This window comes from Leptinotarsa decemlineata, unplaced genomic scaffold (assembly GCF_025532065.1).
Source record: "Leptinotarsa decemlineata unplaced genomic scaffold, Ldec_3_MD MMD2_tig00026314_RagTag_RagTag, whole genome shotgun sequence".
NCBI lineage: Eukaryota > Metazoa > Arthropoda > Insecta > Coleoptera > Chrysomelidae > Leptinotarsa > Leptinotarsa decemlineata.
Window position 1 is genome coordinate 18048152 of NW_027412684.1, and position 103560 is coordinate 18151711.

At 35.9% G+C, this 103560-nt stretch overlaps 9 protein-coding genes across 16 annotated transcripts; 6 read left to right on the forward strand and 3 right to left on the reverse strand.

Annotated features, from left to right (window-relative positions):
• Positions 1-1509: 1509 nt before the first annotated feature.
• LOC111505426 (nucleolar protein 11) lies at positions 1510-5248 on the forward strand. 3 transcript variants are annotated; one of them, XM_074181413.1, is made up of 5 exons: positions 1510-1772; positions 1905-2069; positions 2334-2673; positions 3509-4629; positions 5051-5248. In XM_074181413.1, the coding sequence occupies exons 1-4, from the start codon at positions 1641-1643 to the stop codon at positions 4627-4629; spliced, it is 1758 nt and encodes a 585-aa protein (XP_074037514.1). In that variant the 5' UTR covers positions 1510-1640; the 3' UTR covers positions 5051-5248. The 3 variants fall into 3 exon arrangements, with proteins under 3 accessions (XP_074037514.1, XP_074037513.1, XP_074037512.1); XM_074181412.1 differs by lacking the exon at positions 5051-5248 and adding an exon at positions 4681-4700; XM_074181411.1 differs by lacking the exon at positions 5051-5248 and having other exon boundaries at positions 3509-4667.
• A 2588-nt stretch (positions 5249-7836) lies between these two features.
• Positions 7837-28408, forward strand: LOC111505427 (uncharacterized). 4 transcript variants are annotated; one of them, XR_012467079.1, is made up of 14 exons: positions 7838-7939; positions 11215-11263; positions 12511-14842; positions 15862-16233; positions 18191-18588; positions 19276-19941; positions 22412-22577; positions 22662-22814; positions 23508-23716; positions 24729-24882; positions 26812-26913; positions 27996-28068; positions 28148-28188; positions 28245-28408. XR_012467079.1 is itself a non-coding variant. In XM_023160230.2 (14 exons), coding segments are annotated over exons 2-14 (4647 nt in total). In that variant the 5' UTR covers positions 7838-7939; positions 11215-11255; the 3' UTR covers positions 28246-28408. The 4 variants fall into 4 exon arrangements, 2 of the variants coding, with proteins under 2 accessions (XP_023015998.2, XP_023015997.2); XM_023160230.2 differs by having other exon boundaries at positions 28024-28068; XM_023160229.2 differs by having other exon boundaries at positions 7843-7943; positions 28024-28068.
• Positions 28409-29178: 770 nt separating this feature from the next.
• Positions 29179-39943, forward strand: PolD1 (DNA polymerase delta 1, catalytic subunit). The gene is made up of 15 exons (XM_023160231.2): positions 29179-29345; positions 29463-29727; positions 29943-30208; positions 30267-30490; positions 30675-30805; positions 30858-31039; positions 33423-33656; positions 33711-33876; positions 36187-36395; positions 36458-36719; positions 36805-37038; positions 37092-37264; positions 38966-39215; positions 39274-39403; positions 39503-39943. The coding sequence occupies exons 1-15, from the start codon at positions 29296-29298 to the stop codon at positions 39886-39888; spliced, it is 3162 nt and encodes a 1053-aa protein (XP_023015999.2). The 5' UTR covers positions 29179-29295; the 3' UTR covers positions 39889-39943.
• Positions 39944-41848: 1905 nt separating this feature from the next.
• On the reverse strand, positions 41849-44514 carry Vps16B (Vacuolar protein sorting 16B). Its single transcript, XM_023160232.2, has one exon. The coding sequence runs from the start codon at positions 44214-44216 to the stop codon at positions 43041-43043; it is 1176 nt and encodes a 391-aa protein (XP_023016000.2). The 5' UTR covers positions 44217-44514; the 3' UTR covers positions 41849-43040.
• Positions 44515-46151: 1637 nt separating this feature from the next.
• On the forward strand, positions 46152-59912 carry LOC111505431 (monocarboxylate transporter 9). Of its 2 annotated transcripts, none has more exons than XM_074181486.1 (7): positions 46152-46244; positions 48716-48980; positions 53284-53673; positions 57521-57643; positions 58153-58626; positions 59363-59554; positions 59668-59912. In XM_074181486.1, exons 2-7 carry the CDS (start codon positions 48827-48829, stop codon positions 59835-59837), a joined length of 1503 nt encoding a protein of 500 aa, XP_074037587.1. In that variant the 5' UTR covers positions 46152-46244; positions 48716-48826; the 3' UTR covers positions 59838-59912. The 2 variants fall into 2 exon arrangements, with proteins under 2 accessions (XP_074037587.1, XP_023016001.2); XM_023160233.2 differs by lacking the exon at positions 46152-46244 and adding an exon at positions 46717-46947.
• Positions 59913-61924: 2012 nt separating this feature from the next.
• Positions 61925-85049, forward strand: LOC111505432 (sushi, von Willebrand factor type A, EGF and pentraxin domain-containing protein 1). Its single transcript, XM_023160234.2, has 30 exons — positions 61925-62439; positions 63179-63310; positions 63367-63625; positions 64240-64416; positions 64649-64795; positions 64858-65040; positions 65363-65575; positions 65632-65829; positions 65886-65987; positions 68714-68866; positions 68921-69042; positions 69140-69254; positions 69325-69453; positions 71418-71498; positions 71553-71641; positions 71693-72032; positions 72333-72494; positions 72641-72961; positions 74692-74907; positions 77749-77971; positions 78029-78275; positions 78494-78603; positions 78715-78887; positions 78984-79201; positions 79250-79442; positions 79493-79666; positions 79770-79946; positions 80009-80263; positions 82832-83017; positions 84795-85049. The coding sequence occupies exons 1-30, from the start codon at positions 62062-62064 to the stop codon at positions 84956-84958; spliced, it is 5637 nt and encodes a 1878-aa protein (XP_023016002.2). The 5' UTR covers positions 61925-62061; the 3' UTR covers positions 84959-85049.
• Positions 84988-93575, reverse strand: LOC111505436 (betaine-homocysteine S-methyltransferase). Of its 2 annotated transcripts, none has more exons than XM_074181488.1 (6): positions 93403-93575; positions 91841-92044; positions 90180-90329; positions 88217-88482; positions 87029-87243; positions 84988-85252 (listed from the first exon to the last, which is right to left on the reverse strand). In XM_074181488.1, exons 2-6 carry the CDS (start codon positions 91995-91997, stop codon positions 85096-85098), a joined length of 945 nt encoding a protein of 314 aa, XP_074037589.1. In that variant the 5' UTR covers positions 91998-92044; positions 93403-93575; the 3' UTR covers positions 84988-85095. The 2 variants fall into 2 exon arrangements, with proteins under 2 accessions (XP_074037589.1, XP_074037590.1); XM_074181489.1 differs by lacking the exon at positions 93403-93575 and adding an exon at positions 92148-92270.
• A 1423-nt stretch (positions 93576-94998) lies between these two features.
• Positions 94999-98431, forward strand: ND-42 (NADH dehydrogenase (ubiquinone) subunit ND-42). The gene is made up of 8 exons (XM_023160236.2): positions 94999-95300; positions 95355-95605; positions 96241-96371; positions 96437-96647; positions 96726-96890; positions 96969-97083; positions 98111-98220; positions 98278-98431. Exons 1-8 carry the CDS (start codon positions 95070-95072, stop codon positions 98288-98290), a joined length of 1227 nt encoding a protein of 408 aa, XP_023016004.2. The 5' UTR covers positions 94999-95069; the 3' UTR covers positions 98291-98431.
• Positions 98432-98673: 242 nt separating this feature from the next.
• LOC141485216 (cytochrome c oxidase subunit 7A2, mitochondrial-like) lies at positions 98674-102535 on the reverse strand. The gene is made up of 2 exons (XM_074181490.1): positions 102380-102535; positions 98674-98943 (listed from the first exon to the last, which is right to left on the reverse strand). Exons 1-2 carry the CDS (start codon positions 102419-102421, stop codon positions 98722-98724), a joined length of 264 nt encoding a protein of 87 aa, XP_074037591.1. The 5' UTR covers positions 102422-102535; the 3' UTR covers positions 98674-98721.
• Positions 102536-103560: the final 1025 nt, after the last annotated feature.

Genomic DNA, 103560 nt, shown 5'->3' on the forward strand with positions numbered 1-103560 from the left:
TAATTTAACTTAGATTAGTTCAAGTTATATGGAATCTTGAATAAATACATTTTATGTAATACCACCATGGAAACAGTAGGAGATAGATATAATCACAATACAAGAAATACTGAAAGACTGAAACAAATATACATGAGAACAAAAGAAAAATCAGGATACACCAATCTATAGAGGAATCCAACAATACAATAAACTTCCTGTAGACTTCACAAACATTGCTTCCAGGACTGAATTTAAAAAAGCTTTGAAAAAATTCTATTTGAACATGCAGATAACTGTTTAGAAAGTAGGCTGATTGAGTATCATTTCACCATGTTGTAGCTTTCAAACAATAGTTACACCAACATTTAGGTGTGGAACTCCATTTTATTTTATTTTATACTAATATTTTTTGTTTTCAATTTCAAAGTCCATCTTTATATTTTTGTCTTTATATACATATTTTTTGTTTTTTATTATTATTTTGCTATTGTTAAAATAACTACAAGATTATATTAATCAAAGAATACTTAGTAGGTCATAACACCAAATCTATTCTGATTACTGGCCAATTATATGTTTATAAATAAAATGAAAATAAAATTATCACTTGTGTCAGGCGTCCGAGACGCACACTTTTTTTATTTTACAATAGAAATTTTTATTTTCCAAATAATTTTTACTCTCTAATTTCAATTTCAAATATTTCATAAATATTAAGTTAACGAAGGTACTTGTCTTGAAAATAATATTCAGAAAATACTAATTTTGGAGGACTAATGCAAAGTGGCGACATCTACATTTTACAATTCGAACATCAAACTCTGGGAAAACATCAATTATTTCGGTATTCGCAAACTTCAAATAAAATCGTTACAGTCACCCAAATACTCTTCTACAGGTCTTCATAATGAATAGTAGTATATTGAAAAGTATTGTTCAGTGAAGCCAGTATATCTCCTGGAATAAATTCAGCTTCCCATAACATCCGAAAATAATGGAATGGAAACCAATTATCAAAATTGTGTATTTCTCTATCTCTATTCGATGTTTTGACTGCTCAAAAATTCACCTGTTTGACGAGATGTGTGAGAGCTCGCATTGTCATGATGGAGAATAATTCGTCTTCGGCAGTTACTTTAACGAATTTCTCCAAAGACTTCCGGCAAAAAATGGTCGTGTACCATTCAGAATTGACCGTTATACTTTGCTCAAGCCGGACAGTAGCCACATGACCCATTCGGCCGAAGGAACAGGCGACCATTTTCTCCGCTGTGCTTTTTCCACGAACAACTTTTGTTGGATTCAGTTCGTTTTGGAATACTCAAACGGTCAATTGCACCACGGTCGAACTTTTCAATCATTTCCTTACACCACATGACGCGAACAATTTTTTGAGCGATTGATAATTAATGGGGTATCTAACGAAAAAATATTCTGACATTGTGACATGTATCTAAATTTATTGACTATTATTGCTAGAATTCTCAGGCCTATCACAGAACTATAACTAAGAAGAAGACAAATTATTTAATAATTTAACCTCACTGTTTTGGATATGTATGTGTTTATAAATTCATAGAAAAAGCATATTACTATTCTTTCATAAGTTTGACTTTTTAATTCAATACTATAAAAATTCTAGTATTATATCGATAAAAATGGCCAAACTGGGGACCTTTTATGCATTGTGCCCTCTTATTGACACCAAGGGTTTTTTTGGCGTTACTGAAGATTCACAAAAAGGGACAGTTATCACTACATTAGGAAAAAATATTGCAAGTAGATATAAGGTAATCGGAATAGAAACACGTAATCCAATTATAAAATATTTTTCATTTCAATTGATCATATTTGTGTGAACATAAAAAATAATTACAGATTTCGGTAGTTCCTATCATATGTATATATATATTTCTTTCTAGGTTTCAGGCCAGAAACAGATTTCATGTTGGCGGACCAAAGACAAATTCAGTTCTCCTGTCATTTATGATAATGTTTCAGCCAAATACGTTGCAGTTTTCAATAAATCTTTCATCCGAATGTGGGATAAAGAAGATGATAATTTGGATAAGGTGAAGAAATATAAGGTAATTTTTTCAAATTTTTTTCTTGTGCGTTAATTGCACTTTATCAACAATTAAAAAACAACTTCCCTTACTGTAATATTACAGATCAGGGCATTGATAGGAATTGCATGGTTTTCGAAGAAAACACCCAATTTTGTGTTAAGAAAATATTGTGGAAAGTGTTTATTTAGTTGACGTAATGTAGACATGCCCCAGTTGAAATCATTATTCAATATGGTCTGTTATTTTAAGTGTTAATCGTAATTGTGTTATTTTTTATTTCAGTTTATTAAACCAATACACACACTAATCACAAAAAATGGACATTCCTTCTTAGTTTTTCAAAATGGTGCACTATATAAACTTGAAGAAGCTCTGGAACAGAGAAAAACTTTGAACCCCAATATTCCTGAGATAGACCAAATTGAGGATATCATATGTGAACAAACTAGCGATGAATTATATTTTGGAATGATCGTGAAAACTGAGGAAACTCACCTATACTGGACAACGTTTGAAACTAGTAAAATAAAGTATAGAAAAATCAAACTTGTGAGAGATGAGTATAAATTGGCCGGATGTCTTTTCCATAAATTGGAAAACAAGATGCATCTATTTACTTTGTGTAAGCAATTTTATTTGAATATTGAGTTTTTGAAAATAACGAGTACGAGTATAATGCTGAGAATACAAAATTGCTCTTTCTGGAAATGATTATCTAACTGATTGTTCTTACGAATTTATAAATTATTTATTATTTATAGTTATTTGAAGTAACCTCTGGTGTTCCTCAGGGGTCACACCTCGCTCCCTTATTGTTCAATTTTTGTATTAATGACATTATTCATTGCTTCCGGCATGCCAAAGCACTATTGTTTGCAGATAATTTAACACTTTTCCTAATTATTAAAACCTCTTTGGATGCCCATAGGCTTCAGTCTGACCTTGGCAATCTATCAAACTGGTGCTCCTTAAATGGCATGGACTCGAATGCCACAAAGTGCCATGTCATGCGCTTTTATCGATCCCATGTACCTTCTACCACTTTTGATTAGACTTTAAATGGTCTTGGAGTCTGTTAATCAAATAAAAGACCTTGGGGTTGTTCTTAATCCCACCTTGAGCTTCAATCTACATATACCCACGGCTATCCATAAAGCCATGAAAATGCTAGGGTTTATCAAACGGGTAACCCACGACCCAACTGCTATTAGAGCCATTTATTGTTCACTGGTCCATCTACACCTGGAGTTTTGTTCTTCTGTCTGGTGCCCTCATTGTGCAACTTATATTAAGAACATCGAAAATGTCCAACTAAACTTCCTCAGATACATAGCATATAAATCGGGTGTTCGTTGGGAGTATGAGTTGATACTGCAATCTCTGAGCATGTTCTCCCTGGATACTAGTAGGAAAGAGAGAGATCTACATGTAGAATGATGAATTTTCTTGATTTTTAGGGTCCGATGGTGCTTTCTGTGCAAATCCTCTAGAGCAAACAGTGTCAGATTCAGGAGTATATGATGTAGGTAGACTTTTCTCGGTTGTTGAATCAGTGTCCCCTAAACATCCTGTATCCATGATATCTTTAGACGAAAATTACATTGCCTTATATGGGGCCAACTACAACGAAGAAGGAGCTGTGTTGGTAATGTACAACACTCAGTTCAGGGTAACACAGTCAAAGCAGCTTTTTAAGTTATTCACCAGTAATGCCAAAGTGTGGAAGATTGAGAATAATATACTTCTACCAGTGGGCCAGAATTTAGCTGTCATTCCTTTCGACTTGGAAACTGAACAGCTGGCAGCTCTAGTCGGAAGTCATAAAGTTTGGCAAGATGGCCTAGATAGTGATATAAAACTGATACAAGAGGTTGATGTGGCATCTTGGGACGAAGCTCTCAAAGTGAAACCTGAAAACATGCCGAAGGTTTTATCTGATAAAATAAAGGAAATGGTGCAACATGGTTTGCCAGAGACTATTATAGTGGAAGAGTTGCTTCCGGATATTTTCAAAAAAAAAGAAACGAAAACACTTTGTTCGCTTATGAAGCATTTTTGTGATATTTCAGAAAAACACCTGTCAAAAATATTGAAATTTGTCCTAGATTCAGATAGTCACACCAACTCAGCCTTAGAAAGTTTGCAACCTTCTGAAAAGACTAAACTAGTCAACATGGTTTTATGTAGATCCTTCAGTGAAGCCTTACTGATTCCACATTTGAGGTCAGACCTTTCTATGAATAATGTTTCGGTGTTGATGAAATATATTTATCTGTTATGGTCTTCTGAGGAAAAATGTTTACCTAATATGACTGGGGTCGAGACTGAAGCCAAACTTTTGCAATGGAGTTGTGCCTTGATAGATTCTAATTATCAGAAAATTGTATTATCGAAAGATGTTGCAGTCAGGGATACCTTGCAGTTGCTAAAACAGTTGGTACAGGATAATATCAGCACTATCAAAGATTGGGAAATACTGGTTCCTATGCTGGACAATTTCAAGAAGAATAAATCTGTTACTAAAGATGCTCATATTTTGTCTTTGAAATATTCAGTTGAGCAGTTGAGTTTATACTAGGTAACATTTGTTATGTTTTAATAAATTTTTTGTGTCAATGTTTTTTTACAGTTACACCCTGTCTAATCCAGCATCCCCTGCAATTCAACACGCCTATCACTATTGATTATACATAGGTTGTTAACTAGTATGTGCCACCTCTATTGTGCTCAAAGCATTGGATTACAAAGTACTTTTTTAAAAAACATTCCAGACTATAGAGTAGGGGTCTCCAAACTTTGAAGCCTTCGGGCCATAATGATTTTTTCAGTTTGTTCCAAGGGCCAATTTCTGCCCTTAACTATATTTCTAGACTAGGATAGTCGCAAAGTGCATGACCTAAGCAAACTTACGCTTTTTTTGCATTTCAATTATTATTGTGTATTGTGACACTTAACGACATCTAGTGGCGAGTAGTGGTACTATGTACTTTCTTTTTCAGCTACCCGCTAGGTGGAATTAGGCGTAATTAAATATTTGGAATTACCGCGTTGTTTCTAGCTAGTGTATTCCGATCACCTCGAGATGGCAGTAATAATTGCATATAAAAAGGCTAGCGGCGCAACTGCGAGTTAGTCTGCGTAGGAAAGGCGAAGGAAGCGAAACTGTAACACCCGTCAATAAAAGTATTTTGATTTGACTTATTGTTTTTATGTGTGATTTGTTAGTATGGAAAAGAAGCGAAAAATCGACAGTGAATGCAGAAAGTTCCAAGAAAAATGAAACTTTCAGTATTTTGCGATTGAGTCCAGTAATAAGGTGCTATGTTCAATTTGTAATGAAACCATAGCTGTTCTCAAAGACTATAACATTAAACGACATTATGAATCGAAACATCTTCAAAGTTACTCCAAGTATACAGGAAGTTTGCGGAAGGAAAAATTTGAAGCTTTGAAACGCGGACTCAAATCACAGCAATCTTTGTTTACCGAAGCGAATACTGAACAAGAGTCTGCAACTCGCGCCAGCTTTCGTGTGGCTCTTGAAATCGGAAAACGTGGCAGTAGCCGAAGAAATATGCCCCGAAAAGGTGAATTTATTTAAAAGCGTCAGTTTGTCGGCAAACACCGTGGCTCGGAGGGTGCAAGACATGGAGAAAATATATCATCTCAACTGTCTGACAAAAATGGACATCATGAGTGGTTTTCTCTAGCATTGGATGAGTCAACGGATGTGTCAGATACTGCTCAGGTGTTGATTTTCATTCGCGGAGTAGATGAAAGTTATGAAGTGTATGAAGAACTTCTTGATATTGATAGTATTCACGGCACGACAACTGGGCAAATATTTTTAAGGGAGTTGAAAATGTCAATAATAAAAAGAACCTTCAATAGAGAAATTTGAAATCTATAACAACTGATGGAGGCAAAAATATGTATGGTAAAAATAAAGGAGTGGTTGCACTTGTGTCAAAGGCTGTAGAAAATGATGGTGGATCAAAACCATTAGTCTTACATTGTATCATTCATCAACAGTCCTTGTGCGGAAAATGTTTGGATATGTCTGAAGTTCTAAAACCAGTCATATCAGTTGTTAACATCATCAGATCCACTGGGCTGAATCACCGACAATTCCGCGAGTTTATTCAACAGATTGGAGAAAATGATTTACCATATCATACTGCCGTAGGCTGACATAGTCCTCAGTCGAGCAGAGATCGAAATTTTTTTTAAATGAGAAGCAGCGCCCTTTTGCCGATTCAGGAAATAGTGAATGGATGTGAAAGTTAGCCTTCTATGTCTATTTGACAAATTATATGAACGAACTGAATTTGAGATTTTAAGGAGAAAATCAGCTTCTCCCTGATTTATACACCAATATCAAATCCTTCAGGCAGAAAATAATACTATTTCAATCGCAATTACGTAAAAAATGTTTCACACATTTTGAAACATGTGAAATATTCAGCCACACTGCAGAGACTGAATTTCCCGTCAATTTGGCAATCGAAACTTTGAGTGCTTTGAAGATAAATTGTGTTATTCGTTTTTCAGATTTTGATGTCATTACGAATGAAATTAAGCTTTTTCAAAATCCTTTTGATTCTGACATTGAAACCCTGGCTCTGGAAGTCCAAATGGAAATTATTGATTTACGGTGCAGTGATATGCTTAAGAACAAATATCAAAATTCACCTATGTTGTCCGCTGTCGCGGGCCGGATTTGGCCCGCGGGCCGTAGTTTGGAGACCCCTGCTATAGAGGGTCATAGGCAGTACTCTATAATCGGACGAATTTGATAATCCGACATCGCTCTGCAAAACGTTTGTTAGATTCAAGAAAAGCTCTCACAAATGCTTTCGAGAAGCTCTTTTCCTGTTTGGTTCAGTCTTGAACTCGAACATCGAGTGTTGAGAAGGAAAGATTTCGTCGTAAAAGTTATAAGAGCTGGGTCGCATTGATGATCTTAATATGTTTTGTAACTTATGCATCCCCTGTAAAATGGTTACCTGTGTTTCTCGTTAATTATATGAATAATTCAGAAAATATTAATAATACCATAATATATAAAATATAGCAGAAGTATTTATTGGTTAGGTTGTGTTATATTTCAATTGTGCTATATTAAACATTCTTATTTATATACGCCGTGACCTAAACTAAACAATCCCTGAGAAAAGTTTAAAACTCAGTCTTTCAAAATGTTTAGAAATGAGTAGATCAACGTCATTTACTGAAAGACCAAAAAGAATGAAATAACTCCCCGTTTCATCTATTATATTGTGTAGTCATCCTGTGAATAACATTCGATTCAATTCCATAACAAATGTTTGGGATGCAAACTGAATAGGAAAACGTGTTTTCTTAATTCAATCTCCATATATAAAAGTAGTTGATTTGAAATTATTTTTTATATCGTGTAATTCAATGTTTATATGAAAGTATAATTGTGTTTCAAGAGAACTATTTCTTTCAGTTTGAAAGTTACTTCTTTGTATGATCTACACAGCTTCGTAAATAGTTTATTCTGAAATCAATTGCTTTCTTTGAAAGTTTTTTTTGTATAAAGATGGGGAGGTAAAAAGCCAAAACTTTTCTTTCTCAAAAATCATTCAATGTTATTCGAAACTATATATATTTTTTTGAAAACCTGATGATCTCATATATTTTCTGTGAAAAATAAATTTCACCAATATCTCTGTTCTTCGTCCATAAATCGAATACCGTACAATATAATTTTTTTGTTCGTTTCTATCCGAAGTGATAATTTTTTGTTTCGATTTGTTTTTTCGTTCAAGGCCCATTTCGAAGTCAGGTTTTAGAATGCGAAACAAATTATTATTATACATGTGCCGTTGTATTTGTTTTTTGTGTGTGTTTTAATTATATGAGTACGTATGTATCATTTTTGTTTGCAACTATTACAGGATTCAATGTCATGCATGTTATATATTCCAAACAACATGCATGATAAATATTGTTATCCAATGTGATTTCTTCCAGCCGAAAGTATGATTATTTAGTCAATAATAGTAATTTTGAAACCGATTCCTTTGTTGAGTAGGTAGAATATGTTTTCTCCCACCTTTCAAATATGCAACTTTTCAAAATAGTAATAGTACAAGTTAATTTTCTCAACATCAGAATTAAACCGTCTTTGATTACTGTAAAATTAACTGGACATTATTTATTTCATCTGTATGAAAAATACAACTTCACACTTTTAATTTTCAGTCATGAAACACCAGAAAAAGTCAAACTGAAATCGATAAAATAACGAAAAAAGAAAAAGATTAGAACAACTCCTTCACGATAGATCATAATGATATGGATACTAAATCCTAGTTTGCCTACAAATATTCTTTCTTGAATTGATGCTAAAGAAAACCCCTAATGAGTTCATCGTTATTGAAAAATATCCAACAGGTACTAAACTGTCCATACCATGAATGGTTTCATTACACTGGGAAACATTTTGAAAGCTATTATAATCTCATTATTATTAAAATTGAAATAAAATTTGGGGAATACAAGGTAGAAACTTTTCTGAAAAGTTTTCTTAAAATTTTCAGTATTCACATCAACATCTTGTACTTTTTTGAACATTTTTTAAATGTTGATAATTACTGTTATAACAAAATCGGTCGCTATCAGGTTGAAAATTTGACTTCTGACCTACCTTTTCTGATATTTTATTTTGTTTGAGGTTTTGAAATGATAACCTCTCGTAAGTTAATGGGATTGGTCTAAACGAATTATTCTGAAGTTGATATGAGGTTGATTTTTGTAAACATTTTCTGCATTTTCAATTATATTTTTAAAATTGTCATCTCGGTAAAAGATACTACCAAAAATATTTTGCGAAGTTTTTAGATCATAACATTTCAGCAAATCATTTTTCGAAATTCATACAGATATAAGATTTTTAGGTTATCAACTATAACTTATCAACCGTTTTTCGGATTATTTAACTCATGAGTACAAATTACAATTTACACATCGAAAAATAGTATTGCCGTTGAAATGTCAAATCAAAAATTGGAAGCAACTGAAAACTTCTGAACAATGTTTGTGCCAGTATTCTTAGTAAAAATGTAAAGAAAAATGTTTTGGAGAAGCCGTCAAAATTTGGATATTATTTTATTTTTATTGTAGAGGCCCCCTCCTGTGGAGGCCCCTAGGCAGAAGCCCCACCTGTCCTCTCCTGAATCCGGCCCAGCATACTATAGCCGAAAAATTAATGGTTTTGGAGTTATCGCAAAATAATTTTCTATACAGTAGTCCTTTGGGCTTTCAATTTTATACCGCTTCTCCCCATTTCAACTCTTCATACCTGCCATTTCAAAACTTTCAATTTTTTTGAACTTGTGCTCCACCAATTTGAACTGAACATGATTCGAACTTCGTAATCTTGATGAATACAGATCCTACATAGAGATGGCGCCTCAACTGCCCACCCTCACTCCTCCACTTTTGTAATCAACCAGTCGACCAATCAGAAGCTTCCGCGCGCACAGCGGGAAGTTCAAATTGTTCTCACAACAAAACATGAAAAAAATTGTTGTTTTCGAAATAAATTTCTATCGTAATTTTCAACACACAGCTGCTATTTATTTTTCGGATATTCTAAATCACAGTATCTTAAAAATTACCCATTTAAGCCCATCTGAGATCTACAGATATCAAGTCGGGAGTTTGTGGTGGTCATTTCTAACAGGAAATGTATCTCCTCTCATCAGTCAATTGAAAGAAATTAATGTAACATTCAGTATTTCAGTGTCACTATTTTCCGGGATGACCTCATGATGTATGAACTTCTGAGGAAGCTAACACCCGCGCTGGCGAAACGTCAGGAATATATTAAAAAAATTCACAGCCTTTAAGCCCGAAAAATATTCACAATGAAAACCTTGGCCGCGAAAACGTTAACTATTTTGTCATTTAGTTATAAAATACTAGTTGTTCAGGTTCCCAACTTCAAAACTGACGGAATTTAATACATTCTTTACACCCATAATTTTCCCCCTTGGGGGTGGAAATTCCTGATTCTCTTTCTGGATGCTTATTTACGCTATACAAAGAACCTACCTGCTTATTTACGCTATACAAAGAACCTACCTGCTTTTGAGATTCTAGGCTCAGTAGCTTCGGCTGTACGTTAATATTAGAGTGTCAGTCAATCAATAAGTACCCACTTATACAATATTTAATAGCATCAGCAAAAAAACTGAAAGGATTATAATGAAATACATTGATAATCCTACTAATCCTACTCATACTAATAATATAAATGCGTAAAGTTTGTGAGGGTGGATGAATGTAATGTATGTTTTCACGTAACTATTTGTTTAAAATGGTCTGTCACGAAACTTAATGTGACAAACCAAATTCTACGCGGGCCAAGTCGCGCGCAACAGCTAGTAATTCATATTTTTACTTTAAAAATACAATAACCAAAAAAAATATGCCAACTGCACTTAGTGTCGATGATGCTTGATTGCTTAGACCGCCCCTCTACTCCCGCGCATCGTCCCCCGTCGTCTTACGGTAGACGCGATGCATAATGGCTTACTGCGTTGCGTCAAGTTAATCATCGTGATAAATTTCAAACGGTTCGTCAAAATTACTTAGTGAGAGAGACAAAGTTTATCTATATTAAATACTTAAAACGACAATTGTAATAATCTTCATAAGTATTTGAAAGATATTCTAAAATATGCATTGCTCAGGCTCAGTATTTTGCATATAGTGGCTATGTATGTAAAGTTTCATCTAAATCCGTTCAGTCGTTTAGGCGTGAAAGAGCCACAAACTTTCACATTCATAGGTATTAGTATAGATGTCAACACAAAGTGTATATTACGAGCAAAAAAATGTAAATGATAATATAATTTACATATGGTAGATTTTCACTGATTGCTTTGAAATGATTATTTTCCATGATAAAATTTATTACTGTCAAATAACAAATCCTTCAAAAACACATGTAGGATCTCTGTGTAATTGGAATTTTTTTTTATTCTGAGATATTCTGCCTGGAAAACTACCTCATAATGATTACATATTGCTGCTTTTCTTTTTGCATGAGGCATGAAACAACGATTAAACATTATACATATTTCATATATTCCCGTTGATAGGTTATTTAACTTAACTTTCCTTTCAGAAAGTACGTTGTGGCCCGTTTCAGACCAATAAACCGAAAAAATGTCTAGGTAAGAAATGAAACTAACAGTGCTTCATACTGTCAAATATTGAAAATCGAAACATTTTTCAATTCATGTATTTTCTTGAATGAATTTGAATTATTTTATGACGATTTTCAATATTTGACAATACACGTACACATTCATCTTTTTTTCAACAGACAGAAAGAATAGAGTTGTCCACCATATTTCATGTTTCAAGCTTTGTAGTCAATCGTCTGTCACTTGCAGAATGTAGGTGCAAGCAAAACAATTAAAATATTCACACTGTACGAGTTTCAACCACCTTATAAATCATTAAAAAAAAAGATGATCTCTTGGTGATCGAAACACGTGTCGAGGTTTAAAAATAACGGTTTGGTGTTTGGAAAAAACTCCAGTATAATACACATTCAAAAGCAAAAAAGACGATGTAAAAAACTTAGATGTCAAAAACAACGGCAATCAAGTCAGATAACTCTATTTTTGTACAGCGATAGTGGCAAGTATAAAACCAAACAACTCGCTGATATTTTGGATACGTGAAGAAGCGTAGGAGCACAAGTATAATGGTTCCTTCGCGGAATGTTCCTCAATTTGGGTTATTACAGCAAATGCAAGTTTGAACAAAATAAAGTTGAGTTTAATCTATGTTGGGTTTTAATTTTTAAAGGGATTTGTTTCTAATTCATATATTTGCAACAGCTCGTATATCAAGTTGAAATAATTTATACGTACCTAGATATTCTACTTTAAAAAAGGAAAATTATCTTTATAAATCAACAATTAAGGCAAAATATAAATTATAGTTCAATACCACCTCCACAAGCCACATAAACAACAGTTGTTTTGTTATTTATTTGTATAGAGGAAAATAGGTTAGGTTCATAAAATGTCATATGTCACAGAATGTCTCGGAACTTGGAACATAAGTGAACAGAACAGCACGTCTCTGAAATATGTCATCTTTGTTTGTCTCATACAGGTAACAGATTCATTGTCCTTTAATGTTGGATGCATTATTTCATCCCTCTTTTTTAAGTATTTAAATAATTTTTTTAAGAAAAAGGTTGAAATGATAAGTTTAAAATACGTTGTTTTAGAGCTCTTTTATGAAAACTACTTGATTTTCGTCAGGAGGAACATTCCCCATTGTGGTAGAAGCATAAAGTGATATACGGATAACGGATAGAAAGATAACTCTATATTTTTCTATGTCTTATTCATGTTCAGTTCATGGCCTTGCCCGTAAAAGCTCACAAAAACATTTTTTTCAGGGACATGAACGTCACGGGACCAGAAGATGAGAACCTTGAAGGTGAGAGCGACAGCGTGAACCAGACGGGTAGGAGGGGACAAAATTCGTGTTCTCTACGGTTTCCATCATCACAATTACGGGCTCCTACCTCAGTTATGGAGAGATTTCGTCGTCACGCGTTTGGTCAGAATTTCAATTCTAGAAGTAACCCTGCTGATACTTCAAGTCGTAGAAAAAAAAAGATAGCTTTTATATTGAAACGACCGGTGTCTGTTCTGGAAAATCCAGTATCTGAGGAGGAGCAATCAGTACCTGTGGAAGAATCGGGGTCTGTTGAGCAGCAATCACTGTCTGATGTAGAGCAAGAGGTGCCTGACCTTGAACAATCGGTGAGAATTGTTGAACAATTGGTGTCCGTTGTTGAAGAAACGGTATCTGAAATGGAGTCACCAGCGCCTGTCTGTGAACAACAGATTCCTGTCGTTGCACAATTGCTCTCTGTTGCGCAGCAAACACTGACCGTTGTGGAGCAACCAGGGTCTGTTGTTAAGCAACCGGGGCTTGACGAAAAACCGACGCCTATCGTTAAACAATCGGTGTCCGGCGTTGAAGAATTTGTGTCTGGAAAGGAATCACCAGGGCTCGTGTGTGAACAACCGGTTTCTGACAGTGAGCAATTGATGTCGGTTGCGCAGCAAACAGTACCTTTTATGGAGCAATCAGATTCCGTTATCAAGCAACCGGTGCCTGACGATGGAACCTCAGCGACTATCGTTGAACAATCGGTGTCCGTCTTTGAAGAAATGGTGTCTGAAGAGGAGTCACCAGGGCCTGTGTGTCAACAACCGGTTCCTGACGGTGAGCAATCGCTGTCTGTTACGCAGCAACCAGATTCTGTTGTTACCGTTGAACAGTCGATGTCCATCTTCGAAGAAATGGTGCCTGAAGAAGACTCACCAGGGCGTGTCTGTGAACAACCGGTTCATGACGGTGAGAAATCGCTGTCTGTTGCACAGCAAACAGTGCCTTTCGTAGAGCAACCAGATTCTGTTATAATGCAACCGATACCTGACGATGAAAACTCAGCGACCATTGTTGAACAGTCGGCGGTGTCCGTCGTTGTGGAAATAATTTCTGAAGAGGAGTCACCAAGGATCGTGTGTGAACAACCGGATTCTGACGGTGAGCAATCGCTGTCTGTTGCGCAGCAAACATCACCCTTCATGGAGCAACCAGATTCTGTTGATATCGTTGAACAGTCGGTGTCCTTCGTTGAAGAAATTTTGTCTGAAAAGGAGTCATCAGGGCTCATGTGTAAACAACCGGTTCCTGACGGTGAGCAATCACTGTCTGTTGCGCAGCAAACAGAACCCTTTGTGGAGCAACCAGATTCTATTGAGGTCCTCGTTGAAGAAATTTTGTCTGAAGAGGAGTCATCAGGGCTCATGTGTAAACAACCGGTTCCTGACGGTGAGCAATCACTGTCTGTTGCGCAGCAAACAGAACCCTTTGTGGAACAACCAGATTCTATTGAGGTCCTCGTTGAAGAAATTTTGTCTGAAAAGGAGTCACTAGGGCTCGTGTGTAAACAACCGGTTCCTGACGGTGAGCAATCGCTGTCTGTTGCGCAGCAAACAGAACTCTTTGTGGAGCAACCATATGCTCTTGAAGTCCTCGTAGAAGAAATTTTGTCTGAAGAGGAGTCACCAGGGCTCATGCGTAAACAATCGAATTCTGACGGTGAGCAATCGCTGTCTGTTGCGCAGCAAACAGAACTCTTTGTGGAGCAACCATATGCTCTTGAAGTCCTCGTAGAAGAAATTTTGTCTGAAGAGGAGTCACCAGGGCTCATGCGTAAACAATCGAATTCTGACGGTGAGCAATCGCTGTCTGTTGCGCAGCAAACATCACCCTTCATGGAACAACCAGATTCTGTTGATATCGTTGAACAGTCGGTGTCCGTCGTTGAAGAAATGGTATCTGAAGAGGAGTCACCAGGGCTCGTGTGTGAACAACCGATTCCTGACGGTGAGCAATCGCGGTCTGTTGCGCAACAAACAGTACCCTCCGTGGAACAACCATATTCTATTGTTGAGCAACCGATTCCTGACGATGAAATTTCGGCGACTATCGTTAAACAGTCGGGGTTCGTCGTTGAAGAAATGGTGTCTAAAGAGGAGTCAGCATCGCTGTCTATTGCGCAGCAAACAGTACCTTTTGTGGAGCGACCAGATTCTATTGTTGAGCAACCGATGGCTGAGGATGAAAAATTGGCGCCTAATGTCCTTGAACAAGAAGTGCCATCTGGGCAGCAACCAATGCATGATGTGAGGCGTCAAAATGATGTAGAGGTAAGGACATACGATCCATTGGAAACAGGGTAAGAAATAAGTATGATATCGAATGTCTATTTTGCAAGAGCGTCGCCATCTCGAAAGAGTGGTAGTTTAAAATTGTCGTACTGTTTTGTGCAATAATGCAATATTATCTTCACAAACATGAATAGTCAAAAAAAACGAAATAAGGCCCATTTGAATTCGAATAACTTCCCCTAAACTTCGGTATACGTGAACATTCAAAAAACCGACTATTATCATAAATATCGATAATGATGCAAAATATTTCGACCTGTTACCAAGGGAGTATTTGTCAACTTTTTCTAAATGTTTTTTTGATCACATATGTTCATCTTTTGCAAACAACCCCACGGACAATGAAAGTAGTCGAATAGACCCACTCACTCTTAACGTAACCTAACCTAACCTGTCTCTCTCACACACAATAAGCCTTCTCTCACTCCCTACAGAGTTTTCGGCCACTACTGTTGTCTATCCATCGAGCGTAAATACAGTTTGCGATGCCATCGAAGCTGTGAATTATCCAACAGTGTGTTTGAACTCATTGGATTTACCAGGGATGCCAGCGCATAATTCACAACTGAAGGTTGGATCGCTCCGTAATTTGAATCCACCACGGCTGTGCACAGGCACACGATTAGTCGATAAAAAATTAATGAAAAATGGTGTCGAAGCCAGCATTTTAAATAGCAAATTCCCAGGTGAAAATATATCAATACCACGAATCTCTATTATACCTACAGATGTGCCAATTTCGAATTAGATTGTCATTCGCAATGGCTATCAATAAGTCCCAAGGCCAAACAATGTCCGTTTGTGGCTTGTATTTGAGCACACCATTGTTTTTCACACGGACTATTATACGTGGCATGCTTTCGAGTGGGCAAACCATGCAGTTTGTATTATTTATTCTGATAGAAATAATGTATGTGGCAAAACATCGTTTGCGCATGTCACTGTTTTTGAATATTTTGATTCCATCAAGTATTAATCACGGGTATTGCACCTTTCAGTTTCAAGCACAGCTCCAAATTGTGAGAGAAATGTGTAATACAGCAATGAACAGTATACCATTTCTCGCCGAACCGGTACAGAACTATTCCAGTTTTGCAGACGAGAACTCGATCAATGTCATAGAATTTCTCAGACAGCAATGTCGAAGAATCTTTTCGGATAAAGTCCTGAAAGCCGTCAACACCTCCGCCGCCGGTACGTCTGCCCCTCCTCAATCTGGAAGCGATGAGAACAACCGTCAAGCGGGCTGCTCGAGTTCTCAGAGTTGTAGACAAGTACAGCAGGAATTATTGAATCGTATGCAAGATTGTGTCAAGGCGTTTTTCAAGCAAAGATGGGAAATTGAACAGCTGAAACTGTCTCTCGAAATGGTAAGGGGTATGGAAGTGTTTCCTGTTACCTGTTAACTTTCGAATTAGAAGAAACTTGAGACACTAGGTCTATTGTATTGATACAATGAATATGCACATATCAAAATTGAGGGTTTTTTTAGAACACATTTTTACGATTACGACCTGAAAATTCGTGCTGTTTGCTCTCATGGTATTGTTAAATAATTAAGTTTCTGTAAAAATATAGAAATTTATCGATAAAATTTTGAAGTTTTGTGGTGTTAGTATTGATGAAATCAAAACTATAGCTACTAGATAGCGGTGAACCCTGTGGTAGAACTCACTGCTCCGGAGTAAATTCGTGTGAAAAACTATTGTATATCTAAACTGTCAGTTTTCTATCTATCAGAAGATTCTCAATTGTATAGTAGATAATTAGGATGTGCATTAGATAATTAGCTTTATCGATTTCCAGAAGGATAACTGTAGTTTTTTGTTGTTCAGCTTGGTTGTTTCACTGTTGTTGGTGAGAATGAAAAGAAGGTGTATAATAGATCTTTCCTGCCCATATCCAAACTGGTAGTTTGGGATTTTATCAATTAGCAGACGGTAGCTGTCTGTAAGCGAGTGATCCAAGTTGCTTTGGGAAATGTAACTACTATGTTCATTATCCATTTGGTATGTGTTTGAGTTTTAGGAAATAATTCATAGCTTTGTATGGTATATTTGTGCGTCTCATAATCCAGCTATCTCAACAATTTTTTGTGATACACTCCTGTGGCGGAGTACTTTTTCATATATAGGGTTTTAAAATATTATTCCTGTACGTTGCATGTATTATCTTCTTGGAAGGGGATCTCAGAAAAAAAGTTTTAATACCATTCGTTCCCATTTTTATGTTTAAGTTGTCACTTTCTTTGTAGATTTATGTTGGCTTTTTCGGAAAATAATTCATATTCAATATTGTTATATTAATATTTCTCCATTATTTTTTAATCTAGATAATTTCATTATTTTGTTCCAACAGATTTTGTCTCTCAAATATCGCTTCACATGTTAGTAGCCACTTGTGAGTTCCGAGTTTTTGAATACGATTTGGACTCGTTTGTATATTTTTTAAATCATCACATTCGACGTCAATACATTAAAACGCGCATAGTGGGAAAACATATTTGACGCTATCAAGTGAGCATATTTTTTAAATCAAATTCCTTTAGAAATATCTTAATGTGTTTTTCTTCTCATTCGGAACAACGAGAACAATAACACGAGCACTGTGACCCCAGTAGTAGACATTATCAGTCAGTGAAAGTGTACATTCTTCGATCAATCTAACGAATTTACAATAAATGTTGTAAGTTCTGATTGCGCTAGTTCAATCTACGATTGGTTAGACTAGGTTATATGATAGATTCTGTAGCATCAACGTATATATTATTTATGAATGTGCAATGAATGTTACGTGATGACGTTAATTAATTATGCCAAGTGATAAGTGCATATAAGAAGAGATTGTTGTCTACAGACGTTGGTCGTAATTTCAGAGAACTTTCTAATCTTGTATGTGAAACAAGTATCGTATCCAGAAAATTTTCTTCGAAGCATAGACAAGATAATTTATTTTCGACTGAATGTTATAATACAAGGTACCATACATTATGGGAACTGAAGAAAGTCGTAAAAATGTAAAAAAATCGCTCCTAACTGTTTTCTTAGATTGTTCATCCCTAGAATTTTAAACTTGTGCATGGAACAAATCAGTAGAGGGAAAAAATGATTTCGTTTAGTATAGTTTACCTTTTGATCCGTTCATATAAAGTTTACGACGATGCAAAAGGATGATTAAGGTCACTGAAAGTTCTTATTTTTTTGCGGAGTAGGAAACATTTTTTTTATCAAATCAATATTATTTCGACACTCTTTACAACACTCTTCGGGTTCAGAGTCAACAGAGAATAAATGTCGAAGTTCTTCGGCTAATTATCGGTAATTTCAGATGCAAATCGAGGTAGAAAGCCTTCGAAGGATCGCCGATAACCCCACTCGAAATTGGACGTCCGCACCGTTCGACCACAATCCTTTCCCAGATCAAAGAAACACTAACTACCCATCGACCTCTTCTGGGCCTAACTTCAACCAATACGGCCAGCAACCTCCCTTCACGCCTAACTTCAACCAGTTCGGCCCACCCCCTGCTTTTCCTCCGAACCAGAATTACGACAACAACAGTAATTGGAATTATCCTTATTTGAATTCTCCTCTGAATACAGGAGTCCCTTTCGGAGAACAAGCAAACAGCAGCCAAACTCATCCGAACCTAATGTTGAACAGGTCATTCCCAAATATTCCGCCTCCCAACATGAACAGATCTGATAATAGTTGGAATCTCAGAAGGTATGGCGCTTTTATAATGTTTAAATGTCTCTTTTGATGAAAAATGTGTAGTGTATACTATTTTGCTATTCTCGCATCTATTCTGATAACTACGGAGGAGCAGAAGGGTCCCATATTTTCATTATTTGATTCTTTGTAATAATGACTTTATTCGCGAAATCTCGACTTCAATCTCGTAATTTCAAAATTACGACTTTAATCTCGTGATTTCTAGTTCAAAGGCTACGCCGAAATCACGAGATTAAAGTCGAAATTAAGATATTACTGAATTTTGAGATTAAAGTAAAAATTCGAGAACAAATTCGAAATGTCAAGGTAAAAGTCGTAATTTCGAGTTTGAAGTCGTAATTCCGAGAATATAGTCGAAATTTCAAGTTTAAAGTCTTAATTCCAAATTAAAAGTCGTAATTTCGAGATAGAAGTCGTAATTTAGAAATTGAAGTCGAAATTTCAAGAATAATCTCGAAATTCGATTTGTTTTTTCTGACACCTTCCTGGAGAACCCGTGCCGATAATGAAGCTTTCTATGGGTGGAAGAATTTTTAAAATCAGTTGAGTAGTTATTGAGTATATTCATTACAAAAAATCAAACATGAAAATGTCCTTGTGTCCTAAAGTAAAACTGATTCGATGTTAAACTAGACTTCAAGTTGTGATCGAATATTGAATATTTCAATCCATTTTCAGCCGATCTCACCAAAATCTATTCTCCGACTACCCATCTTCTTCTGGGCAACAATTCGGCAACAACGAAGGTATCTCTAATTATATGAAGTCTTCTACATCTCAGCCTAACGTCGACAACCAACGAAGTAATCAATACGCGTGGCCTCCTACATCCAGCGATCCCCAACAATTCGGCAATAACCAAAGAGTTTTTCAATTTAATGTTCCACCTCCTACACTAGGCTATAACCAAAGAGGCAATCAGTACAGGGAGCCAACCCAGCAACGAAGTGATCGGAACACAACTCCGTTAATCTCGCCAAATTTCACCAGAAATCAAAGGGGCAGACATAATTCCCAGTCGACCAATAAAACTCCCATTCGCCAAAGAAACATTCAGGACACAGCAACTCCTGAATACAGGGGACCTCCAGTGCCTACCTCACAGCAATTCGTCGACAACCAACAAGATGATCAACAGCCGGCCCTTCCTTCATGTATGTACCAGCAAGCTAATTACCAAAGACCTACTCATTTCGTGGAGTCTCCTACACCTAGTTCCGCACGAAGCCCAGTTGTGCCTAGTCAGGAATGCAATTCAGCAGTTCTGAAAAAGTTGATAGACGATATCATCAACAGTTCTCTGGTTGATTTTGAATCGACAGACGTTCGATACCAGATTCGAAAGTAAGTCTTACGAAAAATTGAAACTATCTGTCCTACTAAATGTTTCCAAAGTTCGAAACCCAAATAACGGAGAAAATGTTTTGTTTGGTTTCTGGATTTTGCCTTGGCCTTCTTTGGTTATAATCTCCAAAAGTTTCAACTGCAACTGCGGCAATCAACTCAAGTGGTGCGTGGTCTAGATACTCTTTTTGACGTGTCAATCGAAACTGAAGCTCTCATTTCTGCCGTGTCATTTACAGTGCTGATTTTTCGCGAACTTTCTGTATGGCGGGTTCGCGTCAATGGAATAAAACCTTTTATGAACAAGTTGATGGAATCGCCATGGGCAGTCCACTTAGCCCAGTAGTGACGAGAATCTACATGAAAAAATTCAAAGAAAGAGCCATGTAGATGACACATTCGTTGTTTGGAGCCGTGGAAAAAAAGAACTTCAGAACTTCCAAAATCATCTGGATAGCTTTCATCTATTTATTTATTTATCATCACCCTAGTGATCAACACCCTAGTGATCAGAGCTTTGAGAATATGTGAAGAAAGGTACGTCGATGATGAAATAAAACACCTAACAACTGTATTACAAGCGAACGACTACGAGAGAAAAGACATAATCCGCGCTACGCGTCCAAAGAAGAAGAAGAGAAACACCAGTGAAGATCAACCCCAAGGCACTGCATATCTGTCATACATAGAAGGTGTCACCAACAAAATCGGAAAAATTCTAAAGAAGAAAAAAATTTAACAGCGTTTTCAAGCCAACGAAGAAAATATCGGAGTATCTCAAAAGACAGCAAAGATCCACTCAAATCAGAAGAAGTTTACAGAATTTCATGTAACTCTGATAAAGTCTATATCGGTCATACCAAAAGAAGTATTGGTAGCCGCCTAGTCGAGCACAAGCGGAATCGTCGATTGGGACAGACCGAGAAGTCTGCAGTCGCTGAACATGCATTGTCCGACGGAGAACACAAGATCCCGTTCGAAAATACCGAAAGGCTAGCAACGTCGAATTATTATTCAACAAGAATGTATTTAGAAACCATAGAAATACACAAACACTAAGAGAACTTCAAGAGAACGGAAGAGAGAACATATCTACCAAAGATCTGGCACACAACATAGAAAAGCGCCAAAACGAAGCCAAGTCACCCAAATCGCGCGGGAAATATGCGCGAACCCGCCATTGGAGAAAGTGCGCGAAAAATCGGCACTATAAATGACACAGCAGAAATGAGAGCTTGTGTCAGTTGACACGTCAAGAAGAGTACTTCGACCTTGCCATTGAAGATGACTGTCGCAGTTAAAGTTGAAACCTTGGAAGATTATAACCAAAGAAGACCGGAAACCAACCGAAACATTGACCCCTACAACGGAGAATATCCTTTCACTATCTAATGGATCGTTGCTTTTTTCTTGATTCATAATTTGCACTGTGATTTGTCTTTAGTATAAAGCACTATGTTCCAAAATGTTTCCAGAAAGGTTAAAGAGGTGTATGCTATTCATATTTCGGTAATAGCAAACAATAACAAAGGTTTTTTAATGAAGATGTTTCATTGTTTTTCGTAATATTTCCCCTGATCAATACACTTTTGCATTCGTTCAAACCATTTGTCGAAGCAGTTTTTCCATTCTTCTTGTGACACCTCTAAAACATGGCTTTTGAACGCTTCAACTGCTTATTCGGTGCTCGTAAATCGTTGACCACTCAGTTTACCTTTGATATTCGGGAACAAGAAGACGTCAATGGGTGGAAAATCAGGATTGTATGGAGGATGAGTCAACAATTCGATGTTTTGACTGCTCAAAAATTCACCTGTTGACGACATGAGTGAGAGCTCGCATTGTCATGATGGAGAATAGTTTGTCTTTGTCTTAGTTTAACGAATTTCTCCGAAGACTTCCGGCAAAAAATGGTCATGTACCACTCAGAATTGACCGTTATACTTTGCTCAGACGGAACAGTGGCCACATGATCCATTCGGCCGAAGGAACAGGCGACCATTTTCTTCGCTCTGCTTCTTCCACGAACATCTTTTGTTAAATTTAGCTTGTTTTGGAATACTCACACGGTCAATTGCACGAAGGTCAAACTTTTTAATCATTTCCTTACTCCACATGACGCGAATATTTTTTTGAGCGACTGATAATTAATAGGGTTCCAACGAAAACAATTTCTTTACAACTCAGTGTTCATAAAAAGTCGAATGTATTAACTAATGTGCAAGGATGCCTTTATCTCACAATATGTCAAATGACGATCTTGCATTATCAGTTTACTCAGTTGAACGACCTTCAGGGAACCACGACCACGATTGAATTCACTATACCAGCGATATACTGTGGTTTTTGATGGTGCACTGACACATTTTTGATGAGATAATCCACGTCAAAAGTTGTAACAAAAACCTTATTTTGAATTTTAATTTTACGTAAACATAAGTAAAAACTTCAATGAATCTTAATGTTGCAGAGAAAAAATGTTCGAGGCTGTGTCTGCTCTCTTCAGAACCTATAGCAATATTCCCGAGTTTTTACCCAATCTGATTCGAGAACTCTTCAATCTTGGAGCCAATCTCTGGGACTCGGGCATGTTCGAAGTAATACGAAGGGTTGTTTTGCAGGAAGTTCCCCAACCTGTAAGTCGGAGATGTTTAATTTGAAAAGTGTTTCACGTCTGATAATATATCGTGGACTTGATAAAATATTATTTTCTTTTGCAGTTTGGTAACGTCCGTCTAACCCCCAATGAGCAGGTGGCGGCTGAGGTTTTGGAAAGCTTAAGCATGAACACAAATGATTTTTCGGTTCCTCCTACTATGAACACGTTCAATACATTCACTCTCAGTAGTTTCATCCAGCTTCCAGATTGTGAAGTGAGTAAATAAATGATCTAGAAGTAATCGTGATGGTACAATTTCGGATAGGCTCCAGCAGTGTGACGTGTAGATTACAAATCAGAAGAAAAAGAGATCTGTGCTCTCACTCATTTACAGAGTTACAGACTTCAAAAGTTTAGAAACTTTTCAGTCTCCTTTTTGCACAATACTGAACAGGGGTTTTCACGGTGAGCGTGAACTTCAACTATTATTCGAATGTCCATCGCCTCACTAGATCTCTTCGCGTATTGCACTGTAACTTCCACTTGACTGTGTCGATATGCTCGAAGCTAGCGTTTATACCTGGCAATCGAATGCGCTAGAAAATGTCTAATCATTTTTATTAAAAGGAGTCAATACAATAATGCATTTCAGGACAAGCAGTTTCTAATTACATGTGTAAGTTTGGAACGCTATTTTTCGGAGACTGCTCATCAAAAAATAAAACGTCAGGATACCATGGGAAACAGAATTGAACGCCAATGAGAATGATGTGCCACTTGACACCTCTTTCAATTTAATATTCTAAGGGTAACATCTACCCCTCCTTGGAGGTTGAAGGCTACAAATATTCTCAAGTGTCCCCCTTGAGTGGGAATGTTTCAAATTGACACCCTGTATTTTTAGGAGAAAATAATCTTTATACAAGAAAATATACCCCTTTTCAATTTGACCCTATTTCATTTTTAGGTATTTCAAGACATGTATGACCTACTGAAGGAAATTGAACCGTTTTTGAAGAAACACTCAAACAGGACTTTTGATAGAGAACTACTCGAATCCTTGAGAGACTATATAGTGGAATCAGCCATGTTCGCGAGATTCGTTTACGAACCGGCTTTCCGCAACCATTTTTCCTCACTTCTGGATAGAATTCTGGCTCAGTACTGTAGAAATACGTAAGTTTTGACAAATATATTATTAAGTCGGTCACTTGACGAAAAAACACCAAATGTGATAGGGCAGTAGCCAATGGAAGAATTAGGAATATTTTCTTTTTCAAATTGATTGTTTTCATTTGGTCTTGGCAATTTTAAATCCAATGTTGCATTGGAAATGGAACAGCTGCTACTGCTGCTACACGCACGCAAGCAAATCAAGTCGATAATTTTATATCATTCAATCATAATATTTCGTTATAGTTTCCTTAAGCATTAGGTATGTTCCATTATTCGCTTCCGTAATGCATTTGTTACTCGCTGTTGAGTTATTCTTCGCTAAAATGGTACTTTTCAACTGGGAGTACATGTCCCGCAACGTGAAGGATTTGACAGTTTTAAATTTTTGCGCCAAAAAGCCTCTGAGTAGTTTTGCATTTCTTCATATTTATCCATTTCGAGAACAAATGGTTAACTTTTTTGTACCTGGACCTTGATTTTTCAGGCAATAATTGAACTGTAGTAGCAGCTGATTGATTGGAAATTTTGTAAGGCACTATTCATTATCGATGCTGCTTCCCAAAGTTTATTGCGATAGTTGCGAAGAAACTTTCTTAAAAATCAAAATGTCAAATAATTTTATGTCAAATAGCTGTCAGTCGTTATCGACTGATCTACTGCATTTATCAAAGCCATACCTACCTATCAAGATTTTCATATTTACAATAACCGGATTATTTCCGGTCTAGTTCGGGATATATATACGTACTTCCCGGAATATACCTAAAAATGCTACTTTCTCAAAGAAAAAACGTGCGGGAAGTGGGTAGTTCCCAGACACTTGTCAATTATTACTAACTTTTTATATGCAACAGGTCTACATGTTTGAATTATTTTCAATTGTCATTATAAATATAATTCAAAAAATTAAAAAACTTCAATAATGGAGTTTACAAGTCATTTCATCATAATAAAACCAAATATGTTAATGCATGGTAATATATTTGTATTCGTTATTCTACTATTTTTCCAGTGTTTCACATGTTACAAACCATTTGAACCAATCGTTAGAGATATTTGTCGCGCCAGAAATCGGATTGTATCAGTATTTGCAGAGGCATTATCCGATTACAGATGAAGCGAGTGGTTTCGATTTTAACATTCCAGAAATACAACCTCCCTCAGAAGTGAGTTAACAAAAATTACTTATAAATACTTCACGAGAAAGTGAAAATGCAACTTACCATGCGTTCCACTAAGCACTCACAACGATCAAAATGCTCCTATAACCGTTCCACATAATGACCGCGTTTGTGGTCGCCTCGAAAACGTCACTCATGTATTCCACTCTTCATCTGAACTAGTTTCTGGAGCACAATTGGGACGCATCTACAAACCTTAAATAACCGTAAAAGACAAACTCAATTTGTTCAATAATTTATACTTTTTTTCAATATAAATAAAGTTAGCTTGCAATTATTGAAACTTATTGTTAAAGTTTACATAACCTCATAAAACTACTTAAATTTTTCAACCTCGCCTTTTGTAATGTTTACATGAATATGAATGCCCAAAACGTTCCATGATCCATTCCACTTGAATTTACGACAGTAACGTTCGCAAGCAAGTGGAACGGGAAAAACTGCGGTCGTGAGCGTGATCGTTGCGAGCGATTAGTGGAACGCACTGTTTTAGTTGTATGTTGTATACACAATAACGTGCAGAACCTTTTTCCTGAAATACGAAAAATCACTCACTAGCAGTGCTAATAGTTTGGAAGGGACAGACACTGCTTAATCCTCATATAAACATATGGTAAAGTACAATTAAAAGAGAATGTTTTCAACACAAGATGTTCCTGGAGCAAAACTAAAATTTGCAACTGTAAAAGATAACAGTGTTGTAACATTAAAACGTTGGCTTGCATGCCGTAATTAAAAAGTAACTGGAAAAAAGTGAACAAATAGACAGGTTATTATAAAGACTCTAGTAAAAGAGTAGCGGTAGATTCAAAACTGTAATAAAAGACATTTAAAATGATTATGAATTTCAGATTTATTTCCGAGTGAAATATGAATCAAATATAGATGGTAATGAAATGAATTTATTTGAATATAATGCATTATTATAGTTTAATAAACGATTGAGTTTATATCCCATTCAAATCAATGGTAATTAACTATGAAAAATTTACTATTCATTTCATGTTTAGAGCATACACATGAATATTTATTTATTTTTTGCAATGTTAAATCCACTCTTCTCGAAGCATGTATCCATTTCTCACATCTAACCTCATTAATATGAGGTTTTATAAATGGTATAAAAAACACGTTTTCTTCCGGATATCGATTATCCGATGTACAATTTGCAAAACGGCAATGCTTTGTTGGCATTATACTAGCACAAAATAGTTTTTCATATCAGATTTATATTTTTAAATATTAAATTGATATTATGTAAATAACACTGTTTTACTTGTGAATAGTTTATGTTTATCCCTACTACTAGTGCTGCCTCTCGTGCCACGTTCGCTGTACTATTCTCAGGAAAAAGGCTCATTGAATGCACAAAACTAAAGTTATAGTTCTGTGATTGCATGTTAAAGCTCCTTTCGGTAATGACAGCTGACATAACGTGTTGACGTTCGTTGTGCAGAGTGCAAGAGTGCAAAGTATACATACAATATGTTTGCAGTCTACAAACGCTGGTTATGATTCACAGTTATAACTGAATCCACACGATAGTTCAGAAATCCTTCTGAACTCTCATAATATCATAATTATCAGGTTTAACCATCATGCTGTCGGACAGCAAGCCATGATAGTTAAACCTTTGAAGAAGCTAGCCACTCGCGCCAGCGAAACGTCAGGAAGAAATTCCAAAAATCCACGGCTTCCAAACTCGAAAAGCTACGACATTGAAAACCTCAGCCGTGAAAGTCTAAACCATTTTGTCTCATAATATTATTCGTTTTCACAGCAGAACCTATAATATTTCACGATATGTTTCCAAAAATTACAATGGATGACATAAAATCTATTATAGTAATATTTCTTGGAAGGGTTTCGCTTACATTTATTTTTGATCAAAACTTATCAAAACTTCTTCGATAGGCAAATGAACCTACTACCACAACTGGCGAGAGTGTAAATACAACTAGAAAACCAAATAATTCAAGAGGCAATAATAAGAAGAAGAGGAGAAAAAACAAGAAGGTATTAATATAAATATAGATTAGAATATGAGATATTGAGACGAACGTTTGCCTTGGACAGTTGAGCACAAAACACAAGAGTCTTTTTTTTATAATAGTGATTATTGAATCGAAAACAATCGCCTTGTTTCATTGAATATCAATAAGCAATATCTTTGAATACTTGTGATGCACTGTTTGGAACCTTTGGTGGAGTAATGAATATTATTGAAGTTTTATCCCGACACCTGTTTCAGTCACCAAGTGATCACCTTCAAGAGGAAGATTAAACAGTTTAATCTTTCTCTTGAAGATGATCACTTGGTGATCAAAAGACGTGTCCAGGTTTTAAAAACAACGGTTTGATGTTGGGATAAAACTACAGTAATATTTATTATCATTGAATATATAGTTGATCGAATTAAATAAACCTTGAGAATTGTCAAAAAATCTGCCGGTTCATCTGTCCAAGAGTAATGTTCACATCTTTAGACGATACTGCAATTTGTAAATTGCATTATCTAAAATAAAAGCTATATGAAACAATTTCGACGTTTTATGTTCATACTACCTGTTGACCGTGACTTCCTTTGCGTGGTATTTAGTTTTTGAGTTTCCCTAGATTTTCTAAAGGCAAATGATACTCGTGTATTTGCTAATCTTTGATTTATAAGTTTCACAAACTATAAATATAGTAAGCCAAGTTTCCGGGTATGTAATCACCCTGATTTTTATGACTGACATTTCGTCCACGACTGCGGCAGCCCTAATCAAAGGTGATAATTCAACGGACGAGTTGTCCTCACGGAATTTATCTTCACTTTCATTACATCGATGGTGGACGTGTGCATAGTCACACTTAATTTATGTTAAATAAATTCAAAACATTTATTTCTATCACATAATCCACGAAGTAGAATAAATGCCTGTAGGAATCAACTATTTATTGGCTAATATCGTAACGGATATTGAACGCACTAATATTTGTTTTTCTCATTGGTCCAGTAGAAAATTATTTATGGATGTCACACTCATTTCTTATATTTTTTTCATATATATTTCACATATTATTGGAAATTATTGTTATATTCGTTTCTATTTTAGTGGCACTAACGTATTTGGGCCATTTTAGGGAAGTAGTGAAGCAAATAGCAGTCAGACAGATGTCGTTGTCAAGGTAAATCATAACAGAGCCTTTTTTTATATTTTTTATGAGTGGCACAATGATGAAAATTGAGAAATAAATACTTTTTCAGAACCCGATTACGTCATCCACTCCAAAAAAAGGGAGAAAATGGTAATGTTTTTCGCATTTAAAATTCTAGCTCTTCTCATTTGATGATTTTTTTTCAGATGCGACAATTCTCCAGTCAGACATCCACTTAAATTTTATATATTTTTGAATTTCTGTATTTTACTTGTTGCTTAAGCGATTGTGATATGTGATTAGCGTATAATATTATATTATTTGACGATGTTCTTTAACTTTTTGAATAATAAATGTTTTATTGCAATAATAGTTTTATTTAATAATTATTTTTAAGAATGGAATATTCTGAAATCTGAAGATATAAACAAATAAAACAATTTATAAAGTCGCGAAGTATTTTATAGTTTTCGTAATATGTGTTATTTCACTTCACAATAACTTCTTCAGGCTTGTTTAACACTGAACATAGATTAAAGAAACAAGCTTTTACTGTAAATTTCCCTGTTCTGTGATTTAGAACGCATAGAAAATAGGCATCGTTGCCATTGGAAAATTATCAAATTCATCAATTTGTCGATCAGCTTTCTCATAATTCGTCTACACATTTGAATATTTCTCAAACCATTCTCCATGCATGAGCACATTTTTTCAGAAGAGATTGCAACTGCAGGTAACACCTAGTCACGTGACTGATACAAAATTTTTTTTTTCTAGCTGTCAATTTCTTCGTTTGTGGTCACATAGATGATACTCTAATATATGAAAAATTGAGAGGAATGTAATAGATTTGGAGGGGAACACAGACTCATGTATTTTTATGTTCATTATCAGAGTTGTATGAAAAAGGTATATGGAAAAACCACTTTTCCATTAAAAATTCCTTGATTCACAAAGAACACACAAAAATAAAATAGTCTCAAAATCACAAGTCACAACTATATATTTATGTCAGTGTTTTTCATGAGTTTAACGTTCGACTAAAAAAATGTTAATGTCACCCACTCTGTAGTCCTGGTTAAACATCATTTATGTCTTAGACCTGAAAAAATAGAAGAGGTGTCAAAATAAATGTCAAAGTGAAAACTTAACCCCACTTTTTCAAATAACCGACAAAATATGATGTTTTGCCGCCAGTGAAGTACATATTTCCTTTTAAAATATCTGATATTAAAAATTTTGAGCCCTCGTGAAAAAATGAGTAAAAGGAAAGACTTCTCGCCGCAAAATTCGGCCAAACGTATGAGGTGTGTAGTATAATAGGAAAAAAATGGTACACTGATGTTTCTATTTTTATATAAATTTCTAATTGACTTAATGTACCATAAATACCAATATTTCTAAATAAATATATTCATTCATAGATGCGATAACTTTGTTCGTCCGCCAGTCCCAGCTTTGGATCCCAAAACTGACACTCTGATATTTCAAGAATTAGAGTTGGACCACTACATTGGAAATGTCTATCCCGGAATGCTTGGCCCCCAGAACGGTTTGGTACCCATTATTAGGATGTTCGGTATCACCAAAGCTGGAAACAGCATTTGCTGTCACATACATGGGTTCTCGCCTTATTTCTATGTGAATTTGCCAGAGTCCTTCACAAATGCAGAGCTGGAACCTTTTAAAGTAAGGAACACGTTCTATTCTTCAAATAGAATTAGTCAATACTAATTATAGTGGATTCATTGATAGGATCCAATGTGTAACAGTTAATGGTGAAGACTAATCGAATGTTATATGACTCCAAAGAAATTTCGAATAAACTTAAGAGTTTCATATAAAGACTGTTATATATTATAACCTTTTATTCCAATGATTAATCATTTGTTAATATTTTTCAGCGTAAACTGAATGATGCTGTTCTTGCTGACCAGAGATCTTCCAACAAAAATGATATACCTGAAGCTGTAATGAAGGTGGAAATGGTGAAGGGAAAATCTTTGGTAGAATATACCGGAGACAAAGACGACAAGTTTGCAAAAATCACCCTAGCCGTTCCCAAATTTGTACCGGCTGCCAAGAGGTTGATCACCACCACTATAGTGTATCAACCATTGGCATCACACACTTTCTTCGTTTTCGAATCCAACGTCGATATTGAAACGAGGTATAACAGTTCTAAGATTCCAAATTCACTAAACCCCTATTCATACTTTATTTTAAAGGTTCATGGTGGACAGACAGATTCTGGGTTGCTGTTGGATCGAGTTGCCTGCTACAAAGTGGTTCAGGCGGTCACAGTTATCAGATTTCAAAGTCTCAACTAGATGTCAGATAGAGGTCGATGTGTCATGGGCAGATTTGATCGTACACGCACCCGAAGGGGAGTGGGCCTCTGTGGCTAAGTTCCGGATACTCAGTTTTGATATAGAATGTGCAGGAAGAAAAGGTAGATACTTATCATACTGATAATGAAATTGATATTGATGAGATAAGTACTTTTTACTGTTCTGAAGCCTCTGTCAGATATAATTAAATATCCAGCTTGGTATTAGCCAGGGGAGTAGTTGTTTTCCGTAGATATTTCATTTAACAACAAATGTGGATCTCACATCAAACACATTTTCTTTCAGGTATTTTTCCGGAACCAAACGTTGATCCGATTATCCAAATCGCCAACGTTGTAAAATGTCACGGAGAGAAGGATGTACTGTTTCGTAACATTTTCACTCTCAACACATGTGCTGCAATTGGCCACGCAGAGGTGACTCCTTCAGTAGCTTTCATAGATTCTTATTTAACCGACAATCTTTTAGGTTTACAGCTTCAGTAATGAAGAAGAAATGTTGGAAGAATGGGCGAACTTTGTGAGATCTTTGGACCCAGATATCTTTACTGGATACAATATCAATAACTTCGATTTCCCGTATTTGATGGACAGAGCTAAACACTTGAAGCTGAAGAAGTTCGCTTATTTGGGAAGGCTTCTAGATGTTGCGTAAGATTTTGAAGTGATTTGTTTTTAAGATGAAGTACAAAAAATAGATTGATTGAGAAATCAAATTTAAATAATGAAATGCAACTTTTCAGCTTCAGACACTATAAAATATTGAAGAAGCATTCTAATTTTCTAATTATCAGTTACTGAAAAACTTTCCAAGAATGTCTTTTCAAAAGTCATCACCCTTGAATTTTTTATAACTGAATGGCTATTGAATTATTCACCTTTGCAGCACTCTGTACGTTTTTCAAAACTTCCATCAGGTTTGTAAATATCTGTTGTCTTGATCTGAAATAAATATAGTTTTAAAAAAACTGAAAAACACGCTTTTAAAGAACGTCGAACTAAAAAGTTGAAAATAATTTTTTAATTAAATTATTTTTTGTTCGTTATTGTTTTAAGCTTATTTAAAAAAAATATTTTTAACTTTTTAGTTTGATGTTCTTTAAAAGCGTGTCCTTTAGTTTTTTCAAACTATAATCATTTTTCACTTTTTAGTTCGATTTATGGTCAAAAATATTTGTTTTTAAGTTCTAGTCACTAGTATTATAAATCTTTGATAGACGGCGCACGAATGTAAAATGTCTCTCAAACAACATAATGAAGTTTGAGGTCCTAAATTCAATAGTAATACTGAGATGCAGTAAGTCTCTAACAGAGGGCAGACAGTTGTAAAACTTGTTTCAAAGCAAAGAGAAAATTTGCAGTAGCAATTTTAAAAAACAATTCAGTCTTGATGTTTTGATTTGAAGTTTCATTCAAAATATTAATGGACTGAAAATATTTTTTCATAAAATAATTTTATTTTTCAAATCAATCTTTTGATTGGATATGTATGTCAAGCACCTTAATTCTAATTTTTCGAATTTTTGAAATATTTAAGTAATTGAATTTTATAGGTGTCCAATTTACGATAAAGTTTTTATTGTTGAAATCCATATTTTAGTTTACTTTCAACTAATCGAATTAGATTTTGAAATGTATCTTCCGTTTCGTTTGAAACTTTTTTCTGTACTGAATCACGTGTTATTGAAGAAGTATTCAAATCACTTGAAGTATTCAAATCACTTGACAAAGCTACTGTGTTAGCGAAACATGTAATATTTTTTTCAAATAAAGTTTCTGGAGATCAAATCGTGAGGTGTAGCTTTTGAAATCTTGTATCTATGTTGGGTCGGAAACTTTTCCACACACTCTCGTATAGGCTAAATCAAATTTGGTACCAAATCTTGTCATGGTCTTCCAATTAACTAGCCAGTATTATCAAGCGTGATCGATAAAGATAAGGTACCATAACAGGTAGCAATTAACATCAGGACCAATTAGTTAAAAGTAAGTTTGAAGGTGATTGACAATGTTTCATTATAAATTTCACAAGTTCGGACTTCCATTGTCTACTATATAAAATGATTTGAAATCCCTGGAACAACTAAAAAAAAAATAATTAAAAATGAATAGCTGAAAATAACAATTATATTAAGCAAAATAAACCTGAAATGAAATAATAGTGAAATAAAATGCAACTTAAAATAGAACAATTGAATAAATAAAAATAAAGAAATGAAAAAAGAAAATAAAAATAAAAAGTATAATATATATATATATATATATATATATATATATATATATATATATATATATATATATATATATATGTATATATATATATATATATATATATATATATATATATATATATATATATATATATATATATATATATATATATATATATATATATATATATATATATATAATAATAATAATAATAATCTTTATTCAAAATAGACATCCTAATATACAAATGGTAATATGATTGTGAATATTAAATAAAATTTAGACGAAATATATAATATTATTAGATGTTAGATATAGTATTAGATATAACATGCGAAAATAAGAAAATGTACTAGTGGGAAAATGGACAATGAAAAGAAAACAATAGATGCAGATCTTAATCTAATAATTCTGTGATCGTATATATTCCATAAGGGAGTGTTTAAATTGTTGGAGTGAATTGCTTTTTTTAATGTTGATAGGAAGTTTATTATAATTCAATAATCCCTTATGAAATAACGAGTTCATTGTTCTTGAGATTTCAAGTCACGTTAGTTCTTTATTTTTACTTATTCAATTGTTCTATTTTTACTTGCATTTTATTTCACTTTTATTTCATTTCAGGTTTATTTTGCTCAATATAATTGTTATTTTCAGCGATTCATTTTTAATTCTTCTTTTTTAGTTGTTTCAGGGATTTCAAATAATTTTATACGGTAGACAATGGAAGTCCGAACTAGTGAAATAGTTGAAAGTAACATTTGTTTACACATTTCGAGCGTATCCATAAAATCTCGCTACATAAATCAAATTCATTTTCCAGATCTGCTGTGAAAGAGACAGTTACTCAAACCAAAATCGGCCGTCGCACCTTCAAATCGATCAACTTCGAAGGCAGGGTACCCTACGACATGCTCCTAGTAATGAAACGGGATTTCAAGCTGAGATCGTACACCCTGAACAGCGTTTGCACAGAGATTTTAGGCGAACAGAAAGAGGACGTGCATTACAGCATCATTACCGACTTGCAGAATGGAGATGAGCAAACGAGAAGACGGTGAGAAGTAGTACGCAACGCAAAACATATTTCTCATCTGTTTTTCTGTTGTAGGCTTGCGGTGTATTGCTTGAAGGACGCAGAATTACCGCTGAGATTGTTGAACACTGTACTGAGTTTCACGAATGATATCGAAATGGCTAGAGTGACTGGAGTGCCCATTACAAGCTTGCTAACTAAAGGGGAGCAGGTGAAAGTGGTGGCACAGTTACTCAGACATGTGAGTTGTAAAAAACTATGAATACAGTAGTTTAAAGTAGGAAAAGCTTACTTCTAACAATTTACTCACATTCTGTGTTGGAAAACAGGATGAAACTTGACTCTATCTACGCAGACTTTCAATAATAATAAAATAAAAGTTTCTCTTCACAATGTGATATTTTTGTTGCTCCAGTATATAATTCGTAACAATTTGATTTATATGCAAGTCTAATTACAATCTAATCACAACCCATAAAGGTGAAATACGGTCTTTCAACTCTCTGCACACTGCCAATTCAGTTAGAATTCTACAGTTTATGTTTTTTTGATTTTTATATGTATATGTTTGTATAATATACTATTCTATTAGTCTAGCGATTTTATATGCTATCGTATTCTATTGTTATGTTTTTCCTTGTGGGTTGACCAATAATTGTCTACAATGAATAATCAAAATGAACTTTATTTCATTTTTAATATAACAAACACTTCAACTAAACTTCAACTATTATTTGAATGTCTATCGCCTTACTAGATCACTTCGCGTACCGCACTGTAACGTCCACTTTACTGTCTCGATATGTTCGCGGCTGGCGTTTATATATCGTAATCGAATACGCTAGAAAATTCCGTCGAAATCGGTATCATTATTCTCGCTGCTTCCAGAGTGGCGGGGAATCATCGTACATTCGCGCGCCCTTAGCTACGTCACCATTAATTTATGGCTACCAGTGACGGCCGACGTTATTTTCATTCGGGCATGATTTACAACACTATTTTACTTATATGGGTTGTAACTGAATAAGTGTAAAACATTTAAGGAGGTGATTCCTCATCGAAAAAAAGATAGGATCTTTCATATAAAGAAACTTCATTGGAGCATACCTTGTTAAGATACAGCCCCTTAAAGGGGGTACATAAAATTTGTATAACAATTTTTTTCACAAGCACTAAAAAAGTTACAATATTGAAATTAACCTGACGTTTTGTACTACCAAAAAGACACTTAGCCAGTAATTTATTTGGTTTACCCCATGGTTGTAAGGGGTGGAAAACGCAACCCCTGAAATTTATTTCCACTGTAACTTTTTGTCTTATTATTTGTAGACCATTTAAAAATTTATTTCCCATAGCCTGTTTCATTCTAAACAAAAAATGTCTCTTGGGTTTTTTGCCCAAAATGAACCAGTTCGCAGCAAAACATTATTTTAAGAACAACTACATGACCATGTATCTGTGTAGTTGTTTGTAAAATAATGTTTTGCTGCGAACTGGTTTATTTTGGGCAAAAAACCTAACAGACATTTTTTGTTTAGAATGAAACAGTCTATCGGAAATGAATTTTTAAATGGTAAACAAAAAATAAGACAAAATGTTACATTGGAAATAAATTTTAGGGGTTGCGTTTTGTACCCCTTACAACCATGGGGTAAACCAAATAAATTTCTTGCTAAGTGTCTTTTTGGTAGTACAAAACGTCAGGTTAATTTCAATATTGTAACTTTTTCAGTGCTTGTGAAAAAAATTGTTATACAAATTTTATGTGCCCCCTTCAAGGAGCTGTATCTTAACAAGGGATGCTCCAATGAAATTTCTTTATATGAAATATCCTATCTTTCTTTCGATGAGGAATCACCTCCTTAAATGTTTTACACTTATTTAGTTACACCCGTATAAGTAAAATAGTGTTGTAAATCATGCCCGAGTGAAAATAACATCGGCCGCCACTGGTGGCCATGAATCACTGGTGACGTAGCTAAGGGCGCGCGAATGTACGATGATTCCCCGCCATTCTAGAAGCAGCGAGAATAATGATACCGATTTCGACGGAATTTTCTAGCGTATTCGATTACGATATATAAAGGTATTTATTCATAGCTGTAAACTTCATTATATATTGAGATTACTCCTGTTGGACAATGAACCTCCCTTTTTTTATAATACTTTATTCTCATGAAGACAATATAAAGTTGTATAAGAAACTGTCAACAAAATGAATTGAGGATACTTGAAGTTAATTAATAAAAAATTCTGATAGTGCATAATAACAATTTTCTAACAGATATGCTTTCACTGTTTGTTTAAAATTATACAGTTGCTTTGAAGCCTTCACATTGTTATAAACTTTTGGACCAATGTATTCTGGCACAGAATAAGTCACTTTTGATTTCACAATTGGCACATGGAACTGGTGTTTGATTCCTGTATCGTGGTGGTGAATACTCTTATTCAACGTATAACTTTCCTTATTTTCAAACACGTATACACACATTTCAAGTGTGTTGTTATTCTAGATAAATGATTAACAATAAACTCACGGTTACTTTAGGCAAAAAAAGCTGGATACTTCATGCCGGCCCACCAAGGGGCTCCCGGGAACGACCAATTCGAAGGCGCGACAGTTATCGAACCCATCAGAGGTTATTACACAGAGCCGATTGCTACACTGGATTTCAGCTCTCTATACCCAAGTATAATGATTGCTCACAACTTGTGCTACACTACTCTGTTGAAGGGGCATCAGAAGGAGAAGTTGGGGTAAGTTTCCCACACAACTAACTTGACTCAAGATATTGATCTCTGATCCGGCTAATTTTCAGTTTAACCGATGACAAAGTGACAGTCACTCCGGCCAACTGTATGTTCGTCAAAAAGACTGTTAGGGAGGGTTTGTTACCTCAAATTTTGCAGGATCTACTGGCAGCCAGGAAGAGAACAAGGGCTTTGTTGAAGGATGAGAAAGATCCCGTCATCAGGACCGTGCTGAACGGCAGGCAGCTGGCGTACAAAATATCTGCCAACTCTGTGTACGGTTTTACAGGTGCTCAGGTCGGAAAACTGCCGTGTTTGGAAATATCCGGGGTGAGTTGAGGTTAAATTAAGAGAAGGCTCAGATAAAAGCAACTTGATATGTTCTGTGTTCACAAATTGGCATTATTTTTTCAAGAGCGTCACAGCTTACGGCCGAACTATGATCGAACAAACCAAGCAAGAGGTCGAGCAACACTACCGCATCGAAAACGGTTACGAGGCCGACGCCAAAGTAATATACGGTGACACTGATTCCGTCATGGTCAATTTCAAAGCTGGTAGCTTGAAGAAAAGCATGGAGTTGGGCACGGAAGCGGCGGAGTTGATAAGCACGAAATTCATCAAGCCAATCAAGCTGGAATTCGAGAAGGTCGCTTAAGCCCAAAGGGTAGTTTGAATATAGTAACCGTTGCAGAATTTTAGGTGTACTATCCGTACTTGCTGATCAATAAGAAGAGATACGCAGGGCTGTACTGGACCAATACTGAGAAATATGACAAGATGGACTGCAAGGGCATCGAAACTGTTCGGAGGGATAACTGCACCCTAGTCGTGGACGTGATTAACACGTGTCTGCAGAAGTTGCTTATAGACAAGTGAGTATCTGTAATGGGAATTCTTTATATACGAGGTCCATTCAAAAAATAAGGTGGATGGTAAATTTTTGAAGGCTACATACATTCGAATTGCGATTTTTTTATGTTGATAGACTCGTCTCGAACATATGTTCACAGTTTCAGCTGTTGAGCATGTTTAGTTTGTTGGTCAGAGGCATAAAGGTTTGAAGTGTTTTGTGTGTTCTGCGATTTTCTGCTATAGAAAAAAACAATCGAAGAATTTGCTTAAGATTTTGTGTAAAAAATGGAATTCAGTTCTCAAAAACACTAGAAGTGTTGACAGTGGTATACGGTGATTGTACTAAGAGTTAGAAAAATGTTTATAAGTGGTACAAGTTTTTCACAGAAGGTAGAGAAGATGTGAATGACCACGCTCGCCCTGGAAGCCTCAGCGCAACTGATGAAAGTGAGAAAGTGAAGAAAATTGTTTCAGAGAATCGTCGAATCCCTATTGCTGAGGGTGTCGGCATATCGGTTGGTTCATTCCATGTAATTTTTTCGGAAATTTTGGGCATGAAGCGTGTGGCAGCAATATCCGTTCCAAAATTGCTAAATTTTAACAAAAAAAAAACATTGCAATAGCATCTCTCAGGAATGACATCAACGGAGATCTAGATTTGCTTAACTGGGTCATGAGTTTGTGGTTCTGACATAAAAAACAAAGTCCAATCGTCCCAATGGAAAAGCCCACGAGAGCAAAAGGACACCAAATGAAAAATGATAAATAAATGAATATTTTTGGTGAAAAATTAAAATCCACCTTAATTTTTGAACAGACCTTGTACATACAAATCATGATAATTATTATAATAAATATGGAAAAACTGTTTGTATCATAAACAATATATATCTCAATCATAACTACTACTATGGCAGTTGATTATTTTGGGTAAAATTTTATTATTCGGGCTAATGTCAACCTGTCACTAACCCAACCAAAGCTAGATTCAACTAGTCCAATTGTAATATTACATTGCTGATCAATTTACAGTGAAGTATATATGAAATATGTTCCTTGACTCAAGTTATTATATTGCACTCAGTTTGACCGACATATTTCTTAGCGCAATCCACACAGCTCATTTCGTAAATCCCATACTTCAACGAGTGTTGGGCAACCCGAAAGATGAAACTATGAAAAAATCTGGGAATTACGAAATGAGCTGTGAAGATTGCAATATAAAATATGTTAATCAAACTGAGTGGACTAATAGTTCGCTACGAGAAACATGTTTTACAGAATAAGAGAGGAATGCTTTAAATTATTGAGACCGGTACATGGTTACAAGTTTTTAGATGCCTCCGATGGTGTGGAAATTGAAAAATGTGGAATGAGATCTATGAACGGTGCTGAAGGTCCCATTTCTGAAATTTTATTGCTCGCACTCCTACATAAAGTTTAAGTCAGATAGTAAATAACGATAGGACAATAATAAAATACATTATGCGTGGTAGTGATTCGTGTAGATGCATATAAGAATATTAACATAGCTTGTAAGAGTAGTATAACCCATTTCTTGTTAACTTAGTAAGCGATACTCGCGTCTAGAGACAGTATTTTTGTTCTGGCGTGGAAAAAGTGTTTCCGGTGGAACAAAAGTCAGACTAATGTTTTTTCAAAACGTAGTACAAATACAGAAACGAAATTTTGTCTCTTCTTGATATTTTTTTTTTATATAGAGATCCAGATGGAGCTGCCAACTATGCCAAACAAGTAATTTCAGATCTGCTTCAGAACAACGTCGACATATCCCAGTTGGTAATCACTAAGGAGCTGACGAAGTCTGATTACACTGCCAAACAGGCCCACGTGGAGCTCGCCAAGAAAATCACCAAGCGAGACCCGGGGAATGCCCCAAAACTAGGAGATCGTATTCCATTCGTTATAACGGCTGGCACTAAAAATGCTAAAGCTTTCGAGAAGGCTGAGGTAAGCAGTCGAGCAGCTGTTTAGGTGAATTTTTGGTAATTTCCTTTTTTTTTTGTAGGATCCTATTTACGTTCTGGAAAATAACATTCCAATAGACGCGAAGTACTATCTGGAAAATCAGCTCTCGAAGCCTCTGATCAGGATATTCCAGCCTATTTTAGGAGACAATGCCGAATCTATATTGCTGCGTAAGTTGAAATAAAGAGAATGTACTTTGTGTCAAGTTTTTTCATCATATCAAGTTTAATTTCGGCTATTTTCGATTCGCCCTGTATATTATTTTAAAGGTGGAGAGCACACCCGATCCAGGACGATGGTCACATCGAAAGTGGGCGCCCTGGCTGCCTTCACGAAGAAGAAAGAAGTCTGTATCGGCTGCAAAGCGGTTCTCCCCAAAGGATACGAAAACGAAGCCGTCTGTGCTCATTGCAAGAGCAAAGAGGCGGCGCTCTATCAGCAGGAACTGAGCCATCATGGGATGCTGGAACAGAGGTTCGGAGCTTTGTTCACCGAGTGTCAGAGGTGCCAGGGATCGCTGTTCGAAGAGATCTTGTGCACCAGCAGGGATTGTCCCATTTTCTACATCAGGAAGAAGGTTCAGATGGAACTTGATACCAGCAAGACGAAGTTGGCCAGGTTCGGCGGCCCTCTCTTAGAAGAGGATATATTTTAATTTGTAATTGTTGTTGTTTTTTTATATAATTCTCGAATACATCTCTTTTGACATACTAACGTTTTTTCAATTCCTTCAAATGTCAGTTTTCCATATATATAATGTATGTATAAATCTCTTATTGTTATTATAAGGAAAACTAATGTAACAAGTGATTTCAAGTCGACTATATTCGCAGCACAAATAAACAGAAGTACTGCTTCTCTAGAAGAAAAAACCTTCACTATAAATAGACATCAATTAATAGTTTATTGTTATCAAGGTGTCGCTGCCTGAATAACTATCATTGCCATCTTTTGGAACACAATAAAAGTACACAATTTACATGAAGAAACCTGTAACTAAAACTATCACAAAACTCTCGAATATCATACAAGATGTCGCTAGCGGTTTTTGTAAAGAGAAAAATTTCGGAGACCTTTCACGTATTTTATCTATACGAAAGAATTTTTACCAATGATGGTACTATTCAAACAGCTGCTCAAAATAACTGAATGTTGAACAAAGGCTATGGTTATGGGTTTTTTGTGTTCTGAAGAAAAGTTAGGAACTCATTACTTTTTCATTCATTTCGCGGTTCTCTTCTTCTTCTTTTCGATTCAATGGCCTCAGCAACCAATGCTATCCGGCCAGTTGGGCTATTTGACAATTGACGCGTAAACGGTAATTATTCCCGAAAAGATACAACGTCGCCAAGTTATTCTAGCGCTTGGCTAAGCTACGTTTATTGTTCTGTGGTGCATACAGCGGATTTCGTTTTACCATCTGGCCTAGTTTTAATATGACAAGTAGATGTATCTGGCGATGAATTTCCCAAAAAGTGAATGTTAAACATAGGTTATGTTTTGGTTTTTTTGTGTTTTGAGAGAGAAACTAATGAATAAGTGAAGCACACGTAACCATAACAATATATGAAAACGGCTGACAAAAACTTCTTTTTGTTTTACCATCTGGCTAAGTTTCAATATATCCGGTAGATGTCGCATCGGGTCGATAAATTTCCCAATAGCGCTAAGCAGAAAATTCAATGCAAATACCTAACGTCTCGAATGGACCAATAGATGAATCCATTCATGAATCCAAATATTAAATACCAGAAAATTTCCTATAGATAATTTATACAAGGTTTTTCATTAGATGTCTTGAAATTCATGATGTTTCGTGGTCAAATTGAATTGAACCAGGTGCTAACTTGTTTCAGTTTCCGAGAAATGGTGTGCTTGATAATTTTAATCATTTGAAGTGACATACTAAAAAAGGGGAGGAGACGCTCCACCACCCCTACCTTTGAAATAAATAGGCTCCTTAGAATTCACAGCCCATTTAGGGCCGAAGAAATTGTAATTGTTGTTCCAACATTTATGTAATGAGTTAGTAGAGTCATGTTTGTGTGAATGAGTTACAATGACCTAAATGGTAATGTTAGCCGATGTTCAGCCTCACGACTTATCGCTAGAACCCTGACTGACATTTATTTGACAAACTTTTGGAAGCAATGGGTCTAACTTTAATCTATCTTGTATTAGCATAATTATTTTTCAATTGATACATTATTTTACTATTTTGTGGCTGGCCATATATATGTTTTGAATCGCTTATGGTCAATAAATATCATTATATATTTGGAGTCTTAGGTGATATTTATCATATCAAAAGTTGTATCCTCTGTGAAGAAAGAAGATTTGCTAGAGTTACTTAGTACATGATGTCAGAAAGAACAATAGTACATGATGTCAGAAAGAACAAAATTGAACCTAAAACTGGTACTTGGGGAATATCTTTTATATCACTTAAACTAGACAATGTTCTAGCCCGAAAGTGGTTTATTGGAGTCAGTTATTTGTATTAATCAAGTTAGGTTAAAAAAATATACAGCAGGAGAAAACACTTTCGAAACTATATGAGTTGAAACTGTATAGAAATATGTACCAACAGTATAAATGCAAGATAAATTACCACATTGTAGAAAATGATTTATTATTAAATATTAGCAAAATCAACATTACATGAAAATAGAAATTATGAAATAACTATTTTATAAGTATTTGAAAGACATTTTTGTGGGAGAGTCAATGCTTCTTACTGTTTTTGAGTGTCTAATCTTTCACAATCAGAAAAATAAATAAAGTTAAAACAATACAGAATCTGCCGAATTGTAAAAAGAGGTAAACTGAAAAGCTCACCCTGTGATATAAACCATGGAAGAGTCCAATTGGTCAACTTGTCGTAGTAATAGCTTTTTGTAGATGTTTGACTTTTCGAAATCCAAAAAAAATCACTTGTGAATAACGCCTCATATGGAAATAGTTATATTTCTGGGAATGAAAGGATGTGGCTTACAACTTCTCCATCTTTATACAAAAAAATGTGTGAATCTCACAAATGGAGGAAGAAAGCAAGAACTTTCAAAAAATTGACTCAGATGTCAGAAAGAATAGAATTGGACCTAGGACTGGTCCTTGGGGAACATTTAAATTTATATCACTTAAACTAGATAATATTGTAGCCCAAAAGTGGATCATTAGAGTCAGTTACTACTTTACATGATCTATACATCAATGTATGGAGGTAATTTTGTGAAATTTACTGCTTTTCTTTTCTTTGAAAGATTCCCACATTTTTTTGAATAAAGATGAAGAATGTGGGAAACTTCCAAAGAGAACAAGAAAGAAAAATGTATCATAGCTTTCTTTGGAATTTTTCCACATTTTTACACTTTATAGTGAGATTTTCACTAAACAGTTTCACAGAAACGCAGCACGTGTTTCGCTATACAATAGATTCTTAAGTCGTGTCTATATAGCTACTTCCAATTGACGTTCACTGATGAATTTTTTTAGTTTTTAAAAATGTAAAGGATCATTTTCCAAAAGGTTGACCATCTAAAGAGCGCTAAGTACAAACATTTTATTTTTCCACTGATTATTCAATCTATTGGTATTTATAAATTCAACAATTTACTGACTTCAGAGGTTTATATTATGCAGCAACTTTTTGGGGTGAATTTTTTATCTGCCCTTTATTACATTTTAGCAGCTTCTCTATTGGTTCAACTTTGATTTTCAGATTATGTAGGTTAAATACCCATAAAACATTGAGAAACCAGTGAAGAAAAAGAGATTCTCATGTCATGGAAAAGTAGAATTGAAGCCTCAATTTTTCCATTTTTTATCACTGGATTGGAGGGCGTTCTCGATTAGGAAATATTCTTCATTCTGGGGAACAACTTTGGCTTTATAGGCGAGCAGTGCTTGTCTATCTCGCTGGTTGATAAAGTGATGAATGACAAATTTGTGACAGTTCAATTTTTCTGCAAGATACAGGGCTCTGTCATGGTCCGATATGCAGTGCAGATACTGCTCTAGAGCATCCTTGGGGGGACTGTGCCTGCTGATCCCATAAACGAAAATTTCCGCTGGCATGACTGTTTTGAGGGAACTCTTCTTTGACAACCAGTTCGATTTCATAAATAAAGCTGTCAGCTGTGGCCACGACTGCATAGAAGCCAACACGTTCATGGCAGTCCACTCGAAGGCGAAATCATCAATTTTGAGTTTCTCTTTAAAGTCCATTATGGCGTCATTGGAGTTTTTGTTCCTCTCCCATTCCTTTTTGCAGAGGGAGGCTAGTTGTTCGATTACTGAGTTGCAAGTCTCCTTTCTGTCGATTTGCCATTGCAACAGCTGCATGTTTTCATTCAGTTCTCTTTTTTCGTCATTACTGACCTTCTGCAAATGTTCCAACATAACATGTTCCAACTTTTTATAAAGGGTGTCTTTATTCTTGATATCCCGTCCGCTCAAGTAATACACTTGCCTCATGCCAGAATTGTTACCCGTGACCATGTAAAGATCGGCCAGTTCTTCATATTGACCATTAACAATCAAATGAGTAGCATAATGTCTGACGGCAACAGTTCTTTTTGCAAGTTGATGATAAAATATGTTACGCCGCAGAGTGGATTTCAAAAAGAGAACAACACCCAGTATCACATTTCCGTCCATTGAATTTACAGCAGAATCCAAGAGAAGCAATTTATCGGTTAGTTTTTTGTAAACCTCCAAAACGTACTTTTGGCCGTTGAACATTTTTTTGATCGTTTCCTCAACTGGGGGAACAATGTAGTCATTTGTAGATTTGATATCATCTAGTATCAGATCCAAACTGGCCTTAGATATGAGAGAATGAATAGGTAGAATACTGTTTTCTTCAGAAGTAGAGCTGAAAACAAATTCCTTGAACGGTTGGTTGGAATCTTCGTCGTCATCGAAGTTGAAACCAGAAGATGCACTGGTATTCCAGAAGTCGTCTTCGTTTTTTGATACCATTTTTAAAAGGTACTGTTCAAAAGGTTTCAAAAATTAACCATTCTGATGTAACAATCCCGACAGTAATTTTGTTGACTGCTTTACCAGGTTATTTTGTGTTTTCGGAGTAGGAATAAAAACAATACTATCATCTTGAATAAATAATTTTGAAAAATAAAATTAACCTAATTCGCAACCGCAGAACTCAGAATTATCTCTTAGTCCAAGATATAAATATAATTTCTGTGTAAGCATGTTAGAATTAATTAAAAATTATTGATAATATTGACAGTTTATCGAATAACCGAACCATAAACTTCACAGAACAGATCAAATACTTCAGCCACAGGTACTCAATCTGTGCTTTAGCTTACAGTCACAGGTAACGGAATACTGGGATCAGTGTTCTGTGATGATAACCGAACGTAAAAAAATAGGTCGCGAGCGGATAAAACACCACAGCACGTAAATGTCACCCATATCGAAATAACGTTCTATGCTAATCGAAAATCATATCAATCGGAAGAATCTCAATTTCTGTGCGAGAACCAAGGAGTGGGCGACATCTTGGTTCAATAACTCGAAAGTCAAACTCAAGGAAAACTATAAATTGAAAGTTGTACTGAGAATATGTGTGTTAATCAACAAATAGGGGTGTATTTTCTATTAGTTCGGACTTTTTCTGATAATATTGACAGGATGTTCTGTGAGGATAACCGAACGTAAAGGAAATAGGTCGCGAGCGGATAAAACACCACAGCATGTAAATATCACCTATATTGAATTAACGTTCTATGTGAATCGAAAATCATATCAACCGGAAGAATCTCGATTTCTGTGTGAGAACCAAGGAGTGGGCGACATCTTGGTTCAATAACTCGAAAGTCAAACTCAAGGAAAACTATAAATTGAAAGTTGTACTGAGAATATGTGTGTTAATCAACAAATAGGGGGGTATTTTCTATTAGTTCGGACCTTTTCTGTCAATATTGACAGTTTATCAGTGTTCTGTTCTGTGAGGATAACCGAACGTAAAGGAAATAGGTCGCGAGCGGATAAAACACCACAGCACGTAAATATCACCTATGTGAATCGAAAATCATATCAATAGGAAGAATCTCTATTTCTGTGAGAAGACCAAGGAGTGGGCGATATCTTGGTTCAATAATTCGAAAGTCAAACTCAAGGAAAACTATAAATTGATAGTTGTACTCAGAATCTGTATGTTAGTCAACAAATACACGTGTATTTTCGGACTATTACTTCGGACTTTCATTGTCTTATATGAATCTATTATGATTCATATAAGATGAATGAATAGCTAAAATATCAACTATGTTAAACAATAAAACGTGAAATGAATATACAATAAAACAAATAAAATAATCAAGATACGAAATAAAAATGACCACAGAGTAAAAAATAACAGAAAAAGGTGCAAGATTGAAAATACAAATAAGCAAAAAAATCAAAAAATAAATTAACAATGATTTCCAACCAAGTTACTTCACAACGTTTCGATTTTTGTATTCACAATCGTCTTCGGGTGATGACTGGACTATTTATTCGAGAGTTGATTGTTTATGGGTCATTCGAGCGCTTTCTTCTATCCCCTATTTTCTCTTTTTTCGCCTCACCGGCTTAGCGGGAGTCGGCCGTTGAAAAATTCTGGCCAACACAGAACCTTGTGGAACACCAAGAGTTGAGACTGCTTCATTCATCGCTTTTAAAATTATTGATTACTACAAGTTGATTTCGAAAATAATTTTGAAATAATTTCTAAGAAACAACTCTTATTGCTGAGTTATGAAAAGTATCTTATTTTCAATGAGGTATTACTCGACCCCAAAAAAAATTAACAGGATGGTGGGTTGAAGGTTAAATTTCCCTGGCAGGTATGCCACAACCCTGTATGTTTATATTGTGTTTTAGGTAAAAGGTAATATTTTAACCGAGAAACATATGCGAGACTAACCTCTGTTGCATTAATGTCTGTCGGATAAAATTCAATATCCAGCGTGGTAGTAGCCGGAGAAGTAGTGTTTTCCGGCAAGTATTTACTAGAACCTACGGGGTAGGTAGTTGGGAGAGAAAAATGCTTCGGGATTTTATTTCGAAATATTTATTTTCTTATATATATGGATCTCTCGTCGATACAGTACCTATTCAAACTTAATATTCAATAAAATTTTGTATTCAACTGTATTGACAGTTTTTCGAATATTTGACAAAAGTCAACATTTTCACGAGTGTATGTGTAAAGTTGAAATGAAGTGAATGCATTAAATACTACAGTGTGCCGCTATGAAAATTCTGTCCTTTTACAAAAAAATATTTTGTTGTATTTGCTGTTGTTTTCGTGACACCACTACAACAATGTATTTCTGAAAGAAAATCATAAATCGAAGATCCAAAACATTATGAACGACAGATAAGAAAATCAAATTGTAAAATGATGTTTACACCACTTAGATTATCAACCTTATCAGCACTTCAATTGCTTTTTAATTGGATAGCAAGATTTTAATTATTTATATAATATCACGTCTCATATCAACTTCAAACAAATGAAGAGCTGGAACGGAAGACGTCGCAGTGAATTATCTCAAATGTATCATCGAAATGTTCAGTGAAACGTTCAAAAAGCAGCAATGACACTTTAGGGGCTGATATCATCATGAAGAAAACTGTGCGAAAGGCCCCAGATGGAGGATACGGGTGGATCATTGTTCTGGCTGCATCTTTGAATGGTGTAAGTGAGAAAACTTTTTTAACGGGGCCCCAAAAATGTGGAGTGTTTCAAAATATTCGACTAAATGATTTTTTTGTATACATCAATGATTAGTGAAATCAGGAAGGAAGACATTTATTATCTCACTTTACTGAAAAAATTATTCTCGTTACAACTATTTTAAATATTCGATAAAATAAAAAAGTGGCATCTTAGTGAACAGGGCTTAGATTTCAATATGGAATTTCTTTACTTGTCTACTATCGTTTGCTAATTCTGTGTTAATTTACTCAACCGAGTCTGTTATACAAAAAATACAATTAAAGACCTGTGAATGTTCTTCAAAAATTTCCATTTCCCACCAGGATTACTTATATTCATTATTTTCAATGATACGACTAACATTCTAACATCTGGAAAATTATCTTTGTTTGCCGCTGTTTGTTTGTTGCTACACTACTTTGGAATAACAATTATGGAATCATATTGAAAGCGACAATGTGTGTTGTTCATGAACAAAACGAAAGACTGGAATGACTTCAGTATTTCTTCTTCCTTGCTAGATATCGCTAATACTGAAAATCCCTAAAAAATTGTACTGGATGCTTTGTACTGAAAAATATTGTGAAAGATTTTTTTCTCAGCTAACTCACAATCTCCTCTTTTTATCAAGTTGTGTAGTACATATCTTATGCATTCAGTATTTGTCTTGCAACAGAGAGTTCTAGCTTTGCCAGTCCAAATGGCAGGTTAATCTCTTGTTTCACTCTTTCAACAACATAAGAAGATTACATGCCAAATAAATTCAACTCTACTTTATTTCTACCAAATACGTGTGTCTAATTCTTTGATAAATCAGCATTTTCAACAGCTCTCAGCATGGATATGGTCCGAAAAATAAAAGATGCTTTAGACAGGGGCGGCTTAAGCCCATGTAGCGCCCGTGTGCAATCCATACCCCCTCTTGTGTCAAAATAGAGTAAGTTCGTACAATATGCTCGACTAAACTCCAAACCTCGCTAGAACGCGTTGCCATAAGCCTAATATCATAGTTTTGTCTCGAAACCAGTTACAGCGAATATGGCGATAGAGGAACCTACTAAAAACCTGTGAAAAATGTTTCATTGAGGCTAAACTTTCTTTTTGCCAGGAAATTTGAATGTGACAATTTCAGTCGATCGTTCAAATCGTAGGGCAGTCATTTTCAGAGCGTTTCGACCTTTCCAATACGTTTTTAACCATCAAAAACCGTATGGGAGCTAACACTCAGTTCTTTCGCCATCCCACGCACCGTTTGTGATGGTCAGTCTCCACAAAGGGTCCTCAAATCCTCGTCCTGGGATACTGTAGGTCGACCATTTCGGGGCTCATCGAGGCTGAATTTTCCGGAACGCAATTTCGCAAACCAACGTTCGTTAACAGTATCATTACCAAACATTTTTCGGGCGGTTTTGGCAGCGCTTCGTGTAATTTGAATTCGTAGAGAAAAATTGGTCAAAAACCGCCTAACGACATCATATAGTAGTAACAAGCTGAAAAAACACAAAAAATTAAACTTTGCAAAGAAAATTATCAGCAACAATGTATGGAATACAAAATATTTATTGGGATATGGAGCTACGAAAGCACATGACATTAAAACGGTCATAACTTTTGAAATAACCATATATGGATTTCCAGAACCGTTCCATCAAAAAAAGCTCGAGTAAAAACTTTTTAATACTGTGGAATTATGCGTCAGAATCATTGGGGTTTCAAGAAATTCACTCATTATGTCTGTTTTTTTCAGTTCATTGGAGTTTTATCCGGTTTCAGCCTGGTTTTACTCGGCAGCTTCGAACACCTCAACCTGTCAGCAACTCAAGGATCCTTCATCATCAATTTGAACTCTGGTTTTGGAATGTTGGCCGGACTCATGAACGGGCCGCTCATAAACAAATTCGGATACAGAAAAATGTCCTTGATCGGAGCTTTTTTCATGTCGGCGGGCATTTTTTTGCTGACGTTCACCGAATCCATGACCGGATTCATACTAGCTTACGGACTTATGGCATGTGAGATTTTTTGTCTATTAAGTTAGTTGTACACTTATGAAGATACAAGCGACCTGATCCGGTCAGCTTCTAACTTATAATATCTGTCTCAGAGTAACAAAAGACAATAGAGAGGCCTTTTCCATCCTTACATTGAAGGAAGCATAACTTTGTTTACAGGAAGTGAGTTGGACCATAAAACAGTGGCGGTTGGTTTAGTTGATAATCGGAGGGATATTATATATTTATAAAATAAATCATTTCAGGTGGAAATATATTCTGTTGAAATAGTTTCTACAGGAAATCTGATTTATTATTAATAATTAATGAAATGTAGCCAGTTTTTCAACACCCACTTAATTTTTACGTATGTATGTATGGTTAGCGGTAAATAAGGTTAGTAGAAAGATGAAGACAATAAAAAACTGTACCAAATGTGGGAGATCACACCCAGTTAATAATTACCCAGCATATGGCAAAAAGTAAAATTTCTGTAAGACAATAAATCATTTCGAAACGGTTAGTAGAAAGAAAACAAATTATAAGCAAGTAAGTGCAATGCATGTTTGTCTGATTATTACCAAGAATATAACAATGACATCGATACAAAAGTTCAATCGTCCCAATGGAAAAGCCCAGGAGAGTCAATACCAAAAAAAAAGCACGCCAAGTTTGATCAAATAAATGTCAAGGTTTCCCACACTGCTCTTCTTCGATTACCGTGGCGTAGTGCATCAGGAGTTCTTGCCACATGGTCGTACGATCAATAAGGAGTAGGTATTATCAAGAAGTTCTACGCAGCTTGCGAGAAGCAATACGAAGAAAACGTCCGGTATTGTGGAAAAACAATTGATGGCTTTTGCATCACGAAAATGCACCTGCTCACTCGTCATTGGTTGTTCGTAATTTTTTGGCCAAAAACAACGCCGCAATCATGCCTCAGCCACCGTATTCCCCTTTCACCAACAGCAGTAACGTTAGTTACAAATACAAGATTTCTCATTTTTCATAATGATCTCCTACCACGTAGTAACGGCTACATCCATCAATTCATTAAACCAAATTTCACTTTATTTAATAATATTTAGTGATATTGCATTACAGATTCCACGAATGATTTGAATTTGTGAAAAATGACGAGACACTTGAGTTAATTGGTTGAGACTGATTAAATACTTGAATAATGTTTATTAGAAGTCTGTGATTGAACAAATAGATTAATATTGGTTTTTATGAATATCACAGTTGAAACGCATGATAAATTCTAGAGTCTAACAGCCAATGATCTTCAGCAGCAACATCAATATTATTATTAGGTTGTTTCAAAGGTTTTCTCCGTTTTCATGAGTCTCCTTCAAATTGTAATATCTTAGTAAATATTCATCAAATTTAATCTAAACAAGCGCCATTCAGGTCAGTGAACTTTTGCCAACGTAACACACGTCAACTACATTTCATTAGTTCGGACTTCCATTGTCTAGTATGATATAAATTTATTGCCATTCTTAGACGTATTGGTGAAGAGAACCGACACTAAATGGGAAACTCATACAAGACAGAATCTGAACCAGAAATCCAACCACCATCAATCGACCAAGAGAGGAATCATCAAGACTCTATTAGACCGTGCTTTCGGGCTCTGTAATACAAAGGAAGGTCTCGAAAAGGAACTGGGCATCATCAAAAATGACCTTCAACGGAATGGTTACTTTAACTAGAAGACAGCAAAAGCTCCACAAGGAAGAGAAGTCGCCACAACCAGTACTTGCACTTCCCTACATCAGAGGATTGTCGGAAAGGATAATATGGGTTGGAACACTATCCGTAGCAGCCTCACGGAAACCAGGCCACTAAACGCGGACTGCATTTACCTGATGTGGAGAATCATACCTCGGTGAAACTAAGAGGCCATTGAATGTTCGCATTGCCGAGCACAAGAAACACACACAGCAAGGAGAAACCACCAAATCAGGAATAGCAGAGCATGTTCGGACTCATCAACACAACATCAAGTAGGCTCAAGCTGAAACCATCCACAAGGAGGAACACTGGTTTAGAAGAAAATTCAAAGAAGCCGCATATATGTTGTCCAACAACGCATTTAGTCAAGCTAGCGTAGAGATACGCAACATATGGAAACCTCTAATCAAGCGGAACACGGCCAACTCCCGCCAAACTGTCAGCTTCCGCTGAAACCGATGAAGTGGAGAGAGAGAAGAGGAGATAGGTGAAAGCACTCGAATGACCTATAAATAGTCGAATCTTGGATGAATAAGTCGAAGACGATTGTGGATACTAACAATCGAAACGTCGTGAAGTAACTTGGTTTGAAATCTTTCAATTTGTAATTTTCATTCCTTGTTAATAATCTATTTCTGTAAATTTCACTTCGTGTTAATAGGTATTTCATTTTTTTTTTTTTGTTTGTTACTCTCATTATTATTTCATTGTAATTTCAGTTTATTGCTTAATATAATCGCTTTTTTTTCAGCTAACTTGTTCATTTTTTAATATTTTGAAGATTCTTTTAGGGATTTCAAATCAATTTATACCATACAAGACCATACAAGTCCGAACTAATGAAATGCACTATGAAACATTGTTAACCACATTCAAACAAACGAGTCGATTAGTTCCGTCAGCATAAAAATTATGTGCTCGGGATTTGATGAAGTCGACGAAGGCCGTTATTGCATGTTCCTGATTAACGAAGGTTTCACCGGTGAGAAACTTGTCGAAGTGCTTGAAAAGTTGGTGGTCGATTGGCGAAAGGTGTGAGGCAGAACTTTAACGCTTACTTCGTTTAATATTCGCACGTTGCTTTGAAAAACGTGTGGACGAGCATTGTCGTGGAGCAGGATGGGACCTCTTCTGTTGGCCTGTGTCGGCTGCTGCTGACGCAATTTTGGGTACATTTCGTTGATTTTCTAACAATAGCACTCTGCTGTGATGGTTTTGCCCGGTTGCAGAAAGTTATAGTGAATCACACCAGCCGCTAACCACCATACAGTGACCATGGTATTTTCTCGGTGGGTTTTCGCTTTTGGGAAGTTCCTGGGTGGCTTATCGGTGACCAACCACTGTCCTGAACGTTTCCTGTTGTTGTAGAGGATCAACCTTTCATCACACGTGACGATCCAATCCGAAAAAGGATTGTTGTGCAGAAGCAAAGAAGAACAGACTTCCAAGCGTGATAATTTCTGTCGATCGTTCAAATTGTGGGACCACCACTTTTCGAGCTTCTTGACCTTCCCAATACGTTTCAAACCATCGGAAATCGCATGGGAGCTGACGCCCAATTCTTCCATCATCTCACGCACCGTTTGTGATGGGTCAGTCTCAAATCCACGGCCACGCAGTTCGGCAGGAAATTATTTTGTAATCTTACAAAGTTCCTCCCGTTCATTGGTGTTAATTCAGAATACATTTGGTTGAATTTTCTACAAGTTCTGGCAATGATTTGATCACACTGTCCGTGTATAATAAATAATTTCATAAGAACTTCGTTTGAATAATCAATATTTGCATTCATTTTTGGCGATTTTTTGAAACACCGTCAATAACCGTTTATAAATTACTTATAAAAGTAAACAAACTGCTATAAGCTTGATAATTCCACTGCTACCTAAATCCAAATTAAAAAAAAAAAATGTTTCTAGAAGAAGCGACTTTATTGAGAAAACTTGACGATTTATGTATAGGGACATGATATATCATCTTGAAGCATTTTTCACCATCTTTCAATTTACCGAGTAATATACAGGGGTTTTCATTTGAAAAAATGAACTTTTGACTACTTCTATACACAATGGAAATAATAGTAATTTTAGCACGCCCTGTATGATATGGTGTTATTTGAATATTTCGAGTTTGTCCAAACTATCATCAAAATATCAACTTTTCATGAATTGAGAGTACTGATGTACTTAATTTCAATTAAGGTTATGTTTTGGATCATATTTAGCACAATTTATTTTTTATCTCGAAAACAGATAGAGATAAGTATAGGACATTGACAAAAAAGTATTAAAATACCAGAGCGATTCCAAAAATGTATTAATTTACGGGGTGTTCCTTTAAAAATATAAAGTTGCTAGGACTTTTTGATAGAAGTGGCAACGCCGCAATGCTGAACATATTTTAGATCGATAGAACAGGTAAGGAAATGTGAGAGCTGAAATTTTCAGAAAAATCATGCTTTGCGTTTTCCAGAAACGACCGTGAGTCACACATTTTATTCCGTTTTTCAAATCGGTTTGGGGTCGTCGCAGTCTAGTAGGTATCTCTAATCGGAGCTGTAACTTAAACCAACCTTTACTTTCAGCCATCGGAGTTGTCCTGACTCGCTCCTCCTACTCCTTGGCCATAAGTACCTACTTCAACGAAAAGAGAAACAAAGCGTTCGGTATAACGATGACGATAGCAGGACTGGGTCCGATTCTGATGCCGCAACTGCTGGACCTCCTCCTGGAATCATTCGACACCAAAGGAGCCATCCTGATCCTCTCCAGTATCTACGCCCAAACTTTCATTGCTGCTTGCCTGCTGCAGCCCGTCAAGTTCCACTTGAAGGAAGTTCCGGACGAAAATCAGAAGGAAAAGCTGTCGAAAATCGAGGAGGTGGACGAAGAAGACAGTGCTCTGGGGGAAGACCACGAAGTTCTTCACGAAATTCCTAAAATCATAGTCAGCAAGATTCCCAGAGTTAGAAGCAGTGAGTATGAAGGGGTGCTTTTTTCGCCGGTATTTTGTCGACTGTTTTTCGAAGTATGCATCGCTGAGAAAGAGGACATTCAATAATAATAAACGATTTAATCGAAAGGTTAGGTACAAGAGATACTAACCTAACCTCACAAATGGCATTTCAACATCTGCACATGATAAACCAAGGCAGACACTACTTTTCCATCAAATCTAAAAACTATAGTATATTCGTCAAAATAGCGAAGAAAAGCTTTTTCTTTGACTAGCCAAGCTGGGGTTACTTTGGCGTTCTCTCTCCTGGGTCGTAAGCCCGCCCGAATTCTCCTTTGCGGTATACATTCCCTTTGAAGGCATTTTTTCGGTGATTGAGTTCCTCATGAAGACTCTCTGGTTCACAGGTACGTCGTGCCCATTTTGGGATGACTCCATTTGAAGAAAAAGAATGTGCTGTTTCTTCAAGACAATACACCGAGTCACAAGTCAATGAAAACAGTTGCAAAATTGTATGAATTGGGTTTTGAATTGCTTCCGCATCCACCGTATTCTCCAGATCTGGTCCCCAGTGACTTCTTCCTGTTCTCAGACTTCAAGAGAATGCTCGCTGGAAAGAAATTTAAGGCCGATGAATGGGTTATCGTCGCAACTGAGGCCTATTTTAAAGCCAAAGAAAAATCGTTATATATAGTTCGAATACAACTATAATGAATAATAAAATCAAATTTCATCAAAACATTTCTTTTCATTGTTAGCCTACGAACTCTTCAGCCCAACTGTTATGTTCTTGAATTACCATTCTCTCATCGGTTTCTTCTTTTTTGTTGCTATATTTATTTTCTGGCCTTTTATATTCCGAATTGTATACTCCTTTTCAATTTTCTATTTTTTAATTTGAATATTTGCCTGCTATTTTAGTTTATTTTACTTTTTCTTTCGTCTACTAATTGGGTTTTGTCCCATGTTTGTTCGTTGTTACTTATTTCTTCTCCTATTTCACTTCAATTCTCGTCAGATTTCTGGTTGCTGTCTTTTCGTGTGTCTTCTAATTTATTATTTCCTACGATATCTCTCCCCACCTACTTCATAATTTATTATCTAATTATTTAATCAATTGCTCTGCAAATTTCTTTATTGATTTTCTATTACAAAAAATATTATCACTGCCGATCCCTTTGCTCTTTTCTTATTTGTGTCTTATGTTTTCCACTCATCTTTACTCACTGAAGAGTAATCGATAACTTATTCGATACTCTTCTTTTCCCTTGCCTTCTTTTCCTTTCCCTACAACTCCTTCTTTCATTTAACTTCCCCTTTTACTACATAAATCTTTCATTTTCTTCTCCAGTGCGATTTCAGTTTTTAAATCATTCTGTTTATGAGGATGTTCAACAAAGAAGATTCGATTGAGAATTGATGTGAAAATCTCAGTATTCTTTTATCTTGTGGAACAATTGATCATATACTTAAAGTTAAATGCAAACACAATCAGAATTTATAGGTGTCAACAGAGATGAATTAATATTTACATAGTACTGAAATATCCACTGACAGAATCAACGCATTTCATTTCAATAAAAACGATGGAAAAATTAGTCACATGATGGTTTTTGAAACCTTTATCACTAAAAATTGTTTGATCAAAAGTACGTCACTAGATTTAATAAATCAGTTGAACTGAATGAATTTTGAAAACTTTCTTGATACTCAATCATCAAATTTATAAAAGGCTATTTCTAACTGAATAATTGACGGTCAAAAAATTGAGTTGTTTTAAAAGTTCTGCCCGTTTTAATATCCCGAAGTGGTCGACCTACAGTAATCCACGACGAGGATTTGAGGACCCATTGCAAACAGTGCCTGGGATGGCGGAAGAACTAGACATCAGGTCCCGTGCGGTTTTTGATGATTAAAAAAGTATTGGAAAGGGTAAAGAGCTCGAAAAGTGGGTGCCCCACGATTTGAACGATCAATAGAAATTGTCACGTTTCGAGGTTTGTTCATCTTTGCAATTGCGCAACCAAAACGATCTTTTTTGGATTGGATCGTCATGTGTGATAGAAAGTGGATCCTCTACGACAACATGAGACGTTTGGGACAGTGGTTGGACACAAGTGATCCACCCAGGCACTTCCCAAAGGTGAAAAATACCATGTTTACTGTATGGTGGTAAACGGCTGGTGTGATTCTCTATAACTTTCTACAACCGGGCCAAACAATCACAGCAGTCATATTGAAGGAATGTATCGAAAATTGCGTCAGCACCAGCCGAGAATGGTCAACAGAAGAGGTCTGATCCTGCTCCACCACAACGCCCTTCCGCACGTTTCACAAATCACCGTCCGAAAAGTAAACGAAGTGAGCGTCTCACTTCTGCTTCACCCACAATACTCCCCAGACCTCTGGCCAACCGACTACCATGTTTTCAAGCACTTCGATGACTTTCCCACCGGTAGAACCTTCCCCGATCAGAACCAAACAAAAACGGCCTTTTTAACAGCGGACTGTAATAATTTTTTTTTGTACCTTGGGAGCTGTCTGACTTGTCTATTTAGTCCAAGTCTCCAGAAAACACTGCAGCGTCTTGGGCTTATTGCGTTTATTCTCCCATCTTCTCATGACACCCATTCCATCAGTCTCGTTTCCGGTACTAGTTTGTACAGGTTCTGTGTTGGATGTTCATCATATTCTGCTGGGCGTAATCTTGTACGTCCATATATTGCCTGCCTCCTGTGATTCAGTGCCTTACATTCGCATAAGATGTGTAGAGCTGTTTCTATCCCTTCGTTGCATAATCTGCAGCTGAGGTCTCCGTTATACAACCCCATTTTATTCAGGTCTTCTCTAAGCGGACTATGACCGGTTAGTAACCCTATATTGAAGAAGTTCTTCGGTTCTTTTCTCGGACGGTTCCCTAATGAAGGTTCTACTGTGTTTGTTGCCAGGTATTTTTGTCCAGTACTCTGTGTGCTTCTTATTGGTCCATGTCCTAATCTAGTTTCGTATCAATGATTTTGGTACCCCCAGAGCTGGTTCAGGATCTATAAATGAAGTTGATGATCCGCATCTAGCGCATTAGTCAGCTTTATCATTACGTGTGATTCCTGAATGCCCTGGCACCCAGTACAAAGTTAATTTGTTCCTGTTTGCATGTTCATTCAGTTCTTCATGGCATTCCCAGACTAGTTTTGATGTCACCGGGTTTGTCAGAGCCCCTAGTCTCAATTTAATAAGCCTTACTCACTGCAAGATAGCTTACAAGACGGACGTATATAGTCAGTCTGAATTGGCCCATCCTGGCCTCCCCCATTATCACAAAGTGTAAAGGAGTTAGATTCAGGAGTTTCCTCAATGCAGCTGTTGGGGTAGTTCTCATTGCTCCCGTCATTCCCAAACATGCAAGTCTTTGCACGTTGCCTGGTTTGTTGATGACGGTCGCCTGCTTCATCTTTGGCCACCAGACCAGAGATGCGTATGTTATCATGGGTTTAACCACCATCGTGTATAACCAATATACCATGTCTGGTTTTAGCCCCCATGTTTTTCCATAGGTGCATCTGTAATAAAATAGAAAAGAGCGTGGAAGATGAATTTCTAGAGATATGACTTTTCAAAAGTAAGAGTCCCTTTGTTTTGAAAATTCCCACAGTAAATGCAAATAGTGCTTGATTACTTGGAGAAATGTTTGAGTTGAAGACGAGCTAGCGACCCAAAATACTAGCTATCGGAGTTTTTTAGAACATAAGGCCCATTCATTAAGTTTTAATGAACTAAATTTCTTGGGGTCGAGTTGAAATTCGAATTAAGCTAAATGTAATTATATCTGATCGTATTTTTCATCCTAGATTTCATTTTGATTTCAGATTCATATGTGACTTCTCGAGAACTACCATTCCGCAGAAAGGATTCCATCATCTCGATAAGTTATGAACAAGAAATTGCAGGAATATATGGCTTAGACACCAGCGTGATGTCTCTCGAACCAGGTAATATGCATATAAAGTATTTGAAGTGAATTTTCTTTTTATTTAGCAACAAAGTATCGACTTTCTTGTTTAGCCGCTTCAATGTTTAGACTTCAATGAGTGTGCTGAGTTCCCAGCTATGCTTAATGATATTCGTAAGCTGGAATGAAAATGGAACAAAAGGACTGTCAATGAACAGGTCTGTTCAATGAATAGTGGTAGGGACTGTGGCACAGAACACCCTAGTTAGAGTGTTCTGTGACTGTGGTATCACTGATTGAGTCTGGCAACACTGTGGCGTTCAGCCGAGTGACATGCTTCCGCGATCACAATCCGTCGATCTGACACGTTGATCCAAACAGGATTAGATCACTCGTTAATTAGTTGTAAACAGTTTATGAATACAGTTTTACTCACAGTATAATTCTGTGTTTGTTACACCCACCCATCATACTACAGGGTCCCTCTTATTTCTTCATCCACTTTTAGTTTTGGTGCCCAAACAAATCGTTACAGACAATGTTTTTCAGGTGCATTTCCCACATTGGAGAGACAACAACACACCAAAACGAAGTTCCAATGGTGGAGGAGCGCCTCAACGGTGAACCTAGAAAGTTCCGTCAACATATTCGAGGCAGACCCAAAGGAGGAGAAAGTTTACAACGAGTTGAGTGAGAAAACAAAACAAACCTCGGCTTGTGAGCAGTTCCTCAAGTTCATCGTCAAGATTTTCGACCTTACTTTACTGAAAGACTACACCTACTGCAGTATCATGTTAGGGATCTCTCTGACGGTGTTTGCGGAGATTGACTTTTCGTTGTCGTTGCCTTTTATGTTGAGCGAGTTTGGGATGTCGACCACGCAGATAGCAGAGTTTCTGTCCATCCTCGGGGTTGCCGACATCATCTTCAGGTTCCTGGCGTCTTATATCGGGGATTTGCTTGATAAGTCGCCGAGAGTTATGCACCTCATTTCATTGATGGGCCTGATAGTGGTTCGAAGTTGTAAGTATTCAGTATTTTCGTGGTCTGAACTGACTATCAGCTGCGGTACAATCTTCCTGGTACTATTTAAAGGATCTTCTTCATCGCATCAAGTATAGCTTCTTCTAGTTCAGGCGTTGTTATAGTTTCTGGTCTTACACCACCTGCATTTTTATTGAAACTCCCAGTTTCATATAATCTTGTATATAGCGTTCTAAATGTCATGAAACAATTCAAATTCTTTCAAGCAAATACGTGAATTGGAAGATGTTTCAATTTCAACTTCAGTATTCTAAAACAAAAACAAAAAGTATGCACAATTCCATCTTTCAATATTCCAAGTTCATAGACATCAAAATTTATACGATTACAGGATATAGAAATATAAAACAATCTCCAAATACGCAAAGTTGCACGGATGCGTATTAAGCAGTTTACATTAGTATGGTGACCGGAGCAAAGTTGCAACCTCAGCATATGAATCTTTATAAATATTGAGGGACGTCAAGATCATAAACAGAAAGTATTAAGAAATTTATTCAGTATGCATTGATCACTCACTGAAACGGTTCCAGAGCATTTTTTAGAATACAGCAAATCTTTTCATCGATCCTGCTGGGTATCAGCTACGAAAAAGTTGTATTTTTAGTTGATTAATCTAAAAAAATAATAAACTGTAACAAGTCAGTGACGTACTTTTTTCCAATATTGTTGACTGTGCTGAAAATCCTGAAATTAATCATTTCTATCTTCACAGTGATCTCAATCACCATTGAAGTTGACTATCTCTTCGCTTTGGCAGTAGCCTTAGGAGCAGCAAAAGGCATCAGAACAGTGTACCTGTCATTGACCTTGCCTAGTTACGTTCCTTTGGATAGATTGGCCTCGGCATCTGGAATCCAGCTGGTTTTCAATGGACTTTTCGTTATAACGGGAGGCACCTTCCTAGGTAAATTTTTAAGAACTCAATCGGCAGTTTCATTTCTATAAAAATGATCTTTGAAATTAGAATGAAAATTATCAGGCTTGCTATGATGGAATGCGAGAGGTTTTTGTTTTTAGGTTATGTTCGTGACGCCACAGGAGATTACAAAGGAGGGATATTCTTTTTGAATTGTGTGACTTTTTCTGTAGTTGTCTTGTGGACTATTGAAATGATTTTCACGAGGAAAAAATCGAAAGCGGAAGATCAAGAGGAAAGTATGAAAGTTCTCAGTGAATCGGAAACCTAATGATGATACGATCGAAAATTCGGTTTCTAGTATTTGTGATTTATATCTAAGAGAATAAAAAGTGATATTTTTGTATGATGGACTTTGATTTACATCTTCCCGATTTCATTATTGATTTTGATTGTGGTTGCTATCGAGTGAAAGGAACCTGTGGTGTATACAGAATAATCCCAAAACAAGCATTTTTCCTAATTACCAGAAATGCAGTGCTCATCACGACGCGCGTTTTCTCAATGCAAGTTGCCATCTTCAGGAGATAAAGACCCATAACATCTGAGATCGACTTTGAAAATCAGCTTAGATAACATAAATTAGAAAAATATCGAATTTCATTTTGACTAAAAACTTGCACAGAAATGTTCATCAATTTCTTTATTTCTGTTGAACTTCTCTTGGTGTTTGTGTATTTCTATGGCTTCGAAATACATTCTTGTTGAATAATAATTCGATGTCGATAGCCTTTCGGTATTTTCGAACAGTATCTTGTGCTGTGAACTCTCGCTGATTTAAGTGGATCTCTGCTGTCTTTTGCTAATTTCAGATTCTTCGTTGGTTTGAAGACTCTGTTCATTTTCTTCTTCTTTAAAATTTTCCCGATTCGGTTGGTGACACCTTCTATGTATGGCAGATATCAGCGCCTTGGGGTTGATCTTCACCGGTGTTTCTTTTTTTGACCCTTGGACGCGTAGTGCAGATTATGTCTTTTCTGTCGAAGCCGTTCGCTTGTAAGACATTTGTTGGGTGTTTTATTTCGTCGTCGACGTACTTTTCTTCACGTACCTTTGTTCACTAGGGTGTTGAACTTCAACAGAAAGGAAGAGAGAACATATCTGACAAAGATCTGTCATACAGCATTGAAAAGCGCCAAAACAAAGCCAAGACAATCAAATCACGCGGGAACTACGCGGGAACCCGCCATTACAGAAAGTGCGCGAAAAATCAGCGCTATAAATGACACGGCAGAAATGGGAACTTCAGTTTCAGTTGATACGTCAAGAAGACTACTTCGACCACTCTACTGAAGATGACTGCCGTAGTTGAAGTTGAAATTTTTGGAGATTAAAACCAAAGCACCACGACAAAACCCGGAAACCAACCAAAACATTGACGCCAGCCGTAAAGGCGTACACATTTACACAATTAATATCCGGGGAAGTAGAAGACTAACGTCGGGAAACAATTTATAGTAATACACAGCTGAATTTGTTATTACAGTGGCTAAAAAAATCGATAAATAAAATAGATCTGTATTTAAAAAATAGATTTAATGATGAAATCTATCGAACGAAACGTCGCACTGCAAATTGGTTTACATTAAGATTATAACGAGTATGAAACAGTATTGAAAGTTTTTCATATCATGGCATTGAAGAAAAAAGATAATGATGAAAATAATGTACTAAAAACTGAAAAATAATTCTGAAGGTCCTAGCTAGCAGCCTTCACACCACTCTCCTCAGCAATCTACGGTATATTGAGCAGATAAAAAATAATAAATTCGTTGCATCTTTTTCAATAGTCTCATTTGATACCCATATGAGGTCGTCGTGAAATAATATACAATCCGCCATTTTGTACCTGCGGCCATCTGGAATCTGCATCTTTTTCACTAGTTAAGCTCTGTCATTTGATACCCATATTGAGATAGTTGTGAAATATTATATAATCCGCCATTTTGTAACTGAGGCCATCTTCAATTTTTAAGCTGATTGCATGAACGTCAAAATCATCTGATTAGCGTTTTGCCAACACAGGTGTAAATTTCCTCGTTTGTGATTTTTAGAAAATCTAAATGTAAAGTTATTCAATTTATTATTTCTGAAGTAGCTGAACAATTACATATCTACAGCAGAGTTACTAGCAATTTTCAGAAAATAATCGTTGATTTCAATCACCGAATTTATCAATACAGTCGTTTAGATTCCAGATGAATTATCAGAATTGGCATATTGCTTTTCTTCTGTTAACAATGAATCAAATTCTAGACATCGTTATCAAATTCCTAAGAACTTGTACACAAACATACACACTGCATGACATTACTTGAACTTATGAAAAAAAAAACACTTGAAGGAACGCGCAAGAACTGTCAAGTCGCTCATTTATGGCCCGCCATGTGGTCAACATATTGATAACCACAAAAAAATTCTCGTTCTTTAAAGATAAACACGAGCAGGCACATCTCAGTTTGTAACAACCGACTCCGGCTGACAGTCCACATAAAATGAACAGTTCATCTGCGGTTTTCTCAATTCTGACCTTGACAACGGTTATTTTAGCGAAAAAAATCGATTTGGACTCTCTGCACGACTACAGTGGGTTCCTAAATTTCGGCGATAAGAAGCTTCATAATACAAACAAGGAGAATGAGGTTTTAAAGTCTAAAATCGATGTGTTGGGAGAAGTATTCAAAAAAAGCATAGACGCTGTTAAACTTTCGCCAAAGTTGGATATTGTGTTTCTGATTGATGCTTCTTCCAGTGTCGGTGAGAGTAATTTCGAGAGTGAGCTCCGATTCGTCAAGAAGTTGCTTAGTGATATTACCGTGGATTATGACCATACCAGGGTCGCCGTTGTTACTTATAGCTCGCGGAGTAAAATAGTAAGTGAACTGTATTGAATCCAATATTCATTTTTGAAAATAAAACAAAGTTCAAATTATACAGGAGTCCCCAAAACTAGATGAATGTCGTTGACAATATCGTACATTTATTGCCTAAAATTATATATGATGGAATTGGCCGATACTTGATAAATTCCATCTTATTCAAGTTACACTTGATTGTGAGATTTTCACTGAGTAACTAGTTTACAAAACCATAACGCCTGTTTCACTATAGAAGAGCTATCTCGGGCTTATTCATACGAACTAATTTCTACCCAATTAGTACTTAATATAATATATCAATTTGAATCACATCACCTTCTATTTATCAGGTTGTTTCAAAAGTTTTGTCCACTTTTATGAGTTGTTTTGAATTGTAATATCTCAGACAATGTTATTAGTGGGCTACCACGATGGTTGTGGAAAGTGGAAATACCGAAAAGAGGTCAATAAAAACTCTGATTTCCACCATTTTCTTCGATATATTTTGAAATGTTTCTTCATTGCAAATATTGGCTAATTTGCAAAATTCTCATCAAAAGTTTGTGCTACTTTGCCTGCATCAGAAATTTCCTCTTGCTGAAGTACGATGCTATATTTTCTATATTTCTTTTCCGCACCTGATTAGCTAATAATTCACCAGGCTTCTTCATTTTCAACGTCCAGTTAACCAAAAAAGGTTAAAACTTTTAAGGCATTATTTTAAATCAGGTGATTACACAAGTTCCCTTTTCAGATAAAAAATATCGATGAAATAGGACAATCTTCCAGAGAAAACAATAAATGTTTGTTACTGAACAAACAACTGAAGGGAATAAACTACAAAGGAGGAGAAACATACACATTTGGAGCATTCCAAACTGCCAAGGTGAAGAGAAATAATAATTGTTAGTAACACCTCCTGAAACGTTAATATTGTTTCAGGAAATCTTCGATTCCACAAACAGAAACGATTCCAAAAAAGTATTATTTTTAATAACAGACGGTTATTCGAACGGTGGAGATCCTATTCCACTAGCTGACGAATTGAAGGACGATTCGATCACAATATTCACGATAGGAATACAGAACGGGAATTACAAGGAGTTGTATGAAATTTCGTCGACTCCCGGGCAGTTTTACAGTTATCTTTTGGAGAGTTTCAGAGAGTTCGAGAGCCTTGCCAGAAGAGCATTGCATGTAGGTGAGTGGAAATTTCAGAAAGCTATCCTGAATAGTCTCTTTTTTTTCATTTCTTCCTTCTTCTTCTTTTTTCCTTTTTTCCATTTGTCTATTAATGATTTTCACTCAATTTGCAAAATTTGTATTCAACGCGAAATTCGGCCGTGTTTCCTATTCTGATTAAAAATATGGAGCGCTCCTCGTATCAATACATCTGGTCGGCCGCTGAAACAGCAGCAGAATAACAGGGATTCATGTATAGACTCGCTACAGAAAGCATATCAGGTGGTTCGACAACCTACCCAAGGAATTAAGAAAGTTGCTGGCCAGCTAGTGTTATGTGGTCCAACGGGTTCTTATGATCATCCTCCTGGAACCAGAAGTCTCTCTACAAGCCGCTACACTCAGGTGAGAACGACAGCCACGTAATCCGTCTCACCCTTTTTTGTGCCCTGAACAAAATTCTATTGGGAACTTCCTCAAATCATACAATCCTATATTATACTACAGTCCACTTATCTAATGAAGCTACAGTTATTATTTCAGGACTAGCTGCAATACAACAGCGGAACTTAAATTTGAAGTGTGTCAGAGGAATTCTTCTCGTTTGTTTAGGGATTTTTTTTTTATTTCCAGATCTCAAAAGTGGGGAATACATACCCCTAGGCTTCAACAAACCTTGTGATATTTTGTGTGATGGTGGAGACTGTTGCGATGATATAGCACTTTGCACTTGCGGGAGTACCACAGGACACTATTCGTGCGTCTGTCAACCAGGATACTACGGATCGGGCCTCAGAAACAACTGTTTTCGTGAGTGAAGTATTTATTGGTTTTCAAATAGGTCATCTATAGTATTATATAGAACCAGTATGAGTAGTAAAATTCAAGTGATGAGAAAATGTAAACACATGCAATTGAACGACAACGTACAAGAAGTAGATGAATATACATACAAGGTCTGTTCAAAAACTTAGGTGACTTTTCATTTTTTTCAAAAATTATCTATTTCAAAAAAAACCCTTTCGTTTATTTTATATTTCAGCGTGTACGCCAGGAACTTATGCTGACGGTCCGAATCTATGTTTGCCATGTCCGGATCAATTCCACATTACTACTCCTCCAGCGTTTGGCATTGACAGTTGTAAATGCAAGGAAGGATACAGGGCGACAAAAAATAATGGCTGTAAAGGTAAAACCAACTGTGTTCGAGATTGATTTCATAGGTTCAACGTCAACAATCTTTGTTTTCAGAGGTGAAATGTCCGAAAATTATAACACCAGAAAACGGGTACTACGTGAAGAAAGGCGAATGTCCGAATGTAATCAACAGTGCTTGTGGCATACGATGTGAAGTTGGATACACTTTGAAAGGAACTAGTATCAGATTGTGCCAGAAAAACGGTACTTGGAGCGGTATAGAACCGGATTGCGAAAGTAAGTAAAACTTTTGATTTCAAAATGATTCCATTCGCCGAATAGTGGCAGTCCCACAAGCACCCCATTCTGGCCCGCTTCTGTTCAACCTTTTCATAGATTCAACTCTTTGTAAAAACTCCCAATTTCTTCACTTAGCAGATTATCTAAAACTGTATTTCTATATCATTGAAAATTTTAGAATTCGTCTTTAGAGATATGTAAAGATCGTAGGTGCTGGTCCATGAAAATAATTTACCACTCACATGTGAGGTCTATTCCCGAATACTGTTCTGTTGTCGGGTCTTCTACCTGTATTCCTCTTCTATTCATTTGATTCTAGTCCGAACTTGCAATCGCTTAGAATTGCCCAAAGACGGAAAAATGAAATGCGTACATCCAGACATTGGAAAGGAATACGATAACGAGACAAAAAAACTCCCAGTCGACACAGTGTGCAGCTTCAAGTGCCCTGAGGGAAAAATGCTGATAGGTTCGAAACGCAGGACTTGTTTACCGATCGCGAGGTGGGATGGGCTGAGAACCCTCTGCAAACGTAATGAGCTAGTTCGGAACTTTAATAACTTCTTTATTGAACGTCATGATTTGCAGCAATCAAATGTAAAAGGCTACCTCTAGTTAAGTTTGGAAAGATCGAACCAAATTCCTGCACCTTCGGGAAGCAGGAATACAAGAAAAAGTGTCGAATTATTTGTGATGATGGGTTCAAGTTGGAAGGACCAGCAGATAAGCAGTGCATAGGAGCTCGTGGTGCTTGGGACAGCAAATATGAAGACACTGCATGTATTGGTGAGTACTCCAACATTTCAGTGAGATGCGCGAGCTATTGGAATTGTTTATTTCAGATATCACGTCCCCTGAAATTACGTGTCCGGACGATTTGGTTGCTTTGTCGCTAACGGGAAAAAATTATGCACACGTGTCGTGGATAGAACCCAATGTGACAGGTAATTTTAAAGTATATACATTTCTCCGAAGGATACTTACGTATAATTCTTTGGCAAAATTGATCCGTAGAGACAATCTCAAGTGGGCCACGGAGGTATTTTGGTGTCGTAACCCTGGTCCATAGGAGATATTTCAGATGTTGGTTGGTCGAGTGGATTTTACGTTTACTCGAAGTTAAACTTTATGGTCCTGGGACGGGTGGAATCTTTTCCTCTGGATAGAAACAATCAAAAAAATATCTGTTGCTATATAATTTCGTTCATCAGAGTAACACATGAGACACATTTGGAGACATGAGAACATTTGGAGAATCGATAATAATAAATCAATGTGTATATCAGGCACTTCAAACCATTGAAACTTTTTTTCGTAGTTTTTGACAGCATTATAACTTACCTAACAGTGAACATCTCAAAGTTTTTTTGTTGTTGCAATCTCGGAATAATGGTTGTTGAAACTTTTCCGTACTACTTTCACTGTACTAATAAATTTCACTTCTCAAATGAATGAATAAACATATTCCAGAGTCGTGCATGTGATATGCCCAAGTTCAGGTGAAAAACACCGTACTTCAAGCCTTTCATGTGAACCTACGACTACAAAGTTGTAAATTCACATGAGAGGCAAGGGGTAAGGTGTTTTTCACCTGAACTTGGACATGTCATATGCACTTCTCCGGAATAATAATATACATACATAATAAACATTTAGTTGTGGAATTGGCCGCGGTGGTAGTGCGCCCGACTCACGATCGGAAGGCCGTGGGTTCGATTCCCGCCTCGACCAGATATTTTTCTAAGGAGAATTTATCTGGTTGAAGCTGAGATGATTCTGCAACCGTGTTAGGAATTACACGTTAAAAAGTAAGATCTCGTTAGTCCTTGGTTCGCACAAGTTCTCAACTTCTGAGAGTTGTCGTTCGTATAGGGGCGACATCTGATTAACGGAAAAACAGATTTGACACAGATTTTTTTTAAACATCGCATAGGAGCATATGACATGCCCAAGTTCATGTGAAAAACACCTTACTTCTTGCCTTTCGTGTGAACGTACTACTACAAAGTCGCAAGTTCACATGAGGTAATGGGTAAGGTGTTTTTCACCTGAACTTGGGCATGTCATATGCACATCTCCGGAATAATAATATATACCGGAGAGGTGGATATGACATGCCCAATTTGGGTGAAAAACACCTTACTATTGACCTTTCCTGTGAACCTACGACTACAGTCGTAAGTTCACATGAGAGGCAAGGGGTAAGGTGTTTTTCACCTGAACTTGGGCATGTCATATGCACATCTCCGGAATAATAATATATACCGGAGAGGTGGATATGACATGCCCAATTTGGGTGAAAAACACCTTACTATTGACCTTTCCTGTGAACCTACGACTACAGTCGTAAGTTCACATGAGAGGCAAGGGGTAAGGTGTTTTTCACCTGAACTTGGGCATGTCATATGCACATCTCCGGAATAATAATATATACCGGAGAGGTGGATATGGCATGCCCAATTTGGGTGAAAAACACCTTACTATTGGCCTTTCCTGTGAACCTACGACTACAGTCGTGAGTTCACATGAGAGGCAAGGGGTAAGGTGTTTTTCACCTGAACTTGGGCATGTCATATGCACATCTCCGGAATAATAATATATACCGGAGAGGTGGATATGACATGCCCAATTTGGGTGAAAAACCTACGACTACAGTCGTAAGTTCACGTAAGAGGCAATGGGTAAGATGTTTTTCACCTGAACTTAGTTGGGACGACCACTAGAAGACCGGCTTCAGAGTACTTGCTCCTTGAGAGTACCGGGAAAGTCATTTCAGACGGAGTAGCCGTCTGAGTATCTCAAAGAAACAAAATAGTTACAACTAGTCATAAGCTATATCTGCAGTTGATTCAGTAGGATGTTCACTGCACCACCTGCAGACAAAGTCCGGGAACAACTCCAGAACACATACCCCGGGGTGGGAGTCAGAATAATAAACATATTCCGGAGAGGTGGAAAAGTTCAGATGAAAAACAACTTACTCCTTGGATCTTGTGAACCTACGAGTACAAAGTCGTAGGTTCACATGAGAGGCAAGGAGTAAGGTGTTTGAACTTGGGCATGCCATATGCACCTCTCCGGACTAAAAATGAACATATACCGGAGAGATACATATGACATGCCCAAGTTCATGTGAAAAACACCTTACCCCTTGCCTCTCATATGAATCTTCTTCAAACTGTAATATCTCATTGAATACTCATTCAGTTTAATCGAAATGAGCACCAGTTGTCCTCCCGAGTTCTTTGGTTTGTGAAAACATAAGTGAATTCTGGATTGCTAACAATTCTTCATTGTCTTTACTTGGATACGACAAACTTCAGGTATACATTTTGTTGCAATTTGTATTTATTTTTGTTCGATCAAGCTTTAAAGGATTTTTATTTTCAAATCTTGTTTTTACTTCCTACGTATCTTGAAATGGACTTGTAAATATTTGTCGGTTTTTTTTTGTAAATCTAGTACAATTGTCACTTCGTGATATTTTGAATGTTTCCCTTGAATCTATTTCACTTGCTCTATTACTTTAAAAAAGCTTGGTAAATATTTGCGGTTCACTACGTAGAGCCAAACGTTACTCACACTTCTGTTCAATATTTCCAACAAAATCCAACATGAACATATTGTTAAAAGTGTATTCATCATAGGATACACTTCTTTGTGTTTTCAGATAATTCCGGGCTGAATGTTACAACCTGGATGAAACCAGTTATAGAAAACATTACCGACTTCAAATTTGAAATAGGAACAACCCTGGTAACATACTACGCTCAAGACGCTTTTGAAAACATAGCAAAATGCTCATTCCACGTTACTGTGAAAGGTGAAAAAATTAAGCTGACTAGATATGCTAGATAATAACTTTTATATCTTTCAGATGAAGAACCTCCTACCATAGAAAATTGCATCGATCCTCCTCCATATTTAACAGGTGATCAAATTGGAGCCAACGTCTCGTGGGATGAACCATACATTTTTGATAATTCGCAGAACGTTGAGGTAGGGATGGAGTCTGCATAATATATCAGTGCAAACTTAACTTGTTCTGTCATTAATGTTAATTGAAACCCAGTTAAATTCATTTGTTACGTCATAGGTGGCTCGATCTCACGAATTTGGATTCTTCAAAGTTGGCACTACCACCGTGACATATACTGCCACCGATAATTCCAATAATACCAACATCTGTAGAATGAATATAACCGTTGAAGGTTAGAGAGAGTATAAAACGCATGATCTAATCAGTTCAACTTGTTGATAACGGCTTTTATGTTATTTCAGTTTCTCTGTGTGAATCTTTACCAGACCCATCCAATGGCCATAGTGAATGTATCGACCAGAACAACGGTATTCAATGTTTGATAACCTGTGAAGAAGGATATGCTATTCCTATTTCTCAGGTGATAGAAGGTAAATATACACCGGGGCTAAAAAGTTCAGGGACTAAGAAAAACAACGCGTTCTTTTTTCAAAATTGGCTATACAATCATTCCAGCGCCGCTCTAACATTCCAATACCACTTTTGTAGAACGACTAATTCGTTGCGGCATAATTCCTTTGTATTGGTTTTTTTGGCCTTTGACTTCGCCGACATCTTTGAGATTACTATATCGGTTACTTCGACTATACCAAGGAATTGAGTACTGTCTTACGAAATCACATCATCATCATCAAAAAGCGCCTGATATACAAAAAAATGGCACAAAACGCCACGCTTTTTAGTTCGATGTTCTTTAAAAGCGTGTTTTTTAGTTTTTTTGAACTATATTTATTTTTCACATTTTAGTCCGATTTATTGTCAAAAATATTGTTTTTGAGTTCTAGTCACTAGTATTATAAATCTTTAACAGACGGCGCACGAATGTAAAATGTCTCTCAAACAACATAATAAAGTTTGAGGTCTCAAATTCTATAGTAATACTGAGATGCAGTAAGTCTCCAACAGAGGGCGGACAGTTGTAAAATTTGTTTCGAAGTAAAGAGAAAATTTGCAGTAGTAATTTCAAAAAACAATTCAGTCTTGATGTTTTGATTTGAAGTTTCATTCAAAATATTAATTTATATTATATTAATTTAATTCTGATTTTTCGATTTTTTGAAATATTTGAGTAACTGAATTTTTTAGGTGTACAATTTACGATAAAGTTTCCATTGTTGAAATCCATATTCTGGTTTTCTTTCAAATAATCGAATTGGATTTTAAAATGTATCTTCCGTTTCGTTCAAAACTTTTTTCTGTACTGAATCACGGGTAATTGTAAATATTTAAATATTTCATCTGTAGTACAAAATTTCGCTAACACTTATAATTCTTAAAATGTTTTTTATTTTGATTTTCTTTTGAACAACCTTGAAAATATGTTTTTTATTTGTGTGAGTGTCTAGTTTTGAGTCATTTCAACTATTGCGATTTCATTTATGGTCCCTGTTTAACTAAAGATGATAGTAATCGGATACAAAAAGTGCAGAATAGTTGTTGCAGACTAATTTATGGAATAGGAAAATATGACTCCATCTCCCATAAACTCAAAGAGTGCAACTGGCTGAACATGGAGAATCAACGGCAACTCCACTTGGGTCCATTCACACATGGACTCCTAAACAAGTCCAACCCACCAGCTCTGTTGCATAAATTCATTCCACGTTCTAGAATAGATTCAAAAAATGTCAGAAACAGATTTACCCTGACCATGCCCCAGCACAAAACTGTGATATTTCAACGATCTTTTATTTTCAACTCCATTCGAATGTACAATCTTCTTCCTGACCAATTCAAGTTATATAACATAAACAAATTCAAATATAAATTGAAGAACTATTTATTATCTTATTTTTGTAATCCACTAAGTACAGCCATTTACTAAAATTATCGTTTACCTAACTTGTGAACTTTCTTTTTCAAATCGGGGTTCAAACCCCTGTTGGTTGAGTAGAATAGCTCTGAGCTAGACTTCGCCAACACTTTCATTTCATTTGTATATCATTTGTCATTTAATACAATAAAGACGTTTATTATTATTATTATTATTTCCTTTTGAACAACCTATCAAGGAGGTTACGTATAGCGGCATCTGCCCACAAATAGCTCAAGCAATAATTGATAGTTACGTACAGCGCCATCTGCCCGCAAACAGATGAAGCAATAATTGAAAGTTACGTTCAGCGCCATCTGCCCGCGAATAGATCAAGCAATAATGCCGATAATTCTGTCAATACAGACAATACAAACAAACATATATGCAAACATACATACATACATACAGGTGAAGCTAATATAAAGCGTGTAAAAATGGATCACTATTTAAACTGATCTATACTTCGTTTCCCAGGGTTTATGAGAATTCTGATTTATTTATTTATTACTCTTATTTAAGAAAATGGTACAAACTTCGTGTGCGACAACGCTGACCCAATATGGTACAACTCAGAAGGATTAATATTCCCAGAATGCACAGGTAACTAATTTATTTTTCCAACACTCCCACAGGTATTTGAATACTATTTTTCAGTCACAAAAGTACCTCAAGAAACCGTCCAGACTGGAGAAGTGGCCGTGCCGGGAATAGACAATTGCACAGACACAAAAAATCTGCAAGAAGTAATTTGTCTACAATGCTCTCAAAATGACATTATAGTTTTGTTTTTTCAGTTGGAAAACGACATAAAAGGCGTGATAAACTCGGAAGTCTGCACAGGTGAATGCAAAATCGAAACAAAATCTGAGTGTGAAACAGAAAAACGAGAAGAAGAATCCAATAAAATTTTGACGAAACGTGCAGTTAACTACGAAGAACTTCCACACAGAAATAGAACGAGGAAGCACAGGCGCAAACTTAACGTCAAATTTCAAGTCAGAGGCAAATATGTGAAACCCACCCTTGGTGGTGCGAAATTTTTAAGACTACGCAAGGGTTATAATGCTTCTATTCGTTACGATGCCGTTAGATTTATTTGTCCTCCAGGTTTCGTGCCAAGGAAAAATAGATGTGGTGAGTTTATGTGAACACCTTTTGGTCCTGAAAACGCTCCAACTGGGTTTCAAAGAGTTACGGTGTATTCATTACTTAATATTTCAATTCGTGAATTTTGTCGAAATTCTTAAGAATCTGCCAGTTAAAGGACTTAAAACAGTTGTTCTTTTTAATACTTCATTCAGGATTGGCTCATTACCCTCTTTGTTGAAGACTTCCATTGTGATTCCTTCACTTAAAGGTAGTTATTTCCAATTTTTTCATACCAACTAGCAAACTTGCCCAGTATATTCAAGCAACAATCGATTTGATTTGTAGTACAATGCCCAAGAGGATCATTTCACAATGAAACAAGAAACAAATGTCAGAGCTGTCCGTTTGGATTTTACAACGAGAAACTGGGGCAATCAGAGTGTATTTCGTGTCCTGTCCATCATTCCACAAGTAAATTGCATTCCAAGAAATTGGAGGACTGTAAAGGTGAGTGACATGAAACGAAATCCTATATGATGCCGACTCAAATAGAGGTTTGTAAGCACCGCGGGTAATAGATGTAAATACCCTTAGGTATGAATATCGACTTAATACCCTTATTAGCACATCAATAACTATCTTTTGTGTCTCAGAACAATGTCCTCCTGGTACTCACGCTCGCAAAAAGAAACTGAGATACTCCAAGCATCAGTTCAACGTGACTATAGAACGCCCGACTCTGAGACCGCATTGCCGATCATGCAAAATCGGTTACTATCAACCGGACCACGGCCAACTGAGATGCATTCCTTGTCCTGCCGGATTTACGACGACTTCAACTAGATCCACGAGTATACATCAGTGTATTCCTACCTCCAAAGATATTTGTGAATCGGAAACCTTCTGCCAACATGGTTCGTGTGAGGTCACCAACCGTTACCAGTATAGTTGTGATTGTTTTGACAATTATATAGGTAAGAAAAATTAGGGTAGATTTCAGTATGACTACCGACTAAAACCTCTCACCCATTGCTCAGCAGTACGTTCAATAATCGAAATACATTTGATACATATACGACGCTTACACAAACATTTAAAGAAAACATCACAGTTGTTATTACATGCCTTCTGCAGCTAACTATCACAGTTGTCCATCAATGTGTGCTTCAATTAGTCTCAGGCTTCCTCGAGCTTATTGATCGAGTTTCTCATCATCTGGTCTCTCTCTCTCTCTCTCTCCTTAATTTCGATGATTGCTCTTATCGTTCTGTGGTTTTATTTCAAGTCTCTTCATCACATACCAAGCTTTCCATCATATTTTCGGCATTGAATTTGGTATTTGTTTCACGTGTATACAGAAGTCTTGCATTGCAGTAAATACAATCTGAAGACACTGCTATCCTGCGATCATATAGATACTTACTGGAACAGCTGTGCCCCGATAGTGCCTTGGTGCGGTGATGGTCCACCTCCCCATAGTTTGGATTCAACCAAATCTCTATTGCAGGTATTAGTCGGTGTGTCCATCTACCGTATTGACCGATGTCCCATTTTCGTTGTCAGCCATTTAACAAATTTTTCCTGGCGCTTCCCTTGGGAATGCCTGCATATCGCTTTTTCCTCTCGACGATTTGGAGCTCTATAGGTGGAATTCCAGCGATAACACCTGCTACTCCTGCAGATATGCACTACATGTTCTAATTGTTAGTTTCTTTTGTATGCCGAGTTTTTGGACTAGTTTTTTGTTTTGAGTTACTGTGCACCATGATGGTGAACCGTACAAAATCCGAGGCTGGACCACCCCAGACAACATTTTTTTCTTAGAAGATCTAAGACCCCCCAACATTGGGCGTCAGATCGACTAACGCAGAAACTGTTATCTCTGCATTGAGGACACTTTGGGTACGTGTTCAGCAAAGGTAAGTTTCGTGTCGAACCAACCCCCAAGATACTTAACAGCTTTGCTCAGTACAAAAGTTATTAGCAGTAATGCTTCGGTTTCTTCTGGAGCTAAACTAAGGAGTCTACTTTCCATTCAGTCTGCGACCAGTAACAATGCTCATTACACGTTCTTCTCTTTTCTGCAACCATTATCGCCACATGATCAGCAAAGCCGACCAATGTGACTCCTCTATTTTCTAATGAAAATAACTAGTCGTATAGAATCTCCATGAGGTAAGGCCAAAAACTGAGTCCTGAGCCATGCCGCTGTTTACACTAACAAGTTTTGCTCTTTTCTTTGTTTCCACAAGAATCTACCTTTATGATAGATAGGATACGGTTATGGTAATCATACTCTCATTGATTCTCCTACTCGTTAGTGACTCCACGGTGCCACGATGCACTATTGAAGGGATTCTTACGTTTAGAGTGATTAACGCACAGTCTTTGACAAGCGGCGGCTTCCTGTGGAGTACTTATTGCCATGTTGACCGCGTCTACAGTTTGTCTTTCTTTTCGAAATCCAAACTGTTTCATCTATCCATCTAACCGTTTATCTATCCGTCCATTTATCCATCTACCCAATTCCAGTGTTAAAAAAATTTGGTGTGCGATACTTGGAGAGTTAAAGTTTTTGCAGTGGATTTTGAATCGAAACTTCCCTGCCTTAAACTTGACGTGTCTTTGGATTATTGCGAAAACTTATCTCCGTGATAGAACTGCCTTGCTGTACGTTTTCGTTGACTACTGTGTATTATTCCAGGAACAAAATGCGAAAAACAAGCAAACAATTGCGATTCTCAACCGTGTTTGAATGGTGGTACTTGCAATAGTACCGAGGTTGGATACTCCTGTTTATGTCAAACTGGTTTCACCGGTATCTTCTGTGAGGAAACTATTGATGACTGTAAACTTCAGTGTTCAAACGGAGGTGTTTGTTTCCAGGATGATGATAAACCCACCTGCTTGTGTCCAGATGGTAAGCCAATCATTTGACAGTACCTACACTTTTAACTGACTTTTTTGTGAAGGAATTTTGGATATTTCTAACACCAATATGTCATTTTACTATAATTGTCAACTCTAGCCATGTTCTTGAATTCCCACAGATAATCTATTAGCATCAAACATGCTCATTCTTGATAATGAAATGCTATACCATTATGGTATCATCCATAAACATAATTAATTCATCACTTTCTGGTTTGAAGGCAGTCGATTTTCAGAATTTCTTCCTGACGTTTCGCTGGCGATGAGTTATCGGAGATTACTCAGGACGTATAAACCACTGAAGAAGCTATCCACTCGCGCCAGCAAAACGTCAAGAAGAAATTCCAAAATTCCATGGCCTTCAAACCCGGAAAATAGTGATACTGAAAACCTCGGCCACGAAAGCTTTAACCATATTGTCATAATGAATTTATCTTTGATTTCGTCTCAATTGAAAAGGAATCATCTGGGTACTTGGGTGTCACACAAGGGTCAGTACTTGGCCCTTTTCTATTCATAATTTACATCAACGACATTGATAAGCTCCCTATGCCAGCGTCCTTCGCTATGTACGCAGATGACACCTCACTTATAATTTCCAATACCCGAGAAAGTTCTATAACGGAAAACTGTGAGGAAACTTTATCCGCAGTTAATAATTGGTTCTCGGCAAATCGTCTTTTTCTGAGTATTGATAAAAAAAATGTCTTAGATTTCATATCCCGCAAAGAACCTGTGAATATATCTCATTTGGTTTTCCTATGATCTCCACTAGTGTCACAAGAACGAAATTTCTGGGATTAAATGTTGATAACCATCTCAATTGGAAATCTCACGGTGAGGATCTTGTTTCCAAACTCTACACAGTTGCCTTTCAATTTAGGAATATAAAAGAAATTCTGAATCCGGATCACTTGTTGCAGCTCTATCATGCATAGGGTAGAAAGTAGACTACGATATGGCTTGACCTTCTGGGCAACATCATCTTCATCGTCTTGTGTTTACAATCCCCCAGATTGATTCTAAACATGGGTATAACACTAGACACAAAAATAACTTTATAGTGTCTTTAACAAAACTAAGAATAACTCAAAATGCCCCAAACTTCAGGGCTCCAGAAATATTTAATTCGATCCCGGAAAACATAAAAAATAGTAGCTCAATCTTCATTTTCAAATGAAATCTGAAAGATTTTCTAGTGCAAAATTGCTTTTACTCCATAGAACAGTTTTTAGAACATCACCTCTGAGAGAATATGTATTATTTTTTTTCTCATCCATTTATGTACTTATTTGCTTTTGATTATCTGTGCCGCAATCAAGATTGCGGCACGTAAACTAAAAAATAAGTTCACTTCTGGTCCTGATAAGATACCGTCCTTTTTTGTAAAATATTGCATCGGTGTAATGGTCTATCCCTTACTGACACTTCTCAATCTTGCAGTTAAAAATAATAATTTTCCTGAATTATGGAAGATATCACGAGTTTGTCCCATTTTTAAGTCTGGAGATCCATCTGATATTCGGAATTATCATCCTATCTCAATCCTATCGAACTTTGCAAAACTTCTCGAAATTTTCATCTACAATCGGGTACATTCCTCACTTCGTAATATCATATCTCCGCAACAACATGGATTTATGTCAAACAGATCCACCATAACAAATTTAATTGTATTGACCCAAAATATTAGTGATGTCTTAGATAATCGTGGTCAAGTTGATGTGATATATACTGATTTTGCTAAAGCATTTGATCGACTTGATCACATGATCCTTCTACTAAAACTCCACCAATTTGGTTTCCATAATTCAGCAGTACTTTTCATTAAATCCTACTTACTTCAACGCGAACAGTTTGTATCTTATAACGGCTATGATTCTTTTTATTACAATCCGTCATCTGGAGTACCTCAGGGGTCGAATCTCGGACCACTTCTGTTCTTATTATTTATTAATGACCTCAGTAATTATTTACTTGTCGAAACTGTTGAAGACTGTAATAAATTACAACGACAGTTGGAAAATATACAGACTTGGTGTGAAGTAAACAAACTATGTCTCAATGCATCCAAATGTAAAGTAGTGTCTTATAGTAGAAAAATGTCGGTCATCGAGTACAATTATCGAGTAGATACCATTTCACTGTCACGAAGTAACTCAATTAAAGATCTTGGTGTATATTTTGATCAAAATTTGTCTTTTTCCAACCATATTAGATCGAAAGTAAGTGAACTTTGAGAGTTTATGGCTTCATAGTTCGCAATTGTAGATCTTTTTCAAACATATCTGCTCTATTGACTCTTTATGTAGCCTACGTAAGGTCAAAACTAGAATATGGCTCTGTTCTATGGTCTCCATTCTACAATTGCTATAATACATTAATTGAAAAAGTTCAACGTCGTATTTTATTTTATTATATTATAATATTCATTCATTTTCTCAAATTGTAACTTTGTAATTATAAGGATCGATATAATTTTTTTACCATACTTAGTTAACCCTGTAAATGGTGTTTAACTGTTGGGTAATGAATGCTACTATTATTATCATCAATAACTCCCTTTATATCCCTCTAGTTTGTGCAGATCCTTCATCGGATTTTTGTCTTATTTTTCTGAACACAATTATGATTCGTCAATCAATTGCTTGCCTCCTGTAATCCAGTGTCTCACATGACCGTTGCCCCTTCGTTGCATTGTCTTCGGTCAAGATCTCATTGTTCAGGTTTCTTCTAAATTGGATAGTCCTCTCACCATTCCGGGTCTGATCTCCACTGTATGGAAGTCATTCTGTTAACCAACTAAGAATAATTACTTCTACTTCATTAGGTTTTGGAGGCGACTTTTGTGAAGCAAAAATCAAAAGCTGCAGTGAAAATTTGTGTGAAAACAACGGCACCTGCGTAGATGAACATGGCTCCTTTAGATGTGAATGTATTAGTGGATTTATCGGGAAAAGATGCAACTTGCTGCCGTGTGATTACCGACCGTGCGGATTGAATAGCATCTGTGTTAATAAGAATGAAGGGAACGTCACCAAAGCAAGTTACAGGCAAGTAAATATGGCATACAAGCAAGTTATATTGTGAAATGACAAGTTTATTTTCAGTTGCGTTTGTCCTGAAGGATTCTCTGGAGACACCTGCGCTGAACAAATCAATCATTGCGCAGGCTCTCCTTGTACAAACGGGGGCACATGTGTCAGCCATACCACCAATTATTCCTGCAGCTGTACCAGTTTGTACCACGGCACCCATTGCGAGAATAAACGAAACACCAAGTATCTGTTGAAGTTCGACAAGTACGACACGAACGATTACATAAAACTGGGCGGATTTCGTAAGAATGTCACAGAGGTTTGAAGCGCAATTCACCGGGCATTCAAACAGTGCTTTACTTTATATATCGATCATGTTGAGATAGAAGAAAAAACTTTTAACGGCCAAGTTGTCAAAATCGTTCAATACTTGGTTCTTTTTTTCACATATATCAGTATCATCGATATATCAAGCAAACACGTACTGTTGGGACACCCCGTATATGATAAACGGAATGGTCATCGTTTTCCTTTCAGATAAGTGCCTGCTTGTGGATGAAAACTACGGACAATTTCAACTACGGGTCGCTCATATCTTATGCCACGAGAGCTACAGACAATGCCTTCACGATAACAGATTATACAGGGTAATGAATTACTTTATCAAAACCTTATTTGAAAGTTTGGTCCTTCGAGCCGGATAACTGTATGTAAACTTGTTCCCTTCGAAAATGATTAATCATTGCATAATTTTCAAGACTGGTTTTATACGTTAACAACAACTACGTCGTCACTGACGTGTACCTAAACGATGGACACTGGCACCATGTTTGTGCGAATTGGAGAAGTATGGACGGTTCTTATGAAGTTTTCGTTGACGGCGTACTGACGAAGAATGGTTCGGGCTTGTCTACAGGGGTACACATTCAAGGTATCCGTAGTTTTCAAAGTTGCAAAATATGTTCAATACTTTCTCTGCAGTTTATTGAATGATCCATTGAATTGACTCGACTTTTTATTATTATAGGTTATGGAAATATGATTATAGGCCAGGAGCAGGACATATTCGGCGGAAGGTTCAGTCAAAGTGAGTCTTTCGTCGGAAAAATGGCATACATTGATGTTTGGTCAAAAGCTTTAACATACCAAGAGGTCCTGACCCACAACAGCGACTGTAACGAATCATTTTTCGGTGACTTGTACGCCTGGCCTGAAATGCAGGATTACATTCAGGGAGGAGTTGAGGTAAGAAATAAAAAAAATGTTGCAAAAATCACAAATTTTCTCTTTCAGGTAACAGAGTCGTCGTTTTGTAATTCTTGCTCGGTGCCGAAAACTCTGTACAACGGCTTTATCGACGTTGTCGAGAACACAGCGTTCTATTCCTGTTATACTGGGTATTCGTTGAACGATAACAAGTTCATAAAAGGTAGGAAGTGTTCCAAAGCTTCTAAATGGGAAGGAAAATACGAACCATACTGTAAAAGTAAGCTCTGCATATAAAAACACCTGCATTTGTTAACAAGAGCATTTTAGAAGTGTACTGCGGCTACCCTGGCTCTATTAGAAACGGGTTCCCGATAGGAAGGAACTACTACTACAACGACACAATTTCTTTTGGTTGTTTAGAAGGTTACAACCTCACAGGAGATAGCATCATTCTATGCAAGGAAAACGGACGGTGGTATCCAGAAAAACCACGATGCATCGGTGAGTATCCTGCATAAACGGTATCGCGCTTAGAGCGAATAGTTTGAGGCCAGAAATTGAACCTTGTGGAACCCAATTTCTCTAACAGTTTGCATCTGTTCAGGTATCCAGTGCACAGCTTTCAAACAACCAGACAACAGCGACTTAATTATAATGTCGGAGCAAAGCTACGAAACGTTCTCAGATCAAGCGAAGTTTGAAATCGGAACCCAAATCGAAGTAGTCTGTGACGTCGAAGCGGAACTTGTTGGCGAGTCTGTGATCACTTGCTTAGAAAATGGTAATCGACTGTTTGTTTCTCTTACAGCCTCACACTTTACATATGTTTATAATTTCATACAGGAACTTGGGACTTTGAACCTCCGGAATGTAATTTGAAGGAGCCCCCTAAGGCTCCGAAGCTGGACTGCCCCATCGATCAAGTACCGACAGCTCCGATTAACGGTTACATAGACTTGGATTCCTTGTATGCCGCTGGAAACGTTACTACTAACTTCGTGGAGTATAAGTGTAAGTTCGGTTACAAGCTGAAAGGGGAAAATACAACCACTTGCATCATTGACGGATACTGGACGGAACCAAATATTTCTTGTGACCGTAAGTAACTTCTGTGCCTGTTATTTGCATTTTGCACATTTCAGCAACAAATAGGTATAATGATTGAATATCTTTGCACTTTTGGTATATTCTTGAAACCTTAGCGAAAATACATTCTGATTTTCCATTCGAAGCTCTTGCTTCAAGTGGAAATTTCATCTTCTAACGCGCATCTAGTAGGCAGACAATCAGAAAGCTCTTCCTACATTTAACAAGCCGTCCTGTGTTTTCATGGCAGCAATAATTTTATTTCTTATGTCTTTTATATAACTCTTTCTTTCGTTGAAGACAATTGTTGTAACCTCTGTTAGGCCTCAGTGTTCTCATCATCTCTTCAGAATGTTTATATATAACCCCTTTCTTCCACAGAAATTTGTTGCTTCTCGTTTCCACAATACTTTGTTATACAGAGTGGTACAACGAAAAGTATGCACCTTGCTTTTCTCCTTTTTTTGTAACTTAACGCAAAAATGCTCGGACAGGTCAATTTTGCCTTTGAGGGGGACACATTTTAGATGTATTTTTCTACCTGTGCCTTCAACCCCCTAGCGAGGGTGAGTAACAATCCTAAAATTTTAAATGGAAAGTGGGGTCGAGTGATATATCATTTGAAAGGGCACAAAATTATCTTTTCAATGATACCTAATTTGTTGTATTTCACTCAAACATGTAGGTATTATGAAGAAAAACAACTACAACCCAGTACTTTGAAATGTGTAATTGACTTAGTAGAATCCTACTTCAGCAAGTGGTGAAAATGTGACCCATTTGCTTCCATACAATAATACAGATTTTGTTGAAATCTATTCCTAACATTCTGTAGCATATCAGGTGTTATACTTCTGCACTCTGCTGTAATTCGTTGGCGAATATCTTCTATGGACTCGGGCTGCGTAGCAAAACATTTATTTTTCAAGTGTCCCCAAAGGAAAAAGTCTAAAGGCGATAAATCAGGTGACCTGGCAGACCATTAGATGGGGCCTCTTCTTCCAATCCACCGTCCAGGAAACCGGTCATCTAAAAACTCTCTTACCGGAGCAACACAGTGAGGAGGTGCTCCATCTTGCTGGAAATGAAGCCGATCATCATTATGATTTTGGTCATTTTCAATTATTTCTGTTATGAGAGGATCAATTGTATCTTCAAGCATGTTCGGGTAGACCTCACCAGTTGAATTCCCAGGAATAAAAAGTGGCCCTACGATATGACTACCTAATATGCCACACCAGAAATTGATTTTTTGGGGGTACTGGGTATGGACCTCTCGGAATAAGTGTGGGTTACTGTCATCCCAGTAACGGCAATTATGCCTATTCGCAGCTCCATTCAAAAAAATGTACTCTCATCGGAAAAGAACGGGTTGAATGATAGGTGCGGATCATCAATTAGTATCTGGCTCAGGTGTTCACAAAATTGCAGCCTTCTATCAGGATCATCTTCATTGAGTTCCTGTACTAATTTAATTTTGTGCGGATGAAATTTATAGGCTTTTAATATCCTTATTATGGACGAACGGGAGACACCTGAGGCTGCAGCAAGCTGACGGGTACTTTGAGTATGATCCAATTCAACATGTCCCAAAACAGCGACTTCCACTGCTTCATTTCTGATCGGTTTCCGGGGCTGGTGTTTCACATTACAGACAGATCCGGTATCGACAAACTTTTGGACTAACTTGGCAACGTACGAATCATTCACATTTTTCCCGGGATGACTATTATTAAAGAGGCGAGCAGTAAGTCTAGCACAACTATTATGTTGATAATAAAATTTAACAATTTCAACTCGTTCAGGAATGGAATAAACCATTTTTACAGTAAAGTTGAAATAATTTCAAAAGCAACCAAACTGAATCAATGAACGTTTGCCTAAATTCTTTTTGTACACTTATCTGCTGTTGTTATTTGAACCAAAAACCGCACGAGAGAAATTGAGGAATGTAGTAGTGATAAAAATGCCGTTTTTTCCGCATTTTCATTAACACCAAAAATATCGAGTAAATGTTCTTGCTTTTTTTATAACTATTCAAATAAATACAACAAATTAGGTATCATTAAAGAGATAATTTTGTGCCCTTTCAAATGATATATCACTCGACCCCACTTTCCATTTAAAATTTTAGGGTTGTTCCTCACCCTCGATAGGGGGTTGAAGGCACAGGTGGAAAAATACATCTAAAATGTGTCTCCCTCAAAAGCAAAATTGACTTGTCCGAGCATTTTTGCGTTAAGTTACAAAAAAAAGAGAAAAGCAAGGTGCATACTTTTCGTTGGACCACTCGATATAGATCTTGCAATGTCTTGCAATGTTTTTTAGTGTTCAACACGTGTCGCGATTTTGTAAACACTCAGGTGGAAATCTCACAGCGAGGTGTCTTTTTGAATACGATGCCATATTGGTTGGTAAAACGCGCGTCAAGAAGAGTGTTGTAGTTTCGGTGTTTGGGAAGAGCGCTTGTTTGCATCCACTACTTTTGTCAAAATGCATCACCGATTATGAAAACTTATTCTTTGAGTCACCCTCGCCCATAAATATTTCACAAAACGACTAATTTTTGTTTTCCTTCAGCTGTAAAGTGCGGAAAACTGCCTACTTTCAAAAATATGAAACCGCTCCAAGTTGCCAAAGATGGATCCTATCATTTCGGAAACGTGGTGTCCTTTGAATGTGATGATGGTTACAAAATGTTTGGTAACAAAGTTATAAGATGTACGCCAAGTGGAAAATGGTCCAAAATGCAGGGAAAATGTCTCAGTGAGTATATAGAACTCGACTAATATTATAAAAAATCAAAAGTGATGCTTGTCAATAACCTACTATTAAACCAACAACATTCTTTTCAAAGCTACATCAGCATATACTACAGAACCATTTTGAAAACGCTGAAAATAATCTGTTGGTCAAGTTGACTCACAACAAAATATTATGACAGAGTAAATTGTTTCAATTCAATAGTCAATTAATTATAACTGAATCGGCAGGAAAGTTCGAATTACAAATTACGTTAAGTTTGCTCACTATAATCGGTAAGTAGAAACTTCCTAGGAGAATCCTAGAAAAAAATTCTCTCTATTGGTACATTTCGAAAGTATCACTTGCAATCAATTTATTTATTTTTTATTCACTTTAATAGATTCGAATTGTGTAGATATACATATCACAAAAACTAGTTGTACATACATACATTAAATACATTTTTTTTTATTGATGCAACTAGTTTTCCTTTGTTTTCAATATTTTGATATTAACATTGATTCACAAATAGGATTTGAAGCTTCAATAACTTCTAATAATTATATGCGAGCGCTTTCGACATCAGTCTATGCTATCATCTTAATGAATTTACTCAACTAAACGTTTTATCTTCTTGTTTGTTCTTTTATACGGTTAGAACGGCTTAATGCAGGTATTTGTCCTCTCCTTTCATTCGGATGTCTCTTTAAATTTGCCTGATACTTGGATTACATCAGGTTATATACTTTGTGTTGGTGTTTCACTAGGTTCATTGTTTCTAGGAATATACTCCACAAAACAACTCTTTCGTTGTGGCTGGTGGTAGAGTTTTTGTTCAGGTACCGGTCTGTGTGTGTGTTGGTTTCCTGTACTCTCTGCGACCCAATGTACCATCTTCACGTCTGTTGACAAGAACATCCAAGAAGGCTAAGGCTAGAGTCCTTTGGGTTTTTCGTTCCATTGTGAATTGGAGTTTTGAGTCGAGAAAGTTTAGATATCGTAGAAATTTGTTTAGTGTCACTTCATCATCTTGTGAAGGTATAAAAACCTCAGACCACGGCCAAAAAAACCGGAAAATAGCTTGCACTTAGTTATCTCCGGCCGTGAAAGTTTACATTCTTTGATCAATGATTACAATGTTTAAGGAACAGTTTGAAATGCCGTAAAATTCATAAACCAGTCTTCTGTAGGCTATCGAATTGTCCCGCAAAAAAAGGGGGCTTTTTCCTTCTTGTTAAAAGACTAATTTGGAATGTGCCAATCCTAGAAGTTTTTGCTAGAAGTCTAAAACTATTCTTGTAGTCCATCGTTTGTTTGGCCGATCTGGTCCAATGAAACTGCTTGCAAAACCATCTCTTACAGTATTCAATAGAATTGCCCCTCTGCGACTTTTTCCTGTTTCCAAGATTGAATACACTTAAGAAAGGACCGCGTTTTACGACGATTTAGGAGATAACAAATGTATTACATCTGGCGGAGACTACTTCGAAGGAAACCAAATAGAAATTGATGAATAAATAAATAATTTTTGAGAAAAATTAAAATTCACCTTATTTTTTGACTAGATTAGTATATTTCTGTCTTAAATACAGTCACGTAGGTTAGAGGAAGGATGATACCTGTATCCTGGGCCTGACAGTACACAAAAAAAAAGTTGTTCTATGCCTTTCCTCTTGTACATGCTACCTTTCGCTTGTATAACTGTGTTATACATAAAAGACCTTGTTGTAGTACTTTCTTCAAGACATACCAGAATCCTCTAAAATGTACATCGATTAATTTTCGAACCGTTTTTCAGAAAAAACTTGCAAGAAGCCCTTAATCAAACCCAAAACGTCGATAAAGGGAAAGTCATATCTGTTCGGCGACAAAGTGACAATCACCTGTCCCAGCGGGTCCACTTTCGAACTACTCTGCACTAAAGAGGGGATTTGGGAAGGAGAAAAGGACGAGAGTTGTTGATACGAAATCAAAGTATTTGTTAAAAAAAATCAACTGAACCATATATTATCCATATATAAAAACAACATAATAAAATCAAGTAAGGAACAAACGGATATTTTTATAAGAACTAAACCAGAAAAAAGTGCTCGGGTAAATTACGAGGAATCTTGCTGTTCCTCCCATCTCACGACTTCCTCTTTAATTTTTTCAATATAATCGGAGCAGACCCTGCAACAGCCGCCTATGATTGTCACACCCAAATTCAGCCAAGTTGGAATGTATTCTTCGAGTTTTTCACAGTTGTTATCCCAACTGAAAATAATTATTGCTATTATAGAACCTGGTGAAAGCGACTAGGATATGAATCTTGAACCCAGTGACGTTCCAAGAGAATGTATGGGGGCACAATCGCCAAAATTGAACAGGCTTTGATGGAATTGACCGATATTTGATGACAATCCATAATGTATTCAACACTATCTGAGATTTTCATTAGACGGTTTACAAAACAGCAACACGTTTCGCTATACAATAGCTTCCCCTTAGTTTTCATACCGACCAAATTCCACTCGATTCAAACTTTATATAATGAAAATCTGAATCATATGACCTCAATCCTACGTAATGACTAATAATTTTATTTTACTTGAGTTATCTAACCTGAATTGGGTAAAAACTAATCATAATTTTCTAACATAAAAGAAAAATTTACCAACTCATTGACTGGCGATGTAATAATTACAATTATACGTATGTTTGGAATACAAATTTGAGACATATGACCTACTCACTTGATAACTAATAATTTTACATGAGTTTAGGTGAAAACTCAAACAGTCTAAAAGTAAATTTCAATAAACTCATTAAATGGTCACGTAATCAACTAATTACCAATTTCTACAATACAGAGCAGATTCAGAAAAATTCAATTCCATTTAGTCATTCTGTAAATTTTCAGAATTTTTCAATCCACTAATTTCCGAGCATTCCAAAAGATTCGAGTTCCAAACCGTTCTCTTCCAAATGTAATACTGCATAGTCGTGGTTAAACTCAAGCCCCTGTCAAAAGATAATTGCAAATGTGGAACTGGTTTCCACATTCAAGAAACTAATCCTATGTTCTTTCATTCTTTGGAAAAAAGTTGTTCCCGTTTGGCCAATATAAAATTTTGTGCAGGAATCACAAATAAACCTATAGACTCCTGAGCTATCCGACATGAAATATGATCTTCGTGGTTTTCATTGAATTTGCAATCATTATTATTTATCCGGAAGCCATGTCCAAATCTGTCCTTTTCAAAAAACAATGGGCTCACTGAAGTATATAAATGACCTAGGACGCTTATTATTGTTTTCTGGTTTCGCTGATAACTTTGTAGGCTAACAAAAAAAAAAAAAAATAAAACTTGATTTCATTATTCAATATAGTTGCCTTCGACTTTTTTTTATGTTTTCGTCGGTAACAGTCTCTTTGGAGTGTCCAATGCGTGCATCGTCTTCGGTGCTCATTTCCCTTTGTTTAAACTTAGCAAACCACTTCTCAACGGTAGATTTTTGTGGTACAAAGTCCGAACAATGATTATCACGCCAAGCCTAGACTTCAACAGAATTTTTTTAATGCTTCATCAACACATAAAATTCCTTTTTAGCAATTTTCCTCAAACTAACAAAAGTTGCTTCACTCAAAATGTTATATCCCACAAACTGATAATATGACTGCTATAAAACTTGTACATGTCTTTTGAAGGTTAGGGTTCTTTTGGAGGTTAGGATTAACTAAATTCATATGGATTTAATACTAGCAGTGCCATCTATGTGTTAAACTATGAACTTTCCAGCCCATCTAATACTATTGAACGCTACTATTCATATTGATAGAGATGTGTCGAAGAATTGTGTATGAAAATGCCTGTATAAAAGGGTTTATGGAAAATTGCAAAATCATGTGTGGCGGTTTTATAAACTGTTCACTGAAAATTTCCCCAATAAAATGTTACTTAAATGAGCAAACAAACATTTGGCTAGATTTTCATTTTGTTCCTGTTCATGGCTCTGGAAGAAACAACTGATTTCAGATCTCACACTCACCCGGATGTTGGATTGTAATTCTCTCCACTGTTTGCGTAAACGATGAGGGGAATCGGCTCATCACGATCTGCATTTATATTGCGGATCAAACTTTCCACGATGTGGGGAGCGAGGCAATTCACCCCTACAGCTATTATTTGACTGGGATTCGACTTGTAAATTTCCACGGCTGTCGTTTCAAAGTTGTCACCAGAAGCTGTAGAAAAACCATCCATCTAGAAACAATATTTTACTTATTTTTCATTTAGGAGAGGAAAAGCTTAATACAGCTGGTCGGTAAATGAAATTTAAACTAGAGCTAACACAATCCATAGAGCAAAAGCTGAATCAAAAGTTGAAATCAATTGAATATAAAAAAAAAACAGTACTTACTAAAATATAGGTCACTTCAAAATATGATGGTTCAAAGTGTTGAATATAGAGGGAGATGTGGCAACATAAATAAAGGTAATTCATTGGAAGCATCGATTTCCCCAAAAAACATTGAATTTTGGGAGTAGCTCCTCAACATCCGTGGCAGACGAAAATCATTTCTATTTTTTGTTTGATAATGGTGGAACTGGTAGTTGTATATTATTTTATTGAAGATATGGGGGTTAGCACCCCCATACAACTACAGTTTTATATAATATAAACGAATGGGGCATGTAAAAGATGTTTTCAAAAATGATAGTGGAACTGAGCAAAATAAAACTAATTCACCAGTTTTTTTTCAATCAACATTTTTTGCAAATTGAAGGCTCAAATATAAAAACGGATTCTTTTCTCTATGGATTTAAGGTCTGTTCGCAAAATAAGGTGGATATTCAAACGTACATTTGATTAGCGATTTGGGGGGACTACTTTGAATGAGTTGAAATAGAAATTGATGAATAAATAAATATTTCCTGAGCAAAATGAAAATTCACCTCATTTCCTGAACAGACCTCTCATTCCATATTTTTTCACCCCACATATCAGCTGATTTTCCAAAAGTTTTTTAATAAAAAAATTAAACCGTAAGATTTTTGCGACCAATTCACCATGGGGTTGCTTTTCTATATTTTTTTTCAGTCATTCGAAAATCAAGAGCCAGACCTCTTGATTATAATATTAATTTTTGCGAACAGGTAAACGACCTGGATAAAACTCAACCACTAAGCAAAAGCTTGCACTGTATAAAAGACCTAATATTTTCTATCTACCAACCTTGCAGCTGAACGAAACCCAAACTTTAACTTCAGGATATTTTTTCACGATATCGACGAGAACGGAAGCTTCCTTTTTGCTGGGAATCGTCTCGATAGCTAGAAGATCTACTCCTGCTCTGACTAGGGCGTCTATTCGTGATTCATGATACTCCCGTAGCTGTCTATCGGTCGTAAAATCCATGTAACTACCAGTGTATTCAGAGCCGTCGTGCAAATAGGCCCCATAAGGTCCAACAGAACCGGCGACCAATGGTCTTTTCATACCTGAATAGACGAAATTTAGCTTATACAGGAATAGCCTGTAGAGGGTTTTTGAAAAAATTCAAGTGTCGTTTGCAAAAATTGCAAAAGTTATAAAAAATTGGCTGAGGATAATAATGGGGCTAGGTTTTTTTGCAAATATCTTAAAAACTGTTGGACATTTTTCAAATTTGAAAAAATGTCTTAAAAAGAGGAGGAAATTTACAAAAAAAAAGTCCTGCCTTCTGAAATGTTAGAACTCATATTTATAATTTTCCCAGAGGGTTGAAAATAAAATTAGTCCGCGGTCAACAAATTTTATTTGTGATTTTTTTCAATGCATTTTTTATTACCTGAACAGGAACATTAAAGATGCAGTTAATTGTTAAATAGCAAATCTGATATTTTTTTGTCTCTGAATAGATTTTTATTGAAAAAATAGGAAAATTATGATTTTTCCATTTATCACCAACAATTTATCGTAAAAATTTAAAAACTTCATTCATCATTAAATTTTTTTTATATATTAGTTTCGACCAGTTTTTTTTAATGACCAGAAGCTACATGAAAATGATTTTATTTTAATTTTCATCTGCTATTGCTTAAAAAAATTGTTATAAACAAATGCGTTGTTTATAAAATGGTTTTAAAAAATGTTTTGGAAACACCCTTTGATGCAAATTTTGATTTTTTTTTAATATAATTTTTTTTTATTGCTTAAAAACGGATTTGTTAATCAACAATTTTATTTTCTTCCACTTGCAATTAATATTGAGTTACCATTTTTTTAAATATCTTTCTCTTCAATAAATAAAAGTGTTTTTATTATGGTAACCAAAGAGAACCATGCATTATTTCTTGAAAAAAAAAAATTATTAAAATTTATATTTTATATCGAATTTTGAAAATTCAATAATTTCAGCTTACCTAAGTAAATTTTTGATAAAAAAACTGAAAAGTAACAATTTTTTCATTTTCCAACAAGAATCTCGTTCATGTTGGCTGATGACAAGCAAATTTATTGTTCATTTAAATTGGAAAATATGAGGGAAGCTAATATAAAAATCAATCGTGATTAAGAAACCCTCCTTAATCTTTCTAATGATCATCTTTTATCTATAAATTGTAACAAATCTTCTGCTGTGCAAATTACACGTTCTCGCTTTTTACTATAAAATACTTAAATTCAAAAATACTGAATATTTATATAGAAAAGTTACATATAGGACAGATGTGCATAACGTCAATCTTCGGAGGAAAAATATGATCCATATTCCTGTACACAATAAAGAAACTTATAAAAGGTCATTTACCTACCATATATCTCTTCACGGCAATCTCCTGGATGTTCCCGAGTTCTCTAAATCAATTTACACTATCAAAAAAATACCAAAAAACATTTGTTTGAGAAGCAATGAAACAAGATTTTTTTTAGAGTATTTCCTCAATTATAGTTGAGTTCTATTTATATCCTGGTGTATCTATGGTTAGAAAATTGTTATTTATTTTCGTTCTGGTTTATGTGGAAGAATTGGTTTTAAGACCTAACATAATTCATTTATTTACCTCATTATGTGATCTGAATAATATTTTATGTTATGGTAAATAATAAATCATTATTATTATTATTCAAACTAAAAGCAAGGACAAAAGCGGCAAGTAAAAAAACTGCATTTAGATTTACGACATGTAACAGCAATTCGGTAACAAAATTGACTTACCGATTTTTTCGCAATTGGAAATCGCTATTTTCGCATATTCTACAGCTTTTTCAATCAAACTGATACTTTCTTCTCTGGAGATCCCCAAATGCTTCATGAAACCCATCACACTAGCCTGATAAGTGTTGGTTTCAATTATGTCCACTCCAGCTGAAAGTGTAAAAACTTCAGCTCACTGATATAAAAATAAAAAACAAGAAATCAAGTTACAAATAATGAAAACGCGATCAGATCATAAACAGCTTCTTGGAGTAGCAGTTACAACTTTAGGTTAATGTGCCAGAGATCCTCATGTTAATCTCACATCTATGATATATTTTTTCAACTCAATTTTCAATAAAATTACAAAAAAAAAGAAATATTTTTGAATGCTCTCTTGTTATGAAATTTAACTATGTTAGGATATCTTGTTTCAAGATATTCTTCACAAATAAATCTCACTTTAAAATATTCCTGTTATGAGTCATAGAAAAAATATAGTACTCTACTCGCGACTCCATTCTTTCAAAGAACAATACAAAAACAAGCCATGAACCAGATCTATCCAACTTCAACAAACGATAGTTAACAACACAGAAAATTGATATACTTCGATGAACCCCATCAATAATATCGCTGTTTTTTTAACAAAGAAACACTCTGATGTGGCCTCAAAAACAAGTAATACTCTAAGAAAATTTATTAAAAACAGTTAAAACAAAAGCATATAAGTTGCCTTCTGGTTCTTGCCCTGAACTTTATATTGGCCAAACGGGAAAAATGTTTTTCCAAAGAATAAAAGAGCATGGCAGCTTGTCCAATGTGAAGAACAAATCTACATTTGCAATCCTTTTTTTAGTAGACGAATAGGAGTTCAATCACGACTGTGATGCGTTACATTTGGAAAAGGTTTGAAACTCAATCCTTTAGAATGCTTGGAAATCAACAAATTCAAGAATATGAAACATTTACCGACTGGCCGAATAGAATTGAATTAATCCTTTTCGTTGTTTTCGAAGGTTGAAATTGGTAGTAGTTGATAAGTAAACTAGCATTTTTTTAATTACATGTCCATTCAAATCATTTGGTTTATAACATTTCTTTCCAAATGTTTGAATCCGTGTATGTGAACTCAGGTAAAATTATTAGTCATTAAGTAGGAAGTCATTTCATTCAGATTGTTAATTTAGACAAAGCACTAATTAGGTTGAATTTATTTGGTATGAACAAGCGTGAGGAAGCCCTTGTATAATGAAACATGTGTTGCTGATGTTTGGGAACACTGCTTGTTTTTTATTTATTCTAAGTCAGAGGTGTCTGTTCCATATTTCAATTTTGAATTGTTCATTATCAACCAGGTATGAACGATAATAGGTGTTCAAATTTAGACCTTTAATTAGTATATTTGCATGAATGTTTTTAATTATTTTTTCATAAAATGGTATTCTTAGCTATAATGCAATTATAATTCTCGATGTTGACATGTTCTATGTTAATTTTTAGCTTTTTGTTTGTATTCAACAAATAAATCATACGTATCCATCAAGTAAAAATACCAACCTTCTATAAAAATGAATGAGTGCTGCATCAAATTTAGCAACAGGATAGACAAATTATTAGAAAAATGAAAGGCTTGAAATACCTTAAAACAGCCTCAATTTTTGAATAGACCCTGCACTCACCCTGAATGTAATCCATATGGGTTTTGATGACTGCATCGGGATTCGTGATGAGAGCTTTTGAACTCCACAAGGGGTCATGATCTAGAGGTTTTTCCAGATGTTTATTCAACTGGAAGCCGTAAGAGCCGTCCAATATTTGAATTCTCCTGCGAGACATGTCTTATAGGTTTTCGAAACGATCAAGCTACTGGTCTCCTACAATATCTGAAATAATAACAAAATTACAATTCTGCTCAACTGGCTATCGACTGTGGACTACTTTGGAGGGGACAAAATAGAAACTGATAAGTGAAAAATTAAAATTTACCTTATTTTTTGAATGGAGTATTGTTTTCTTACTTCATTTGACATTGTATCACTTACACATTGAAATCATGATTCATTTCATGCACAATAAAGTAAATTATCATCATCATAAACTGCTTATTATTTTTTCCTTATCTCCAGATATACATTTAATCGATTCTCAAATTAGACTAGAAAACACTAATGGTATCATGATGGTTGGTGCTTATTATTATCTTCATCCCCTTTTTTTATATATCGGAATTAGTTTAATTGTTTTTAGAAAAAAAAAACATGAGTTATCAACAATTCATCTTCAGTATATTCAATGCATTTTGAGGTATTTGTATGGTTATTGTTATAGCTAACTGAATTTACAAGACCAGTCATTTCATTCTTATCCAGCATCTTATAAAACGATTTGTTGAAAATTGAATTTACTACCTCCAATAAATCATTCATTGTTTCAGCCTCATGACATCATATATGGATACTAGTATTTTGTGATTTTTTTGCAGAATATCTCAAATGCAACCTGGCAACATGATATATTCATGTTAAAAGAGTTACATTTTATATCTCGATAATAAAACAGTGTAGAGTATTCAAATAAAAAATCAGTTTGCCAAAATAAATAACCGTCTACGTGAATTTACATGTCCCCTCGCTCTGACAAAACAGTTTTCGCTTTATTAACCAGAATACAAACACACCACTGCTGACTCGGAACTTGAAATGATGTAAAGGAACTCTTCAAATTTCCAAGAATTAATTTACACTGCCAACATTTTGGACAGTCTGGTTTTGACAACTGGAAAGTTAAAGAAATGTGTCTTGTACAATTCTCAACAAGTATGCGACATGAAAGGCGTATCTGGAACCGCGCATAGAATGAATCCTATGTAAATCTTTTCAAGTCACCCTAGAATTATAACCCCTCTGAACAGATGAAACTGGCGTTATGAAGAGATGAAGATATACTGTACCAACAGTCGAGAAGAGTATATACCTAGTTCTAGTATGTTGGGAAAAGTATTTGTGTAGCATAGGACTGACACGAAGTTCAAGTTCAAATTCTCCTTTGAATGAAAATGACAATACCTCACTTCATTAACAAGAAATAATTTTGCCGATAAATTGCATCAGCATAATACTTAATGTGAAAAAACTTCATGATTAACTCTATATAAAATCTAAGAACACTGTAGGTGAGCAGTCTAATTCCTAAATTAAATTTTTTTCAAAAGTATTTTTGCAAAAATGTTCCTCTAACTCACCTGAGTCAAATATTAAAAATTTTATGGCTTGGAATTTCTGTACCGGTATGAGTATTATTGCTTTTCTTCAAGTTGAGACAGGTCTTTACAAAATTTTTCGCACTTCCCAAGAGAAACTTTGAATTTCTAAAATTCCCAACTGCCAGTGCCAAAATATAGCGGTTAGGGACAGCACCCGCAGATCGTGAACCATTCAGCACGTGATTATATTACAGCATTATAAAACAATAATCGACAAACAAATTCAAATTTTTTAATAATCCTTGAATGAACAAATTGTGAAAAATACATCAATTACTTGATGATGATTCGATAATTGAATAAAACCGAATTTAACCTAGTAAATGTAAAATTAAGTGTAACCGAAACTGAAAAAACACATTCTCAAGAAACATAAACAGAATTTTCAGTAGAATTTTGTCAAACAGACATTCAAGGGTTGAATACAAGTACCTATTTGAAACACTTTTTCCTCGCCTGAGCAAAAAGTGTCTCTCGACGCGCGTTCTGCTAACCAAGTTACCAACATCAAGGAAAGTTGCTTTCAATATATTATTTAACGCCATAGGTTCTAAATTCTACTTAACATGAATATAAGTGATTTTGAAAATAGTAATGAGCTGTTAAATCATCTTGCTAGGCAAATCGTTGTTCTCTCTATACGCCATTGTGTGAAAACAAGAAAAGAAATCATTGAAAACGTTGAAGGATTCAAAGCCCTAAATGTCAATAATCTTATGACTATAATGGCCATATTCTCTGTATATTAGGCAAAGTCAAGCTTTACTAAGCTTGGTTTGAAAATAAAACTCAGCTCAAATGTTAATATGTACCGTAATTTTGAAAACTGAGAATACATAAGACATCGTTTCGTGATGTGTAAAAATTGTGCAATTCAAGTACAAAAAATAAAGAAATTTTATATTCAAGTGGAAGGGATATCTGGTACAGACAAGAAATTTCATATTTTTGGACTCAATGGAAAAAATTATCTTGAAAAATACACGAAATAGAAATAGAATTGACTAATAAGAAAATAATATATAGATTTTTGAAGTACTTTGTGGATTTAATTTATGTGAATATAATAATGGGGTAATCATTCACCAAACTTTCACTTCCAGACAGTTGTCACAAAGTAAAAAGGTTCATTCACCTCACTTGAATAAGTGCTAGGTTGAAGTTAGTTTGGTGTATCGTTCAGTCATTGAAAAAATTCAATTTTTTTCGTTAGGTACTAAAATCACCAGAAGGATAGAAGGATAGATGTTCCAGGTATATACCCCATTTTTATTCGTAGGTAGAATGGAGGGCTATAGTGGTGCCGGTAAGTCCACACCCAAGTTCAACTTGGTTTAACGGCGTTAAGCTGCCAAACTGAAGGATTCTACTTCAAGCGGGCTTAAGGCTGATTACTGTTACAGTACATATAAAATTCACGAATCAAGTGAGGTTAAGGTTTAAGCCAGCCTTATTACTATACGGAGAATACGACTCATACATTTCTGAGTTCTTTATTTCAGCTGAGTAACTTTGGTCACAGACTGTGCTTTAGTGAACGTACCCGGTATTTCTTCGATTTGATTTGACATTTCTGACAGTCGCTGATTACTGACTGACAGGTGGGGTTATGTTATGTAAAAGGCATATTTGAAAAATCTACCAAAATGTCCAGCCTTGTAAGAATCAGCTTGAAGCGCTTCTTATGTAATAACAATACCAAACTTTTCAATGAAGGCAAAAACCTAACCCTGGTTCGAACCATAACAAGCAGAACAACGAGAAGTGCTCAAGATCGACCCCCAAAACCAAAACCATGGCCCTATCAAGAAAAAGGATACACGCTCTTCCATTACTTGTACGACAAGACAACTCCCAGGTTGGACGAGAATTCCAAAGTGAGGAAAATATATTGCTAGACTATTTATGACTTGATCAGCTTTTTGTTTCAGATAATCGTCGTAGACGGACCAGTTGCCTCAGGCAAGTCAAAGTTCGCCAAGGAACTTGCCACCGAGCTGGAAATGCTCTACTTGCCCGAAGCCAATCTAGATATGATTTATATCAACAGCTATGGTTACGATTTAAAGAAGTTGGATCCTCTGATGCCAGAAAGTTGCAGGACGCACGATGTGATGAATTTCCTGAAGAATCCCAAGCACAGGAACACCGCCAGGTTCCAGATACAGCAGTATATTGTGAGGTATTGTAACAATCTTATCATTTTCAACTTCAGGTTGGGTTTTGGAAATATTGAAACAATATTGAAATATTGTCTGTAATATTTATGTTACAGACAAAACTCAGTAAATTTTTGTTGCACAAGTTTTTATCTTTGGATGTAGGTCAATTTCCTATCTAGACAGTACCTACAGTCAATCCATAATGCTGTTAGGCATGTAGCTGAACGATTTGATAAAAGAGAAACACAGAAATCACCCCTATGTGGCCTCTCAGATAACTTCAATTTTGTGTCTCAAGACAAACGATTGGAAAAATTTGACTTTTATGGGATCTATGGAGTTCCTATCAAATTATTTGAGTCATACTTACCTAACATATATTAGTCAGTGTATATTTATGATTTGTAATCCTTTAGAGGATAACACAGGGAAGTCCCCGGGTAGCGTGCTGGGACCACTTCTATTTATAATTTGTCTCAGTTACTTTCACTAAACAATTTCACAAAAGCACAACACTTGTTTCGCTATACAATAGCTTCTTCAAGCGTCTTTCACTGTATATCCCTTAGTGGAAGTTTTATACTGTTGAACAAAACTTCTCATACATCTTTAGATTTCTTAATGTTCATTTTACTTGATTAAATACGGTTTTCAGGTTCTCTCAGTACATTGATGCCCTTGCTCATGTTTTGAGCACTGGAGAAGGAGTGATTCTAGACAGATGTGTCTACTCAGATTTTGTGTTTGCTGAGGCAATGTATAGCCAAGGATACTTGTCTAAAGCAGGTAAGGAGAAGTTGATATTCACATTGAATTTCCTTTCAATAATATGGATATTTTATTTTTCACAGCTCGTAAGAAGTATTATGAAATCCGGGACAACACAATTCATGAACTTCTGAGACCTCATTTAGTTATATATCTGGACGTTCCAGTACCGAAAGTTATGGAAAATATAAAAAAACGGGCAATCAGCTACGAAAAGGATTCCGCAGTATTGACTCCCCAATATTTAGCAGAAATTGAGAAGCAATACAAACAAAATTATTTAAAAGAGATCAGGTATGCATACAGAAACAGTTCCGATGAAAACAACCTTTACTTTTGTTCTTTTGTCCAAATTAAAATCTGTTATTTTAGCAAACATGCAGATATGCTGATTTACGATTGGTCCAATGAAGGTGACATTGAAATCGTTGTTGAAGATATTGAACGGATTGATTTCAATAGATTCGACATTCAAGATAGCCAGATGAAAGACTGGGTTTACAGATTAGAAGAAGAATGGGGTTGCTTGCGGTACAAGTGAGTATCTATTTTTACGTACTTTCCTAGAAGCTAGTTTTGAATGTATGGTCTGAAGGAAACTTCATTGGTTTTCAGGTATGCTGATAAAAAAGAAAAACTGATGAACTATTGTAATGTCCCTTGTTATGAGGTGCCAGAATTGATTGTTGAAGCCCTGGATGCAGGAAAATATTACAGACTTCTAGAAGAGGTATTTTTTTATTTATATTTTCAGTTTCACTTGTTACCGACATTGATCCTAAAATTCACTGCTTTGTACTCGCCTAATAGGTCCAGTCATACATCCTTGAGGAACACTAAAAGTCGTTGCTTGTTCTATCTGTAGTATACAAGATCTGTTCAAAGGCACCAAATTGTAGTATACAAGATTTGTTTCAATGTCATAACCATACATCCATGATTCATCACCAGTTGATCCTTTTAAGCAAATATGGATTACCGATGATTTCATTCAACAATTCCTGAGCGGTGCTCATGTGACGGTTTTTAGGTCAAAATTCAGAAATTTTGAAACGAACTTCGCTGTCACATGCTTCATGCTTGAAATTTATGAAAAAATTGCATGACATGAGCCAACCGATATGCCGACATTCTCAGCAACTTCTCTAATAGTGATTCGACGATTCTCCTCAACAATTTTCTTCACTTTCTCAACATTTTCATGTCTCGACCTTCTGTGAAAAGATTGTACCACATGTAAACATTTTTCTGGCTCAAGAGTACAATCACCGTATGCCACTGTCAAAATTTCAAGTATTTTTGAGCACACAATTCCATTTCTATATAAAATTTAATGCAAATTCTTTGATCAATTTTTTTTGGTAGCAGAAAATAGCCGAACACGCAAAACACTTCTAACTTTTATGCCTCTCACCAACAAATCAGAAAAATGCCAAACAGCTGAAACTGTGAACATATGTTCAAGACGAGTGTACCAACATTGAAAAATTACAAAATCGCTAATTGAAAGCCCGCGAAATTTGAACATCCACCTTTTTTTTACCTCGTAAATGAAAGGAAAACTGAATTGCATAAATGTTATCTGACTGGGATTCGAACCCGATTCTCTAGACAGATGTACTTACCAAGTGGGCTTTTTTAGAAATCTTGCTTGGGTCACAATTTTACAATTCAGTTCGTAGCCCACGAAATTTAAAAATTCTCTTAAACCTCGTATAATCAAATAATTCTTGGTTTGATAACGGTGTTTTTTTTAGGCACCTGGACAACGGTACCAGAAAGGATACAATACCAATATGGGTGACAGCGGCTATTTATTCAAAACGTCAATCCCTCACCGCCAAACTTTACCTTTGAGAGAAAGAAGGTAACTTTATTCATAAGTATTGCAATCGTGATGACTTCATTTCTAACCATTTTTCAGGATTGAGAGTTGATTTTATTGCGTTAAGGTCACCGTTTCTGCTAATTAAACTTAGGTAAATGAAATATATACGTATTATAATTGGGTCTTTTTTTTATTTCAATTTTTCTGTATGCATCTTATGGTGACGTTGCAATAAATTATTACAACTCAAGTTTCATAATTATTTCTAGGCTTGCCTAATCCCTGGGTTTCATGTATAGGAATCAACTTCTTTGAATAACTAAATGAACGTCCCGCTGAACGGTTTTCACCTTCAGAAGTACAAAGGCTTGTTTTTAAAGAACAAATATTGAACAGATACCTGATAAATTTCTTCAAGTTCCCTATAATCAAACAAAGCAAATTGAAGAAAACGGATTATCTATTATCCAGTGGGTGCAAGAACCAAACAAACAAAACTAAAAATATAATTTCTCAACTGCTATAAAACAATCTGAAAAATCACCCTTTTTTCGGATGAGCAAACTGTAGCACTGTGTACAGTCCATCAGCAAGTCCTATGGCGGTGAGGACTGCAGTTAGTTGAGCAAGAAATTTATCTCCAAAACCACCCTTCAGATACACAGGAATTTCAGGATTTCTCTGGAAATGCTCTTGTTTTTTCTTCAAATCGGCACTCAGAAACCTTCTGGGTTGACGGGGATTCATTCCTCTAATTGAAACCTTCAAAAGAAAATTACTTTTTAGATGTGTTCGCAGTAATTTGCCATACTGGTGATGTGTTTTGAGATGTGTCTCTTTTTTGTTGGAAAAGTTTACCAACTTGTTCTCTTATTTACATGGAAAAATTTCCTAGAAGCAACTGAAATTAAAAATATAATAGAACTGACCAATAGTTGATGACAATCCATTATAACGTATTAAAAAAACACACTTCAAAGTGTCGCCCAAAGATGCTATTGTTTATCGAAACACGTGTCTCGGTTTTGTAAAGTTTCATGTGGAAATTTCACATAAAAGTGTGTTTTTCAAATACATACTCAAATTGAATGAAACAGATCATTATTATGAAAGGGAAATAAGTATATACAGGACGTTTCCTAACTACAGTACCAAACTTTAGAGGGCGATTCGTTGGGTCATTTCAAGAAAAAAAATTCTCATGTCCGGAGTTGCTTCGTTTCACGAGATAAAGGGCATTGAAGTTGAAATAAAAACTGTATTTGTGAAATATCATAAATATTCTTTGGTTGAAATTTGCTACAGTTATTTGAAGTAATAAGGCGCGATATGGACTTCGCGAAAAACACAGCTCTAGAGACCTACAAAAAATTTATTATGTGGTCAAAGAAAAACAATTTAATGTTGAATGTAGCCAAAACTTACTTGTTAAATTTCAAGATGAATACTGGGCAACAATATGGGTTGAATCTGTTTGTTGATACTGCTTTAGAATTGAACCTAACCAAGTCAACAAAAATTTTGGGTGTTGTTTTTGATGACAAACTTCAATGGAGGACACATATTGACCACTTATGTAATAAACTTAGAAAAGCCTGTTATTCTCTTAGGTTTCTATCCCACCATTGTGGTGAAAGTAATTTATTAACTGTCTATTACGCAAATTTCAATTCGCATCTTAGATATGGCATCCTTAACTGGGGCACATTCTCTACCGTGTCTCGTGTGTTTTGTATACAAAAGTATGCTATTAGGATCATTGCTAAGTTGGGCTATAGAGATTCTTGTAGAGAAACTTTTCAGAATTTGAAAATATTAACGCTAGCAGGAGTATACATAATGGTAGCTTGCACATATATCTATCGAAATAGAAACACTTTAGCTGCTAACAGAGCCTATCATAATCACTCTACTCGGAATGCCCACTTATTATTACCTAGTCAACATCGCTCTGCTCTTTTCCAAAGAAGTTTGGAGTTTCAAGGCTGCAAACTATTTAATAAACTCCCTGACAACATCAGAAATTCTGAAAATGTACACATTTTTAAATCAAGGCTGAAGCTACTTCTTCTGTCAAAGAACTGCTACAGTATTGATGACTTTTATTTGTAATCCAATACTATATGTGTGTATAGGAAACAATTATCTATTATTATATTTATGTGGTATACATCTGTGTATGTTGTATATATGTATGTATGTGTATATGTATGTATATTTATTTAATTTTTTTACACATTTTTTTAATTTACAACTTTGTGACATTATCTAATTCGTATAGTTTTATTTCTTTTCAATATTGTACATTGACGTTTTCCTCTTTTTCATTTGTACTTCTGCTCCTGTGGTTATACAAATCAATCTGAGTAAATAAAGATATTATTATTATTATTAACTAGAAGAAGCTATACTCGATGCGATAGAATAATGTCCTTGAAATAGGGCCAGGAAGATTGCACAGCAGCTGGAAGTCGGCCCAAAAACCATATGGACAATTCTAAAAAGAAACCTTCTATACCCGTATCACATCCAGCGGGTCCAAACTCTACTTCCTCGGGATTTTCACTCAAGATTAATGTTTTGCAGGTGTTTGATTCATACAATGGCACACAATAATAATTATTTACCAAATATTTTATTTACAGACGAAGCAAATTTTTCACGAGATGCTATTATGAACCTTCACAATGACCATTTTTGGGCCGACGAAAATTCCCACGTTATTAGAGAAAGTAATTTTCGCTAAACGTTTGAGTGGGAATGATTGATGACTACCTAACTGGCCCATTTTTTCTACCAGCAAGATTAAACACGGACGTTTTGCGAGATCATTTACCCATTTTGTTAGACGTGCCGGTACTTGTAAGAGACAACATGTGGTTTATGAACGACGGGACTCCAGCTCATTTTAGTGTTTTTGCTAGTCAGCATCTCGACGTCACCTAAATCGCTGGATTGGACGTGCAGGAGCTCAAAATTGGCCAGCTCGCAGTCCTGATATGAAACCCCTAGATTTCTATTTATCCTGTTCATAAAACTCCTGCACTAGATGTGAATGACAATGTCATAAGGAATGCTCCCGGTATTTTAGAACGTGTCAGACAATCAATGACAAATCAATTGCAGTCGTGTATTTTATCAGAAGGTGGACATTTTGCCCATTTACTTTAAGGTCGAAATTGAATATTATTTACTTTTGATTTTTACTTTATGTTGTTCATAGATAGCTTTTAGAAGTGATTTTTTTCATGAAAACGAAGCTAGATCTGAAGAGAACACAAGCCACGAAAAAGTTGTATACACATTTGATTGCTTAATTAAAAAAAAACACACAAAAAAGTCAGTGGCGTTGTTTTTTCTCAATATTGTTGGCTGTGGTACCCACCAAGACGCCACTGGACCAAATAATTTCAATCTAGTTCGAGATAAATAAGCGCCTTATTAGTTCAAATAACTGTAGCAAATTTCAACCAAATCGGTGTAAGGATATTTATGATATTTTATAAATACCGCTTTTTTAAACTTCAACGCCCTGTATATCAGAAACGAAGCAACTCCGGACATATGTTCATAGGAACTTTTTTTTTAACCGGATTTCCAGCTATGGTGGGTATACATTTTTATTATCTGGTCTAGGTAGTCTATTTTTATTGATTTGTTGTATTGTTATTTATTTCAAACAAGAATGTGACTAAATTTTCCTTTGTAGAACATGAGTGAAAAAAGCAATGGATAGTTGAAGAATGCAGCCATTTAATTGATGTTCCTATGGTGGAAAGGATAGAAAACAGTTCACAACGCGACTCGGACTAGTTTTTGTCTGTTTGGTGGATTTCGAGTTTGTTTTCGAAACTGAAACAGGATTTTTGTTATTGTTTTTGAACACGAAACTGGTCGCAAGTGAGTCCGTTTGGTGGAAATCCGTCTTTTCATGCATAGACATCAAATTTAGATAAACTAGACTAAATTATTACAAAAATAATATTTTAGGCAAGGTTGATGTGAAAACTTAGATTGAAGAAGAATAGAAAACAGCAAAATAATTTTTTCTAAAGACTTTTACATAATACATCTGATAATATTGTCAAAAAAGATATCTAATTCTAGGCCTATTTCTTCTTGAGGATTTGTTTTTTGTCAGGCACATCACCTCAAAAAAATAACAACAGAACATTGCAGAAAAAATATTACCACTCACCTGGGCTTGTATTCTTCCTAAATTTAATAATTTGGAAGCCATTATATCGAACTTGTAGTTGCAAGGTTCAGTTCCAATTGAAACTATTTTTGCACAATGAAACGCAGCTGCAAATAAACAATGGAAAAAAGCCAAGGAATGTTGAATGCAAATATCACTCGCCAAGGATACAGAGTGTGCACATTATATTTACACTCCATGAGTGAATAGAGATATTAACTGTATTCAACTAAAAAATATAATCAGGATTTTTTTTTCTTATTAGTCAGTGGGCTATGCTTGAAGACTGGCTGTTTACAGCCCACTGACTAATACGAAAGTTTTTCTTCCTTATTCAGAGGAATCAGGCAAATTACGGATATGCAGTTTGTTAGTACCTCGTCCACTAGATGGAGTGACATTTTGTGATGTTCGCTCCAACTTTGGAAGAGGAATGAAATACTCTGAAAGGATTCCGAATATCATTGACTTTAGGTCGATGATGGTCACTATCTTGCACTGATGTGTGGCTAATAAGCCCGAAACCGGTCTGCAAGTGTGCCCGTTCCAGAATTGAAGGTCGACTCTTTCAGTTGTATTGCCAATTGCATATGCAGGATATTTTCTGTGAAGATTCCTGCACATATAATCCAACGCCCTTCGTGGTATTAGCCAGGGGAGTAGTTGTTTTCTGATAGGCGTCAGTCCATTTAACCTCCTGTGTAGGTATATTCGAGACTGGCTTGAACGTTTAAAGTTCATTTCTTTAGAATAGTCTGGAATATTGGAAATCCTAAAAATTATGATATTTTTCTTTTATTTTTAAAGAATTGAGTTTTCACTAATAAAGTGTAATTATATCTCTCTCAAATCAAAGAGGTTACGTACATCGCCATCTGCCCGCGAATAGATCAAGCAATAATGTTGACAATTCTGTCAAATACAGATCGCGATTTGAAATGAAAAAAAGAGTTACAAACAAACATACATACATACAGATGAAGCTAATATAAAGCGTGTAATAAAAAAATACAAAATTTTTGATACAAAACAGCAAAACATGACAGATACTAATTTGCAGATATAAAGATAAGTAACAATTATTTATCGAGAGTAACTATTAAAACTTGCCAACGGTGTAACAGTCTCTTTCAATGAGATATTTTTTTGTATTTTGAATATACAGATATTCATTGAGTCCC

Excerpts from the sequence above, each read along its gene's own strand:
- LOC111505426 (XM_074181413.1), top strand. The coding sequence starts at position 1,641 with ATGGCCAAACTGGGGACCTTTTATGCATTGTGCCCTCTTATTGACACC. Across the intron at positions 1,773-1,904 it reads ATATTGCAAGTAGATATAAG|GTTTCAGGCCAGAAACAGAT; the intron begins GTAATCGGAATA and ends ATTTCTTTCTAG. Across the intron at positions 2,674-3,508 it reads GATGCATCTATTTACTTTGT|GGTCCGATGGTGCTTTCTGT; the intron begins GTAAGCAATTTT and ends CTTGATTTTTAG.
- LOC111505427 (XM_023160230.2), top strand. Across the intron at positions 19,942-22,411 it reads GTTCGATACCAGATTCGAAA|AGAAAAAATGTTCGAGGCTG; the intron begins GTAAGTCTTACG and ends TTAATGTTGCAG. Across the intron at positions 22,578-22,661 it reads TGCAGGAAGTTCCCCAACCT|TTTGGTAACGTCCGTCTAAC; the intron begins GTAAGTCGGAGA and ends TTTCTTTTGCAG.
- PolD1 (XM_023160231.2), top strand. The coding sequence starts at position 29,296 with ATGAGTAAAAGGAAAGACTTCTCGCCGCAAAATTCGGCCAAACGTATG. Across the intron at positions 36,720-36,804 it reads CGTGTTTGGAAATATCCGGG|AGCGTCACAGCTTACGGCCG; the intron begins GTGAGTTGAGGT and ends TATTTTTTCAAG. Across the intron at positions 39,216-39,273 it reads AAGCTTTCGAGAAGGCTGAG|GATCCTATTTACGTTCTGGA; the intron begins GTAAGCAGTCGA and ends TTTTTTTTGTAG.
- Vps16B (XM_023160232.2), bottom strand. The coding sequence starts at position 44,216 with ATGGTATCAAAAAACGAAGACGACTTCTGGAATACCAGTGCATCTTCT.
- LOC111505431 (XM_023160233.2), top strand. The coding sequence starts at position 46,873 with ATGAAGAAAACTGTGCGAAAGGCCCCAGATGGAGGATACGGGTGGATC. Across the intron at positions 48,981-53,283 it reads AGCTTACGGACTTATGGCAT|CCATCGGAGTTGTCCTGACT; the intron begins GTGAGATTTTTT and ends CTTTACTTTCAG. Across the intron at positions 57,644-58,152 it reads CGTGATGTCTCTCGAACCAG|GTGCATTTCCCACATTGGAG; the intron begins GTAATATGCATA and ends AATGTTTTTCAG.
- LOC111505432 (XM_023160234.2), top strand. The coding sequence starts at position 62,062 with ATGAACAGTTCATCTGCGGTTTTCTCAATTCTGACCTTGACAACGGTT. Across the intron at positions 69,454-71,417 it reads TATTTCTCAGGTGATAGAAG|AAAATGGTACAAACTTCGTG; the intron begins GTAAATATACAC and ends CTCTTATTTAAG. Across the intron at positions 80,264-82,831 it reads ACCAAATATTTCTTGTGACC|CTGTAAAGTGCGGAAAACTG; the intron begins GTAAGTAACTTC and ends GTTTTCCTTCAG.
- LOC111505436 (XM_074181488.1), bottom strand. The coding sequence starts at position 91,997 with ATGTCTCGCAGGAGAATTCAAATATTGGACGGCTCTTACGGCTTCCAG. Across the intron at positions 90,330-91,840 it reads CCATATGGATTACATTCAGG|CTGGAGTGGACATAATTGAA; the intron begins GTGAGTGCAGGG and ends TTACACTTTCAG. Across the intron at positions 88,483-90,179 it reads TTCCAATTGCGAAAAAATCG|GTATGAAAAGACCATTGGTC; the intron begins GTAAGTCAATTT and ends TCGTCTATTCAG.
- ND-42 (XM_023160236.2), top strand. The coding sequence starts at position 95,070 with ATGTCCAGCCTTGTAAGAATCAGCTTGAAGCGCTTCTTATGTAATAAC. Across the intron at positions 96,372-96,436 it reads AGGATACTTGTCTAAAGCAG|CTCGTAAGAAGTATTATGAA; the intron begins GTAAGGAGAAGT and ends TATTTTTCACAG. Across the intron at positions 96,648-96,725 it reads AATTATTTAAAAGAGATCAG|CAAACATGCAGATATGCTGA; the intron begins GTATGCATACAG and ends CTGTTATTTTAG.
- LOC141485216 (XM_074181490.1), bottom strand. The coding sequence starts at position 102,421 with ATGGCTTCCAAATTATTAAATTTAGGAAGAATACAAGCCCAG. Across the intron at positions 98,944-102,379 it reads TAGGAAGAATACAAGCCCAG|GTTTCAATTAGAGGAATGAA; the intron begins GTGAGTGGTAAT and ends TTTCTTTTGAAG.